This window comes from Glycine soja, chromosome 5 (genome assembly GCF_004193775.1).
Source record: "Glycine soja cultivar W05 chromosome 5, ASM419377v2, whole genome shotgun sequence".
Taxonomy (NCBI): domain Eukaryota; kingdom Viridiplantae; phylum Streptophyta; class Magnoliopsida; order Fabales; family Fabaceae; genus Glycine; species Glycine soja.
In genome coordinates this window covers 36,968,127-37,112,305 of record NC_041006.1, presented here as the reverse complement: position 1 = coordinate 37,112,305, position 144,179 = coordinate 36,968,127, and the positions used below count along the sequence as shown (strand labels likewise).

At 31.5% G+C, this 144,179-nt stretch overlaps 13 protein-coding genes, 1 non-coding gene and 4 pseudogenes across 21 annotated transcripts in view; 9 read left to right on the top strand and 9 right to left on the bottom strand.

The window, feature by feature from the left end:
* The window catches only part of LOC114412951 (large ribosomal RNA subunit accumulation protein YCED homolog 1, chloroplastic), a 4,208-nt gene extending 2,018 nt beyond the window's left edge, over window positions 1-2,190 (bottom strand). The window contains exons 1-2 of one of the 2 annotated variants that reach the window (XM_028377070.1): window positions 2,060-2,190; window positions 1,078-1,834 (exon numbers count right to left, since the gene is read on the bottom strand). In XM_028377070.1, the coding sequence (XP_028232871.1) occupies window positions 1,078-1,628 (551 nt within the window). In that variant the 5' untranslated portion in view covers window positions 1,629-1,834; window positions 2,060-2,190. The remainder of the gene's footprint in view (window positions 1-1,077; window positions 1,835-2,059) is intronic. The other variant, XM_028377071.1, reaches the window with a different exon arrangement.
* Window positions 2,191-14,454: 12,264 nt separating this feature from the next.
* Window positions 14,455-17,138, top strand: LOC114411545 (WAT1-related protein At3g30340-like). The gene is made up of 6 exons (XM_028375193.1): window positions 14,455-14,724; window positions 15,182-15,244; window positions 15,368-15,484; window positions 15,614-16,034; window positions 16,659-16,810; window positions 16,898-17,138. Exons 1-6 carry the CDS (start codon window positions 14,543-14,545, stop codon window positions 17,034-17,036), a joined length of 1,074 nt encoding a protein of 357 aa, XP_028230994.1. The 5' UTR covers window positions 14,455-14,542; the 3' UTR covers window positions 17,037-17,138.
* A 1,877-nt stretch (window positions 17,139-19,015) lies between these two features.
* LOC114412949 (WD repeat-containing protein 53-like) lies at window positions 19,016-24,600 on the top strand. Its single transcript, XM_028377069.1, has 11 exons — window positions 19,016-19,515; window positions 19,634-19,733; window positions 19,943-20,004; window positions 20,137-20,196; window positions 21,124-21,183; window positions 21,528-21,584; window positions 21,769-21,811; window positions 22,498-22,575; window positions 23,276-23,600; window positions 23,683-23,839; window positions 23,949-24,600. The coding sequence occupies exons 1-11, from the start codon at window positions 19,393-19,395 to the stop codon at window positions 24,036-24,038; spliced, it is 1,155 nt and encodes a 384-aa protein (XP_028232870.1). The 5' UTR covers window positions 19,016-19,392; the 3' UTR covers window positions 24,039-24,600.
* Window positions 24,601-26,121: 1,521 nt separating this feature from the next.
* LOC114412950 lies at window positions 26,122-32,843 on the top strand (annotated as a pseudogene).
* A 3,231-nt stretch (window positions 32,844-36,074) lies between these two features.
* LOC114412948 (receptor-like protein 51) lies at window positions 36,075-37,843 on the top strand. Its single transcript, XM_028377068.1, has one exon. The coding sequence runs from the start codon at window positions 36,206-36,208 to the stop codon at window positions 37,451-37,453; it is 1,248 nt and encodes a 415-aa protein (XP_028232869.1). The 5' UTR covers window positions 36,075-36,205; the 3' UTR covers window positions 37,454-37,843.
* Window positions 37,844-41,622: 3,779 nt separating this feature from the next.
* On the bottom strand, window positions 41,623-45,083 carry LOC114412947 (annotated as a pseudogene). The gene is made up of 2 exons (XR_003666849.1): window positions 44,447-45,083; window positions 41,623-44,320 (listed from the first exon to the last, which is right to left on the bottom strand). The product of XR_003666849.1 is annotated as a pentatricopeptide repeat-containing protein DOT4, chloroplastic-like (transcript).
* Window positions 45,084-45,129: 46 nt separating this feature from the next.
* Window positions 45,130-45,202, bottom strand: TRNAE-CUC. The gene has a single exon. It is a non-coding gene; the product is annotated as a tRNA-Glu (tRNA).
* A 695-nt stretch (window positions 45,203-45,897) lies between these two features.
* LOC114412946 lies at window positions 45,898-49,135 on the bottom strand. Of its 2 annotated transcripts, none has more exons than XM_028377066.1 (3): window positions 48,899-49,135; window positions 47,892-48,643; window positions 45,898-46,527 (listed from the first exon to the last, which is right to left on the bottom strand). In XM_028377066.1, the coding sequence occupies exons 2-3, from the start codon at window positions 48,602-48,604 to the stop codon at window positions 46,308-46,310; spliced, it is 933 nt and encodes a 310-aa protein (XP_028232867.1). In that variant the 5' UTR covers window positions 48,605-48,643; window positions 48,899-49,135; the 3' UTR covers window positions 45,898-46,307. The 2 variants fall into 2 exon arrangements, with proteins under 2 accessions (XP_028232867.1, XP_028232868.1); XM_028377067.1 differs by having other exon boundaries at window positions 48,947-49,135.
* A 7,841-nt stretch (window positions 49,136-56,976) lies between these two features.
* LOC114412945 (shaggy-related protein kinase eta-like) lies at window positions 56,977-61,288 on the bottom strand. The gene is made up of 12 exons (XM_028377065.1): window positions 61,093-61,288; window positions 59,989-60,078; window positions 59,750-59,809; window positions 59,402-59,674; window positions 59,244-59,318; window positions 59,085-59,141; window positions 58,594-58,734; window positions 58,434-58,484; window positions 58,276-58,347; window positions 58,061-58,144; window positions 57,800-57,901; window positions 56,977-57,619 (listed from the first exon to the last, which is right to left on the bottom strand). Exons 1-12 carry the CDS (start codon window positions 61,111-61,113, stop codon window positions 57,494-57,496), a joined length of 1,152 nt encoding a protein of 383 aa, XP_028232866.1. The 5' UTR covers window positions 61,114-61,288; the 3' UTR covers window positions 56,977-57,493.
* Window positions 61,289-65,807: 4,519 nt separating this feature from the next.
* Window positions 65,808-69,055, bottom strand: LOC114412944 (calmodulin-binding receptor kinase CaMRLK-like). Its single transcript, XM_028377064.1, has 2 exons — window positions 67,603-69,055; window positions 65,808-66,524 (listed from the first exon to the last, which is right to left on the bottom strand). Exons 1-2 carry the CDS (start codon window positions 68,954-68,956, stop codon window positions 65,881-65,883), a joined length of 1,998 nt encoding a protein of 665 aa, XP_028232865.1. The 5' UTR covers window positions 68,957-69,055; the 3' UTR covers window positions 65,808-65,880.
* Window positions 69,056-72,800: 3,745 nt separating this feature from the next.
* Window positions 72,801-73,947, bottom strand: LOC114411544 (ervatamin-B-like). Its single transcript, XM_028375192.1, has 2 exons — window positions 73,744-73,947; window positions 72,801-73,610 (listed from the first exon to the last, which is right to left on the bottom strand). The coding sequence occupies exons 1-2, from the start codon at window positions 73,918-73,920 to the stop codon at window positions 73,455-73,457; spliced, it is 333 nt and encodes a 110-aa protein (XP_028230993.1). The 5' UTR covers window positions 73,921-73,947; the 3' UTR covers window positions 72,801-73,454.
* A 3,163-nt stretch (window positions 73,948-77,110) lies between these two features.
* LOC114412943 lies at window positions 77,111-81,142 on the top strand. 5 transcript variants are annotated; one of them, XR_003666848.1, is made up of 5 exons: window positions 77,111-77,450; window positions 78,073-79,166; window positions 79,481-80,437; window positions 80,541-80,695; window positions 80,815-81,142. XR_003666848.1 is itself a non-coding variant. In XM_028377062.1 (5 exons), exons 2-4 carry the CDS (start codon window positions 78,153-78,155, stop codon window positions 80,658-80,660), a joined length of 1,986 nt encoding a protein of 661 aa, XP_028232863.1. In that variant the 5' UTR covers window positions 77,111-77,450; window positions 78,016-78,152; the 3' UTR covers window positions 80,661-80,695; window positions 80,815-81,142. The 5 variants fall into 5 exon arrangements, 2 of the variants coding, with proteins under 2 accessions (XP_028232863.1, XP_028232864.1); XR_003666846.1 differs by having other exon boundaries at window positions 78,016-79,166; XR_003666847.1 differs by having other exon boundaries at window positions 78,016-79,166; window positions 80,805-81,142.
* Window positions 81,143-82,751: 1,609 nt separating this feature from the next.
* LOC114412942 (two-component response regulator ORR24-like) lies at window positions 82,752-89,006 on the bottom strand. The gene is made up of 7 exons (XM_028377061.1): window positions 88,343-89,006; window positions 86,650-87,050; window positions 86,140-86,216; window positions 85,998-86,034; window positions 84,110-84,311; window positions 83,574-84,003; window positions 82,752-83,099 (listed from the first exon to the last, which is right to left on the bottom strand). The coding sequence occupies exons 2-7, from the start codon at window positions 86,963-86,965 to the stop codon at window positions 82,956-82,958; spliced, it is 1,206 nt and encodes a 401-aa protein (XP_028232862.1). The 5' UTR covers window positions 86,966-87,050; window positions 88,343-89,006; the 3' UTR covers window positions 82,752-82,955.
* A 16,596-nt stretch (window positions 89,007-105,602) lies between these two features.
* LOC114412941 (protein MALE DISCOVERER 2-like) lies at window positions 105,603-112,495 on the top strand. The gene is made up of 15 exons (XM_028377060.1): window positions 105,603-105,749; window positions 105,823-105,964; window positions 106,169-106,595; window positions 106,709-106,841; window positions 107,006-107,077; window positions 107,919-108,062; window positions 108,149-108,271; window positions 109,377-109,520; window positions 109,622-109,683; window positions 109,774-110,229; window positions 110,797-110,987; window positions 111,071-111,203; window positions 111,329-111,486; window positions 111,562-111,747; window positions 111,874-112,495. The coding sequence occupies exons 3-15, from the start codon at window positions 106,496-106,498 to the stop codon at window positions 112,132-112,134; spliced, it is 2,163 nt and encodes a 720-aa protein (XP_028232861.1). The 5' UTR covers window positions 105,603-105,749; window positions 105,823-105,964; window positions 106,169-106,495; the 3' UTR covers window positions 112,135-112,495.
* Window positions 112,496-117,919: 5,424 nt separating this feature from the next.
* LOC114412938 (CBL-interacting serine/threonine-protein kinase 12-like) lies at window positions 117,920-119,917 on the bottom strand. The gene has a single exon (XM_028377058.1). It carries the CDS (start codon window positions 119,788-119,790, stop codon window positions 118,237-118,239), a length of 1,554 nt encoding a protein of 517 aa, XP_028232859.1. The 5' UTR covers window positions 119,791-119,917; the 3' UTR covers window positions 117,920-118,236.
* Window positions 119,918-123,358: 3,441 nt separating this feature from the next.
* On the top strand, window positions 123,359-123,947 carry LOC114412940 (annotated as a pseudogene).
* Window positions 123,948-126,057: 2,110 nt separating this feature from the next.
* LOC114412939 lies at window positions 126,058-127,813 on the top strand (annotated as a pseudogene).
* A 4,122-nt stretch (window positions 127,814-131,935) lies between these two features.
* On the top strand, window positions 131,936-133,505 carry LOC114412937. The gene is made up of 2 exons (XM_028377057.1): window positions 131,936-132,285; window positions 132,573-133,505. The coding sequence occupies exon 2, from the start codon at window positions 132,631-132,633 to the stop codon at window positions 133,156-133,158; it is 528 nt and encodes a 175-aa protein (XP_028232858.1). The 5' UTR covers window positions 131,936-132,285; window positions 132,573-132,630; the 3' UTR covers window positions 133,159-133,505.
* The last annotated feature ends 10,674 nt before the right edge of the window (window positions 133,506-144,179 follow it).

Genomic DNA, 144,179 nt, shown 5'->3' with positions numbered 1-144,179 from the left:
ACCATCCCTCATTTCCTATGTAGTTATATTAGATCAAGGGAGGTCAAAGTAATGTCAAAAGAAAAGGAGAGTTATTAGGTATAATTTCATTATTTTGGTGAATTGCAAATTGTATCATGTTTTATGCGGTGAGACCCTGGTGGAATAGAACTTACAGGTCATTTACTTAGCTATGTTCGCGTAATTAGTTAGTAGGGTTAGTTAGTCAAAGAAATACAAAGGGGTTATGTTAGAAAGAAGGGGAATGGGCCTGCAACTGATTAGGCCCATTGAGGATGGGTTTATGTTAGCAAACTAGTAGCTCCTATAAATAGGAAAAGGTGTTGCAAAGAAGGGTTTGTCATTTGGTGAAATACAATTGAGCCTAGAAAGAGACCTGTCTCTTAAATATCAAGGGAATTCTTTGTAGAGATACACTGAATAAACAAAGGAATTCTGTTTTTCTTCCATTTCTGATCTAGTTGCTATCAGAATGTTGGCACTGCAATCGAAATTGGAAGAAAAAAATATGTTCATATCATATAAACCCTCACGCCTTCAACAGTTCAGCATTTATGGAAATTGGATAGTACATAATAAATACCATGGTACACAAGCAACCAGAGAGAGAATAATAACCAAATTACAAGTTGATAATCTTGAGAGAAAACACAATATAACCATTCCTGTTAAGCAAAGTTCCTATGTAGTTTTGGGCTTAAAAAATCTAAAGAGAAGGGAAGGGAGAGGAGAGGAAGCCAACACCATCCTATCCTACGACTAGTATCAGGCATCAAGGGGTTATCTACTCCTACCTTATTATCATTAATATGGTATATTAGATGGAGTCACATGCAAAACAAATTTGAAAATAATGCATAAATGAGCATCTAGGCCATAATTACTGTAATGAAAAATATATTCCACCATAGAGATTTTAGTTTTTAACTTTTGAGGCCTGAAGTATTAATCCATATCAAAATAAATAAAAAGCAAAGTAAAATCAAGAAAGAAAAATATAAAACTAAGAGATGATAAAGAAATTTAGAAAAAGCACTTGAAAGTAGACAATGTATATTCATGAATTGAAGGCAATACCTATTGCAAAGAAGAGTGATGACAGTTTTTATGATCCCATCAAGCCTCAATTTTTTCTTCTTCCTGGTCACATCTATAGATATCTGAACAGGAGTGCCATTTGGAAAGTCCTTCACGGCTTTCGTAACACGTAATCCCATTGCAGCAGCCCTAGTTTTTGAGACATCACTTGAAAGCTTTGCTAGACCTAACCTCTCCAAGGTAGTGCAGTACTCCAGATGTAAAATTGTTGCATTTCTTTTGTATATAACTGCACCTTCCCAAGGCGACCCCATATCTTCGACTTCTTCATCATCATCCCAACCCAAGGACTCATCATTAATTGACTCAAAATCATGCCCCTTAGACCTAACTGCATACTTATGAAGAACATTTAGTTCATTTCTCAAGTGAGTCCTTATATGCCTCGTTTTACAACTCAAAGCCACTTTATGTTGAAAAGGGGTGATGGAATAATAAGAGGCAAATTTTTGGTGGGAACTCAAACTCCTAATCTCCCGTTGAGAAAAATGCAAGGGCGCTGCACAGGATGAGGGGATTACAAGTGACATTTTTAAGGTTCCAATGATGATGGGTAGACCTAAAGCATCAAAATTTAATTTGGAATTCTAGTTATGGTACAAAAAGCAATATTTTTTTTTCTTTCTATGGCAATTATGTATTGAAAAATGTTACTAAATCAGCAGCTATGACTATAAAACTATGCAGTATGGTCAGACAGTGTGAAGCAATTGACATTGACAACAGGCACTGGATTCTGAAAGGAAGGCGAAAACAATTCAGCATGAAAAATGCTAACGAATAAAGGAAACAGCATATTCTCAGTGAAAGCCAATATTTAATTAGAATAATGCAACTCGTGATTAAACAGAGATAGAGATGGAACAAATATGAAAATGAAGTTGGGTAGCCAAGTTTGTATAAAAAAAAAATAACGATAGCAAAAAAAAATTAAAAAAAAAAAGAGCGAGAGGGGACTTACAGTCTTACAGAGAGTGACGGAGATGAGAAGAGGATGGAGGGAAGTGTGGCAAGGAGAGAAAAGAGATAAGTCGGCACACAAGCAGATTCATTTGTATAGCTCAGGTCCCAGTTTCAGAGGAGGCGAATAAAATAAATCATTAATTTAGTGATTTATTTTTTATTATTAAAAATGAACCTTTAAAAATATTTAAACTAATGATCAGTTTTTTTAATATTTTAAATTTATGTGACATGATTTGCTATACTTTTACTATTAATTAAATATTTTATTTTAAAAAACCACTTTAAAATGAGGACAATTCACGTATCTATTTTATTTTCTTAAAATTAATTTTGACCTCCTATTTTGCTTATTATGTTATTTTTGTCCTTTTATTTTAAAATAAAAATATTTGATTTTCTTATTTTTTTAATTCTTAATTTTAATTTCACTATTTCAAAATCGAGATTTTTATTTCATATTTTACAAAATTTGTTCTTATATTTTTTAAAAATTGTAATTTTTGTATAATCTTCAATTTTATCATCCTTTTATTTTTTAAATTATACTTAATTAAATCATTTCTTGATAGTACCTTAGATGTATATGTTATGTCAAAATTTTAATTAGAATAAAATAAAAGAAATAAAATGTAGCATAAATCAAGAATTTGATTAAAATTGTGAATTTTTTAAAATAGAATAATCAAATATTTCTATTTTAAAATAAGAGATATAAATCGTAAAATTTTCAAAAATATAAGGATAAAATGTTTTTATTTTTAAATAAAAAGATCAAATTGAGTAAAATAAGATAACTAAACTTACATTTAAATGTTTATTTTTTCTAGTAGATCGAATATCAAATTTGGAGAGGGATGGCTCAAAATAATGCGCTAGTCAGAAAAAAATTTCTTTCTTAATTTTCTTACTTTCAAAATAGTTTCAAAAACTTCAAAATAACTTTGTTTGTTTTAATATTTATACCAACAAATGGATTAATTTATTCATTCCTTCCCTTCAAATAATGTAGATATTTTTTAGTTACCATAATATTGGTATTAAGTATTCACAAATTTTACTGATAATTAATCTATACTAAAAAATTTAATTAATCACCTCTTTTTAACTATATTTCTTTTTATCAATAAGGTTCAAAATTGAAACATTAGTTAAGGGGAGATTAATTTTAATATCACTCGTGCTAATAATTTATTAATCAATTAATATAAATTTGTAATTAAATGATAATGTTAAACTATTTTAGATTGGACTAAAAACTCGGTCTATGTATTAAGTAAAAATAATACTTATGGTTGGAAATTCATCTTATCTCAAACTCTTACCAATATAACAAACATCATTGTAATGAAAAACATTTATTAGATATTTTCACTCTATGAAATCACTATTATGTTAAATGTTGGATTGCCTTTTTGTAAGTATTCATCCCCCAATGGTGTTTTATAACCTTGACAAAGGGTTATATTATCATTTAGTGACCTCAATCCATTTGAAGTGCACTATCAACACTTTTCCTAAGTTCAATCAAAGTTAGCAATCTTATCTCAAAATACATCATTGGCAATATTTGGCATTGTATGTGGGAGTCTAGTAAATCCAATTCCCACCTTAATATAGTAAACACCAAACATCAAATGACACATGCAGATACTATCATAAATACTCATTTGAGGGAGGTCAATTCACCTCACAATCTCCATTCAATTAATCCTTTTCCATCTCAACCACTTCCATGTTACGCTAGCTTATGAAGCCATACTTACAATTGGGAAGAGTTCATACATCAATTAGGAGCAAATTAATTGTTGTATATTTGTTTTTCTACTATCTCAAACTATCTTTATTCTTTATTCTGTCTTTATTTATATATTTTATCCTCTTAATATTGCTTATTACTTTCAACCTACCATCTTTTATTTTTATTTCTAAATTAAATTGCAATATTTTAAAAAAATAATCAATAAATAAAATAACTTCATATCACTAACTAAATTATTTATTGTAAATCTTAAAAAAAATATTTATCGTGAATTTTAATTATATAAAAAAGTATTTATTCTTTGTATATCGTTAAAATACTAGTTTAAGACAAACTAAAATACTCAAACAATAATTCAAAAAAAAAAAAACTCAAACAAACTATAATATGATACGAAGGGAATAATCACTGCGAACAATGACTCAATAACAGATTCACTCTCCCGAAGCTGAAAGCCAATTGACTAAAACCTTGGTATCATAATAAGTAGAATAAAATATATAGTAATACAAACATAATGCTAAAATTGAGTTACATCTATATCAACACTAATGTATCCAATGCGTGACTAGGAAGTTGTGTTGCACCTCTTTTAAAGAATTTATCAAAAAAATGGAAGATTTAGATCTTGAAACACAGCATAAGCACACAGGCATCATATTTAATTGGGCTAGCTCATTTTCGATGATTATCTGTTTTGATATGGAAAGTGAAGATGCTGTTATATACAATGGTTCATTGAACATGTTAAGGTAACGCCCCGGTGCACATTGTGTTACCGCTGGTTTCCTAATGAGCCTAAACTGTCCCCGTGAATTCTTCCCAAATACAGCTCAGACTCGAGGGCATTTTGGTACTCCGAAGAAACACGCAGCGAGAATTTTGTTTTGCCCTTCTCATGCTTTTGGCATTTTCGAATAGCGTACGTCCAAATTGAAACTCTGCAAAAGAATATAAAGTTCCCGCATTTACTACTATGCTTCCTCGTTTGTTGTATAAACTAGTTCACATGTTACATGGTCTTGGTCCTGTTCACTGTTCACATTTCTGGTCATAGAATCATTCATGGATGGGTCACGGGTTGCACAAAGCCTAGACTCTCTCTGGTTCTACACCAACATCTTGACCTGCAGAGATGAGCCTGAAGCCTCTTTGGTTGAATCTGCACCTTTAATCCAAGCCAAAGAGTGTCCCAAGAGGGATTTGCAGAAACCCATTACCCCATTGCAACATGAGTCTCAGAATGTGGAGAATTTGAGTCCAAGGTGTCACAAATTTGAAGAAGTGATGAAGACCATGGTACCAAGTAGGGAAACAAAGAAGAGAGAGACGAGAAAAAGAAGGAAGTGGCACAAATTGGGGCTATATGAAACCAATGTGGTTCATGGAGGGCTTGATTTGAGGTTTGATTTTGATGTGTTTGATGTGGAGTCATGGGAATATCAGATTCAGATGCTTAACATTCAGCGGCAAACTAAGATGCCTCCGTTTGATAATGATGTGGCAATGAAACAACATCTCAAGTCATGGGCTTATGCAGTTGCCTGCACTGTCAGATAAAAAACTTTGTAAGGTGAAAGCTTTAGCTGGCTATCTAGTTTAACTTGTTCACCATTTGCATTGTCAAATTCTCACTTGGCCTTGGTGATAACGGTTGGTTCCTGGGTCAGTGGTTTGAGAGTCTATGAGGGATAACCGATAACGGTTACATAATTAATGTATTTCTCTTTGTTCCGTATCTGTGGTGGTTCCTTATCTGTCGTAGTAACTGTTTTCTTCTGTGATATTCATGAATTTCAGTTGGGTCATTAATACTATTAGTGCTGTTCCTGTTTCTGTAATATAAGTACTCATGTTTTTAGATTGTACAGTGTTTTTTCTTTCTTTTTTTTTTTCTTAACGGCTCTTTTTTTTTTTTTAACCAAATCTTGTTGGACTCGAGCCAGAGTGATTCACGACTGTGTTTTTAAAACTAAAAAGCTGGAGCTTCACACATTGGATGATAAGAAACCGGCTCTTTTGCTCTCACTAATCCTTGGCAATTAAATATGTTATTAATCGTTTAATCCTACATGAGAGACTAACAAAAATGGTTTAGACTTAACGAAGGTACTAATATACAGCAAATGTATCTAGTAAGACAATTTTTTTTTTTCGGGAGAGTGAAAAAATAAATATTGATTATTATATCTCATTATAAATTATTAAAATTAAAATATACGTCATAACTTTAAGAAGTTAAATTATTTTATTTAATTTTACATTAATGTCATGATAACTCAAAAATATGATTTGATTAATTGATAATACATCTTTCATACCTAGAAATAACATTTAAATGTTTTTTTATCGATCAATATTAATTGTTAATTTTTTATTTCTAAAAATTTTAACCTACGATCTCTTCTTCTCATTTCTTTCTTTTTTACTAAGTTAAATTTATAATTCCGAATATATATTATGATTTCTCAAAATTTATGTAAGTGTTATATTAGCTCAAAACATGATACTTTCATAACGGTCGGAGATTATCTCCAAATAGTTGAAGCTTTTATAGATAGATAATATATATGCCAATTCAAGAGGTAAATGAATTGAAGTATGATTTTTGTGGAAGACATCATGTTAATGGTGAATGTGAACCTGTGCAAAATAATCAAGACAGTGTGAAGTATGTTTAGAACACACATAATGGAAAACACACACACTAAATTACATAACAGAACACATATAGAGGTCTAACACAACAATCACAAAGAGCATTAGAACAGATTATGATCACAATGAAAGTACTATGTAACAGAGTATGAAAGAACAAACTAGCAACAAAATGTGAAATAGAGAATAAAATAACATAGAACAGTAACACGAGAATAAACTAACCACACTGTGTACAATGAAAGTCTATATTAATTTCTCCTTTAATCGATATAGAAAGTAATTTCTAAATTGATTCTTTATCAACTTATCAAAAATATTCATCTTAATAATACAAAAATATCATTTTCTCACATATTTTATCGATTTCTAGAAAACTAATGTAGAATATAAACATGAAAAGCACTTTTTTTTTTTTTACTAATAACCAATGTGATGAGATAATTATGCCAAGACCTGATCCACTTATCAACACAATGCTTAAGTGAGGCTCACATGACATTTGAGACTTTATTCTATGAGTGAACCTAAATTAATTACTAATACTTATATGCTCAAATGCATTAAAAGAAAGATATGCAGACAGGTAGTAGTGATACGCGTTAATCTTGAAAATTTGAATCACACTTACTACATTTAATCTTTAAACAATATACTATTAAATGCACTAATGATTGAGAAAGAGAAACTATACAGGTGGATAACAATTTTATGAAGTGCATTGCAATGGAGTTGATATCACTTGGAACCACATTCTTTGAGAAGCCAACCAAGTGCTGACAAAGGAGGCTTAGGGGGCCTCCCCTATGACTCTTTGTGTATATAAAAAAAATTAAAATTAAAAAATTAATATATATATATATATATATATATATATGAAAAATATGTTTTTGAGTTGATATTTGTTTAAAATTTTTTTAGTAATAGATAATATTTTATTCATAAAATTAATAATAAATATTTTTTAAAAATAATAATTTGTTAAACAACTATTTATCAAAACTCAAATATTTAAATAATTATATGAAAAAATTCGACCACCTTCCATACACTCTTAGATTCGTCAGTGTTGCTCAGTACCTTGTTTACGAATTTGCTCCAAATCGTATTCTGAGTTCGCTTAGAGCTGATCTAGCCAGCGTATCTTTCCCCTGAGGCTATTAGTCCTCTTTCTCTTGTAATTCACAAAATAAAAATAAAAAATTACTAAGCAATATTTGTGTCAATGTAACGAGTAAATTTTTCCAAATAGAAAGAATGTGAAAATTAATATAATTTTCAACCTTACTAGATATTCTATTTAATTTTGTCATTTTTCTACTACAACATCTAATATAATTTTTATAATAAAATAATAATACACATTTGATATAAATGACTACATAAAATTTTATAAAATTCCCACGCTAAAGCTTTTATAATAACAAAGAATTTAAATTTCGTGAAGCAAATATTAGTTGTAAAATATGTTATTTAACAGTGAGAATATGTGAAGTCTTGATAATTCGTAAAAAGGAATTATATCACTTTATTCACAACTTTAATATATATTTAAATCTTATACATTGAATTATTTAATATACATTAATGAAAATTAATTGATTTAATAATATATTGAATTAATTAATATTGTTTTAGCAAATGTGCTTTGAGGCAATACAATCCATTACTAATTTTATTTTAGCAACCTCATAGTTTGTTGGCAAAAATACGTCATTTTCATCTTCAACACTTTTTACTACATTAGTTTTGGCGTTGGCGTCATCTTTGTTCATATTTCTTAATTTCTTAAAGTCCTCCTTCATTTGTTTGCACCTCGTTTTACTACATTGCATGTTACTCATATCTCATTGCAGATGTGATTGTAATTTTAATCTTCCTCTTGACCCATCATGTCTCCTTGAGTTATTCCTCGCTCACTCGGACTCCACCATAGCTAGTGCATGGTGTTCACCATCAACATTTTCAGTTCTCATCATTCTCTCATTTTATCTAAGAGTGATGGTCACCTCATCCAACTTCAAAGTTGATCTTCTTACAAATAACATTTAAACCAAAGCTTTGAAGGACCTTGGTAGTGAGGTCAACAACAACAACGTATACTCCTTATCAGAGAGTCCATCACCTACATTCAACAATTGATTTACTAGCTAATTAAACTTGTTGATGTCGTCATGAACATCTCCTCCCATCTCCATTTTGAGTTGATACAACTCCATCTTCAAATAAATGTGATTGGTTAGCGAATTTGACGCATAGATATTTTTTAGCTTCTCCCACAAGACCTTCGGTATTGTCTACTTCAACATGTTGTGTTTTATCTCGGGAGAAGGACTAATTGAATCGTGCTCATAGTCTTCCTTTGAATCTTAGTCCACTCAGTTTCATTTATAGATATCGACATTTCATCTTCTAACACCTGATCAAGATCTTACTACACTAAAAGGTCTTGAATAGTACTCTGTTAAATCATAAAATTTATTTTTCTATCAAACAACAATATCTTGAACCTTTGTGTGCTCTCGACCATAGCTCTGATACCGTTATTGAATAATCATCGCTTCCTCAAACAAAATTACCCACACCCACAAAGGATTGTGAGAATGCAACAAAGATTACAAGATTGTAACCCATCCTAAATTGTGTATCACTCTACAAATCCGAGTACCTCACTCAATGGTTATAAGAAGTGATAACACTCACACAAATATACTTTTCTCTTAATAAAATGACTTTGTTTCACAATCTCTCTTGTCATACACTCTCTCTTCATGTATGTCTTTTCCCTTAATTCTCTTTTTTATTTATAGTTAAGATTGTCACCAATTATAATAAATAAGTTCTCTTAGAAGTTGAAGCAAAAATAACTTTCAATGCATCTATTCAAATAGGCTTCATATAGTAAAATACAATCTTTCATCTTACATTTAAATCACGTAAACCTTAGTGGTATAAATTCAATTTTCACTATATATTAAATGTACCTTATCTTTTGTCTTGAAACTCTATATAATTTGATGGATGTAAAAAAGTCAATGAAATAGATCTTAATTAATTTTTTTATTAACAAATGTTAATTTATTAGAATATTAGTCTTTATTAGCAAAGAGGATCAAACCCATGATCTATTCCTTCTTTTCTTTTGTTTTAAGCATTCAACCAACCTTATATCTCCAAATCTTTAATTAGTCTAATTCTTAATACTATTAGTCCACCAATTGTTCTTTTAAATTGATTTTATAGTAGACAGTCCTGGTGTACTTAATTATTTCATCAATTTTCTTTAACGAGGGAAGTAAAATGTTGAGTTTAATTTATTCCCTTCCTATGATATATATGTAACTATATTTTTATCATTTTGATCTCTGCAATGCATTTGTTAATTCATATGCAATATAATTTTCCAATTTTCCAATTTATTCACTTAAATTTAAGATTTTTTTAAGGAATTTGAACCTAGTTTTCACCAAGTACATGTTGATGTAATTGTGCGATTTTCATCCCATGTGAGTCTTCTGTGAAATACTACTTCAAATAGATTTTCTGCTCTAATTTTAGTTTTTTTTGCCGAATTTTATTGGTTTCAAAATGAGATGATATTTTTTTTTTAGAATTAACAGATTGATTGATGTCCAATCAAATCAGCCAGTTTCATCCAAATTTCAAAACATATATATCGAAGGCGAAATTTCAGTAATGATACGCCTTTCTTGAATTATAATTTAATAATAAAAAAGTTGTTATATCTATAACTTAAAACTATAATATATATATATATATATATATATATATATAAATTAAAGATAAATACTATAATTAGTCTTTAAAAAAATATTTATAGACAAATATATATGACCCTGTTTAATATCTATAGCACAAAGTAAAAGGTTTTGTTAAACAAAAAAATGTGGAAAAAAAATCAATGGGGAACAAAGTAAATAGTAAAATGCAAACATTCTCAAATAGTAAGATAGATATAGATGATTCGTCCTGGTCCTGCATTTGATATGGTCTAAATTGAAAAACGGAAAAGCTTTTTTTTTTGGATTATAAATTAATAATAATAAAAAGCTTATATCTATAACTTATAGCTATAATGTCTTTTAAGCCTATCGTATCTAAAGTAAATCTATATCTATAGTCTAAAGTAATGCTTTTTAGTAATAAAATATGTGTGACAAAAATAGTAAGAAACAAAGGGGCAATAAAAAGTAAACTTTCGAACAAAAAATAATTCTAAAATTATTTGCACAGGTTTATTAACATATATCGTATAATTAATACAAATGAAACGTATATTAAAACTCTAATTTTTAGCCTATAATTAATAATAAAATAATATATCTAATTACAATCACAATCTAGTTTCGGCCTACATATATAACTGCAATTAAAGATAAATCGACATCCTCATCAATCCATATGGTTCCATCCTTATACATGAAAACATTCTCAAACAGTAAGATAATATATATATATATATATATATATATATATTATTCTTCAAAAAAAAAAAAGAAATAGATGATATGTCCAGCATTTGATATGGTCTAAATAATTGTAGGAGGTTCAGTACTGAGAAACTTTTTTAGATTATAATTTATCATTAATAATAAAGGTTATATCTATAAGTTATAGCTATAATCTTTTTTGAGCGCATCACATCTAAAGTAAATCTATATCTAGAGTCTAAAGACTAAAGTAATGCTTTTAATTAATAAAAAAAATGTTCCATAAAAAAATTAATAAAAAATGTGACGATAATGAATAAGAAACAAAGGGCAATAAAAAACAATCATTTGAAGTTCGAACAAAAGAATATAAAACATAATTTGCACATGTTAATTAAAATTTAATTATCTATACAAATAAAAATATACTTTTAAAACCTATTGTTATACGGTCTATTTTCAGCCTATATTTAGATATAATTAAAAATAAGTTGGGAGGAGAAATCTTACAATAAGTGATGAATCAGATTTTTCTTAGTTATTAATAAAGTTAGTAAATATTCTGTATATCTGTAGACAAATAAAATATGACCCTATTTAATAATCTATAGCACAAAACGATAGTTTTTATTAACCAAAAAAACGTGGAAAAAATCAATGGAGAACAGAATAAATATAGTAAAATGCAGACATTCTCAAATAGTAAGATAGATGTAGATAATATGTCCTGCATTTGATATGGTCTAAATAGAAGGAATTTCAGTACTGAGATGCCTAGATGTCTGCTTTAATAGATGTTCCAAAGCAGAAATTCCTAGTTTTACTCAAATTTCATGTCCGACAAGTCATTTAGCTCATGAGAACCTCCTAGCTTGAAAATCACATGCAATTTAAATCCTCAAAATTATTTAACGTATCAAGCTTCATTCATTCACTGGCATTGATGAGATACGATAAGATCTGGTAGGAAATCGGAAATAGTTGAAGGGTGGGCATTTTGTAGGACAGTGGCCACATAATCTTTCGCTAATGGACAACATATTTTGCATGTTGGATTCTACATATATGATGAGAATCTAAGTTGCATCCCATCATTTACCTTCAAAGGAAAGCATGTGCTATGGTTAGACTAGGGACGTATGTACGTGAGTAACTGCGGGCCCTGCCCCCCTAACTATTTTTAGATTTAATTTATATAATGTATATAATATTTTAAATTATCCTAATTATTTTATTTTGGGCTTTTATTGTAGAAATAAAGATATTCCAGTGTTATTTTTTGATAAAATATTTGATTATTTTTTTTATAGTTTCATTGCGAAGATAATTCTATTAGTTGTTTTTCAGATAAATGTTTTATTCTTTTTATAGTCCCGTGAGTCACTATAAAAAAGGACAAACTATTTGAACATCATATATTTTTCTTTTTAATAGTCTTTTTTATAATCTATTATTACTATTTGGAAGGCTATAACTTATTGCATTTGTAATTAAAAAACTTTATTATATCCTAGTCTTTTATTTATATAAACACTTAATCACAAATGAAGTTAATTTATGCATGATAAGTTTATTGACTTTAAATATAACTTTAAAAGCTTTTTACACTAATAATAACTATTAAACCCTCAGTTGTAGAAAGGTTGTCATTATTGTTAGGTGGTAATTAACATGTTTTGATCAACCGCATCCGAGGGATGCCATCAGATCAACTCCTAGTGGAGAAATCTTGCAAGAGTGATCATGGCTGTAGACAATGATGAAGGTATTGCTGCGATTGTAGTGGACGGAGGTGACGATCATGGAGTGGGCATTGAATACGTGGTCTTGTTGAAGGGGCCAGAGGTAATGTATGTAGTTAGATTGGATGTTGAAGTTTAGACAAAAGACAAATTGGTTGTGGCCGTACGTAAAGGATCTTGATGTAGTTGCCTATTGTGGCGTCCCATATTCGAAGGGTACAATCATTAGAGGCAAAGCAAATATATAGTGGGAGGAGGAGGGAAACTCCTTCATATCTTTTCAACTTACATCTTTTTTTTGTTAAAATATATTATTGATTTTTAATAAATATTTAAATTTTATGCTTGTTTCATAATAAATTTTTCTTTACATAAAATTTCCAATAAAATAATAATTATTTTTGGTTCTTGAAATTTTTTTTAGTCTATAATAAATTATTAAATTTTATATTTTATTCTTGATAATTTTTTTTATTAATTTGTTATTAATCTTTTTCAAGGAGACTAATAATAAATAATTTTTTTTATTAGAAAACAAAGATAAAATTCATTAATTTATTATAAATTAAAAAAGTGTCAAAAATTAAAAATAAATTTTTGTTTTTTCATAGATTAAAAACAAAAAATAAACATAAAATTTGAGTAGTTATTAAAGGTTATACACATATTTTAACTTTTTTTTTCTTGGATACATGATTTGTTCTTTAGGTGAGGATAATTTTTCTTCTCTTCACAAAATCCTTCATTTAATAGTGGTAGATGTAACTTCTTGCAACATTAATAAGAGCAAATTGATTATCTCACACTTCTAACACCATTAATAAATAAGTGCAAATTGATTATCTCACACTTCTAACACCATTTCAATATCTGTTTCCTCCCTCTTCTAAAAATGAATGCGGGGGACTTCCAATTAGTCAAAGATTCGATCAGTTCCCACAATTTGCAATGCACTAGAGATTTGAATTGATTTTCCATTTAACTCTAATACAAAAAGTTTTGAAGTATCAAAATTGAATCCTAATTATTTTTTGTAAAGAAGACTTTGAAGTTGTAATTGGAGTTAAAGTTATCTGTTAATGGCTTTTCATATTAAAATCAAGTACTGAAAGCCACCCATGATTCACACCACCAACATGACATTTGAATCCGAATGTATGCGAACTCCAAGTTTCAGGGCATATGCTGATCTACCTCTTTTGCAAATTAAAGTTTCCCGTGGTTTGCGTCACTGTGATCTCTTCTTTGCGTGCTTCTTTTTCTCCAAGATTTTGAAGTGACTAAATAGCTACGAGATGTGACATTTTCTTCAAGTTTTCAATGTTTTTGATGTGGAAGATAGATAAAAAGCATTAGATGCCATGTTTCTGCCACAGTTCCCCTTAAAAGATGCCTGATCACTCATTGAAAAAAAGCTCAAATGCTGGAAAGGGTACTAGAACGTGAACAAAACATGAAGAACATTACCTGTTTCGGGTCTAAATGAATTGTTAATATGAAACCAGTGGCCTAAATTAACCAATAATGTTTACATCAGGGCCATGATTCATGAACCAACCTAAAATCTTTTTAAACGATTCCCAAATAGTGATCTTCTGTAGAACAGGATCAGATATCAGTCCAAAGATCACATGTGGAAGAGCATATTCCACACAAACGTTAAACTACCATCAAAAGGGATAGTTGCTTATAAAGTGTTTGATTTGGAACAGTAATGTTGCTTTCTTACCACTTATTCTGGAATAATATATATATATAAAGCCACAGGTAGCCTTCTGTTGTATTGCAAGCATTTGAACATTTTCTGAAAAATAGAAAAGATAGAGGGAGGCCCCACTCAGCCCCAGAAACAAAATAGCATTGCTGAAATGAAGAATTGTGATGAATGGAAACCTTTCCTAGTAATGATAGCAATAGATTTTTCTTTAACCATGGTGAACATTCTGCTTAAGAAAGTCCTTCAAGAAGGAATGAACCATTTGGTTTTTATCACATATCGTCTGTCAGTTGCTACTATATTTTTGGCCCCCATCGGCTACTTTAAGGAGAGGTATATAGGCACCCTCAATTCCTTTCTTTATATTTTGTGTGAATCAAGAGTATTTCCAACCAATTATGAGAGACTATAATCTCTTTTAGACATTGTTGAAAAAAATTCTACACTATCTATCTCGATCAATTATTTTGGTGATCTTTATATATTACTTAATTGATGGTTTTAAGATGAAATTTAATGTGATATTAAAAACTATAGCCTATTCTTTCCTTCATGTATGGCATTTTACCCTTTGGATTTTTTTTTTTATATTGTTGCATGCAGATAACCAAGTTGCAATAATGAATGACTATGAAGTCACCCACTTGAACCTAAACTTTTCTTCTCTTTAGAATCAAGGATATATGTTAAGCTAATAATCAAATATTGCTATCCAGGATGAGTGCTCAAATGGGCTCATTTATGCCAGAAGGAAACTTTGAAAGATCTTAATAACTGTATTTTCTTGCAGAAATGGAAGACCACGGCTCACATTGCAAATTTTATGCTACCTTTTCTTCAGTGCCATTATTGGGTTAGTCATGAAATAACGATCTTTCTTTATGTGATTCCAATTCCTGATATAGTTCTTTATGCATGGTTAACATGCATGATAGTATAAAAAACACGTAATATTGAATAATTAATTTCTTTGTAGGGCATCCGTCACACAATACTTCTTCCTTCTGGGGATCCAATACACCTCAGCTACCTTTGCTTGTGCCTTTGTTAATATGGTCCCGGTGATCACATTCATTATGGCATTACCATTTGGGTATGAAAAGAATATATATGTACACAAAACTTATTTTATTCTTATTCTTTTAGTGACTATCATCATTCAAATGAAGAATATATATAAATGCACCATATCCTTTCCCTTTTTCTTTTGATTCCACTACAGATTAGAAACTGTGAACATTAAATGCAAAGGTGGGAAAGCGAAGATTCTTGGTACATTTGTGTGCATAGGAGGGGCATTGTTGTTGACACTTTACAAAGGAAAGGCCTTGTTTGATGGCTCTCACCATCAATCTGCAGTAGCCATGAGATCTGCAATGGACCAAGCTTCTTCTACTACTAGAACAACACAGAAATGGACCATTGGTGTAATAGCTTTGATTATGGGAACCCTTTTTTGGTCTTTTTGGTTTATTTTACAGTCAAAGATAGGGAAGAGATATCCTTGCCAGTATTCTAGCACAGCCATCATGACCTTCTTTGGAGCCATGCAAGCAGCTATTCTTGGTTTCTCCACTGGCAGCAGCAACTTGTCCTCGTGGGTTCTCAAGGATAAGATACAAATAATCACCGTTCTTTATTCAGTAAGTACATTCTTTCAAATTATTTTGGCTTAAAAAAAATAATTAAGTTGATTTTTTTTTACAAAAAAAGCAAAACCATGTTGTACGTATTCAGATTTTTTTCACTAATATGTTGTAAATTGATTATTGGTTGATTTTTACTAGTCTTTTTTCTCCGGTTTTCACCGTTTTAATTTCTTTATTTTTTTTTCATTAGGTAATTTAGTTAGACCATATACTGAACCGTTCAACACATGTACATGTGGTCGGTTTTGAAAATTATGATATTTGAATAATTCTAAATCCTCTAATATTCTCTTATTTATTTTATACTAATATATGATATATTAAATACATTTTATATTTTCAATGTAATAATTTTTTTATTATATACTTATTTTTTAACTAGGAGAAAAAAATTGTATTTCTCAACAACAACAAAAATTGTAAATGAATTTATAAAAGAAAATATAATACTTTTGTTCATAATTTGTAAATAGAATATAATTAAGAATATATATTAAAAGAATCTAACTTAATTAGTTGAATAGAATTTGTAAATTTTCTAATATTGATTTTGACTTCTACCAATAATATAAGAAAAAAGTATGTTAACAAAGTGAAATACTATTATATATGTTTTAGGGGATAGTTGGGTCAAGTGTGTGCTATGTGGGCATGTCATGGTGCGTAAAGAAGAGGGGTCCGGTCTTTACCGCTGCATTCAGCCCTCTTGTTCAGATAATGTCCGGCATGATTGATATCCCCTTCTTGCACGAGCAGCTTCATCTTGGAAGGTGAATTAATTCTTGTACCTAGGACTATCTATAGCAAGTTCTTGTAAAAAACCAAAGTTTAATATATGCTTCTTGTTAATTTTATAGTGTGGTGGGATCCATGTTGGTGATGATCGGGTTGTACATTCTTCTCTGGGGCAAAAGCAAAGATATGATGCAGAATAATGGCGCTACTAAGTTCGCTCAAGAAGTTGAAGAAACCAAAGAACAAGAGCCACAAGTATAACGTAGTGTTGCTGTCTCTTTGTACGCTGTCACTCAAATCCTGTGGCACTAACTTATGTTTATCAGTTTTCATGATAATTTCACGCACGTTTCGATCTCTTGCATCTCTTTTTCTATATATATCTTTCTCTTAAGTATATATATTATGAAAAGAAAATTTTGCTGAGTAATGATAAAGAAAAAAGTAATTAAACGAATAATAAAACTAACAAAGAGAATAAAAGAAAAAAAGTATAATTAGTTAAGTTAATGTTTATATGTTTCTCTTTCCAAACCACAAACCCTGTATCATGAAAATTTATGTTTCGTGAATTAATACTTTGAAATCTATTTATAAATAAATTAGTACAATTTATAGAGAGAAAACGAAAAGGAAATTTGATTTAATATAATTCAAGTTATCCATTCAAAATTGTTGATATATATGAGTTTTGAATAATTTCAATTCTTTTATTTTATTTGGAGAGAGCACCGTCAATAAAACCTGTGATATCTAACTTGTCCTAATTCTAATTATATAATTTTCTTATTTATTAAATAAAAATATTGAAAAATTTATAAACTTCGCTTCCTCATAAAATAATTTTATTTGGAGAGCACCGTCAACATAAAACCTGTGATATTATATATTTTTAATTTGTCCTAATTCTAAATCTTCATATATGATTTTTTTAATGATTTTCTATATATTTATTAAATAAAAATATTAAATCATTTACAAACTTACCTTTCCCACAAAATAAGTCTTTTCCTCCTTTAAAAATATGGAAAAGATAAGGAAGTCTTATTTTATTAATATACCAAACAATCTATATAGATTTTTTTTTCATGTTTTAACTACCAAATGAACTTTATACATATTTATTTTTATTTAATATTTTAAAAAAAAATATAAGATGATACAATACTACTAATCTTCCTCAAGAAGGAAACTAGTGAAGGCAGGACGGAGCTAGAACAATTTTTGTAAGGGAGCTAGCCAAATATAAAACATAAAATAAATATTATTTAAAAATTAATGTAAATTTAAATTTAATCAATACTAAAATATTTTATAATAATTGATCACATCACACAAAAATAAGTTATATAAAAAGATACAATATCGAGTGGTTTGTATACACTCGCTTTAAAAAACCATTTTTTTAAGAAGCAGATATAATTTATTTCTTAAAATAAGTAAAAAAAATGTTTTTTAAGCATATAATAAATTTAAATAAATATACTAAAAAAATAAAAAGATATTTATTTTAATAAATAAGTTTAATCAAACTACCTCAATAATATTGTAATAGGAGATTTTGATCTCAAAACATTATATAGTAGAGGATCTAAGTCTCTTTTGTCCCCTTTAATTTCAAGTGAATTCTTGTTTGGTTATGCCAAAAGTCTCATTCAAATATAATTTATAAACAAGATCAAGGTCTCATATTGCTTATGAGACACTTATTACCAAGGAAAAAAAAAACTAAAACCAGTTATCAAGCATCAAAATGAACAATATTTTTCACGAAGTAACCTTAATAATATATGAGAATTTGAGTTTGAAACAGGAAAAAAATTAATTTTAAAATTCAAATAAATAATTCTAATGATAAAAAAAGTACATTTATCATATCTTACATTATGCATGTCTAAAGTTTTCAAAGCATAATTGATCTTTAAATTTTGTTAAAACAATTTAATATTTAATATGGAAATTTATGAATAATACATTTCCTATTTGAGGCTTGTGTTATAATCTTTTAAGTAATTGGATGGAACCATTTGTTATATTCTTTTAAATAAGTCTTTGCTAACAACCTTAACATTGTCATTAACGTCTTCTTGGATGATATTAAGAATTTTTTTCTATTTTATTACTTTTTATATTGTATAAAAAAAGAAGAATAAGAAGAAAGGAAGTGAAGGAAATAAAATCTAACAGAACATCAAAGTATCTAATTCCAACTTCCAAGCATGTTTAAAGAGACTCATCGAATCTAATGATCTAACACTCGGGCGTGAGAAAAATATTTTTGAAAAATAATGGCCATAGTGTGTCACGAAAGTCGGGTTCAGTGGAGACATTTGACAAACACATAAATAGCATATCAAAGAGAATTAATTCCTGGCGCCTGGTGTGAGTGAGGCTTTGCCGCGCGGTTTCATTTCATTTCACCGCAGCAAGTTCGTTTCGGTGACTCCATAATTCCCAATCATCACCGCAGCAACCAAATAGGGTCTGCGTTTCGTGCAATCAATCAATCAATCAATCCATTACATTACACTGCATGTTATATAATCACACACACACACACACACACACACACACACACACCTGAACCAATTTAGGTTTAGAGGAAACGGCATCGTCGATGGCTGAGAAGGATGCGACGAAGCTTAAGCTGAAGCCTCGAAGACTCAAGGGTCACGACGACAGCACAACCTGCTGCATTGCCTCACGTGAACGCTCTCATCTCATCGTCACTTCCGGCGATGTCAGCTCCTTCTCCAATTTCCATACTCTTCTTATCTCTCTCCAATCACTAGGGTTCAGGATTCAACTCCTATAGTTCATAGTTTTAACTGTTTGGTTCTGATTCTGAAACAAAACAGGATGGTCGTGTTTGCTGGTTTGACTTGCGATGCCCTGATGAGCCGAGACTGGTTATGGATGTTAGCGTGGAGCCAGTTTCCTCCCTTTGTTTCAAGTCAGGTCTGTTTTATTTATTATTATATTGGTTTTCAACTTGTTATTATGATGTAAATGGTGGAAGGGTTCGTTATAGCCTTTTTATTTTATCAAACATGGGACAAGTGTTTTTGAAAAATCAAACACATCCCAAGTACAATGAAATTTTCTATCGCTACATCCAGTAGATGAGTTTACTTACATCTTTTATAAACAATTGTCATTTGAATCAGGGATGGAAGATATGATTTATGTCTCCTCAGGAAAGGAAATCAAGTGTTTTGATGTGCGATTGGTAAGCATTTATTGCACTATTTATTTTCTTCTTGAGTATATCTGGATATACGTTGTTCTTGATTTATTCTCTTGCTCCACCTTAATTTATTGCATTATACTGATCCTCTTTGTATTATGTTGTGTGCTGAAGGCTGCCGCCCAATGGAAGCCATTGGAGAATTATAATTATAACAAAGAAGAGATAAACAAGGTAGATACTAGATAGTAGGACTTGTATTCAAATAAATGTTATGCACTGACCAGATCTTGTTGAATGTCCTAACTGTTTCTTGTTATATAAAATGAATTGAAGCAAATTTGTTGGCTGTACTTAACATTATCCATGCAGATGTAGATGAGAAATGTCATGTATGATTTTTGTTGTCATCTTAACTGTTTTTGTACAAGACTTTTATATGGAAACTGTTTTGTGTTTAGCGATATTAAACAGAATTGTAAGTGTGATTGTTCTTGGAATTTTGGCTTAGGGCCTGACTCAACCCCACAAGCCTTATAAAATCTATTTAAGCCATATCTCTAGTCAATGTGGGACTAAACACCTCCCCCCCTCCCCCCTTCAATGTTGCCCAAAAAAGCTGCAACTATGGTTGGCAAGGAATGACCACAATTAAGGTGGCTTTCCAACTCCTCCTGCCCATGGCTACCGGCTTGGAGCATGGCAAATGCAGGTTGCCCAACACTGAATCTAGGAATAGGATAGATTTTGTTATCATAGAATTTTGGGCTTAGGGTCTAACTCAACCCCATTAAACTGACTTGCAAGATGAGGATTCTCCAAGCTTTATAAGCTCTATTTAAGCTATATCTCTAGTCAATGTAGGACTAAACACATACCCTTCAACTTTGCAATTAAGGCAACCCAAAGAAGCCACAACTAAGATGGGCCAGGGGTGATGACAATTAAGGCGACTTTCCAACAATTGCGTTGTATGGCTTTCTTGACCTGCACTTGATATTGAAATTATTAAACTAGATTACGGAACTATACCTGAACTTATAGCTGCTTATGCATTCCTTCATTCTGTTGGAATATCAAGTTATCAGCTGATGCTATCCTAGGTGAGCTTCTTTTGTTTAAAAATGCTGTTATAATACAATTATCTGTCTGGTTTTGCAGGTTGTATGCAACTCAAAGTCCTCATTTCTTGCTGCAGCAGATGATAATGGCGAGGTGAAGGTATGCCTTGTATTTATACAACAATGCTTATTCTGATTTCCCTTAGTATTATCTCATTTATCAGCTCTAATGAATATATCCTTTCCACTTGTAATGCATTAGAGATATAAAAGTCATTATCTCCTATTCTAAAAGATTTGATACATGCCATAAAACATGGAAATATACTGTGTTGTAATTGATAATTTAAAAACTGACATCGTTTCTTGTGTAATGTAATTTACTATTTGTTGTTTAGTGTACTCTTTTAAATCTACCATTTCTTTAATTTAAGAAAAGCCAAGTTAATGGTTAATTATTGTACATTTTCATTTTCTTCATTATAATTAAAATTTCTTTTACAGATAATTGACATTCATCAGCAATGCCTGTATAAAACACTACGAGCTGGTCATACAAGTGTATCCTTGCTTTTTAGCTCTTCTTCACTACATGGATGCTAATTATGTAATCAGAAGTTTTATCTCAGCCCAATAATATTTTATATTTCCACCCCCGCCCTCTATTTTTTCTTGTATTATTTTTTTTTCTGTGATTAATAAGTAATTTTATTTTTTGATAATTTTCCTTAACCTAGTGTTGTAGATATGTAGCACTGTGGAATTCCTTCCTTGGAGATCCTGGGAAGGTATTTACATATAGTCTTGCTTATTTTTCACATATGAATCCCTCTTTCTCTCCTCCTCCTCAAATGTGCTCATGCACAGACACATATTGGGTGATATGTTTACTTTTCTAAGACATATAAATGTTACTAAAAAAGCTAAATCAAGAAAGAAACTGGCATAGATGGTTACTGCAACATTTTCTTCTTGAGTTCAGATTGTTTCAACTCTGATTTATGGAATAGAAATCTTATGAGGGTTTCTGTATCTGTGTTATAACCATTGACTTCAGCAAATCAACTTTTTGTTTGATTTGGATTCCTTTCTAAATGTTATTAATTTTCTGATTTCTTATTTCTGATAAACTTTGTGCCGTTGTTTCACCCCCAAACAACTTAATTTGTGCACCCAATAATAGTAACAGTATAACAAACATGCATACACAATAGATGTAAACTACTGGTGGTTTAAAAGTATGAAAAAATATATTTAGGAAAGTTATAACAAAAATATGAGTTGGATATAACAATCAAAAGAATTTGTACAAGCACAAGATTCTATTTGAAATGAAATTTTGGAACCTTGTGGTATAAGGTTTTACAATAACAGCCCCATTTGTTTGTGTAAGTTTCATGCTAGTATTCAAGAAACTTGCACCCATATCTATAGAAAGTTGACTCCATTTTTCTTTCTTTTTTTTTTTTACCAGTCATTAGTGGAGGTCTTGATTCAATGCTCATGTTGTGGGACTTCTCCAAAGGGCGCCCCTACAAAGTAGTGGATTTTGGTATAATTTTTCATAAATTTCTTACTTTGCCTTTACTAAGTTTTGCATGAGATGACTTGAATTATCTAAATTAGAGCCTTTGATTTTTTTATTTATTTGACATTTGCAATGATATTAAGTCCTCACTTCTCTACTGCTTTTTCTTAATGCATTCAGCAAAAGAGAACTTCAAGGATAATGATTGTTTTTAATTATGTTTGAAAGCTTTTGCAACTATAGTCATCCTTGGCCATGATTCCACAGTAGATAAAAACAAAAGGTTTGGCCACTTAAAAATATTTTACAAATAAAACATGAAAATGATGGTTGGTGACTATTGACAATGGAGAATGCAAGTCACAAGCGGTTATTATCCCAAACATGAAAATGTTGCCACTGAAGCCTGGAAGTTTTTGATATATGTATGCATGTCACGAGGCATACATGCCTCTGCTTAGATAATAAGTGAACTAGCAGCTGGTACTTAGTGCAATGTAAATTAATGATCCTTGTGCTAATTTTGTTTTTATAGTTTCACAGTTGAAACTTGCAACTATATTTTACATGGTGGCATTTTCGTTTATTTACTTATGCAAACATACATACTCTTAAAAATGATAAAAGTAATATACAATTGAGATGAAACGGGGGAAACCATAATTTAATAAACATGTGAAAGTAAAACTACTAAACTTTTGATCCTTGCCTTTCTTCGCTGCAGCTACATTTGATGTGAGTAGTGGCATTGCTGGCCGGTGTGTCAATCCTGCTTTTGTTCATGCCATAGCTATTCCAGAAGTCGACATGCTAGATAAATTAGACAAAATATGTGCTGTTGCAAGGGGAGATGGAGCTATTGATGTGATTAATATAGAAACAGAAATGGCTGCTACAAAATCAAAAAGCTCTTCAAATTCACGAAAAGGATCACACTCAAGATCAAAAGATGGTAGTTCATCTAGCAATACAGATGCAGATCAAAATGGAAAAAAGAGGTTGCATTTGGATTACACTTTGGGTGGTCACACTGCAGCTGTTTCCAGCCTGTAAGTCAATTCATTATCTGTGACTGCAATATAGCAACTGTAACACTAAACTCACTTGTCCCCTAACTCGTGGGTGACACAGGGCATTTTCATTGTTTGGGGAAAGAGGGAAATTCTTGATATCTGGAGGAAATGATAAGTTGGTGAAGGTATGGAATTTGTCCTGTTATCCAGATGCTGGGTTAAGTGACGACAACAACAACAATATCCTACATTTGAACATTGAAGTACCTCGAAAAGTGAGTTTTGTAATAAAATTTAATTTAATTGGAACTTTTGGATGTTGGTTAATTGTTCTGCTTCTGCCAAATATGTCTGATGCATTCACTTGTACTCTTTATTTGGCAGGTCAATTGGCTGTGTACCACCTCAGCTGATACAGACAACCTTGTTGTGTGTGACACATCTAAAGTAGTAAAGGTCTACTCTATAACATAGTTTAAAGCTAGATGACAGTGATTCTTGGAATGAGTATTCCTGGAGAGCAAACAAAACCTAAAATGACTGTTTGAAAATGTAATGTTGCACTTATTCTGAAGATCGCTCTCCTGACAGGAAATGTGCTAATGGCCCAAGGCTTAGCCTAGATATACCTGCCTAGGTGCCTGCTATGCGATTCTCTCCCGGATTCATTGCCTACAGGAGCTGTTCAATGATGACCTATAATTATTCATTTACATGGTGATGGTGTGATTCATGCCATGTGTTTACTTGCACTTTTCCATTCGCCTATGTTATCTCGCCTCGCTCTTCCAGAATATCTCTTGCTTTCTTCTAATTTTTGGCTGTCAAAGCTATTATTTGTAAATGTTTAATGTCTGCCAGAAATTAGAAGTGAAGCTTCTCTTGCTAAGAGTTCTCGTGCAAATTTATTTCTTTTTACATTTAAGTTGATTGTATTCGAGTAATTGTTAGTGAACACTGAACAAAGTAACTCACTATTATGAGTGTGTTTGGATTGATAAAATTGATTTTAATTAAAATTGATTTTAAAGTGATATAATTTATGTTTGGATGTTTTATTATAAAATTAAGAGTAAAATTTAGTTCAAAATTTTTCATTCAACATATAAGTTACTTAAAGTTTTTCAATTCAAAATCGATTCTAAATTCTTCTCTAACATGAAATTAAACATGTAAAAATATATTCAAAATCAATTTTGGATTAAGAATTAATACCTTGTTATCAAATTAAACAAAAAAATGGTTGAAGTAAGCAAATTCTTACGTCTATAGTTTTTATGCACTAATTATATTTAATTTACTTCTATTTTATAATGATCTTAGTGTTAAAATGATAACAGAGTATAGGGATGCCATCAAATCGTGTTATTGAGAATGATAGGATTTAACTTTTTTTAGTTTAGGAATGACACTGCACGTTAAAAATATATTAATTAGTATATTTAATATTTCGGAGGATAATGTGTCGTATCATTTCTATTTTCATGATTTGCAGGAGAAATGGCATAGTCGATGTATATATATAGCCTGACCTAACGTTCTAGCAACATTATTGCTGGCAACAAACAAACTAAATGATGTAAAGTTATTCGTTTAAAATTGGAAAATCAGAGATAATAAATCGAGCAGCACAGGTTGAAAATAAACTAGTTTTTATTATTTTATAGGTTAAATTATAATTTTGATATTTCTAATTTTCTAAATCTATGATTTTGATGTTTCTGATTTTTTATTATAACATTTGATCACCTAATTTTATAAATTGACGATTTTGATCTCTTTAATGGATTATTAACTAATAATTATGATTAGTAGAGTTATTGAATTAATTATAAATTAAATAAAAATAATTAATTATAAAAAATCTTTAATAAAACATTATTAACCTAATGCAATACTACAGCGATGGAGGTGAAAGAGATATTTGTGGAGTAGAGGAGGAGCACAATATTGTGGACGATTAGAATTAGTAATTTTTTTTATTAAAGTTTTAATCATTAATAATTTTCAACTAATTTATAATTAATTTAATAACTCTATTAATCAAAATTATTTGTTAATAATCTATTAGGAAGATCAAAATCGTCAATTTATAAAATTAGGGGATTAAATGTTACAATTAAAAATTATGGGACTAAAATCATAGATTTAAAAAATTAAAGGAACAAAAATTACAATTTAACCTTTTTGTATCAAATATATTTCCAACGTAAGAGAATAATTCTTTTTGAGACATTCTCTTATGCATTCTTTTTTATTGATTAAAATTTATTAAAAAATATAAAATTAAGAGAAATATTCAATTAATTGATGAAAAAATTATTTAAAAGAAAATATCGAAAAGTATGTCAGTAATATTTTCCTTTTAAACATTGAGTCAGTTAGTAATAGTGTACTTACTTCCTTGTACCTCCAAAATTGACATATTGTTCACTTCATCAGCTGATGTACCCCAACACAACTGTCATCTGAAACCTCCCTTACACTTCCCACATTAAATTGATATATTGCACACTTCAACGAAAAAAAAAATAGACTTTGCTTCTCATCTCTCAGATAGTCTTATGTTGTGTGCCACTTAAACTATGACACCAACTTTCCAACCTCAGAAAAAGAACCCACCTCCACCACCTCTACCATGCACATCCATTGCATTGCTACACAATTGCTTTCTCCACCCCCCATATGGGTTTATGCTTTTTCATATAAAACCCATATGAGCACTGATTGAGAAGCAAAGGGTCACTGAGAGATATACTGACATTTTGGCCCTTTGATAGAAGGTGGTGTGAAACTAAAAGATGGTGCAATCTAGTGTTCCCCTCTGCAACACTTGTGGGGAACAAGTGGGACTTAATGCAAATGGGGAAGTGTTTGTGGCTTGTCATGAATGCAATTTCCCAATTTGCAAGGATTGCTTTGAGCATGAGATCAATGAGGACCATAGGGTCTGCATGAGGTGTGGCACTCCCCATGAAGGTAACCCTTTAATGTCTACTACATTTTATTTCTAAATTCCAACTAAGAATTTATAATTTGCTTCTGTTTGTTACGTGGATTGTGGCTCACGTTATTGTTATGCTCCCAATTTCAGTCTCCATGCAATGGTTATTTGAGAGTGGTGATCTTGGGAGGCTAATTAAAACTATTGCATTTAATGAATCATTCGACAAAGTAATAGACTATTAGTTTTAATTTGTGAGAAAGAGGAAAACAAAAGTATGTAACATTGTTTAATTTATCTATAAATCTTTTAAAGAAAAGTATGTAACATTGTGTATGTAAAATTATTTCAAAAAGTGGTTTATTTTCTCGTTCAATGAATTTTGAAACATCCTAAGTTTGTTTTTTTTTTTTTTTCCATATTTGTACATTTTATAGAGAGAACAAAGGAGGAGGAGGAGGATTTCCATGAGATAAAGGTTCACGAAAATGAGGATGATGATTTCCATGAGATAAAGGTTCATGAAAATCAATCCACAACACCTTTCCAAATCAATAACTCTCAGGTGATGGTTTACGAGGAATTATTAGTTGCACAAGTACTAAATAGCTTTAATTTTGAGGAAAAACAGAAATTTTTGTAATATTTTTACGTTGTTAATTTGCATTTGCACTTACAATCACACCTTGAATTTTGTAGGATGTTGGACTCCATGCTAGACATGTCAGTACAGTGTCCACAGTCGATAGTGGTAAGTGAATGATACTTCAGACAATATTTTCTAGTACAATATCCTTAGAAGTAAGCATTGATCATTACAAAATGGTTTTTCCTGTAGAAGTAAATGAAGAATCTGGAAAAATAGAGTGGAAAGCTGGAAGGAAAAGGATAAAAAGAACAAGAAAAAAAAGGCTGCACCCAAGGAAGAAAAGGACGCCTCAATTCCTCCAGAGCAGCAGATGGAAGAAACACGGTAAGCTCAATGAGAAATGACAACAATTTGCTGAGATGGAAAATAAACTGTAATATTTAACATAAAGCAATTTTTAAAATTTAAATAATTTGATTCCTTAATTAGGTTAACAATAAGAGAAGCTATAGAATGGATATACCACTTGTGGATGGCTCTAATGCTAAGTTTAGGTGAGGATAGGGTAGAGATGTTTGGTTTGATGAATGGAATCAGACAAAAACAAAAAATTATTAATTTACAAATCCTGTGAGAAAACACATTTTCCAAGGTAATGTTGTCCGATAGTTATAAGCTGAAATCTAAATATAAACATTTCAATATTTCATCCTTCAAATGTGAGATGAAGAATCAATGAAAGGCATTCTTTTTACTATTTCAACTGTCAGAAGCTGATGACATGAGATCACTTTAACCTTTGTCTTTACACTTCAGGGTACTGAAATTGTAATTTTACCAGATATTTTATCAAATCTTCCTCTGTATAGAAAACTATAACAAACACAAGCCCCTGACATATTAAAAAATCTATTTTTTACCTGAGCATAATATTAATTGCTTGAGGATCATTCATCAAATTGTTATTAACCATCTGATTGCACCTGCTAGACTATTGATTTAATTTGAATACATTTCATGTCTTTATGACTTTTGTTACATTTCTCATTATTTTAAATCTGTCATAAAAATTAATATATTTATTCTATAATTCACATGGTGATATGTTTTGCAGGCCCACAGAGGCTGCTGCTGCTGCACCACTTTCAGTAGTTATTCCAATGTCAAAATCCAAAATTGCACCGTACAGAACTGTGATAATCATGCGACTGATAATATTGGGACTTTTCTTCCATTATCGAGTCACAAACCCTGTTGAAAGTGCTTTTCCTCTTTGGTTGACTTCTATCATCTGTGAGATCTGGTTTGCATTTTCCTGGGTGCTAGATCAGTTCCCTAAATGGAGTCCTATCAATAGGCAAACTTTTATTGACAATCTGTCTGCAAGGTAAATGCACAACGTTGTGAAATACTTGGATGTCTTGTGCCTTGTGCTTTAAGGATGATTTGCACTAAAACATCATACTGTAGAATGGAAATGCTTGTTTCTATTTCTTTCCCTAATAGGAATTGTGAAAGGCAACCTATAAAAATGAACTAATGAAAATAATTTTTCCAAGTTAACTTTAATTACTCCCCATGTAAAAAGTTCTACATGATGAATATGATCATGTGTTGTCACATCATTGAATGATTTTGGCTATAATGAGTTGATAACTGTTACCTAATGAGTCAAATACTTTAAAGGATATGGTAACATATTATTCGGGGAGAGTTGAAGTTTTACTCTTAATCAAAATTAAATCCATACAATAAAGTAATATTTAGAAGAGTTGATACTGAGCCTGTACTTTGGATGCTGATGCGCACTTCTATAATACCATGCCAGGTTTGAAAGAGAGGGTGAACCCAATGAACTTGCTGCTGTTGATTTCTTTGTCAGTACAGTGGATCCTTTGAAAGAGCCACCATTGATCACAGCTAATACAGTGCTTTCTATCCTTGCGGTTGACTATCCAGTGGATAAAGTATCCTGTTATGTGTCAGATGATGGTGCTGCAATGCTCACATTTGAATCTCTTGTGGAGACTGCTGACTTTGCAAGGAAGTGGGTGCCATTTTGCAAGAAGTTTTCAATTGAACCAAGAGCACCTGAGTTTTACTTCTCTCAGAAGATTGATTACCTGAAGGACAAGGTGCAACCTTCTTTCGTGAAGGAGCCTAGAGCAATGAGGTAAGTGTGTAAAGCTTCCTACTTATGACTTCAGTGATAGAACAGTTTTGATAGTTAGATAGATGTATCTGATTTGCTAGTATTCACCACCTTGTTTTCCCAAATTGAGTATCTTAGAGCAACCTCTTCGTGATTGATTTACCTTTCAATTCTGTCACAAGAGAGACTATGAAGAGTATAAAGTACGAGTTAATGCCATGGTAGCTAAGGCTCAGAAAACACCAGAAGAAGGATGGACTATGCAAGATGGTACACCTTGGCCAGGAAATAACTCACGTGATCACCCTGGCATGATTCAGGTATATCCATTATTTCTGTATGTAATCAACTATATTATTGACAATGATAGGCATAAAGAAAAGAACACTGTATAAAGTACTGAGTCATTCTGTGTGAAAAAAAATTGTTTCCTTTTTCTTATAATGGAAAACTTTTATGTTCTTAAGATTGACTAGTTTGGTTCTAGCAATCAATAATTGGTACGAGTGCTTGTATTTAAGCAAAATTTATGTTTCCCATTTCCAGGTTTTTCTTGGACACACTGGAGCCCGTGACATAGAAGGAAATGAACTTCCCAGGCTGGTTTATGTTTCCAGAGAGAAAAGACCAGGTTACCAACATCACAAGAAAGCTGGTGCTGAAAATGCACTGGTGTGTATAGATAGTTCACTAATATTTCGTATAAGTTCATTAAGATTTTATGATGCTTGATGTTTGTATGAATTTATGCAGGTGAGAGTGTCTGCAGTTCTCACAAATGCTCCCTTCATTCTCAATCTTGATTGTGATCATTATGTTAACAACAGCAAGGCCGTTCGGGAAGCAATGTGTTTTCTCATGGATCCAGAAGTTGGTAGAGATGTGTGTTATGTTCAGTTCCCCCAGAGATTTGATGGTATTGATCGCAGTGATCGATATGCCAATCGCAACACAGTTTTCTTTGATGTAAGTTAACATCGATTCAATGATTTTATCTAGAGTCAACAGAAAAACGGCATCTCCTTATGTGCAATGATTTCACCAAATACACACTGCATTTGCATGCATGCAATGCAGTAACTGTTAACAACCCTGAAGTAGAAATTGTGGACACAACTCTGTAATTTCCAACCCTCATCCCTGTTTGATGGACTGTAATTTGATGGACTTCAATTGTTCATTTCAGGTTAACATGAAAGGACTTGATGGCATTCAAGGACCAGTATATGTGGGGACTGGATGTGTTTTCAATAGACAAGCACTTTATGGCTATAGCCCTCCTTCTATGCCCAGCTTACCAAGATCTTCATGCTGTTGCTTCCCCTCAAAGAAGTCCACCAATGATGTCTCAGACTTTCAAAGGAATGCAAAGAGGGAAGAACTTGAGGCCGCCATTTTTAATCTCAAGGAACTTGACAGTAAGCTCAGTTACTTTTTTCAATCAGTTCTAGAGAAGCATATAGCAGAATCTTCTATGCAATATTCTTCTGGTTTCTTTTCTTCTTGCAGATTACGATGAGCATGAGAGGTCAATGCTTATTTCACAAATGAGCTTTGAAAAAACTTTTGGCTTGTCTACTGTTTTCATTGAATCTACACTAATGGAGAATGGAGGAGTGCCTGAAGCTGCAGATCCCTCGATGCTGATCAAGGAGGCCATTCATGTAATTAGCTGTGGATATGAAGAAAAGACTTTATGGGGAAAAGAGGTTTGCCTTTAATGCTAATGTTTTTGTACAAAGTCCTTCAGGTTCTTAGTTTCCTATTCTCTCTTCCAATGATATTTTTCTTAATGTACTTATACCAATTAAAATCTCATTCTAGACGCACAGTCTTTACTTTTTGAACTCAATTTCTTTGTTGATTAAATAAAACATCATCTTGTCTTTCCAGATTGGTTGGATTTATGGTTCCGTCACTGAGGATATCTTATCGGGGTTCAAGATGCAATGTCGAGGATGGAAGTCAATTTACTGCATGCCCTTGAGGCCTGCATTCAAAGGGTCTGCACCTATCAACTTGTCTGATAGATTGCACCAAGTCCTTCGATGGGCCCTTGGATCAATTGAAATTTTCTTAAGTAGGCACTGCCCCCTCTGGTATGGATTTTCTGGAGGCCGTCTCAAATGGCTACAAAGAATGGCTTATATAAACACCATTGTCTACCCTTTCACATCCCTTCCTCTCGTTGCTTACTGTTCTCTGCCTGCAATTTGCCTCCTCACAGGAAAATTTATCATACCAACGGTAATTTCCTCATCTTTTTGTTCCAGGATATATAGTTAAAGAGAGAGTTGTTATCAATTCAGCTTAATCAGAATGGATTCCAATTGTCCTACGAAACATAAATGATTTGTAGCATAACAAAAGAAAATTATTTAGGTTTAACTATTTACTTGATCCCTGTAGTTGACTCCATTTTAAGTTTTAGTCCTTTTATAAGGAAACAGTAAGTTTGGTCTCTGCACAATTTTTTTCGTGAAAGTTATAACCGCCAGAAATTTTTGTAACAATTTTACACTGTCAAAAAATGCTCTCTGGGGTGAGTAATAGTGACCAAAACTTAACTTTATATGTGCATCGGTAATGATTAAAACTTACAATTTATTCATATAAGGAGTAGAACTTGAAAGAGACAATTAGATGGACCAAATAAATAGTTTGACCAATTATTTATCACAATAGTTATAGTCTTATTATAGACCAGTCTATAACAGTTTTACTAATCACCAATGCCTTTCATCATGTTGTTCTATACAATTTGACACAGCTTTCCAACGTTGCAAGTGTTCTCTTTCTTGGACTTTTCCTCTCAATTATAATAACCAGTGTGCTCGAGCTGCGATGGAGTGGGGTTAGTATAGAAGATTTGTGGCGTAATGAGCAGTTCTGGGTTATTGGAGGTGTTTCAGCCCATCTGTTTGCCGTGTTCCAAGGACTTCTTAAGATGTTGGCTGGTGTTGACACCAACTTCACCGTCACTGCTAAGGCTGCAGAGGACAGTGAGTTTGGGGAACTTAGTAAAGTGGACTACTCTCTTGATTCCTCCAACAACTCTTATCATTGTTAACATGGTTGGTGTTGTTGCTGGATTCTCTGATGCACTTAATGGAGGGTATGAGTCTTGGGGACCCCTCTTTGGGAAAGTGTTCTTTGCTTTCTGGGTGATTTTTCATCTCTATCCATTCCTCAAAGGTCTCATGGGTCGCCAAAACCGCACGCCGACCATTGTTGTTCTCTGGTCAGTGTTGTTGGCCTCTGTCTTCTCTCTTGTTTGGGTCAAGATAAATCCATTCGTGAACACAGTTGACAGTGAAACCATCGCCGAGACCTGCATTGCCATAGATTGTTAAGTCACTACAAGAATGCTTACCAAAAGGGTGCATGGGATAATGATTTCATCCACAGCTTGTGCACGTTATACAAGCAAGGATTATTATTTGTTAGTTCTTTGTTGAACTGTGTAGCCATGTTGAGCTGAATGGAAAATCTGTAACCATTGGCCTGAGTATATTATTTACTAACGTGAAAAATAGAGATTATTCTGTCCATTGAAAAATTGAAATTCAGTTAGTAGTCAAATTTTTATCACCATGACAACATTACCATTATATTCTCTAACACTCATGAGTCGTGACTAAAATCAAATAATACTTTACTGAACAATTTAATATTTATATTTTAAATAACTAAAAACAAAATAAAACATATATGATCTTTTAAGATCAATTCTTAAAAGAGATATTTACAAAAAAAAATAAAAAAAAAACTTAATAGGATGCTCTGTCCGTGTAAAAGTTAAATTTGAAAAAATTAACATGACCGTGTTTTTTGATAATATTAGTTTTTTCATATTTTTGACCGTGTTAAAGGAAACTAATTATATCATATTTTTGATAATATTTTTATTAGATTTATTTTGATTCTTTCTAATAAAAATATGATATAATTAGTTTCCTTTAATAAGAATCTAATTTAAAAAAGATGGGGTAAAATATGTATACAAAGAAATTCTTGATTGGACACGAATCCAATATTAAATGTTAATTAAATACATACACTAATACTACTTAATACGCTAAATACATATGAATGTGTCTCTAATATTAACTACTCCATCAGTTTCAAAATAATAATAGTTTTATTTATTTATAAATTTTGTTGTTGATAGTTAAATACATACATGTGTGTAATATTAACTGTATAAACAATGAAAACTAGTTTTCATAATATGTCCAAAAAATGATTACATTATGAAAATTAATGTCTAAAAGGGATATTTTTGTAAAACAAATACATAAAAAAATTGATTGGTGTGCAATTAAAGAGAAAAGGATGGGGTGCAAATATATCCTTGGGCCTATTAGGTGCCATGGAGCATGGAAGGGTTAGGCCTAATTAAGTTTTGGCTGATATTAGGTGTACCCAACATTTTTTAAAAATGTCAAAATTATCCTTGTGTTTTCTTCGCATTTGTGTTGGGTGTGCATGAGAGTGGTCCGTAAATAGTACGGATCAAATTGATCTGTAAGATTGATACAGATCAAGTTGATCCGTATGTTGATATTAAGCATACGGATCAAGTTGATCCGTAAAAGGCTTGTGGATCAGGTTAATCCGTAAGCCTTTTACGGATCAACTTAAAAGACTTACGGATCAAAAGTATTTCAATTTTTTTCTTTTAAGTGTTGGGTGCACCAACAATAATGTTAGATGCACCTAGCATCAAGTTGATTCGTACGCCTTTTACGGATTTCAATCTTTTTCCCTTAAGTGTTGGGTGCACCTAACATCAGCCTTAAGTTTTACAAACTTCATTCTAGCCTTTTTATTTTTTCTGTTCTACATAACAAACTTTTTTAAACATGACGTTGATATGTTAAGATTTCTCACGTGCATTAACAAAAATAACTATAGTATAATACTCCTCATAAAACACAAATGATCCTCTTTAATTTAGTTTTAAAAGTTGAGTTAGACTTAGTCCATTATTAATAATATTTTAGCTTGTTGTTTGAAAACTTGCAACTTTTCAACTGAGACTGAGCTAATAGAAATTTGGCTATCGCAAAGTTGATTTTGATATAATCGACCAGACTGATTAAATAGAATGCACATGTATATAGATGAGCATGAAATCTTAATTGAATAATTACTACGCCTATCTGTGTGCACATCTTAGTGGCGCCGTAGCATGCTAAAGCATTATAAAGTGAAATCCTTATAATTGAAATATGCTAGTAATATTTCTTTGTAACTTAGATGTTTTGTAAGCGGCACATTAAATATCTTTTGATTAATTCTGTCACATTATGTAAGTGGGCTATGAAAGAAAGATTGATCTGAAGAGAATGTCTCGGATATGGAAGCACAAACATTCAAGAGATTACACTGTATAAAAAGTTGTTAAATTTTTCATTGAGTTGTTATTACTTATCTTGGTTTTTCTTTGCTCCATTGGATAGCTTTTCACCAAATCAATCGTTGGTTCAGTCCAATATTCATGAGCTCGAGTTTTATTGTTTTGGGCTGACACAAGTACACACATACGAATGTTAGAGAATGTTAGCAGTCACATTGCTACTTGTTGCTCTCAACATGCATGCATGTTTTCTAAACATGATTTTAGCCCTCGTATTGATATACTTTATTTTCTAAAGTGCAGGTGCTCGTATCCTTTACCACATACTCTAGCTCTATTAATCATGGACCTATGGAAAAAGTTTTTCACTGCCATTCATGGCTGATGCACTCGTTAGACGCTCGAAGACAAAAGATACAGAAAAACTTCAAATAAAAGGATGTCATACAGTATTGACGTAGTTTCAAAGGGTTTCTTAAAATAATACATTGTAATTATTATGCTTTTCCTTTTGATAGAAGAAATAAAGAACTTAAGTATAATATAAAACGTAAGAACAAGGGAACTAAAATGCTAAAATAATCTTGAAAAGAAGAGAGATAAAGAGAATAAATATAATAATGATCACGCCCCCATTGCTTCCTTTTACCCCGTTTTTGTTCTTCTTTTTGTTGTCTAAACCAAACCATTGTTGACGTAATAATGAAGACTAGTTATCATTTATCAATTCTGGAAAATAATAAAAGGTCCAGCTATTGGTTAAAGAGAGAGCCATCAAAGGTCGAGTTAAATGAAATAAAATTAATGTTAAGGGTAGTGGAACTGAGGAACCCCAAGGAAGAGCTGGATCCCACTCGCACTGTTCTAATTCAGTTGAAAAGTTCTGACCCCAAGAAAACATTCCCAGGTAAGAAAGGTACCATTAATATTTTAAACGGATAACTTTTCACATTTTTTAAGTAAACATTAGTATTGATTATTCCTTCCACTGTACCAAAGAATGAAATGGAAGAAATAAAGGCGTCAGCTCATTTTAGATTCATAGGGTTAATTAAGCTTTTGAGTCTCATTTTTTATATGAATTTTTACTTTTAGTTTCTTGAATATATTTGATCAATTTTAATCTCTTATAAATTCATTTATTTTGCTTTTATTGTTAACTCAAACTGTTAAGCAATAACATGAGTTTTGCAGATGAGACTTAATGAGTTTTATTTTTGAAAATATTATTATTTTTCTCCTTTAAATATGAAAAATTTTAATTTAAAAAAACTAAATTAAAAAAAGCTTAATCAAATTATCATACCAATAAACTTATAAATCAAAAAGAATGTAGACAAGGAAATCATTAGACCAATCTCATTTGAGAAAGTAAAATGACATTATAAATTTGGGAAACTAATTAAATAGAATTACTTGAACAAAGCCATAAATTGATTTAAATAGGATGTCCACATAAGAAGTCCCTCTCCTTCACTTGTCACTATGATCTGATCTCCCACTCTATTTTACACTTCCCACATGACTCTTGTTCCTACTCACTAGTACCCATTCCATTGGTTTTTCCCTATTGTGACCGTTGTCGAGTTGAGCCATGATACCATCACCCCTCCCTCAGTCACTCATCACCATTCTCCTCTTCCTCCTCCCCACCACAACCCTCTCAGTAGTACTATCCCTCCCTCTCGACCCAAAGCAAGTAAAAGCCCTCCAATCCCTCAACATCCCCAGCCCAAAAGACCCATGCTCCCAACCCACCTCCTTCCTCTGCGACACCTCCACACCCTTCCGACACCTCACCTCCCTCCAACTCACGAACTGTTCCACTTCCATCCACCACTCCCTCTCCTCCACAGCCCTCAAATCCCTCTCCACCCTCCTCACCCTCCACCTCCTCAACTGCCCCATCACACCCTCCTCCCCCACCCACTTCCCTCCCCAACTCCTCTCCCTCACCTCCATCAACAGCCTCCCCCACCTCTCCGCCGCCTCCCTCTCCCGCCTAAAAAACCTCACCCACCTCACCCTCTCCTACCTCACCATCAAACCCTACCTCATCCTCTCCCACTTCACCGCCCTCCAAACCCTAATCATCTCCCACGCCAACCTCACCTGCTCTCTCCCCAAACACCTCCATTCCCCCAACCTCACCTACCTCGACCTCTCTTTCAACAACCTTAAAGGCAACATACCCCCCTCCATCACCATGTTGGAAAATCTCCAAGTTTTAAATCTCTCTTCCAATGGCCTCAAGGGTGAGATACCCTCTTCCATTGGAGACTTGATTTCCCTCAAAAACCTCTCCTTGGCTTTCAATTCGTTCTCGGGCGATGTCCCTGATTCGTTATCTGCCATACCCGGTTTGCTTCACTTGGATCTCAGCTCCAACCAGCTCAACGGGACTATTCCCACGTTCATTTCCGAAATGAGGAACCTCAAACACTTGAACCTCGCCAACAACCTCCTTCATGGGGTTGTGCCTTTCAACTCAAGTTTTATCGACAAGTTGGAGGTGTTGAAGGTGGGTGGGAATGGGAACTTGTGTTATAACCGTTCCGTTTTGTCTTCCAAGTTTATCATGAAGCTTGAGATTGCTCCTTGTGATAAGTTTGGGAGGCCGGTGTCTCCTCCACCTTCGAAGCGTTCTAATTCTGCGGATGATGGCAGTGATGGAGATTATGATTATGATGATGGTGATGGTGGTGGTGGTGGTGGCAGTGTCCGTCACATGAAGGAGCATCATCATGGGCCCAACAAGGTGGTTCTTGGTGTGGCCATAGCGCTTTCTTCCATTGTCTTTCTCGTTGTTTTCCTAATACTGTGCTCCAAGTGCTGTCGCTGAGGAAAATTTTGATTTACGCTTTTCTGAATTTAGAATATAGAAATTTTGGTAATTTATTCGAAATGGTTCTTTGTTTAATTCATTTATTTATTATACGAATTCGAAGGTGCAGAGGAAGAGTGTTGAAAAAGAAATGAGAGATTGCCAAAATGTGGCACCCGATAGAAACAGGAGGGGAAAATTGATGTGCAATTTTTGTTTCACTTGCTATTTTTAATCATTTTCTTGTGCGGTGCAATCATTTATATACAATGTATCATGATGGTCTTTGCCACTTTTGTAATTAGCTGTGTATTAATGTTTATGAGTAGAAGAGGTGATGGGGATGGATGGTGCATGTGGTATCCAGAAAGATGTGATTAACTTGTGCTATAAGCACTTATTTCTCTCACATTTCTCATTGTATACGCCGTTTTGCTGACCCAGCGAGTCTCAATTACACTTTTGATTATTGCACCACACTTTCATTACTCTTTTTCTCTCAAATAAACTTTGAGGAGCACACTATCGTTGCTCTTTGTCTCAAATTAACCTTTAGTAGCACACTTTCATTATTATTTTTTATCAAATAGACTTTGAGAGGGTTAGGAATACAATTTCTAGTAAACCTTGAGCAGCACACTTTCATTATTTTCTTTTATCAAATAGACTTTGAGAGGGTTAGGAATTAATACATTTTCTAACATTAGTACACTTTTGTAATATACATTATTTTGTTGATAAATATCTTTTTTGGAAATTATAAAATTAGTATGGTTGTGTTTGGTTTAAAAGAGAGAAATAAGGTAGATGAAAATAGGTTAAATTACTCATTTGGTTCCTATAGTTTCATGATTCTTACTTTTTTAATTTTTATAGTTTGAAAGTGATTTTTTTAGTTTTTATAGTTTATATTTTAATTCTCTTTTAGTCCATATAATTTTAAAAGTGATTTTTTTAGTTTCTATAATTTCATGATTCTTATTTTTTTTAGTCCCTATAGTTTTCAAATTATAGAGACTAAAAAGAACATTTTTAAATCAGAGAATTAAAATATAAATTATAGGGACTAAAAAAACTATTTTTAAATTATAGGGACTAAAAAGTAAGAATCATAAAACTATAGGGACCAAATGAATAATTTAACCATAAAAATAAAAGAGAGATAATTTGAAAAGCAAAAATAAAATAAAAATGAAGTGATATGTTTTGTTGTTTGGTTTTAAAAAATATGTAAAAAATAGAATAAAAATAATATTGTGAAGTTATTTGATATAGATGAGATAGGGAGGAGAGAATCAAATAGAAGCACAAAAATATTATTGTGTCCTTATATGAGTAGGCCTGGTAACCAAAGAAAATTGATTTTTATCCCCTAAAAAATTGATTTTTTGAGGTTCAATTTTTTTTTTACCAAAAAATTTAATCTCCCGCTGAGGGCATGCCACCAGCCAATCAAAAGACGGAAATTTTAAACTCTAGGCCCCACAATTTGTATGTTAATTCTCTTCGTAATCGGTCCAATATCAAAAACTCGTCAGCACCATTTCTGTTTTCGGTCAATAATTTTTGTCGTGCAAACTGAATACGAACCTATAAGTAAGACTTATTTAATATTAGAAACGGAGATTAAAAAATTATAATTTTTAACAAAATTCAAAAAATAATGTGTTTTAAAAAAATGTGATAAATGTATTATCCTCATATTTTTTTATAAACTTTCACTATTAGATATGCGATATTTAGTAATATTTTTTCTAATATTTAATAAAAATATTATTAAATTTTTTTAATAATATTTTAAAAAATATAAATAAATATTATTAATATGTTTTTATTATATTTTTCAAAGTATTTGTACTCATTTGAGACGGATACACCTTGTATTCATTTAGTTGGTTTCATAATAATTTCGTTTTGGTGTGAAAAAAATATAAAAGAATTGTTTGCAAACTAATACTAATACCTATCATTTATTAAAGTTGTAATAGTATTAAAAAAAACTCATAAAAGTGAATGTTGTTTATTACTGTCGCTTATAAAAGTAATGCTGGTTAATTAAAAAATGAGTTTCACTGTATTTTTTAACCTTCAGTTCTTCTAGACTCTAGAGACTGACGACAGTAGAGAGAAAAACAACTATTTCAATAGAATTACCGTATTAGATTTTATGCAGTGAGAGAGAGAATGTACCAAGAATCTTTATCCTCAAACAAATTTAAATTCGTCTTGAAAAATGTTATACTGTAAAAAATTACTTCTTAAAAAATAAAAATAAAATTTTAATTTTTGAATATGAAAAAATATGACAAATTAGTATTATTATTAAATTTGTAAGATTATTTTATTATTAAGTTGTAATGTTCGGTGATCAATTTGATAATAAATTATATTTTTTAGAATTAAATTATAAAATTTAGGAATTAATTTGTCATTAAATTATCTACAAGATTAATTTATTATATTGTTTACACATTTAAGAATTAAACTTGAAAATTTTATCAATCAAGAATCAATTTATAAACGTCTCACTCTTTCTTTGGACAAATTTAGTTATTTATCCCTTAAATTTATTTTTCAAACATTAAAAAGTCAACAAAATATAAACTAAGAAAAGGACTCTGATATAGATGCTCCATGTTTTCTATCCTTTCATTTTCTTTATAAGATACATGTTGAAGAAAAAAAAAAAGAGTATCTAGGATGCTTGAGTCATTGATGATCTGTTTGGTAAAAGAGGAAGTGAGAAGAAAGAAAACATAACTTACAAAGTATTTTCTTCTGTTTGATTTGAAAAAAAAATGAAAAGAAAAGTTGACTTCTAAAAATAAAAATAATTTTTTTTTATTTTCTTTTCAATTCAATTTTTTTTCCTTTTTATTTCTTTCCATCCCACCGAACGAAACATGAGTCACAGGCATAAAGTTAGGGTTCGCAAATTGTCTTGTAAGGTAATAAAAGAAAAGTGCTAGAAAAACAGAAAAGTGCCTACTATGCCATTTGTTTCTTCTAATTTAAATTTCTTCTAAATTGAACCTGTGAAAGAATTTTTCAATTTAATAGTTTATATTGTTTAAATGAAACTTTTTTTAGAGTCTTTTCTATTTGCATCTCTTGTACTACGTAATTTCCCTAAAAAATAATATGTTTGACCATTGTTTCATTTGAAAAAAATAGGCGAAGGTATATTTCATTTATTTCTGGTTCTAATCTATATATATGGGTAATATAGTGATTCCATTATTTATTGGCACAACTTGATCTATAGGAGGCGAACAACGCCGAGCTGGTCATGGTTGATCACATGATTTGATAAGTAGGGAATAATAATGCATTGTCGTGGACGTCTGACTATGATACAATTATAATGTCCATGCTTTGATATGAGCTGTCCATCATACCCTGATTATGTAGCTAAATATATTACAGCTTGGTTTAGTTTGGAATGCTCAAATTAATTAGCACCATACGAAGCCTAAATTGGCAAGTTTTGAGGGAAAACGAAAAGATAAATGGCTATGTAGAGAACCTCAGGCTCAAACTAACAATCTACCATTGTTCTATGGCTAAGCTTGGGTGAAATCAATATTTGAATAATGATATACCTTGATGGCATGGTATCATGTAAAGTTGTAACTCTTGATGTAAATTTTATAGGTCATATAACTTTGTACATGTATGTATATTATATCACGGTTTCAACTACAGAATTTTTATCTGTGACTATAAATCTTCACTTTTCCTTTTAAAATTAGTAGACTGTAAAGACTTATGCATGATATAATCCATTATTATTTTAACCCATGAATATGACTTTGAAGGGCTACATTTGTGACTTTTGAGAAGTAAAGTTATTTGATTCATATTCCTTTAACGGGAGACAAACAAACTGAATGTGATTACGTGAATTAGTAATGTTTCAGCTGAATCAGATATCTAACGGAGAGCAATTTGAATCTAAAATACCTCAAAAACACGTCACATGTTTAGTATGTGGCGTGGCATCCACTTGCAACTATACTCGTAATTCAAAAAATGGGTACACACACAACACACTGCGCTGAATTTCTCATTTTCTAAGCATTTTTATGGTTATTCTCATTTTTATTCCCTTCTCAAGAGTCAAAGATTGGTCAACATTATCAGAAATCAAAAAGATAAGTTGGAATCTAAAAGCAAACTGAGATCACTCAGAGTCACAAATCATAAATAACATTATGCCACTAATCTATTTCAGAGAAAAAAATGTTACATCTGAACCCCATTTACAGATCTCTGCTGCAATGTTTTTCCAATCCAAATATAGATGTTTAGATAAGTCATCCATGAATAACATCACTTCACAGACGAAGTTAGGACATAAAGTTGCCTCTGACGTAACTACAAAAACGGTAGCCTCAATCACTGATTCTACAGACACTATGGCTATCACTTCTACATACACTTTTTTGGCCATGACTTTGTATCCTAATCTATAATGCGTCCTACATCAATAAGAGAACTGTGATTATGAAATACGCAATTATCAATTCTTACGAAGAGAAGAATGATACACTGACATGGGAGAACTTCCCCTCTATTGAATTTTTCCGATGATTTACCAGAAACCTCTGCAAGAACATAAACCATCCTTGAAATGGTGAAACCGGTTTGAATCTCGCAACAAAATTTCCCTCCCGGTTGTCTTGGACATGAACTTCCCCATCTCATGACAATCCCCACATACTCTTAGATTCTTGGTTACTCTAACAGTCCTCCCCTGGAGGCAAATTTAATATTCCAAAGGCCATGGGTAACTTCTCACTGTGTCCACATAGAAGCACTTCTGCCTATCATCTGCACTAATCAATGAATACCTCATCTTATTAGAGTAACCTTCCCTATTCATTTTCATTCTCAATTTTCTCAGCAATGAGTCTATCCTTTTGGCCTGGGGGTGTGAAGTATCCCCAGCAACAAAGTTATTAAACTTTCCTTGGACCTCTATCCAACTACAGCCTTGATCCTTTTTCAATCCACACTTACTTATCCTTCTTTGTAACTTTTTCACTTCTTCCCACTTTTTGGCCTTTGCATAGACATTCGCTAGAAGAACATAATACCTTGTCTTCTCTGGCTCAAGCTCAAAAATATGCTCTGGCACTTTTTCTGCTAGCTCCACATCATGATGTATCCTGCACCCAGAAAGCAAGGCACCCCAAATTGCAGCATCTGGTTTAATTGGCATTGTTTCAATGAACTTGTACGTCCTGGATAGATTTCCAGAGCGGATAAGGAGATCCACCATATACGCATAGTGTTCTAACTTGGGCTCGATGTTGCATTCGCTTCTCGTGGAATCAAAGAATTTCCATCCCTCTCTCAGAAATTCAGAATGAGTGCAAGCATAAAGGATGGAAGTGAAGGAGGACTCTTCAGGCTCAATACCTGCAATCCTAATCTTATCAAATGTGGAAATTGCTTCCTTTCCAAACCCATGCATGCCATATCCAGCTATCATAACAGTCCACAATCATATCCTTATTAGGAATCATATCAAACAGTTGCTGTGCAAGAAACCCACATTTCACGTACATATCAACAAGTGCACAGGCTACATGTAAATCTGAAAAGTACCCTTTTCTCAATATGTGCCCATGTATCTCTCTGCCTTTCTCCAGAGCTGCTAAGCCTGCACAAGCTGGAAGGACACAAGCCATTGTAATGTCATCAGGCTTCGATTGTTTCTGCATGTCCAGAAACAGCTCTAGAGTTTCATTGGGAAGTGAGTTTTGTGAATAACCTCCAATCATCGTATTCCATGAGACAATGCTCTTGAGTTGAAGTTGAGAGAAAATTAAATTAGCTTCTTCCATGCTTCCACATTTTGCATACATATTCATGAGAGATTAGAGACAGGCAAACTTGATCCCATGTTGTTCTTTTTAATGTAATTGTGTACCTCCCTTCCTTTATCCAAGGAGTTGCTACAAGCACAAGCATGAACAACGCTTGTGACAGCATAAATATCTGGGCTAAGACCTTTGCTTTGCATTTTGTCAAATAATCTAAGAGCCTCATCATGTAGACCTTCTCGAACATGAGCAGCTATGATTGAAGTCCAAGAAACTATAGTTGTTTCACCCATCTTCACAAAAACTTCATTTGCACCATTTAATTTACCACATTTAGAATACATGTCTAGTAAGGTGTTGTTAAACATGGCATCCCCACTAAAACCAACTTTCACTCCATAAGCATGAAGAATTCTACCCAATGTAAGGTTGCCAACATTTGCACAAGTCACAAGAACGTTAACCACGGTGACCGAATCCACATCGACCCCCAAATTTAGCATCTGGATGAAAACTCAAGTCCATTTCTGGAAAACCCATTCATAACACACCCACTAATCATGGAATTCCAGGAAACAACATCTCTGTCACTCAATTCATCAAACAAAATGCGTGCACTCTCAGCTTCACCACATTTAAAATAAGCTGCAATTAGAGAGTTAACAACAGCATTATAAGAACCAAAACCCAGTTTTAAAACATACCCATGAACCCTTTTACACTCCATCACCTTTGCCAATGCAGCAAAACACTTCAAGATACAAGTAAATGTATAAGAATCCCCTCTAACTCCCAACTTCTGCAATTTCTCAAAAAGACCCACAGTTTCCCTGTAATTACCAATCTTTGCATATTCAGACATCAAAAGATTCCAGAGGAAAACCTTATCATTGAGGATCCCATCAAATATTCGTCTCCCTTTAATCAAATCACCACAATTCACATACATAAAGACTAGTTTTGCCCCCAAAACCTCATCAATTGCCATGCCATCGGAAGTGATAATGGAATGAACCCTCTTTCCATCTTCCAAAGACTTACGCTGAGTACAGAGCTGCAACACAAAACAGTAAGTATTCAACTCAAGTTCAGACTTTTGTGACCTTGTGATAGCAATAGCTGCACCACAGGAGACATAGCAACTACCAGACCAATAAGAAACCGCACTAAGCCCACTTACCTGAATGACTATGCATAAGAGGGGACAGCATTTGTGCTCACCATTCTGTTAGGGGACAGCCATAGTGCTCCCTCAATTCTGTTACAACAGAATTGTTATAGTTTGTTAAGTACCAATAGCAATGTAAGCCTATAAACATCAAGCAATGAATGAGAAGAAGGCAGAGAAGAATTATCAAATATATGTTAGTGTAGTTAGCATAGTGTAGCTTAGCCTTTGTCCCTAACACCATGAGAGCAATTCCATGGCGTTTCTTAGATCACCCATTTCGCAGAACTTGCAAATCTTTGTATTTTTGTCCGCGATTACGTTATTGTGGGTGGTCTCGGACAAAGTCGCAGAGACACCAACACTGCTACCGCAAGAAAGGTCCAAATTCGAAGGTGACAGACATGTTGTCCTAGATTGTCTGAAGAAGATGAAACAATTCGGATTTTGCATAGTTTGATTTGTTCCTATGACAATGATATGTTGGATAAGTGCTCAACGTTGCTATGCTTTTCGACACGGTTAGCGTTGCCCTCTCTGTCTTCGTCTTCAAACAACATTGATGCCACTATACATACCTACACCAAAAAAAAATAAAAAATTAGGCCTCGTTTTCGTTCTAATCTTCTAAGTTCCCACGTGTCCTTATGTTAAGGATGTTTGACATTATTGTTTGCATAAAATGCAAAAAATACTTCCGTTGCCGGGACTTGAACCCGGGTCTCTCGGGTGAGAGCCGAGTATCCTAACCAACTAGACTACAACGGATTGTTGATACAATAAAATTTATATTACTTAATTATATTCATCAATAACTCACTACGCACATATGGTGAGCTCCTGTGAATTTTTTAAAGAATTACAGTTGAACTTGAAGTATTCGTCTCCATGCTCTCAATTTTTAAAAAAATTCCCGTGCCCAAACCTATATTATATGCATGGGTAATATTAACTTCGATACCCCTGTGCCTTTTCAGATTAGATAACTAAATGCCCGTATCCGTATTTTATAAAACATGACTAAAATTCAAATTATATTCAAAGATATTTCACCAAACATAATCTTTTAGTAAAATGAGGAATATGATCAAATCAGTGACAAACCTAAAACCTTCCGAATATAATTTGCCCCACAAGGATTTTATTTCATTAATATTATATGTATGTATTATGTGTATGTCATACCCCCAACAAGTTTACATGTGTATTTAATCCATAGGTTAAATTTTTTTATCACGAATAAATTTTGCCCCACATATATGTAACTTCAAAATTAAGGCAAGCGTTCGGGAGCATATAGCTTTTGACAAGCCCAATTTTACTTAGGTTAGAAGCTAGAACATTTGCAAACAAAAAGAAGGCAATAGAAACACATCGATAACAAATGACATTGGATTCTTTGAACTTTAGACTAGCAGACAAGTCAACAGAGATTAGAAAAAAGTGAAAAAACGAAAAAGGGAGAAGGAAAATCAAGGAGAGGCTCTTTTTGTTTGATTGTTTTACAGCGAATAATGTGCTGTTTCTAAGTTCTAATATAACATTTATGCTTTTGGGAAACAGTAAATTATCTTCTTTGCTTTACTCCTTTATAAAATGGATCCCGCTGTTATATATATCTCAGTACACCACACGCACTCCAATTAAAAGAATGCAACTAGGAAACAATTTGATCGCAACTTGCCAAGTTGGTAAGTTTCTTTACAACCAAATTTCAAGGCTTCAGGGAACTACATACCCAGAGAAATGTGAAGTTGGTCATGGTTAAGCATTACCACCCCTTCAGAAAAAGAATATGCAAGGAGCCAATGATGCACTCATCATTTAGGCAGGGATAAAGATTTGAAGGGAAGAATAGTATTTGACTCCTCCACTAGAACATATTTACCCTGAAGAACCATGGTAGAACAAAAGCTATTACCAGGCATGCCATTAAGAAGTTACAAAATGGTTGTCCGCGCCAGCATCCACCAAACCTTCTGGATGAGGTATTATCACTGTCCATGAATCTAGTATCATTCCACTCTTCAATAAATCCATTATCCGTAACATCCGAAACATTTTTTGCAGTCTCACCACATATTTCACACAACCTGTGATCATGAAAGGTAACATAGAGCAAAAGGAACCTCAGGATTACTGAACTAAAAAACTAGTTTGAATGTGAAACAAGATTGACCATGCTTGGTGATAACATTCTTATAACCATGTAAATGTTTAAAAAAAACACATGTAAAGTCTTCTCTCTCAGCTTAATAAACAAGAAAGGTTTTCAAATTACAAAAAGTACTCATAGAGCTTCCCCCACAAGTACATAGGATGTGAATGGAAAAAAAATTACTGGTAGAGCTTCCCCCACCCCCATCCAACAGCTTTCAAATTCTTAAGGGTCCTAAGATGAAAAAAGTACAAACATGAGAGTAATTTCAAACACAAATTAGAATTCAAATGACCAAAAAACAATGGTATTCCCAGACCATTCTTCACCAGGAACAGTATAATTGTGAACCACAAAAATTTGAATTTAGCATACATATGAACCATCATATCATAATTTGAATTTTGATGTAAACAATATCAAAACAGCGACTGAGACTCTGACAAGGCTCTAAATTGAAGCAAGTTGAGAGAGAGCTTCTCATATTATTTCATATATTCATATATTATACACTAAACTAATGCTTGATGTCATTATTTGGAATTTTGGATGTCAATTAACCTCAGTTCACAACCACTAGAAACCAGGCCATTTGCTAATACCTCAGAAGGAAAACCAACAAGGTGTCTGGATGCATTTGCCCAACTCACCCCTCATTGAAGTCTATTACCAATAGAAACTCCATGTGTCAGGGCGCATAACAATGATATCAATTCTCCAGTTAGAGATGTACCAGTAAAAATTGAAACAGCTATGAGCTGCATACATTAACCAACTGACTAATGATAAACAATGAAGACAATTTCAAAAGTTCATCCTCAAATTTACAAATATTTTGGAGTTATGAGTTTAATATTGATGAGATAATAATAGCAATAGAATTGCAATTTAGAATTTCCTATTGATGATAACGAAATTTAATAATGACAATAGTAACGCTAATGCTATATGCATAACAGCATAAGTATGCAGCAGAACTTCAAAGATTTCACAAGACAAGAAATAAAAGAAAAAATCTACCTATTAAGCAAAAGAAAAAAAACAACCAACTATTATCAGGAAAGAAATAAATGTTACAAATTATTAAAATAATGCACAGCCCAAGATGATTTCTTTTTCAGAAATTCTGAAATTGTGCCAAATGGGATTACTAAATACTAATACTAATTAATCAGAAACATAGAAATCCTCAGGGCATGTTCAATGTTGCAGGCATTAACAAAAAAGTTCAAGAAAAACTAAACAAAATGTTGATCTACATACTAGAAATAAACAAGTATTAGCAAAAGCAACAGTTACCTGTTTCCTTTAAGCTTGAACCATGCCTCTGCACAATGACTATGCACAATCCCTAGCTCATCTTTACATGCACAACCGAGCTGAATCAAATCTGTATTAGTAGTAGCACTACTTGCAGTGCCAACATCTGCTGCTTCCAATGGTTGCCCAGAGGCCAGATGGCAAATCCTACAAATCATTTCACCTTCCAAATTCTCACTAAACCCATCACAGCTGTGACAGTTTATATCAATCACACATGAATTTTTATCTGTCTCAGACACCCCATTTGTGACTTTCATGGACACCTTGTTCAACCCTGATTCATTAGGTTTTGCTTCCAATTTCCTATTATCTCCATTGACACACTCAATCTGAGTAGAAGGATCTACTACAACACAAGTCTCGGGTACTTCCCAACTAACCAAATTTCTTGAACTATAACTAGTTCCTTGATCAACCCCATGCAATGTATCATTAATTTCTTGTGGGTCACCCATGTTCTGATCATTAACTTCTTGAGACCCCTCCTTTAGCTCCCTATTCAATCGAAGATCATTGCACATCTCTTCTGAAGTCCCATCTTCCCCACTTACATTAACTCCTTCACCCAAGCTATGTCCACCTCCTGCATCAATTGCATTTCCTTCAACCAATTGGTTAAAATCCTCATCCACCCTTTCATCGACATGATCCAAAATCTCACCACTGCCTTTGCTTTTTGCCTGATCCATAACCCCAATATCAAATTCTTCCACTCAGTATTTCAAAACCTGAAGAAATTTGGAAAAGAAATTCCTGACAATACATAACGCATTCCTCCCACAGTGATAAACCCAACAAAAAAAAAGCAAAAAAAAAAAAAAACTTATGTTCTTTACAGAGGATGAACAATGTGACCAAATAAAAGGCGGAAAATACATATCTTTCAACAATCCCTTTTCATGTTTTGAGACATAACCTTCAGATATTGTTACAAAAACATAAACACACGCAAACAAAAAGGTAAAAAATGAAACTTGGATTACCACCAATAGGATGTTTCACCCGAATCAGACACGAAGAGGAGGATTTACCTCCAACGTTAGATTTTAGAATAAAAAATGAAACTGGGCATGTTTGAATCCAAGCACAGCGCCTTAAAAGCTCTGGACTTTGCCTTTGGTTGTGGGTGTAGTTGGAAGAATGGACAAAATTGTGATTATTTATATGTATGAAAAGGAGTAGCAGCGTTAGGTAAGGAAAGTAACTGGGAAAATGGTAAGAAAATTGAAAAAAGAGATTGAGTGCATTTGAATCATTTGATGGAATGGATTAATGTGTAAAGCAAAGGATAAGAAATTGAGGTTTTTGTCTTTATTCCATGATTTTTCCTTAAACCCTTTTACTTTTACTACATGTTTTAATGGACTTTGATAAAATTATTTTTACCATGATATTATTTTTTCACTGAAAACCAAACATACACACAATCACTCATAAGTTTAGAAAATATTGAAAATAATACTTATTGTTATTATTATTATTTAACAACAAAAGGCAAAAAAATATTAAAAAACACTTAAGCACAAGATGTGACAAGTGCAATTGTAAAGTGGCATGCTTTCTATATAATTACATTACCAAATCCATGCCAATACATTATTATTATTATTATTATTATTATTATTATTATTATTTAAACATTAAGTCTTTGCAATTTTTCAGTAAAAAAAATTCTTAGTAATTGTTAAGATTGATTTTAATAATTAAAATAGAAAAAATAATAGAAATGTTATACTGTTACATTTTCAATGTAATAAATATTTTTATGATAAAATTAACTATGAAAACTAACGTTAACAAAATTAAAAAAAAGGATAACTACTAATAAATCAAAAGAATTTATTTATCAATTTATAATATTAATTATAATTTAATGCCAGTTATCTGAAAAAAAGGCCAGTTTAAATGAAGGAATACAAGGAGTGCTTAAAATATCTTGTATTAAAGATTCATCATTTTGCGTTTTCACAGTCAAATTCTATAAAAATGTGACCGTGTGTGAAACAATTAAAATATAATGTTGGTATAACTAATTAATTAATTAAAAATCAATAAATTTACTATACACCACAATTTATGATTTGATATAAATATAAAATACATTTTTCATTCTTAATGAATAAATTATTTACTCATAAAATATTATTTTTTTAAAATTAAGATGTCTATTTTTTAATAAAATATATGTTTACATGTCTTATATCTTATATCAAGTAGATTCATAAAATATTAAAACTTTTATACAAATATATTAATAGTATAAAAGAATTTTACACTCTCATCTAATTTATAATATGAGATCTAACTTATGTTGATCTAAATTTTCTCCTTTCTCTATTATAAGTATAAAAAAAATGATTTCACGCTTATTAAGAATTGATTAATTTCATTAAATTATATTAATTCTAAAACAAAAGTATTTTTTCCCTAAATTACCTTTCCTTTAAAACTTAATATCAAGCATAACAAATATCTCTAATTGTATTAAATTAAATAAAGGATATTTTGAAGATAATCTTATTAAATAATATAAAGTTATTAGTTAATTTTTGCTTATATTTGAGGAAAAAAATAAGTTTATTGCTTATAATAAAAACAATAAGTAGGTTTAAAAAGATTTTGATCCTTGGAAATCCACTCAAATTCAGAAGATGCTATTCATATGGTTAAAGGCCTAAAGGATCTTCATGTTAGTGATAAGTGTATTGTGGATGCGATTAAGGCAAGCATTGTGCCTCTTATGAGTGTCCAATTTGTTCATGTGTTTAGAGATTGTATTAAGGTGGCTGACCATTTTGCTAAGTATGGTCTGTCCTTAAATCATGGTTTAGTTTTCTTAGTGGAGGTACCCTTGTTTGTGGTATCTACTATCCAAGCTGAGTTTCAAAGCTGGGTGTAACTGTTCTGTTTGTTATTGTTATTCGGGCGTTTGACCCTTTAATCAGCACAAAAAAAAAAGGTTAAAAAAAATTAAGTCTATCTAGCTGGCTCAATTGGCCTATTGGGATAGGCTTAGCTCCTAAAATTTAGACCAGAAAAGTTTAGTTTAATTGACCCAATCATTCAATTAACCATTTTAATTTTATTTTTAAAAAATCTATATATATTTTAGGATTTTATAAAATTATTTAATCTTATTTTTTGTTTATTTGTAATTAACCCGATAGCCTAACATAAGACTAAGTTTGGACAACAAAATTTGCAGTAAGAAAAAAATTTAGCCAAATTCAACAATTTAACATTCTCTCCTGACGAGTCTGGAAAGACTGATTTACCAAATATATTAATTAATTTAGATATATTTCAATCGCATTCAGTAACTTAAATTCAACTATATAAAAAATAGTTATACTTATATCAAACTCTAAATTGAACAAATATTAAATCTAACAAACAAAATGGAATTCTATGAAGAGATAAGTAAAGCCTACTACTAATTTGATTTGCTCAGTTCTCGAGAACATTTTATCATATGAATTGGAACAATCAAAAGATAAGATGTAGGAGTACTCTTTTATTAACAAACCGGAAGTGTGCCTCGTATTAAAAAAAACAGCTCTAGAGCACCGAAACCATGTGATATCTGACAACATCATTTAGTCAATTAATAAGAAATAGAAGAATGATTAAAGTTGTGTTCATGGTACAATTAGTTGATGAAATACTGTTTTTTTTTTAAGATGGAACTCTTGTAACCATAATTTTTCTTCTATCACGTGAAAAATTGTCAGTTGTACGTGATTAACTATGATTTGAGTGTTAGTAAAAAGGAACACAAACCATGTATGAAGGGTAGAAAATAACAAATTAAAGAACATATTCCCCTTAGGCTTTAGCCTGCTATTTCTTGCTCACATGGTTTTGATAAACTGGTATTTGCATTAACAAATGCATATTAGTAGAAGCCAAGAATCAAGTTAGTTTCAAGAAATCCGTTCCTGAGCAAACGGACAAAATTAAGTATCTCTATTTTAACAAAAATACCTTAACCACTTTGCCAAAGTAGAGAATCTTGAGCAAAAAATTGACAGTATTTTTACTTTATATATATATATATATATATAAGAGGACTTACTTACACTTGCGAATAATTAAATATTTTTCAAATTAGGAGTTTTTGTAATTTACTACATTCCACTTAGACAAAAAGGCACAGGGAAAAAATCTAGTGGCATGGTCATAATCCTTTTCTCCTTAATTAGTTAATTTAGTTTGTCTTAAATCATGGTGCTCCCATAAACGGGATAAATAGTATACGTATTTCTGTTAATTATTTATTACAAAGAAAGATCGGGTGATTAGTTATGATCATCCATTTTCATTCCTGTTGTATACGGAGGCAAAAAGAGGAAAGAGATAAAAAGAGCTGAGTTCTGGAATAGGGGAGCTGAAGATTCTTAAAATACTTCACTGCAGTTATAAAAAAAATATTGACTTATAGAAAATAATGAATGATTAAGATTTAAAAAAAACGATTTAACATATTTTTATATTAAAAAATGATGTGACATTTTACGAAGAAAGGGGGCGTCGAAAATCATGGGAAAAAACAAAAAAGTTTTTATAAACCAGCTCCCCAGGTGCATGTTGATTGACGAATGTTTCCTTAGCAGATTCAAATCGTGAACCAGAGATAACTAACAAGTAAAGTCGTCAATAGAGTGATTTTAGGACGAAAATATATTAATTATAATTAATTAAAAAACATTAAAATGAGGGTTAATTAAGTTTTTAATTCCTAAATTTTTTAAATTTTGATTTTTAATTCACAAACTTGTATTTGATTCATCAAGGTCCTTAAACTTAAAAAAATTAATTTTTAATCCCTAAATAAAAATTTTGAATTCATTATTTTTATTTATTTAATGAAATTTTAAGGATTAAAATCTGATTTTTTTCAAAAGTTTTAGGGATTTAAAAACTTAATGAACAAAGTTAAGAGACATTGGCCTGTCTTTAAAGACTAAAAACTTTAATAAAAAAGAGTTAAGAGACATTAACCAATTAAACAAAAATTTATGAATTAAAAACATAATTTTAAAAAATTTAGAAATTAAAAACTTAGTTAATCTTTAAAATAATAATTAAAAAATGATAAAGTGTTTGTTAAAAGTTTTGAATTTTTAATTGATTGTAGTACTTTAGTGAATACAATATATATATATATATATATATATATATATATATATATATATATATATATATATATATTATACATAGATGTATGAAACTCGTACTTACTTTGCGACAAATAGAACCTATGTATGTGTTTGATTTGAGGAGAAATTGATTCTAAATTTATACTAAATTTTATTTTTCAACTTATTTTATAATAAAATATTGAGACATAAACCACATTACTTTAAAATTAATTCCATTCAAAATGAATTTTACCGGCATACATCTAACCTAAACACACGGCAATAAGAGTGGATATGTCTTTTTCGTTTGCAGCTGTTGGCTTGATTGAGATTTCAAAGTTGAAACCAAGTGCTGGCAGGGGCCTTTGCTAGTTGATATGAATGCTCACAAGTCACGACCACTAATCTCATTCCCACTATGCATTAGTCTTAATTTGACAACCATCTTCAGATAACGGAATTTCATTTAATTTTCTGTGGAATGAAATCATTCGTTGAATTAAGGCAGAAGTTTACAGTAGAGAATACATGACATGCTGCTCATTCTTCAAATACAGAAGAAAACACCCTGTATTTACATATTCGGGGTCATTAGGTCATGTAAGCAATATAGTACATTTTTAACTCCTCATTCCTAATTAATCCCTCGGCCTTGGGTTGGTAAAAACGAAACTACGTTTACGTAAATAGTCTAATTGAATATTTACTTAATAATTTTATTTTATACTACAACTAATGCCATAAGTTTCATCAAGGTAAATTATTTTTTTTTTAAAAAGTGTTCACATTCTAACATGTTTTAGAGATTTTCCTTTTGTTACTCGCTGATTTGTCGGTTATTATCTTTCCATAATAATAAAAAATGACCATGACCCATGGCCATCACTTAACCAACTTTTTCTTCATCTATCATTATATAAGACATCTTATGTTAGATATACATCTGAATTTCATTATTCACCTATTACAAGATTTGACTTTGACATTGAAGTGTTTGCACAGGTGAACGCAAGTCTCATTATTCACTAGGAACCGCCATTGCCACCGCCAGAGCCGTATGCTCCGTCCATCGTGTTTGTATCTTTCCAAACAATTGGCGATAGAACTTGAACCTCTAAGTCTAACATACTAAGTAGTCCTTAGAAAACCTTAATAAATCATTTTTGCATGACCTAAGGTGATCAAAGGAAGACACTCTATTTATTTAAATATGATTGGTCCCTAGGTCAAGGATCCAATCGTCCTAGACGATTCCTTCCTTCAAGCATTGAGCCTACAATAAAAAAATATATTAAAACAAACTAAATAAATTGCAAGAATTATAATTTTTTTCACAACCAGCTAAATTTCTTCTTACTCAACAAAGAAAATGCTACTAAATAATTTGCTGATAAAAGAAACCTTGCAGCTGGCTTGGGACAAAAGTAGGGGCTTTTGCAACTCAATTTAGTTATCTTATTCATCAAAAAATCACCCGAAGCAAACTAATAAAATGTGATTTAGTTTGGTTCGATTTTCATTTAAAATAAAATTTAAATCAAACTAAATTAATATTTTACCGTTTGGTTCAATTTGATTTTTGTGATTTTTACTAAAATATTATTTCATTAAAGTCTATATACTTTATTTTCATCTTTTAAATTAAATTACATTAAAAAATTACTAATAATAATTTATGAAACTTATTAATGTTAATCCTTCTACAATAAATTTTTTCTAAACTTTCATCTATTATAGACCAAACATATCTTTCAAGAATCGTTGAAAAAGAAAAATGATAAACATTATATAAGTTTCATATATATATATATATATATATATATATATATATATATATAACACTACAAAATATTATAAAACTCAAATAATATACACATAAAATATATAACATTAAAGAAATATAAGTATTATAGTTTGGTTCGATTTCAAAAACACAAATCGAACCAAATTGATCAGTTTTTGAAAAATATCATCCACACAAATCCAAAACAAATCAATTTATTTGGATTTTCAGTTTTATTTTAAATCAATTTAAATCCGAACGTCTCTATACATAATGACAAAAATAAATATGGGACCACACAATATTTGTTCTCAGCAAAGCGAGAAAAAAAGCGTAGAAGGAGAGAAAAGGGGACGTTTTTTCAATGTCCGGTCAAACCGTCACCCTATCAAGTGGAGACTGACCACAAAAACAAAATAGGACGCAGGAAAAAAAATGAAGCGGTATTATTAGAAAATAATACCTCATTGACCCATGAAAATGCTTGCGAAGGGGTAATACCGTAAAATTCTAATTCCTTTCTACCATTATATGGCTTAGCTAGATTTTCTTACTTTGTACCATCATGTCATGTGCAAAACGTACCGTGCAAACATCAACACGTGAGAGACAAAATTCCTGACGCCCAAAGTGGAATTAACTTGCTAGGTTATTTTTCTAAAAGAAAAAATTAGTAAATAATAATCGATTCATAATCTAACAAATCTTCTCTGAAAAAGAAAATCTAACAAATCTTCATAACTGACAATATTCAGAGTTGTAATATTTCATACAACAAGATCAATCAATTTTTGGAGGCTATGTGTACGTAAGATGATAGTATTTATCATCGACAACAAACTAATTAATCATGTCCACAGGCTCAAATTGGTTCAGAAGCAATAGTGCACTGACACGCTCAAAAGGACAAATCTACGCATAGATCCCCCATGTAACATGAAAATTGAAAAAGTCCGAGCAATATAATAGACTCAATGGAGACAAGTGTTTGAACAAATTTAACTTGAAATAGGACTACATGGTCAACTAGACAACTCGTAATAGGATCATGTTGTTCAACAATCAACATCGTAAAACTTAAACGTAACTATGAATATCACACTAACGATGTTAAGCTTATTATTTTTTTGGTTCATAGAGCAACCTCTAAACATGGTTTCATCAAGACAAAGAGTAACACCTTCAAGAACATCGAATCCTTCTTACATTTTTGCTTCCATCTTCATTCCTGAGAGGAGACGAAGATTTGAACGTATAAAAATCACACTCTTATCCTGTGTTTGAATGGATACTTTTAACTGAATAATTCATTTTAGATGAGACATTGAATATCTATCATTTTAAATTTAGTATTTGGATAACAATTTAAAAAAAAATTAAATATCTATGATTTTAACAGAGAATTTTAATTAACAGAAAATGAATAATTTGAAATTCTCTTAAAAATTAAAGAATTTCAATTCCTCCACACACTCACTCCTCGCTCTCGATCTTTCCTCTCAAGAGACATTGTTCACTCCACTCGAGCCACACATTCTCAACCCACCCACTCTCGTTTTGCCTTAGCTCACCAAAACGAAAATCGTCGCCGACGACAATGGCTTTACTCTTCTCGCACGCAACAGCAACATCATGAATGTGAGTGTTGAGCTGGTTGGGGCCATCGGTGTGGCTGGTTTCAGAGGAAACGGAAGTGGAACCGACGGTGGCGGTGGCAGTGGCTCTACACTTGCGCTTCTTTTTCTGGTGAGGAAATGAAGGTTTGGGTTGCGGTGGTTCCTCTGGCGCGCCCCTGTGTCTCATCTTATATTGAGAAATGCAAAAGATCTCTGCAATTAAATGCCTTGAGAGAGATCTGTCTCTCTTTCTCTACCTGGTCATGTCTGTGTATGTTTAATTTGTACAAAAAGGGAAAACTCTCTTCGTCTGCATATTTATATATCATTTACTGGTAATAATTAAACTAATCAAGGCTAAATCCATGATTTACATCTTGAAAACTAAAAACTTTTTTAACACACTGTCACATGTTACTTGTGGCTTTTTCTAACAATCTAATCAAGGCTAAATTGAATTACTTTAACTAAACAAGGAAATTAAAATACAAGAAATTGAATTGCTTCATCCAAACAAAATGTTTACAAAATGAAAGGAATTTAAATCAAGGCAATTAAAATGTTGTATATTTGAATTTCTTAGAAATTTTTAAACCCTCCATCCAAACATAGGGTTAGGGTTGAACCTATTTCCTTTTCATGGAATGGTTAGAAGATGTTTGGGAATTGTAGCACCATACATGATCCACCATAAATACTGGACGTACATACCCAAAGAGTACCTAGGTGTACCCATATTGAGTACTTAATTTAATTTTTGAAAAATAAGTATGGTATGCACCCATGGATACCCAACATGTACTGGGTACAGTATGTCCTGTACCCAGTTACTAGTACATACCCGGTACGTGTATGGCTCTAATTTTGGAGTACCCGTGCTATATAGATGCTGGCTGGAGTGATGGATCAACTGCAGCAATCCAGAACCCAAGTCTTGGTCCTAGTCAGGCACAGTGTAAGCAACAGAATTACACTGCAACGTATAATTACTTGTTTAGACAATAGGATGGTAACCCTCTTTTACTCATCTCCATTAGATTACACTTTGCTGAGCTTAACATCATGTTCCAGAAATCCAGTCAAATGGGCATGTTGTATCCCTATCTGCCGCTTCACATGGTCAGGTATCAACTTGTCAATGAGCTCTGGAGATGCTCCAGATAACTGTAAACATAGAACATAAACATGTAATAGACCCTAAACAAGGTACTTACTGAATATCAGATCATGGATATATTCATAATGAAGCTGTATCAAGAATCTTGATCATAAAATCGTATTGTAGGGCATTTAGATTTTTGTAACCTTCATTCATAGCTAAGAAGATGATGCAGCCACACTCACCTCTTGTTTAAAGTTGAATAGAGGGGGAAATGGACGACCATCTGGCAAGTGAGCATTGGGTTCACGGAGTTCATCAAAGAATGGGTGTGCACATGCTTCTAGCTGCATAACAAAGAAAATCCTCCTCAAACTGCTATGCTAGTTAATATATATAACAGTCACTAACTGATAACATTCAGAACAAATATACTGGCACGTTGAAGAAAGATTAAATGATTTGCACACAGACAAATAAATCAAAATTGCAGTAATCACACTCACTGCGGTACATCGAAGACTAGGGGAATACTGCAGAAGGCGGGAAGCAAGATCTATTGCTTCTGGAGGCATTTTTTCATGGAATATCTACACTCAAAATTTTTAAGGTTTAGAATGTCCGAGGTTCTTTAATACACTCAACTTTGATAATCTGAAAAACAAAAGTGGCAGAAGAGAGCAAAAAAAATGCAACCCTTGTGCCATGGATGTGCTCTAACCTGTGGAAACTTGAAATCATTGTAGGTTGGATTCGTACAAGAAACTTCCTCCTGAGCAGGTGTGCCAAGAACCTGAAATACAGATTTTATTGAGCTGATTTCTTATGACAAGAGTGATATGCTCTTAGAAACCTAACATGTGGTAACACCAATTGCACCTTGATAATCTCAACAAGCTGGTCCAGTGCATTTTCGCCAGGAAATAAGGGCTTTAAAAAAATTCCATTTGTGTGTCAGATGGCACTAGGCAGTAAATTGTTATTTAATATGAGACTATTTACACCATTTTAATAACAAAAGAAAAGCAATAACATAAACCTGGCCCAAAAGCAGCTCAGCAAGGACACAGCCAGCTGACCAAATATCAATTGAAGTAGTATACTCAGTGGCACCAAACATAAGTTCTGGTGCCCGGTAGAAAAGTGAACATATATGTGATATATTAGCTTCACCTTTGACCTGATCACACAAAAATCCCAAGTAAACAAGAAATGTCAATAGGAAAAACACGGAAAAATATGATCCTCGATATTGTAATAGGAGTCACAATGCAAAAGCTCATAAACACATAATTTTAATGTATATAAATCATACAGAAACCTCCAAAACACACAACAATGGATGGATTACCCAAAAGGCCCTAAACAAAGCAATATCAAAAACCAAAACTGCCTGGTCTACCAAAACACCAAAACAGAATCATATAAAAAAATTACAATGTAACAAGATAAAATGTTGAAACACACACACGCACACATATGATGATGCACACAAAAAAAGTGTGTGTACTGAGAATGAAATCAACATACCAGCACTTTTGCACTTCCAAAATCACATATCTTAACCTGGTGTGTAAGAGGGTCAACCTAGAGAATACACAAAATGACATCAGAGCAGGAAATAGTTCCTACTATTCGGAAAGAAAGTCCTAATAATAATTTCCATTCAGCAAGAGCATATAAGCAAACCAGTATATTTTGAGGCTTCAAATCTCTGTGGCAAACTCCAGGAACAGTGTGGATATAAGCCAGCCCCCTGAAAATCTATATGTGCACCACAGACCTGTATCAGGATGTGAAAAGATAAAAACAGAACCTTCTCAATCACCCGAAACTTTGAGGCATACCTGGTGCATGTAAAGTTTTACATAAATAAGTGGCATGCTCTGATTAGTATTACTATAGAACTTTGAGACTCGATACATAGACTCTGGAACATATTCCATCACCAAATTAAGAAAAAGTTCATCTGCACTTGTAGTGGAAAAGAAACGATGCTTCAGAGAGATCACATTTGGATGATCCATCAAGCGCATTAACTGTAGCTCACGATTCTTATATCTTTTGTCCAGTAAAACCTTCTTAATGGCCACTGGCTCGCCAGTTTCCAAGCATTTAGCCTAAGATGAAAAATTATCAGCATGTGTCAAAATATAGGGAGATGGTAACAGCTATGAATATAAATATTGTCTTACCAGGAAGACAATTCCAAATGACCCAGTCCCCACAATGCATTCTGCCATGTAACTTTTAGTCTAAAAGAATCATCAACATAAACATCAAATTTTCAAAGATTTAGCATGGATCAGAAGTGAAATCATCTAAATCCCATAGCATTTAAAAATCGAAGTTACATTTTTAACAAACTCGGTATCTGAAAAAAAAAATCTTAATAGCTCTTTACTGGAAAAATGGGTTTAACAAAAAAAGGTACCTGTTTGGGCTTCCCATTTTTTCCTCCAACTGTAGTGGATATGATGTGACCATTCAGAGAATCATTCCCATTGACAGCGGAATTGGATATCTGTCAAATTGCCACAATTATTAACAAGATATAAGGAAAACTACAATTTCAAATGTTTTTGCATATCATTTCAAAATCATTTGATGTCTCAAAGAAGGTAAAGTTGGAAAAATATAGCTATCAAAAACACAATAACACACTCACTAGTCAGTAAACAGACTGACCAGCAGGTTACAGAGTGCTAACCAGATCATATTGCAATTCAGTTATTCAAAATCTAATCTCCATAGAAGATGTTGCATAAAGAAAGAAAAAGGTAGGTCCACAGCATAAGGATTATATTAGATTACAGATATTACGGAAACATTCGGATAAAACAGGTTGAAGACAAGAAACACAACAGCACTAAGCTTCTAGGACAAACTTCCTGCAACTGTTGAAAGTAAGAGGGAAACACAACCTATTATGCTACTTAAACAACTTAAAACAACATAACACTAACAGCCAGCACCGAAGTAGAGCAACATTGAATATTGAAAAATTTAACCAGAAACTAAAGTAAAAGGGCAATATGGAAATCAAGCTGAATCTAGAAAATAACAAACAAAAGATCATAACAAAAATCAAGACCAAATCATGAAAAATCTTTATCATTACACACCCAGTTCAGAACTTCCCTCCAGGCCACAAATAAATAACTAAATTCAATCTTTTATAAAATAAAAAAACGGATCAAGATGAAACTGAGCTAAAGGGGTCTTCTCATTTAAGCTGAAGGACGAAAATCTTCAGCCAAGGGACCAAATTTCCTACATAAAAGAACCCTAATAGTGCCTTAGCCTGGCCACGTGAGGAAGGGGATAAGGATAAAAGAAGAAAAAGAACAACTATGGATAAACAAAAAGTTCAAGCTAATATAGCTCTTAGTAGCTTTATCATATCTCAAATAACCAAAATTAGAAGCTCTTTTCTTCAGGTGTGACTCAAGTTTCTGTCTTTCTGAGCACCGAAACAATAAACCAATTCAATGAGATTCCAAACATAAATGGGAAACGAACACACGCAAGCACGCACCTTGTGGTTGTGATCTGACATGAGGTGAAGAGGATGTTAATGTTATGGGATTGAATAAAAAAAGTGAACAAAAAGATGAGATTTTGAGGACTTGGCCTTTATAGCTACTGGTGGTAATGTACCTGTCCACCACCCTGCTGCACAAAGTATCTAACTGTTTTCCACCTTTTACAAAAATATCTGCAACAGAGATTCTTCTAGGTTCTTAAAACACAATTTAAGAAGCTCTTTCTTGTGTTTTATTCTTGTTTTCACAAAATGATTTCATGACAAAAAAAAAAGTTTTTTGAATAGATTCTCAAGTTGGATGGCTTTCAAAAAAAGTTATTTAAATTTTTTAAAAGTCCATGTCAAATAAATAAGTGAGATTCAGACTTTAAATGTAGAAAAAAATAGATTTACTTAAGAGAAAGTCTCTCACCAAAAAAGTAAAATAAAAATTAAGACAGTCTAGTTTGACCTACTCCTTTTCTGCTCTTACATAGAAAAAAAAAAAAACCCTATATCCCTGCATTCTTTATTCTCGTCTTTCTTATTTGGTAAACCTTATTTCTTAAAATTGTAAGTATAGGTTATTTTAATATTTTACTTTTAGTAATGATATGAGAATATTCCATCACTTCAAATATTTTATCAAAGCTATTATTTAACCTTTACTAGCTACTATTGTCCTTGAAAGTAATAGTGAAGGAATTCAAACTATTTCTTTATTAAAAATATAACATTAAGTGTTTACTATTTTATTATTATTATTATTGTGAATTCGGACCAATTTAATTGACCAACATAAAATAAGGAATCAAACTATAAATAAATAAAAATAAGATAAGACAAGATAAGGAATAAAGATATATCATTTCCTTTTAAGTAGGAGTCTTATTGTTTATTAAGAATATGGACCAATTTAAGAGATCAAAGTAAAAAGACTAAAAAAAGATAAGGGATAATTTTATCTGTTGCCTTTTTAAGAAATTATGAATCTGATTGCAAGACTGTCAAATTAAAATAACAGATCTGTTACCCAAAAAAAATAACGGCTAAAAAATAATTAAAAATTTTAGATAATCAATATTACATGTTAAATAACTTACCGTAAAAAAAAGAAAAAAAAAACTCATCAGTTATCACTGACAATGGGGCTTTTGCTTCTTTTGCCAAAAGAAAAAGGTTATCACTAAAAATATTTTCTTCATTTTTTAGTAAACCAGATTTTCTTTTTGTAACATTTAAATCCCAGCAATGAAACCGCTCAACTTGTAAGTATAATTTTCAAAGTGAAAAAGAATCGTTAAAATTATTAGATCAATGTTTTGGTTTGATTAACAAAATTTAACCAGTTGAAGAGCATTGCAAAATAAAATCGTGTTTTCGACTAAACCTTAAGCAAATTTTCTCTTTTGACTTTGCCCCTGCAATTTTAATGGGCTTCTCCTCAGTACAGATTTTGTAATTTCTAACTTAGATTTAGGCTTAATCCCCCCTTATCTTTTTGGTCATTTTGATATCATTAATAAATTGGACAAGAATTAACTATATAACAAAGAACCAAGTTAAAGGACTCTTGCTACAGGAAGCCCAACATTGTTGGATATATGGGCCTACAAATTAAAACCATCGTAATAGGTCCATTCAAGAATACAGGAAGGAAGCCCCAATTCAAAACAACACACTATCATAATGGATCACCTGGAGAAGGATCCAGGTATATGGCACTGACGAATTGAGGTCTGAGGGACAAAATACATTAATTTGAAATAATCATTAGAGTCTCGTCCACTTTTTTTTTTTTTTTTTTGCACTGCAAAAAATATTGTTATTATATTATAGGAAATAAAGTTTGTCACAAGGAGTGCCAAACTGATACAACTATTGAGTGAGTGCACACGGCTAGCAATAAATTACAAAGGGACCTTTGTCACTGCACATGCACAAACAAGTTAACAAACCTTCTCATCCCCATACAGATAAATAAAGTTTTTAAATATAAATTTGAATTAAAATTTACTATAATGTGATTTATGTTTGTGTATTTTTTTTATTCAAAAGTATGTTGATAATATACTCTAAATCTTTTTTTTTATTATTATTAACATACTATAAATCTTTTACTTATAAAACTTGTTCATGTAATTATCATTGATTGTTGACTTAATTTCAATCCCCTCCCCTTTTAATCTATAGTAGTTTATCTTAATTTTTATGAGACCAACGTTATGTACAAGTAACACTTCCCATTAAACATATTACATGTATTATTTATATTCAATTTTTCATAAATCATTATCAATTTATCACATGCAGGCTAATTATATATCCATGGACAATCGTGTTCCTATTTTTACAAATATTGGAATCTTAAAACAAATGTACTCAAATTGCTTACACCTATTTTAACTTGTCTTGTATCCTGATCAAAACATCCTTGATTTCAATCCCCTCCCCTTTTTTCTCAGAGCTAGAGTCATCGGATTCAACAATGTAGCAGTGGCCACTTCCAACTTAAAGATAGAGGTCATTGAACTCGCACTTAAAATGATGACGTGACCAAACAGATCTTATCTTTGTGCATCTACTTTATTCGGGACCAGGGGGTTAGCATTTTGATAAGCTTATATAGAAGCTACTCTGTCATATGATACATGAAGGTAGTGAAATTTTTTCAGAATGAGTCAGATTGTGTAGCAATTGGGAAACATATATGTATAAAGCAAAAGGCAAAAGAAATCTAAAACTGAAGTTCACTTTAATCTGTCAGCCAATGGTGTGTCTCTCGTTAAAAAAAAAAAAAAACTCAGACATTAGTATATCTTTTCAAAAGCTGGAATCTTAATTGCTATTGTGATAAAAAATTTAAATGTGATTATATATCTAAAACAATTGTAGAAACTCATCAGTTAGATATGTTCATGAAAAGAAATATTATACTCTGGAAATTCTCTTTTCAGGAATACTATTTTTTTTAAAGAGTTTCATGTATTGTAGGATTGTATTCTTTCAAAAAGGCTTAGCTCTAAGAAGAGTTCTACTCACATCTAGTCTTCAACATATTTAGAAGAAAATTTTTCTTCACGGAAGATACGAAGAAAAAAAAGAAGACTAAATAATACTAATAGCAGGAGAGGGAAATTGTTTCTCTTCTGTACTTTGAAAATCATTGAATAACACTCTCACTCGCCAAAGGGAAAGAAAAATAAAAAAGAAAACAAAGCTAAAAAGAAGAAAAGTAAAGAACACAAGAGTACGAAACGAGGTCACGTCTCAGTAGTACACTGTAACAAGTTTGTTTTCATATATGAAGCACGTCGTACCTTTTCAAACATGCATGTCAAATTGTCAATTCCTTTATGTTTTGTTTGATATTTCTAGATAAATAAATGGGAGAAAATGGAAGGGGAAAAAAAGAAGAAGAGATAATTAAGAGAGGATGTAGAGAAATGGAAGAAACATGAATTAGCCTTTTGTTTGGGTTTGGTTAAAAAAATAGAAAAAAAATACAATTATTTTAAATTAGTTTTATATCCTTTAAATATAATAATAAATAGGTAGATGGATAAAATTGTTTTTAAGCAAAATTTGTTCTCTTCACTTTTAGAGGAATAATTTTTTGGGTCTATGTGAGTTTTCTTTCTCTCTCCTGTGTGTGTGTGTGTGTGTCTCTGTGTGTGTGTGTGTGTAATGTTGACTGCGTATCTGTGTCCAATATTTGCCTGTCCTTAATTAATGTTGACTGCGTATCTCCTATCACAGGCTCCGGTGCTTTCCTTAGCCACACATCTCGCTGTTGGTTTAGCAATTGATTACCACATCCAATATGTTTTAAAAAATGCGTTACAGAATAAATGTATTACTGGAATTTCTCAATGTCAGGTAGTTTCACTTAAATCCCAAAATCCTTCTACAACGTGTTGATTGATATATATTGCCATTAAAAAAAAAAAAGGTGTTGATTGATTACTACATACAAAAATATTACCACCTTGATTATCACTTTAATTGGATTTGTCAATCTGCATTCAAAGATTGAGGCCCCATTTGAAAATAGACAAGCTTGCAATGGGTTTGAGCAGGACGCAAGCGGAGGTGGTGCATGCAGGAAGCGAGTGTATGTGTAGTTGCAGCGCCGCGTGAGGTTTTGGTGAACACCCATGCGATGGTATCCAGAATTGTGCGACGTGTGAGACATTCAAAAATGAAAAGTCAGCCTCTCAATTATGCTAAACAACTAGGCCCCTATCGTTGTAACTCCTTCGACCAATAACCAGCACCACATTCTTTCCATTCCCCACCTCATTGGCAAATCAAGAATGAACCAACCTCATAAAATTTCTACAAATCTTCACTTACATGGTCCCGTCAAGAGCTCAAGACAACAAAGAAAACACGTAACCTGCGAATGGACATGCATTATCAAATAAACCAACCTTGGTTTCTTTAATTTATTCCGTGTACTAAAGGGGACATTCATTCTTAATCCAATCCTAGCTAAAGATAAATAAATCAATTGGTGGGTAAAAACAAAATCAAAAAGTGAAAAATATATGTATTTTTTAAAGTGAAGGGAGCAGATTAAAAAAAAAAGAATAAAATTATGGAAACTCCTGAGTGGGATTCTCTGCTCCTTTGCCTCTCCCCCCCAAAAAAGAGTAAACTACTCTCTCCCTTTGCCCTTCATGATGCTCATCTTTTTGTCCTTTTCCACTTTCCCCCCCCCCCCCCCCCCCAAAAAATGAGTCTATACAGCATAATAATGACAACAACATTAAAATAAAACGTCTTTGACGAGTCAACTCAGGACGAGTTGATTTGGTGGTGGTGATGAGGTCCAATGTCTTTGAGCATACCCAAAACCTGTTGCATTGTGGGCCTCTTCGAAGGGCTCTCCGCCGTACACAAAAACGCGACTCGGAGAGTCTCCACCATCTGACTCAGTACCACCGAGTCACCCCCGAGTCGGAGCCTCTCGTCCAAAACCCTAACGCCGTGCCCCTCCCTCACCGCCTTCCGCGCCGCCGCCACCGCCTCCGCCGTGCTCTCCCTCCCCGTCAGGAGCTCCACCAGCACCGCCCCGAAACAGTACACGTCGTCCTCAGTGCCAGAACTCGGGTTCGGGTCGGATCGCAACCCGAAATCGGCGATCCGAGGCTCGAAGTCGTCGGCGAGGAGAATGTTAGAGGTGACGAGGTGGCCGTGCACCACGGGCTTGGAACGCGCGTGGTGAAGATACGCGAGGCCACGCGCTATGCCCACTGCGATACGGTGTCGTGTGAGCCACCCCATCTTTTCTGGGGATCCATCGTCGACGACGCCGTTTTGAATCTCCCACGTGTCGCCTGTCCAGTCCTCCACGTTGGTGTCTCCAGTTGGAAGCTCGTGTAGCCACCTTCCTAGGTCTCCGTTTCCCATGTATTCGTACAGCACCAGTTTCTCCTTACCTGAAAATTTCACCAAAATATTTCCTAACATTTTCCTAAATAATAATCTTACTTGCAATTTTTTTATTTATTAATACTAAAGTTACTAATATTAATACTTTTATTCTTTAAAAATTACTGCAATGAGAAGAATCTACGTATATTCTCATAATTTATTTTATTTAAGCACCGTTAATCTAAAAGAAATTTGAGAAATCTCTCTCTGTCTCTCTCTCTATATATATATATATGCAATTTTAATAAATTAAAAATTCAAAAAAATATTATAATATCATACTAAAAAATAAAATTAATTGATATGGTTGAATTTTAACTTAATAGTTGAATTAAATATTATTTCACTTTTTTATTTATCATTTCTTAATGTTAGTCAATAAAATATTATAATAATATGGATTTTAAATAGTTATTATGTAAATTGTGTGCATTGTATGTGATAATTTGTAATAGTATTTTTTTAACATTATAATTCCATACATAAAATATGAAAAGTTTAAATAAAAATATGAAGATAATTAAAACTATTTTCTTAAATTAAAAAAAAGTCAATATTTAACAACTAATGTTTGCTAGTAGTACTACACTGGGGGAACATGATTACATGACAACTCCCTTTCCCTTATAAATGATGTAATGTAATGTAATGTTGATTCCTGTGGATAAAAACTAAACTAAAATTGCGCCAGTAATTGAGACGTGGATTCGAACTTAAAATTCAAGTTCAAAGTTGCATTGCATCAGTCAACCGAGACAATGCAGGCTAATTTAAAAAAATACACTGAAGAATATATTTTTCAATAAAAAAACAAGAAAGTTTATGTAAGTACATTACGTTTTTGCCAATTGTGGCCACTAAGAAAATTAAAGCTGGGGGAAGTACACTATGCACGAATTACCACGCACAATCATAACCACTAGCAGCAGCGACGATAGATTTTACTATGCGAGAAAGAAAGGAAGGGTGACACGGCACAAGAACAGACAAAAACATTAGAAAAGGAAAAAATAAATAAAAAACCCGTGAAAGCATTAATGAGAGCAGTGCCACGAAAACCAAAACAGTGTACGGCACGCTTACCTGCAATGCAGTAACCGGAGAGGGGCAGCAAGTTGGGGTGCTTGAGCCTTGCGAGGTCAACATAGGTGGCCACGGAGTCATCATGATCAACGTCTCTGGCGTGTTCCAGGACCTTGATTGCCACGTGGAGCTCCCCGGGCAGCACGGCTCTGTACACGGGCCCACACCTTCCCTCCGCCAGCAGCGAGTCCTTCCCGAAGTGTGACGTGGCAACAATGAGATCCTTGAAGCTCAGATTAATCAACGGCTTCTCGAACATCACTACCGGCGCCGAAGACGGTTCCTTCAGGTCAGCCACCCACGTTGACCCTGATTCGGTCTCGAACGCGAACGGCCCTGATTTCATTATCATCGTCATCGTCATCCCTTGTGGGACCGGCATCGAGATCGCCCACTTGTTCCTCTTGGCGCTCTGCTTCCTCTTCTGAATCACAATGCGGAGTGCCCATATGGACAAGAGAATTAGGACAATTGCTGATGACGCTGCAGCAATCAGCGTTTTGAACTTTCGCTTGTGAGTGATGGCTTCTTCTTGTGTTGAGTTTTTCGTACTGTCGTAGGTGAAGTTGCTGCCAGCGTGGACGAAAGCCGATTTACCGAATCTAGTGAGCCTGTTTACGCTAATTGATGAGGTGAAGTTGTTGAACGAGATGTTGAGGAATTTGAGGGTGGTGAGTGGAGGGAAATCAGAAGGGAAATTACCGGTGAAGTTGTTGTTTGATAAGTCCAAGTGGTTAAGGGAGTCAAGAGAGGAAATGGCTTTTATGTTGGTTTGAAGATTGCAGCTCGAGAGGTCAAGGTGTTGTAGTTTGGTGAGGTTTTGAAACCCGGAAGGAAGTGTGACCAGGTTGTTGTGGGAAAGGTCGAGGATCTTAAGGTTTCGGAAAACAGAAAGTTGGATTGAATTAGTAAACCTGTTGTGGGAGAGGTTGAGTGTTTTAATGGATGAAAACGAAAACGAGGTGTTTTCTGCTGTGGGTTTAAGGATGCTCCCTCCGAACCTGTTTCTAGAGAGGTTTATTTCCAATAAGGATGAACTCGACCAAAACCAGCATGGCACGTGACCTTGTAAGGCATTGCCAGAGAGATCGATAACCTGCAACTTGGACATGTTCCTCAGGTAACCCCATGAGATTGTTCCACTGAGGTTTTGGGATGGAAGCACTATTCTGGTGATGATGTGAGTTTGGAAACAGTTGTTGGTTTGGAACGAGGAGGAGGAAGCGTTGAAGCCAGAGACTGATTTGAAAGCCTTTGACAACAAGTCGTGCTCTTCACTGATGTTGTTGCATGAAGATTCCACCAGAGAAAATAGCGACACAAGAATCAAGAATAAGCAAAAAAGGGGCTTCATTTTGCTCTACGGTTTTGGTTTTTCTGTCCTAGATAAGGAAGAAAGAAAGAAAGAAAGAGAGGAAAATAAACAGATCGTGGGCTGTTCTGGTCTATTGTTGTTAAGGTTTGCGGTTTAATGGTTATAGACAAAGTGGGAAGGATGTAACGGCGTCATGTTCTGACGGAGAGTTTAACGGCACTTGAACATGTGGATTGTGGAGGGTGAAAGATAATTTAATTTAACGGAGGTCGTAAATAGAGAGAGGGATGGGTAGATTTTTTTAAAAAAATAAAAACTTTAATATTACCGCTCGGTGATGCGGTGATTGCGATTTTCTAGATTTTAATTTTCATTTTTGACTTATGAATTCTGTTATTTGAATGTTTGCTGTCATGTAATTGCCACCGTGAAACTCTGGGATTTACAGGGGGACAAAGCTGCTACGGAAATATGGGATGTTTGTTGGTTGGGTATGTTTTGATTGAGGGAATGAAAATGTGAGAGAATATGAAAATGGAATTGTGGGCTTCAATCTCAGAGTGATTTGAAGATGACTTCAGCTCAGTGTGCTTGAAACTAATGGGGTCCCCAGTTCCTTTATTATGAGGCATTAAAGATCCAAATAACATATATATGATGCAATAGGATGCTAGAGTTGTTCAGCCCAGCCATAATAGACATAGTGCCTCACAAACAACTTGTCCAAACCAAGAGTTGACAACACTTGCACCGTGAATATATACATATAAGGAGGAACTGAACACATCATGTTAACCAGCCTTATGTTACGTACAAATCAAATTATTTTATGTATTAACATGTACATGTCATTTAATAATGCCTCAATATATCATTGAGAGTGTTAGATTTTCCATGTCGGTTTGCCTTTTAGGGCTGGGTTCCAATCTGCTGCAATTTTGAAAAATATAATTAGTTAGAAATGATTCTAGCAATTATGTAATAGTTTGTTTTAAGAGGAAATTATGCATGTTTTTTTTAGGTTTAAGAAAATTATATATGTTTTTTTTTTAATTTATACATGTCTTTTTTATGTTTTTAAAATTAATATAAATCTTCTAAACGTGATCTAAACATTTGACAGTAACAAGTTATGTATATCAATGTTTTTGATTAAAAAAATTTAAAATATATTTTTTATTTTCATAAATATAAAAATATTCAGAATTTGTTAATCTAAGAAAATGATCTATTTTTCATACTTACAAAATTTAAATCTATTACTTTTTATTCAAAGTTAGGTTATTGGAGAAAGAGTCACATTTTTCAATTTTTTACATTATTTTTTTAATTTTTTTTAATCAAAATTATCAACACTTGTAAAATACTTAGATGACATTTACATAATTTGTGTATAGGTTTTAAAAATAAAAGAAAGATGTGTATAATTGCTTAAAACCTTCGAAAAAATATATGTAATTTTTTTAAACCTTATAAGAGATATGTATATGTGTTTCTCAAAAGAAGGAAAGACACACGTAATTTTCTTGAATTAAACTTGAGAGTTAGTGTTTGAAAGTTGAATGAATTTGATTTTGGTGAATGGAAATAATGTATCTAAAATGTGGGTAGCCTATTTTCTCTATAAAAAAAATTCTTAGGCTATATTTGGTTTGATAGATTATGATCGAGAGAAGGATAATTCTTAGATTAGTCCTGAATGGAGAAAATATATAAGAGTAATCACCAGAGAATAATTGTAGTTTGATTGGAGCTATTCCATTCCTGGGTGTTTCATCTTGTTGACAAAGCCGGTGAGCCTTATTGGTTTAAACTATGACTACTTGATCGGTCGTTTAGCCAGTATAAAAATAATGAAAAATGTATTGATTTCTATGGCCGAGTAAACAATACAGAATAAGATCGTCAAATATGCAGAAGGGTCAAACACCATTTGAGACATTCTTCTCCATCGTATATCTAGTTGGTTGTTGAAAAACTAATCACATGCAAATTACTAAATTACAAAAGACCTTGACTCAATAATGTTCGGTCTTCCACTTAATAAATAAGTCATCATCAGACACTAAAGGCTTTTTGGCCCCCCTTAATAATCCTTTACAATTGGCAAACCTCACTCATGGACGTAATTTATTCATACACGTTAATTAGAATATGCAATAAGATTGTTAGTATGAGTAAATTTTGGGTAAATTATTAAATATATAAATACATAATATAATAATAATAATAATAATAATAATAATAATAAAGTTTTTCGTAATAAAAATTAACAAAAACTGAAATTGTTATTAGGAGCAACAACTACATGATCTTATTCAACAAGTTTAATTTCCTTCACATTCTAAACCCAAACCTTGACTTCTAACCCCCAAATTCCGCAAATATTTAGTATACCTCCCTCCATCATAATTTTTTTTTTAATTTTAGAAATTGTGGGTTGAAAAAAAAAGATAGAATAAGGTGTTCTGAAGAAACACGAAATAGAAATTTTCCTGGAAATTCCTCTTACACAAAATGACAAATTGCATACGAATGGTATGGTAATCAAATTAAGGCTGAAAGAAAACACATACACAATGACAGTTTAAAACTACGTCCTGAAGTTGGCAAGTATTTGCTCCACAAATTCGAGGTGCTAAATGCCATCTCACCTGCTCTGGCACGTGATCTTGGTTTCTTTCTTTTGCCATTATATACTACTGATTCTATACATGTTAATAAACTATGTTTGGAATCGTTTTGGAGGGTAAGTTAAGCGGATGAAGTTATCACCCTACCGTACCCTCTCCCCGAAACCAAAATTCCCCAATGACAACTAGGACTTTGAATACATTATTAAGGTTAGAGACTTAATTATATAAGATTTATATTCCAAAATACCTATTATGAAAGATAAAATTATTTTTTATTATTGTGGAATACCTATTCTGAAAGTTATTTTTTACTGTTACGAAACACCTATTTCAAAATGGTATTATATGAAAAGGATAATTTGGAATTTTAAAAAATTTGAAAGGTGCATGATTCAAATTCCAACAATCTTATTTATAGGAAAATGATGTGAGAAATCCACATCATTGAAGAAAAGAATTTAATTATATAAAATATAAGTAATACAAAGAATTATTTTAAATATAAAATATAAAAAATAATGAAATTATAATAGAGAATTTTCTAAATAATTTTATTTTGTTCAAAATTATGTACTTTAACAAATTGAATTTACCAGTATTTTGAATGAGTTATACAATTTTTTATCTATTCAATTATATTAGAATACAAGTTATTAGACAAACATTTTTTTGGTCAGAGATTAATCTCATTTGTGATATGTGATTATCATCGATCTAATAAAATTTTATACATCGTGGGATTCAAATATGAATTTTCTCACTAAATAGATCATTTTCATTCATATAAATAAAGTGGAATCATATACTATTATGTCAATCCAATGATTGATGTAATAGAATATTTTTATCCTAAGCTATTTATTATGAACAATTTATATTAACTAAATCATTAAATATTTTTCAGTCAATAGCAATGCTTATCCTAAGGTATTTGCCATTAATAGCAATGCATATTCCAGTTACATTAAACAAATTTTCACCTTACTTGAATTACATGAACCACTTTGTATTCGTTTTTTTTTTTTTTTTACTATTGTTGCTCCACCTACTTATATTGTCAATGATAACTTGGAGGACTTATTTGGTGATCAAAATAGAATAGAACAGAACAGGAAATAACAGAATTTGAGAAGGCATATGTTTTTGGTTGGGTTTTTTTCCTTTAACAAAGACATATATGCCTATTTTGTTTCAATTTTCTTAGCGTGTTACAATATACAAATTATATTGACGTTTTTGAGTTGCACATACCTCTGCTTAACATTTTTACTAACGAAATTTTCGCTTACAAGTCATAAACCAGTTATGAATATGCTCCAAGAAATAAATTAACCCAAGCCAACTGGTAGAACTACCACCATTCATTATTATATTAAAGCATGCACCTTAACCCGAATTACAAAACGCACTTGTAGTTCATAAACGTTATCATTTTTGGAGAAAGGGCAAGTACATAAGTAGTAATATATATGGCCGGATCCAAGACAAGACTACAAAATGTTGGTGTGGTTAGAGAAACCTATAGGTTTCAAAAGGATGGATAGTACTCCATGCTCTAATTCACTATAAAGCCAAAGATGATGCAACCTCTTTGATTGGAAAACCAGGCGCAGCATTGATGGGACATACACCATAAGGCCACTCATCGCTATCATTCCTTTTTATTAAGAGGTAACCTTTCTTTCCATAGTCTTTTTCTCGTAAGTTTTTTTTTTTCACTTTTACTTTTACTTAGATGTGTGATTTCAATTCACACTTATACTTGTATTACTCACCTCCATTATGTGATTATGAGAACACAAGAATTTACACAATTAGCATACACATTAAACATACCCAAAGTTTTTAATTTTGAATAACCTTTAATCTATAAACATTATTAATATTCAATTAACCCCTTGTCAATAAATAAAGATACTTACACCCGCATAAAATTGAAGGCCAGTTGCATCTATGGTCACATTAACAGGCTGTTTGTTAACACGGCACAAAAGAGCTTCTTCTCGTCCAACCACAACTTCAAGGTTATCTATACTAACAACCTTGTTTGCATTTGCCTTCAAGAAAAAGAAAAAGAAAACCTCAAATTAAGAAAACAAAAGCAATGTCTAAATTTATTGTTCCAATTTTATTTTTTAAAATTTTGAAAACGCAAAAACTAAGCTTGGAGAAAAAAGTGTTAACCCAGACCTTGCAAGTACTATTTTGGGCTATGTAAGGATAATGAGCTTCTGTGTCAACGCCACCATTATCTATAACGTAACCAAATGCATTGAAGTAAAAGCCTCCAGCACAATCATTGCTAGCAGGGTCACAATCCACGAGTTGTTGTACAGATAGGGTGACACTGAAAGCCCAAACCATCATCTATAACTATTTTGTTTATTCCTTCGAAAGCCCAATACTTTCTAACAAAATAACATGTTAAATCAGTCCGAAAAATTCATATATATATATATATATATGTGGTTAATGTTGTAAAATGAAACTATTTTACTACTCGTATCTTTTTGAAGAAGTATAAAGAAACAAAAATCTGTAAATCAACGACTTTGCTTTTAGTTGTTTCACAAAATATTTATTGTGTTTGAATTAATTCATTTTGAGAATAAAAAATTATGTTTTTTGAAAAATGATTTTTAATTCTAAGTTAGAAAATCATATCATATGTAGCCGGCTACAGTGAACAACACAACTCATTTTGTCACTTACTTGAAAATAAAGAGATTATTACTTTTAACATAAATTTGAGACATCAAAAAGTTGTTTCTTTAATTTTATAGCGTACTGTTAAGATGCACCGTATATATATATATATATAAGTCATCATATACAATATCTCATACAGTTTAATTTTAAAGTGGGGTTCACAATCACAATTTTTTTTAACCATGATATTAAATTTTTTCAAGTTTTCGCAAAACTTACTACGTACAATGTTATGTTTAATGTTTAAAAGATAAATAAATACATAATATTAATAAATTATAACAAATTTAGGAATAATAATAATAATTCATTTAAATAGGCCAGTCTGTTAAATTTAAAAAGCTTTTTAAATAATCTAAATTAAGCTAGATCTTTTTAATTAAATAAATTTTAATAAAAAAACTTGACTTAATTTATATTCTAAAAATGTTTTGATCTGATTTAGCCTTAGACTAAATTTTATACCTTGTGAGTGGTGTGTGCTCTACTTTAGTCTTAAACTATAATATATATGCTATATGGAGTGAAATGAAGATTCTCAAGAAGGGAGGTAATATAATAATAATGAAAACAATTTTTGAACGATGCCATATTAGAATAAAATCTTACGGCATTTTACTTGGTCTCTAACTTCAGTGACAGCTTTCCCTTGTTCCTCCAATCTACAGAATCAGGAAGATCATCATCATCATCACCCTTCTGCAGCTTCTTCGTCCTACTCTCCAATTAAGTTGGAGCAGCTAGGGCATCTCTATTTCTTTCAAGTAGGTTTCCGCAAACTCCTCAGGAATCATATCAGCAAACTTGTTCAGACCCAAGCGATGCTGCGTCGGTGACTTCCTTTGGAATATGCCTGCTCCTTCAGCCACACTTGAAACACTTCTTCATCCTCCCAAGAAAACTTCTCCAACTGGGTACTGGACATAGCAAGGGAGAGATTACATGTGAAGGAAACAAGGACCAAGAAAAGAATAAATAACTTGGTCATTTGGAAAGTCATCATTCACAGAAATCAGTAACCTTGTTAATGGTTATGTCGTTCCTGTGGAGCTGCGTGACATATATGTTGAGTCCGTGATGAAGTTCTTCACCTGCCACCTCGCTGCTAGGTGAACTATTATTGATCGAATACTCACGTTTAATTCGTTTCCTATTTTTTATGCCTTTTTTTAGTTTCTCTTGAGAAAATGTTAAAAATATACTCCCACACACATTCTTTTAGACATATTTTATTAAAAATTATAAAAAGTTTGTAAATAAATCACATGTTATTTAACCATTCTCTGATTTTTTTCATAGTTTCAATAAATTTTCATTAATTCAAGAAAGTGTGTCCCAACACTAGTGTTAAAGAATGTGTTCATAGTATATCTCATTTTTCTTTCGTTAAATTATAATTTTGATTTTTTTTTATAATTTATAATTTTAATTTTTCTGTGTTTTCTTTGTGATTTTATTTTTTTCTATTTTAAAAAATTTACGATTTTGATTTAATCTTTAATTATGCATATATTTATTTTTTTATTTTTATATTTTAATTAATTAAATTATTTTTATATGGTATTTTAAGTGAATATTTTAGGTTTAGGGTTCAATTGGACTAAAATAAAAGAAGAAAAACATATGTAAAATTGAAGATTGAATGACCAAATTACATATTAAAAATTATAAAAACCCAAAATTATAATTTAAATTTTTGTTTTTAGGTCGTCCAATATCCAAACTTGTGAGTGGAGTAAGTACGCGTTATTCATTCTTGGCATATATCACCAGGATTTATTTATATGTAATTTTGTTCGCACGAGTCTCATGCCATCTTCCCATTCCAGAGGTCCCCCAACGCTGTTTTTTTTTTTTTTTTTTTTTACCAAAATGATAGAAAAACGATATTTTTGTAATGTTGATAACTGTCCAATATAAATTTACAGTACTTATGAACATTTAAGTGTAAAATTGAATTTTGCAGAGTTAATTTTTTTTATATATCTAGTTATTGTATTGAAGTTTTACTATCAAGTGAATTCAAGTTTGAATCCTCTATTTTAAATAAGAAGTAAATTTCGAAAGAATGTGTTAATGTAAAATTATTTATAAACTTTTAGCTAAAAACTTAAGCGTTAAAGGTAATTCATAACAATTTATACTGAAATTAAATAGTCATTGACATTGTCTCCATGGGTGTTCTTTTGCAAATTATTGTCTAATAAGCATATTTAAGAAAGTCAATGTAACAATTTTTTTTAAAGGACTCAATATATTATATGTCAATTGTATTGGAATTTGTTATTATAAGTTCATTTTTCTGAAGTGAGATAGTTTATACATAATTAAAATGCATAATAAACTTAACTTTTACAATTCAAATTGCTAAATAAAGATGAAGAAATATTTAAAATTCTAATAAATTAAAATTAAGATATATTTAAAATTTAAAATTATCAGTATACAAATAAAATGATTAATATATTAAAGTTAAAGTTGAATTGTTTGAATAATATTTAACTTTAATTCTTGATAAAAATGATTTTTGACTAAATTTTATTTATTTATTTATTGAACTCCGAATTAATGATGTTTCTTTTCTGTCATTGAGGCGGAAAAAAAAAACCAATTTACTTGAATGGCCGGGATTCTTCTCCTTAACGTTTATTTCTCTCTTGTATCTTTTTTCAGTCTCTAATACAAAATCAAAATTAAATAGTAAATGAGTAGAAAAAGCAAGCGCGTGGTTGCAACAGCACCTCATCACAGTGAAAAAAAGTGTAGCGACTAATAGCATTGGAGTGGAATATTTAGTGGATTATGTTGTCTTCGTCAGACACATTGTAAAATCCGAAAGTACGCAGAAAGCAAAAGAAGACGAAATACCGAACCTTTCTGTCTCTATCTCTGCTTTCCTTTGTTCTTACTCATTCATTCCGTTTTGCAACTTACCAACCACTTCCTTGTGACGTGTTTCATTCATCTCTCATGGGACTGAACTCTCTCACCAAGTGATGTTCACTCACTACTTATTTGATGATTCTATTCTATCCCATTTTTTGAGTTTTATATGGCCAATTCGCATTCTTAGTGCTACATGACCATGAAAAAAAAAACACACCTACTCTAGACACTTTATTCAATTTGGCTTGAACTGCAAATGCCTGGGATGACCATGTCCCGTGTTTCATGCTGTTATTAAATAGGTTTGTTTGATCTTTTCTTCATTACCATTTATTTATTTTCCTCTTGCACTTGAATTAGTACTCTAGTGGGAACTTAAGTTAAGCTTGTTAGTTGTTATGATATGATGATTCATCAAAGTTCTCTTGCTTTATCTGTTTAATTTATTAATTGTACGTTGTTGCCTCTGTTGTTTTTTGGTAGCAAGACTTGCAATGGTTAAATATTTGTATAATTGGCTTATTGAGAAGAGGAAAATAGGTTTTTATAGGAATCCTATCATCCCAGGCTTGAATATTTGGTTTCCTAAGCAACAAATATCAATTTTCCCGTTCCTCACTCTCAATAGACCATTACAGAATTTCTCTTTTTTTTTTGGTTAATGGTGGAGAAAATGGAAAGTTATTTCAGTCATCAATATCCTGTTATCATGAGTTCATTTTGGTTTAAAATTTTGCTCACTGGTTGCATCATTGTGCTTCTCTGATCTTGGTTCAAGTCCGGTTGAATTGAAATTTGAAACAGAGAATCTGCTGTTTAAGTTGTAATTTAAAATGTAATGATCTTGTTCCTCCACCCTCTTTTCAGATTTTCTTGATTGAATAGAACGATTCTTATACCACATCCTTTTTGTGCTGAAATTAGTAGCAGATGATATTCCCTTGATTCTTGAACTTATTATTGAGAGTGCAACATAGAAGAGTTCAGTTGAGTTGGTGTGGAACATGATGAATGAAAGGAAATTGAACATTGATGCTCCTCTTATGTCGGTGAGGCGCTCTTTTGGTACATCACCTTCCTTAACTGAAGCAAATAGAAAGATATTAGAGAAGCCACAAACACTTCCACACTACAAATCAGACACCACTTTGGATCAGGTAACAGAACCTGTTGCAGTGCCTTTCAATTGGGAGCATATCCCTGGAAGGTCAAAGGATTATGATGGATCAGAACCTCAACTTCCTACAAAGGCTTCAATTACCCCAACTCTCCCCCCTGGAAAATCCACAAATGTAGCCAAACAATCATTGGAAAAGGAACCTAATGTTGCAAATAACTTTAGGCCCCCAAGCATATCAAATTCTTTAAGTGAGAAAATAGATTGCAACAAAGAACATAAAGATGAGAAAATGAAAAAGGTGGAAGAGAATGATGACTATGATGATGATGGTGATGTTTATTCTGATGCACTTGAAACACTGTCACCTACAGAGCCTTTGTCTATGAACTGTAGTGTGAGTGATGTGAGTGGCTTAGATAATGTGGTTGCGGATATGTGTGGAGCCTCTTCTACTGATAAACAAGCTCATGATTTCATGATGAGCAGGTTTTTAACTGCAGCAAAGGCTATGACTATACAGCCTCCTCAATATGCTTCTTCTAGAAAGCAAACTGTTCTGACTGAACAACCTAGGGAATTTATCAAATTGGTTCCTGAACAAAAGAAGTCATTTGTTAGTAGACATATCACTGACATTGTACCATATACTGGTCAATGTCAAGAAGAGGAAGAAGAAGAGGAGGAAAGTGACAATGAAACTAATGATTATGCAAATAATTCAGCTAAAGGTTGCGGATTATTTCCCCGCTTATGTGTTAGAAATTCATTGTGCTTATTAAATCCAGTGCCTGGGACGAAAATGGGGAATCAGTTTCCCTTGTATTCTGCCTATGAGGTTGGAAAACCTGATAAAAGTTCTCATATTCGCTCGCATAGACCAGCTCCATCTATAAAGAAGGTAACAACTACATAACTCTTACTTTCTATTCTTGCATTTCACCCTTCAATAGTCAATTGTACCCTTCATGACATTTCTATGTGAAAATTTTGTACCAATTTCTCTCTTCATTAATATTCACAAAATTTGTATCTATTTCTCTATCTAATACCCCCCATGAAGAGAGATTGACACAATGTCACATTATAAGTACATTAAAATTCAACATTGGAAGATCCATTCCCATTTCCCACCCTTACCCTCCTTCTGAATATAAACATTTTCACCAATCATGACTTCAACTCGTTTACCACAGTCATGAATTTTTGCTGCAGGCTTGGGATGCTATTAATAAGAGCAAATCAAGCTCTAGAGCTGCATCACCAGACAAGCAGGATGTAAGAAAAAAATGGACTAGTGAATCAAGCAGGTATACCTACTCAGGTGAATTGAAGAAGCTAGGTAGGCTCTCTCCCTTTCGTCGTTCAAGAGCTGCTTCTGCTGGCGTATCTCCTTTTCAAAGTAAACCTCAACCTCCCTTTCCTGGAGCAAAGTTGCTTGGTGATTCCAAACAAGATGATAATAATCATTCTGGCAAATTGAAATTCCCGAGTAGAGGGCATTCAAGTATTCAAGAGGTGCTATCACAAGGAGCAAAAAGAAGCTATAGCTTTGGGAGCCTTACTGTTGAAAAGACATTGTACATAGATACTGCAAGTACAATAAAATCATCATGCTCTAGTTCGCATTCTTTAGGTAACACAATAGTGGTAGGAAAAGACAGAACTTTCCTACTAGATTCTTTTCGAGATATGAAGCACCTAGAAGCTTTGGAGGAGAATTTGGATTCCCAAGTGTTGAATCCTGTGGATGCCAATTCTCCAACTTTGTCTAGCATGTTACATCTCATGGCCAAAGAAGATAAAGCTGAAAGATTGGCAGCTGATCAAGAAATTAATCAAGAGTCCATGTCCTTGCAACTTGTGCCAAGTTCATTTGACAAAGATGCAGAGATAAGCAAGCAGCAAATTGTAGTGGTTGATGATTCAGGAAAAGTTGGCAATGAATATGTTCTACATCCTCTGGCCCCACCATTGCCAAAGTCACCTTCTGAATCCTGGCTTTGTCGTGCCCTGCCTCTAGTTTCTTCTAAGAATTCATTCCCACTTTCAAATCAAGGTACACATTCCCAGGCTAAAAGGCAGGGTTTTAGTAGAGCATCAAGCTATACTAAGTGGGAAACAATAGTGAAATCTTCGAATTTGAATCATGATCATGTAACCTGTTCTAAGGTAACCTTATTAATCCCTTTAGCCGTTCGTTTTTTATTTTTAGACTTCCCCAATGGTTAAGTCACAAAACCGATGAAAACTCACATTTAACTTTTCTCTACAGGAACTAGTCGTGTATAAATCTCAGCATATGAAATCATAGAGATGGAATTCGGGAATGTATATCATGTTATGGTCCAAGCTTTTTATGTCCTTTATTTTTTTTCAGGCTTATGGGATTTAGTTCTCCTTCTATTGGTTTTTGGCATGACAGCATAGGTTAGATTTTTGTTTTTTATACACTCTCATATCTTATTAGTTATTATTTTCTATTGGATTTTGTTTCCATTTGTTGGCTTCTTAATCTTGATTCTTGACATCATGTCAGTATTTTACAGAGAGGAATCGATATAATTTTTGGTGATCAATAAAAACAATGAAGCTTCTTTGAACTAGTGGTACTTTCGGTGGACTGAAAATTACAGAAGCTACCCCCAGAGAAGTGCATATGCACTACTATTGTTTGCCTTTTCACCTTGTTGGTACTTCCTGACAGCTTGCTAATTAAGGGAAACGAATCTTCTGTTTCATCATATGCAGCTAATCTTTAAGTATCGACATTTTATACATATGAATGTATATATAAACGACATTACTAATTACTGTTATTCATGCATAATTTTTTCTTCTTTTATATACATTATTACAAACAGAAATTCTTCTTGAGATTTTTGTCTGTCTTTTTCTTTCACTTACATAAATTTATGTTCAACAGTCCAAGTATGAAAATCAAACTAATTTCCGATTTAGGGTGCAATAGCACTTATTCAATGGGAATTTATTCATAAGCTTGATTATTATAATAAGTTACAAAAAGAAAAAACTATAGAAATGTCATAAACCACTTTTCTAAGGTAAAAAAATTAAGCTTCATATGAGCTCTTCATGATCCTACTAGTAAACCTAGCACATCATATACACGAGTAGAGATCCTCTTCAATTACTGGAAATCTCTAGTAGAAGAGAAGACTAACCCCATACGCACCACTCCCCTTTGCAAAAGGCAAGATGACATGTAGCATAGATAGGCAATATACCCACTATACATGCATGCCAAGTTATGTGTAATAAAATTGACTTTTTTTTCTTTTTTTTTTATCAAAATAAGTTATCTTGCAAAACTAATTATCAAAATAAATTACTTACCTGTCATGTTTTATCACGAAGAATGTAAGAGGTGTCACCCAAGGTGACATCTTGTGTTTTTTTTTTTTTGTCTTATAACAAAAGACGTCATCTTAATAAGTATTAGTCTTATGAAGTATTTAGTGTCGATTTAAGCAACACAAATTGAATGAAAATGTGACTAGGGATTTAGTCATTAAACTGGTAATTTAACAACTCTAAATACCTAACAAGGATGATACATTTTAGGATAACACTTCTTGTATTTTACATAACAAAAATCACCTATGACAAATAAATAGTTTAATAAAAACACCTATTTTAATAATTAATTTTGTGAAATAACCTATCTTCGTAAAAGAGTTGATAAAATTCGTTGAGGTTTCTTGAAACTTTATCTGAATTAAAGATTCAATTGGTTTCTCTATAGCATGAACAGTTACTGTGCTATAGAATTTATAATTAAGAAAAAATATTTTTTATCTACCAAAATGTAGAGTATTATTTTAAAAACGAAATAAATATACAAACAAATTCTAAAACAATTTGGGGGGAGAGGAGCACCGCGCATCCTGATCAGCAGATACAGTTCTTAAACAAAATTCAACTGAATTCTTGGATGATCGACTTTGGAATAGAAAGTGAGAAAGGGATTCACATTCACTGGTTCTTCTATACTTTGTTAAAGAGAGAGTGTGAGAGAGAGAAGAAACAATTCAAGTACTCTTTTATATAGCTGCTTCAAAACTTAACTTTAACTACACAACTAGTGATATTCAACAAACCAAAAACACAATCGCTAGTAAGGAAAAAATCCACGCTCATCATAAAACTCGTGTGTGCAACTCAATTTCTTTTCTAACACATAGCTACTAAATCCATGCATTTTCCAACATAAATCTTCTTCTCTGTAGGTGCAGAAGTACTACTGGAGCTCTTGCAGTAAGGCCTGATCGCCATACTCTCAGTGTTGTTGAACTACGTATCCATTGCATGTACATACACAAAAGGTTAACGCCTGAACATGATGAAATATGTGTTATTTTCCTTCACTCTCTTTTATTTTACTTTGTGCCTTATCAAATCAAATACTAGCACACAAAAAATCTATCTGTTGAAAACTCACTCGTAATCACGACCACCACATTCATTTTACACTCAAATCCGATTTAATTATTATTATTATTTTGGGTGTGAGGAGAAACCCTATGTACTGGCAAGCCCATAATTTAGCGTTTTAGCGACATATAATTGTGTAACTTAATTCGTTTTAGTATCGATATATCTTCACTCAGACTATATGAATGGCTGGGTTGTGTGGTATTTGCATAATACATTGACATGGTTATAAGTTCTATGAAAGTGAAAGTTTCGTGTTGATTTCTTGGGTTTCTCTGCAATGATCAGTCTTGCCATCATTGTTGCCATCTCTCTGACTTAAACTCAGTCGCAAATCAGGCGCCCATTGGTTCTCTTTCTGCAATTTTTCTTGATTCGACTGCATTTGGTGAAAAAATAAATAAAAATTCTATCAATGGTGAAAAAGGTAAAAAAAGAAAAAGAAGTTCAATACATTAACAGTACTTATGCGAATATGATGAAGATTTTTTTTAATATATCTCACTACTAAAAATCAATGAATTAGTGATCGAATTTAGTAATGAAAAATTTCTTTTTTATTATATGTTAGTGATGGATTTTTTTTTAAATTACACATAAATTGTTCTATCAGTAATTTTAATTTTTCTAAGTGTCTAGTTTTTATTTATTTTTTATTTTAAAAAGTATAAAAAAATATGCTTTTAATTCTTGAAAAGGATTGAAAATGTAATAGTTTAATTTTATTAAATATAAAGACTAAAAATAAATTAAATTTAAATGAAAAAATGGCATATTTTCAAGCACCAAAATATATTTAAGCCAAAAAAAAAGAACATACAAATCTTAGTTTCTTAAGTCTTAATATTGTTACCTTAATCCGAAATGGAGGCTCAAATTCTAGCTTGAAACTGTTGGAATAGTTGCGATGCTCGTCGGAGTTTGATAGATGCTCCTTGATTCTTGTGTTGTTTCCAAAGTTCAACTCACTTGGTCTAAGCAGAGATGCTGCAGTGGTGCCAAATTGATGTACAACAGGTTGTGACACAGCATTAGAAGTAATATTGGCAGGCAACCTTTTCTTCCAGTGATGGTTGTTCATAATATCTAAGGGAGGCCACTTTTTCTCTTCAAGAAACTGGCTTGGTCTCATGGGTGCAATGCTGGTGGCATCCATTAGGTTAATTTGGTTTGAAGATAATGATCTTCCTTGCGTTTGTAAGGCAGTTGAGGAGACAACTTCGTTGCTAAAGTAACTTGGTCTTCTAAAAGGTTGATGATTATTGAAGTACCATTGTTGGCGCCTAGTGATAGATAGGTATATATATTGCAAATATAGATTAATTAGATTGCAAAACCATGGAAAATATTGGGAATAAAATCAATTAAAACGTGCATGCATAGCTATACCTTGAATCGATGGCTTTTGTATGTGAATGTGATAGGGAGCAGGGATGCATGAGACCATGGAAATAACTGTGGTCGTTGTAATCACTTGCTAGAATAATTCCTCCATTTCCCATCTTAAAATGTTGACGAGGATTCATGGACTGATGGGCTACATGAGAAATACGACCAAGTTCATGGGTTGATTTGTATGTTTGACCTAATACTGCAAAGAGAATATGGATGAATATATAGTAAAAAAAAAAAGGTAAAATAAAGTAATCCCAACCTTAATTATGTCCTCTTAGAAGAAAAGTTTTTAGTTTTTCGGAAATCATATATTAAATAATTTAATTTCTCATATGTATTTTTTAAAAAATAACATTCTTAAAAAAAATGTTTCTTAAAAATATTTTTTAATCAATTATTCATGAAAAAATTTCATGTAAAAGGTGAGAGTTTTATTTTTTCTTAAGTTTAATTTTTTTCTTTTATTACAATAAAAAATATATTATTCTTTATTAAATTATATAATATAATAAGTAATTAAAATAATCAATAAAAATATATAATTCTTTGATTCTTACAAAATTTATCTAATAATTTCTAATTTCTAATTTCTAATGACTAATCAAATAAATTATAATTTTTTTATCAGCAAACATAATTTTCATTCATAAAAATTGTGATTTGAAGCATACCAAATGCCCCGCATGAGTTTTACCGTTTAATTAAGTATTTTTCTTACATATTTTTTTATAATAAGATTTGACTGAGAACGAGCTGAGTACAAAAGATACTGAACCCATAGTGATAAGACCTATAACTACAACGTGACTAAGTTTAACAATACAAAACATTCTATAGGATCTATATACAAATAACTGAAATAAGAAAAAAGATAGCCATGACCCCCTCTTGGCAGAGACTCAAGATCAAGACTAGGTCCGAATTTTAATCCGGTCTGTTATAGAAACAAATTAAATCAAAATGACCATGAATAATCTTAATTAAATAATGTTATAGAGTAACAATCATTATGGTTAAACCACAAAATACTAAACCAGCAACCGTCCAGCTTAATTTTTCTTTCCTCTCTCAACAGGCTACATTACAATGATCAATGGTTTTAGATGAAAGCACAAGACTAAGACACCATTGATGGATTATCTTGAGTTTAAAGTTACTTTAAAGTTGAAATTTTAATTTCAAGTAAAAAATGTTTAATAATTATATGAATTTTCAAGCATGAAAGTTACTTATTATTTATGATTTCTTCTATATGATGCTTTTGAATCTTAAAATCTGAAATAATAATAATTATAAAAAAGAAACAGACGACATCAAAATGTCTTAAAACTAGTTTTTCTCAAAATTTTATATTTTTCTTCATTAAAATGCTATATTTTTTTCTTAAAATTTTGTTTGATTCAACCTCTCTTTTTAAGAAAAAAGAGAGACCCAAAAATAAGTTGGCCAAATTACTTAAAATCACTCCATTTGATTGGTTTCCTTTGAATAGTTTTCTTAAACTTCTTAAAAGCGGTAAAAAAAAAAGCATTTTTAAAAAACATTGTTTCTTATAGTTAAATTATCATATTATGAAAAAAAAACTAGATATTAATGAAAAGAAGTTAATTATTTGCCTCTCTAAGTATAACACTTGTCATTCTCATAGTTATTCTAAGCTAATCAATTGTTCCATTCTCTATATCTTGGGTGTTATTATAACATTTTCAGTGTGAGTTGTGAACTTTGCATCCGGCATTATAGGAGAGGAAACTATATCTTACAAAATATGTAAGAGATATATCAAAGGATCATACTAATTAAGCTGTATTCCTATCTTATTGTACACAAAAAAGGATTCATCTGCTTTAGAACGCTTTGCAAGATTTAAAATAGTTCTCACCTTGCCCAGCCTCGTCTAGTTTCTTGCTTCGATACATCTGAAAGGAAAATTGCATAACAATGAATTTATTTATGTCAATAAAACATCAATTAATTTTCAAGGGGAAAAAAATATAATATCAAACCCGCAATTTTGTTGGTACCTGCAAGTGACTCTTGACATGAGCAATGCTGAGGCCTCTCACATTCATTAGCTGAAGCACCAATTTGGGTGTTGCTCCTACACCAATTGAGGCAAAGATTTCAGCCAAACATTTTAGGGCAAATAATAGGCTTTTTTTACTAACTAAAATTTCTTAAGAGAGAATACAAGGGTACTGTAACTGGAACACAAAACTCTAGTAATATCATATTAAAAGGCTAAATAAAGACAAACTTTATGATCAATACATTAATAAAATAAAATAAAAACAATGAACTCTACATGTCTTTAACCTTGAGTCCACTAACAATATTATATGAGTTTAATAAACATTTATAAAATAATTTTATTCTATCATTTTATAAAATTATTGTTAATATCTTAATTATTATAAAAGTTAATAAACATGATACTTATGACAAAATGATAATATCAATATTTATATTATAAGTGCTTAGCATATTTTTTCATTGTATATAGTAAGTATTTCTTTAATCCATGTCTCACTTACTTTCTTGACCTCCAAGCCTTTCAACAGCATGCACAAAGGATAGATGAAGTTCAGGTGTCCACCGAAGCCGAGGCATTTTTGATCTAACATATTGTCTCACGCCACCTCTCCGTTCATTACTTCCTTCCTTTGTCATGCTGCTACTTTTATTAGTTGAAGTACCTTCTTCCCTTGCTTCCTCGAATCCCTTATCATCGTTGTCATTGTTATCTTTGCTACTAGCTTCTTCATTCAAATCAAAGGATGAGCATTTCTGGGATGATCCCATTGAAGAGTCATCATCAGCATGTTCACTCCTCTCATATTCATCTGACATATTTATTTGTTGTTTTGCTCGATCAGGATCACCTCCAACTTCAATTCTTTATTAATGTGTACAAATTATGAATGGCATTTCATGTCTGAAACAAACACGACATTAATATATATTTAAATGTGCAGATCAAAGTTGGCAAAATAAACAATATAAGGGAATAGTGATTTAAGGAAGAGTTTGTGAGAACAGGCTGTAATTTCTCTGCAACAATTACGAAGCTTTAAAACTCAATGGTAAAGTAATAGTAACTATCTAGATTACAAGAAGTTGTACCAAAGAAAATTACTAAGCAATGAACAGTGAGAAGTTATGACACAAAGAGCAGTAGTAGGTCAAATTGAAGAATTATAGTATAAAAGTGCAACCAACTTCTCTACCGAGAAAATGTGAATAAAATTTATGAGGGATGTGTTAAGTACTCAGATCTACTTATTCAAGTGGAAAGGAATTAACTGAAGTGGTAGACGAGGAAATTCATTACTACTAAAAAGATGGAAATTATATGAACAAACGCTTTACTTTAGTTAGGTCATGCCATTTCCTACTCCGGAAATATAACAAGAAATATATTGTTTTAATTTAATCACTGAAATAATAAATTTCAAAAGGCTCGTAAAGGGTTCGAGAGATTTACAAATTAAACACACTCACATGATCATGTTCATGAACTCACACGCATATTCATGTGTAAATCGTAGGTAGTGAATAAGGAAACTAGGATATATCGTAAGGGAGAGAGAGAGAGAGAGAGAGAAATTGTCCATTCAGCGTTAACTAACATTTTATAATCAATTTTCTTGTCTTTTTATCTGTACAAATGCTTTATGATATCTTGTGTAAAATGGGATTTCAGGACAAGAACAAGGTGCGCTGACACTTGTATCTTCAATTTTAATTATGGTTCTTTCTCTAAATATTAGAAAAACATGTATGATGAAGAAAAAGGGTTAATTACTTTGCCGCAAACCTATGAAAGATATATTAAAAAACAAAGTCAGTTCATCACCATGAACAAAACACATCTCGGGTAGGGAGATGCAGTTCAGAAGAAAGTATCCGGTGCTTAAAATTTTTCTTTGAATGAAAAAACTTAGGAATTGATTAAGAAATTAATCCTCAATAGGTTGTGTATGAATAAATTTCAAGTGTTTTCGGGAAGTAAAATATTGGAGAGAAAGCATTTTATATGTAATCATAAGAAAAACAAAGAGAAAATAATAGTATTCATGATTCAAAGTACACACCACAAAAAGGAGACGGGGACAAAACCCATGAAAACGGTGAATTGTTTAAACTGGTATCGTTGATGGTTTGTCCAAGAAATTAACAAAAGAAAAAAAAAATAAAGACAAAATACTTTGATCTTGAGTGTTTCACCTTTTTCCCTAAAGTACCAACCATTCACGATGATGATGTGCCTCTATCCTTTCTCTTCCAATGAGCCTATTCACGATGATGATGTGCCTCTTTTCTTTCTCTTCCAATGACCCTATTCACGATGATGTGCCTCTTTTCTTTCTTTTCCAAGCCTATTGATCATAGATGCAACACTGCATATATATATATATATACAACCATATCTTTCTTCACTTAGTCACCTATGGAGAACCTTCGTGGCCTTATTGTTATAAAACTTTAAAGAACATAACTCATGGACAGATTGCGCTGGATTTAGTCTTGGATGATGCTGTGTTCTTTGACATGCTTGGAAGGGGAAAAAGAGAAAGAGAAAGAGAGAGAGAGAGAGGATATACGGTCTTAGATTTGGGATGTCTTTGGCATATCATTCAGCAGAAGAATTAGAGTCATAAGTTTAAGATATTAGATAGGCTTTTATGGTACGAAAGGAAAAGAAAGAAAGAAAGAAAAGAAAAGAAAAAAAAGGAAATTGAGAATCAACAATATTCGGACAGACTACTTGTTCTCCTTAAATTGTAATAAACCTACATAATAGATACAGATGTTGCTGGTCCCTTTTGCACTTAATTCCTACCCTTTTCTCCTCTAACCTTTTTTTTTCTCCGTCCCCTCTTGACAGTTGTAAAAATCAATCTACCTCTCTGTCTGTCTCTACTCTCTAACTAGCTAGCTCGTGATTATCTTAATTGTTTGACCTGTGCTAGGGACTCACTTTGATGTTAATTATGATATTTGCTCTCTATTTTTTGTGATTTTATTTTATACCTCACTTTTATGAGTGAAAAAAATAGAAAGCAGGGCAATGTTTTTTTCTCTCTTTTTTCACGTACAAAATTGTAAAATATGAGTTTCGAAAATGTGATATATGAATAATATTACTACTGTTCGTTTTAATTGACCATGCTAGCTCCATATTCTTAATATAGCTGCCTGTATGCTGTGGACCCCATTTTTAATCCACCTTTCATTTTCTTCCCACCTAATCTAAGACTTTGTTCCCATTTCAATACTACTGTTTTTCTGTCCCAATAATGCGTGCATTTCTCAGTCGCTTCTCTCGTATACTATATTTTTAAAATATCTCTTCTTTTAATAATATACCATATGTTTCCACAGACTTCTTTGCTCTGTATGTTTAACTGTGACGTCTTATTTTTGGTATGCTTTGTAGAATATTAGCGATTGGACAACCTTAATTAATATAAGGCAGTAATGTAATAGGGGTGTGTGCTTTTAAAAATATAGTCAATTTTGGTGGGAAATGTGCAAAAATATAAATAACGACATGTATAATTTAGTTTTTGAGGCATTTTCAACGGTAACTGGTGGCTAAATGTGCATTTCATGATTGAATAATTGACAATTGTAATTTACTTTTCTAATTAAGTGCATGCATGAGCTATATGATTGGAATCTTGACTCTGACTTTGAAGACTTCCATTCGTGGAAATGGAGAGGAAAAGACAATAGGTATTTCTCAATTTACTCAATATTGAATTGAAATAAGGAAGTCCAAAGTCCAAGCATTATATTATAATCAAAATAAATTAATACTGTAACTGAACATAGCAATAGCCGAGGTATTTTAACCATTAAGATCTCACTTTTTAACCAATATAGTAATTTACTTCTGTTGAGAGAATCTGTAGGAAAAAGATGATTTGTTAGCAAAATGTTTGACAATTGAGCTTTCTTCTAAAGGAAATCTAGAAGCTGGGAGGGGAAGTTGAAATTTATATCAACTTTATTGACTTCTGATGCACCCAACTCTTTTAATTTGTTGAATACCGCAACCATATATGTGGTTTAACTTAGTGATGTCTTTGTCAACTCCAGATATTATTACTATTAACACCAATTTTCCTACTGCAGGTTTTTTGTTAAATGATGAAAATTGCTCTAACTTTCAGGTGATCAAAACCCGTCATCAGGTACAACTCAAAAAGTGAGATTGCAAATTCTGGTTTATCTATCCTCTGACAAGTAATTAATAGTTAATAATATATATACATATATACACACACATGACACATACTCACAGAAATAAAGAGAGTATGCTATATTAACCTTTTTTTATAACATTATATTTTTTCTTTTCTTTTTTTATCATATTAATTATCTTATGATACACTTATTCTTTTATATTATATATTTTCTTTGTTCTTAATTATAAGATTTTTAAAAAATATTTATTTATTTTTATAACATCTTTTTTCTAATTTTTAGGTATATTAATTATTATTTTCTTATATATTTTTACTTAATTATTTTTTCTCCAAATATTTATAAGAAATAATTAAATAGATAGACATATAAGAAAAATATAATTTTGAAATGATAATACAAATAATTAATAAATTTAATGTGACTGACTAAATTAATTACTAAATTAATTATTTTTCTTAAAAAACATGAATTAATTAAAAATCTTATAATTAAAGACAAAGAGAATATTATTTGTATATTTTTTTTTTCAAAAAAAAGTGCAAATACTATTTGTCAGTATATTTGGACCCGGTCGATCAAGTAATTGTTTCAATTTTGTATTGATTGCTCCTATTATATATATCACGTGCTCCATTTTTATACATACATACATACATTATGTTTTTTGAGACACTCTTTATTATTAACCGAGATTTATTACTAAAAGTATAGAAATCACAAGTAAAATTCATGAGAAAGTAAAATTCACATAATCCTCATATATATTTGTTAATAAATTTCAAATAATAGAAAAATCATTTAAAAAAATATGTTGTTACATTTTGTAATGCAACAATGTTTAACATATAGTTGATAAAAAAAGCCTCAAACATATTATTGATTTAATTCTTGGTAACATATATCGAAAATGTTATATATTTTGTATTGAGAGTCACAATTAAAGTCATTTCAATAACCTCTACATTTCAAAAAAATTAATCTTCGGTAATGAGGTAAGATAAAAAAAACTAAGAAAAACACATTATACTATTAATTATTCACCAAATTCAATGCACAAGTAATCGAGGGAGGCAGGTCTGAAGTTTGGTACATGAAAAAAATGAGGGATGGCAGGGTCTGAAATCCGAAACCAAACATGTCTCTCCCATAAGATGTGCTGATCATAAGGGCACAAATTTTGGTCATTTTCCCACTTTGGGTTGTTTTTGTCCCAAAACGACAAAGAGGACCTGTAGATTGGGGCAACGTTGGAATCAGCCGAGAAATTAGGTTTTGCTAGATGGCGCCAAACTCCAAAGCTCGTTTTGCGTGGCATGTGCATATATATATATATATATATATATATATATATATATATATATATATATATATACACATTTCAAGCCCAGTGCTCGATCACAGAATTAAAGAAAAGGGTTTGGCAGAGACAAGATTACGTGGAGAGGAAGGGAAAATAGGAGAGCCTATATCAATAGAGATTAAGAAATTTAAGAGAATAGAATTGGTTTTGTCCTCACGTTTGCATGAGAGTTGACATTTCACGATATATTAATTAAACTGCATAAGAATCTTTCAAAGAATTAGGCGTATTTTTATATTATTTCATGGATGACGACGTCCAACCTAGCAATACATTATTATATATACTGACATACCTCAGCGATCTACAACTATAAAATACTACAAGATATTAAGCATTTCTTGATTGACCCATAAAGGAGAATCATGTCTTATAACAAGCACCGGAAAAGAGTTTTATATCAACAATTAATAATGTGCCAAGGTATATTATCCCTCTTGTGCCCTTGTCCTTTCGTGATTTTTGGTAAACGTTACTTATCTATATTTTTGTTGGTCTTGACAAAAAATTTAAAGAAAAAATTTCAAACGTACTGGTTGCGTAATAATTATTATGAATATAATGAGTGAGAAATCATTATCACCACGGATTAGTTTGATTTTTGACTCTTGGGACTCACGTAGGATGTTGCATGTTGCTGTTAGTATTGAATTGAAATTGAGAATCCATCATTGAACGAGGAATGAATGTACGGCCAAAGTAATATCATTATTATAATGCTAAATTTATAGTTTACAAATGATTAACTGCTGATCCATTTGGAAACCATAAGATTGGTTAAAGCACATTACACACAGTAACTATACGTATTTTGAATAAAAGTTTTTTTTAACAAGTGTAGTTAATTATATGGCACTAGTTAAAAAGCTAATTAAAAAATATTCACTCCTTCAATAATTTTTATTTTTTTTTAATTTTTAATTTTTTGCCCGTATCCATAAAAAAACTTGATACAAGAAAAACTTGTTAAAATCAAATCATTAGATTAGTCTTTCTAATTAATAATATTTGTAATTAATAAATAAATGAAGAAAGTACTAGATATTTGTATATTTTTTAGATATTAAATGTATTTTTTTATCTTTTATTAAACATTAGGCGAAATTTTAAGAATATATTTCAGAAAAATATAAAAAAGAACTCCATTAATGTTACATTAATTTACATTGGCCAGTTTTTTCTCTCCTTAAAAGCATGTGTTTCAATAGATCCAACTATAGAGTTGCTATAACTTGTAAGTATGGGCTGCATGGCAAGTAACTGCAATTATGGCGTCCCTCGGAATTTCAAGCACATGCCAAAGGAAAAAAATACGAAGAAATATCCAGGAATTTTTATCAACGTTATCTATTATATATTTACGTTAAGTATTAGTCTCATCTCTTTTTTTTTTTATCTAAATATATAATCATTATTTAAAGGAAGCCATCAATAAAAGTGAGGTATGCTTTAACTTTCAACTTGTGATTTTCTAAGTTACTACTACTAGGGCATTTATTTTGTAGGCAAATTCTAAGGTAGACTAAGTGATCCGCCAGTGGATCATGAGTTTTTATCAGTTAAAAGTCAATTTTATCCTTAAGAAAAACCTAATTACCACATTCATGTTCCTGGAATCTTTGTCGCTCCTCAACAATAGCCTACCTTCCTCCCTTCCTTATCCATCATCTGTCCTCGCCGGCGTTCGTGGCTGTCGGTGTTTTTCACATCGTCTCTCCTTGTGTTGTCTTCTTCCCACAAACTTCCCATCTTCACTTTTCACTAGATCTGACGATAGTTTCAAGTTTATTACCATTCTACAGAAGAAGCTTTGCGATCACGGCCCCTCCATGTTAGTGCAAACGTTCATTAACCAAGGGAGGAAGGGATTCTGATTGAGGAACAAGTTAGGGCTTTTCAGAAACTCTTGGTTGCGGGTTTGATTATGATGAGAGCACAAAGGAGAATGCTAAGAGTTGTTGAAATTGTTACAAAACAGAATGGGATGCACTGACTCATCATTGTTGAAATTGTTTTCTGTATTGATCATTTTATTGAAATAGAATTTTATCCTTGAAAGCTTTTCAATGGCTGTATCAAGAAAAGAAGATTGATGGAGAGGGTGAAGAGAGCTGGGCGTGAATAAAATTAACGATCTACAGGACACACATGGTATCATATGCAAAAAAATTTATCTCATAACACTTGCCAATTAATTTTCGGTGGAGTTTCTCCGATGTTGGGGTTGGGAAGACGTAAAGAAGATAAGAATAAAATTATCATTTTCTTTTTTCTTTTTATTTATTAAAAGAATATCTATTTTTAATCTAAACCATTGGAATATTTTAATGATAAATCTAAGGGCTAATATTAGTGGTTCACCCGTGGACCACTTGATATACTTCTCCACCCTAAAATTCGCCAATTTTATAAAGAAAACGTGCGTATTATTTTTTACTAAAAAAATAGTTGGATTTAAGATGCACAAGGTCCATATAAAGAATATGCCTTTAAGATTATTAATAATTTACTGTCTTGGAATTTAATTTCTTCTTTTTTTTTTAAATCATATATCACAAAAACATCTTATAAAATAAAATGGTGAAGAGTTTACTGGTGTTCAAGCATGTGCATCTCATTTTTTTAATCTTTGGAATTCATTCGCTTAATTAGCCTCTCTATTTTGCATGAATAAATTGTTAATTATATATTGTTATTTCTGAAAATGCATGAATTATACAGACATTTATAAATAGAGATGCTTAATTACTTCTCTATTTTGCATTTATAAGTGATATACATATTAACATGATCTAAAAGGTTTTTTACACAATTATTTAATAATAAATTATTATATATAATAAAATTTTTGTTAACTTTTATAATAATTATCTTAAAATTCATATGAAAAATAATTTATGATTGGTTGAAATTGTATCTAGGATAATTGTCCAAATTATGAGTGAACTAGGATAAAATATTTAGGATAAATGATCAATTTGATCGTTGAAAGTGTAAAGCAATAATAATTTATTGGTTGAAAGAATAAAAAATTTGATTTAATCCATGAATATATAAAAAATATGATAATTATGTCTTTTCATTAAGTTTTATGGAACCATTTAATTATTAAATTATAATATTTAATGACTAACTTCACATTAAGTTATAATTATTAAAATTTATTTGGACATTAGATTAATTTAACTTTAAAATATATGATAAAATATAATTATTAGAATTTTTATATATTCAAGGAATAAATCTTTTATAGACCAATTTGTTATCACTTTATATTTTTAGATCAAAAAAGTAACTATTTACCCAAATATCTATTTCCATCTTTCTGATTTGCATTAACAAACAAGTTTTTGAAAATCTAGAACATTAATTTTTAGAAAAGGGAAATTGATAAACAACAATCACTAGTCCTCAGAATAAACCAGTTCTTTTCAAAATACCAATTAGGAATAAAGTTGAGTTTTTCATAAACATGCATCTAAACTTTAATTTTCAAATATATACATCAAGACATATTCAAAAATAAAAAGTTTCTAATTTATTCATAAAGCTAAGACATTGGAGCTTTCTGAGCACCATAGTGGAATCAGAAAGGTTTGTAGATAGAAATAAAATTTTAAAAAGCACAATTCAAACCTGTTATGTTATTTTTCTCACTTAATTTCAACTCCTAATTTTGTATAGTTTGTATTTGTAACACCTATATAGAGGCAAAACATTTTTGGACCCATCCTATTTTCTTACCTATATAGAAAATTCTTAGGATCGTAATCAGAGATGCTAATTATGGTGATTACTAAAAAAATTACTTTAAAACAATGTTTTTTTTTATATATATAACTTGTGAGTTTTATATCCGTCAACCAAGTGTCCTAGGTTTCATAAAGACAAATGAAATCCACCAATTATCAAAAAGTACAAAAATCACAATTGTTATTTTTAAAGTATTGGAAGTAGGAACACATTTTACCTTATAAATTATGTAAAACAGATTTTTTCCGCAAATAACATTTAAATAAAATTTTAAAATGGAATTATTTTAAAAAAATTTATGATACAAGGCACATGTTAGTGGTCAAGTATGAGAAATTGTATATGATGTACAATTTTTTTTTTAACCCTTAAATTAATCTTACTAAAAAATTATTATGATGCATTTTCCACACCATATACCATTTCATACCTTGATCCTCTTCCATATTCTTCTCTCCCCTCCTCCGTTGTCCCCCTCGCCCTTGTCCCTCTCCTAGTTTCTTCCCTATTTCCTCAAGAACTAAACTAGATGACCTGCATGATTGATAGAGATGTACACTTCGACTAAATTACTTCACACTATCAATGAAGCATTTTAGATGCTCTTCCAAGTTCTAAGGATTAACCACATTTCCCAATGTTTAAACCCTAACGTAACATATAAATGGATGATCAAACTAAGTACATGGAAATAAACACAGGAAGGACCAATGAAACTAGCAATAATATTAAATAAATAGTAAAAGTTTTTACATCAAGAGAGTTTGGTGGAAAATTCCCCAACAATGGATTGTTTAGCCCTTCATGGTCATGAAGGGTTCAAACGTACAAAAAGATGTAAAAGGTGAAGGAATAGAGAATGAAGGTGAAGCGAGAAAAGAGAATGAGTTCCCAATGATTATCTTCTTCCTCTAGCTCAAGCTTTAGAGCTTTTTCCTGTCTCTTCACGAACTCCCCCTACATCTTCCCTTTTCTTCCCTTAAAAACCTTTCTTAAGTTTAAAATCTTGCGACTACGCGCTAAGCGCGTAAGCTAGCTAAGCGACCCATGTGCGCTAAGCGCCTTTTCGCTTGATTGCAGGTGCTCTGTGCTGCTTCTTCGCCCTGAGCAGACACCCTCCCACTAAGCAACAATAGCTCGCTAAGCAAGTCTGGCGCACTAAACACAAACCATCAGGCTTCAACTTCTTTCTTTATCCCTTGCTTATATATCTACAAAATAAAATCATCAAAACAGTATGAATTAATGATTTAAGGTACTTACTGCACAAAAACTTCAGAGGATATCAAAATTTTAATGATTCACACAAAAAGAAGTAATAAAAATAAAAGAATATTACTAATTCTTATATGTTTTAATTACATAATTTATTTATGCATATCAATTATCAAATATCATACATGAATTTAAACTTTTTTAATGACGTGTCTTCGACCAACTCCTTGACTAAATTTTTCAAAGAATTATTAATTAATAAGATAACATTGCCCAATGTAGCTTTTTATCTTTCTTGATAGAGGCAGAAACTAGTGTATAATTAAACGAGTTTTGATTGCTCCATAACATATTAAAGACCAAACAATTTGACTTAAATAAGAAATTTATGCGTGGCGTGAACTGTTACGAAACAGTGGTTAATGAAGAAATTAATTGGAATTGTGTTCAAAACACGAAACGAAAGATATTACTAGTAGACGATTTAAATTTCCCGTCATTTACTGCAATAGTATAAAAAATAATTTATAGTATTAATCCAAGTACTCATAAAATGTTACTTATGCTCTTAAATATAAGAAGTAATTTTTTTCATTCAAATATAACATTATTTCAACTAAACATTTCAACTAACATTATCTTATTTAATGTAATTATTTTTAAAATATTTTTCATTTAATTGAGGTTTTAATTTTAATGACTCTTTTTTATTTTTGATATAAAATTCCAATAAATAATAAGTTAAAAAAATATTTTTCATTAAAATTAATATAATTAAATATGATAAACTAATTTTTTTAGTTAATGTAATGTGTTTTTTTCTATTATATTTAATATCGGATATAGTAATAAGTAAGAAGAAGTTGAAGAAGAGATAGCTAGAAGATAAAGGAAAATAAAATAAAATTACATTTTGTTGATCCAGTATTCTCTAAAAAAAAAAAACAATATCGAACGGTTTTACCGGTGAAATCAACTTAAGAAAAAAATGTTTGAAATGTAAATATTAAACTGGCAATTCCCACGAAGATCCTCAAATTCAGGGACAAATTGCTATCCTACTTGAGACTTTGGGTGTTTTTGCTATACCTAGTTTTGTCGATGAGCTATTTGAAATAGGTAGCTAAAAATTGAAATATGGAAATTAAAAGTAAATAAACTAATTGATTAAATTAACATGTTATAATTTGGCCAAATTAGTTGAACTAGCTGGTCAGGATAAAAAAATAAAAAAAATATATTTAATTAATTTTCATTTGATAACTATATATATATATGTTTTAAAATAATGATCACTTTTAACATTTTAATTTACTTTAAATAACTTCTCGATCATATTAGAAATTAGGATAATAGTTTCTTTTTACTTTTTTTTATCAATTTAAAATATGCTTATTAAATGAAATGAAATAAAATATATTTTTTAAAAGCAAAATGAAATAATATAAATGAATTATTATGCTATTTTTTAGATGTTACAATTTTTTTCTTATTTTCAGTTTTTTTACTGGTTTTGTTGATTCTTAATTCTTTATATTTAATTTATATTTTTACACCTTTTATCAATTTATATTTTTAACATTAAATATTTATAAAAATCATTTTAAATGATTTGTAACCGTAAAAAATAAGCTAAATAATATTTTCATATAATTTTACTTGAAATATAAAAACATTCATGAATTTATTACTTTTAATACTTATCTTATTTTTTTGTTATTTAAATCAATATTAAATGTTCCAGAAACATTAATTTTTGTACCTATCAATTAACATTTTAATAATTTGAATAATGTATTATTTTATAATAGAACATAGAATAATTTAGTTTAATTTCCTTATAGGAACTTACAAGTTATTTAAATAAAGTTTAAAAATAATAAGTAAAATAATGATCAATAATGAAACTTGCAAGTAATATCTTTCTTATGGAAACTTTCATGTAATTTAAATTTTAAGTAAAGTGATAACTAATATGTAAAGTTTCATCATTTAGTAAAATTGATTATTAATTTTAAAAATTCTATATATTATTTTTGGTACAGAAAAATTCTATTGAATTAAAAGGTCAAATTTTAAATTACTAAACAGTTAATTAGGCTTGACCTCTTTGAGTAGGTGTATGTCGTTAATTACCGCTATTTAAGTAGTACCAATATTATTATGTTAGTTCAAGTAAAATTAAGTTTGAATTACTTAAATTAAGTAAGTCTTGTGATAGAAAAATATAATTAGGATAGAGGATGCTACTAAAAATTATTATTCATATTTTAAGTAGAGATTAATTATTAACAAAATTAATAAATATTTTACACTTATTATATATATAAAGTTTTTCTAAAGGTTTAGCTCCCTTAGTTTTTCCAGTAAAAAAAAAGTCCCTTAAAAGAGTCCGTTATTCGACAACAATTCTGAACTTTTTTTTTTGTCAGCTGGTGTCTATTAATCTAATTAGAACAAGGTTGTAGTTTATATTTAAATATATCTTATCACAAAATAACTAAAAGGTATGAAAAACTTTAAAATAAATTACACCACCGTAATAATAAATAAAATAAAATAAAAAGAAGATGCATTACACATGTCGTATAAATAACCTAGCTATCGAATTACACCTCTTATGCATTGTAATTTTATATGAATAATAAATTTACACGTCTCACTCGTTCCCACTCTTAATAATCTGATCAGTGGTCCAATGTTGACAAAATTATTGTAATGGGGGTGTTTAGTATACTGAAAAAGGCAGAGTAACAATAATAACGAAAATGTGAAATAAATAAACAGTAGCGGTCCCATGTTAACAAAACATATTGGTAATGGGGTGCTTGCTTACTGCTTAGTAGGAAAAAAGAGAGTAAGAATTGAGATCGTTGTGAAAAAGACAAATATATACCAGCTCAGTGGTCCCATTTTCCTACTGATCAAAAAGCATAAGAACCACTAGTATGTATTAACAATTAGAAACCGCTTAATTTTAGAAGATTTCATTCAACCAACCTTATATCTTCAGCTTCATTCACTTCTATATCAACTAATTATAATTACCGTTTGACAGATAACCATGATTCAAGAAAGCCGATAGAGTTGTCCCACAAGAGTTTCCAAAGTCCAAACCCAACGTACATGCAGTGGCAATGCATACGTGTCAAAGAGGCTAACTGGCAAAGGCCAAAGGGTATTAATTTACTATTTATCAATATATATATATATGCAACATTAATTTCTATATATACAAAGCAGTATATTTATGTCCATAATTTCTTTAGATGGTACCACCTAATAGTCTAATACTATTTATTATTCTCATATATGTAGGTTCTTGTCAGGCCAGCTTAATATATAAATATAAATACATTCAATTTACTTATATATCCACTCCATCTCATGCATATTATAGTAGGGTCTCTGTTCTGCTCCCTCCTAAATCCTAATTAACTACCAAGTTTTTTAGGAAATTGAATAACGTCCTACTCTGTTAAGATACAAGAAAAGTGATCATAATAGGGAAGAGAGTGAAAGATTATTGGAGACAGAATTAATTGAAAAAGAAAAGAAAATTAATATTGCATATATATATATATATATATATATATATATATATATATATATGTGTGTGTGTGTGTATGTATGTTCACCATTACTTCACCTTTATATAGTTGAAAACACGCATCTGTATCTGGCTCTGGCCTTTAAATAACTAACAGCAAACTGACAGAAGAAGGAGAGTTATTGAAGAGCTCTGGGTGATACTAAAAATTAAATGTCAGTTATATGCTCTTTCCAGTCAGCTTAATTGCAGAATGTGAGTGTGTTTGATTTCCTACAATGCATGATAAGAATTTAAAGACTTTAGCTGTGTTTATGGAACACGTTTCCCTCCACGCTTAACCAAATACTCACTTTGTTTTTATGATTTGAAAAACATTGTACGACAATTCAAATTTATTTTGTTTAACAAAAGAAGTTATATATAAACGCTACTGGTATTTCAACATTTACCAAAAGAAAATTTATAATAATTCACTGATCAATTTCTCTTGTACCTTATTTTTAACTCATTTTTGTTGTGTCTCATTTTTTTCATCCTATTATTTATTACATCTATTATTTTCTCTCTTTTTTTCTTTTCATTTCTCTTTTCTTTTAATCCTAATTCATCCCAATTTAGCATGTATGATAATAAGGACTTTTACCTAAATTAAGAAGTATCAATTTCTTCTTAGTTTGTAATATCTTAACATGTCCATTTTGGTTTTACGCAAAAGAGGCAATCTTACGTATGAGAATTGATTTCAAAAGGAAACAAGAAATGTATTAAGAAATTTTTTCCTCCTTTTTTATTTATAACATTTAGTATCAAAGTCTAACTATCTTCTCAAAGTAAGAGGGTAATATGGGACTTATGGTCAGGGAATGTAATACGTGGAGACTCTGATAATACATAATCTAAGGTAATGATATTAAAAAAATACATAGTCTATATAAGGTTGTAATAATTGTTTGGCCTGAGAAGAAGTTAAATTGGTTAAGTTTCGGCTACTAACTAATTAGTAATTACGATCTCACATTTTCAGCTAGCTCAATAGAAATGCATAACGGTGACAATTACGAAGACATGTAGTGGAGTATTCATAAAAAATATTATTTAACATGTTGGTACTTTTGTTTTTTTGATAAAAGTTTTCTCATGATTTATTAAATAATAAAAATAAGTTTTTATTCTTATTTATCTATATTTAAGTTGTGTTACCTATTTTTTTTTTATAAATCAAACAGAGAATAATTATAGTTACATTGCCTAGTATACAATCTATTTTAGCAAATCAAACGTATCTTTAACAATTATCTCTATCAAACAAAATGCAGCAAAATCAAATATCAACATACTTGACTAGAAAATGAAATTTAAGGATTTTTTTCAGTTCAAATATTATTTGTTTTTGCACCAACTCCACATTTGTATGATGCATTCAAGTCACTTTATGCGATGTCCACTAATAAATACCGCAATTAAAGAAAAATAAAATACAGAGACCATGAATGGCTATGATGGTGCTAATCTTGCCATTTTGGTAGCCATTGATGAGAAGTGATGGTGACTTACTGACTAGGGTTAGATAATACCAAGCCAGCTAAAGGCAATTTGAATTTGAGGGGTGGGTGTTAATTGTAGTGTACCCCCAATAATTTATTTGGTCACTGATAGACAGGGTTAGTACTTGAATTCGAGGGCGGTATACAACCTTTAGGAGAATTCTTCAAAACAAAATTTAAGGAATTATTTTTGTTTTTATATTCAGTTGATATATTTTTATTTTATTTCTGCACCACCCCACGTTTGTATAGTGTACTCAAATCACTTTATTCGACATCTACTAATAAATACCATATTTAAAAGAAAACTACAGAGGTCATCAATGGCGCAATGATGCTGCTAATCTCGCCATTGGTACCACCATTGATGAGAAGTGATGGTAACTAACAGACTATAGTTAGATAATACTAAGCCAGCTAAAGGCAAATTGAATTTGAGTTGGGTATTGCACTGTCCCCGATAATTTATTTGGGTTGTGTTTAGTAAAATCAGTTAATATATACTAATTGAAATTTATAAGTTAGTTGAATGTTTATAAATTAATACTAGGAGTTGGAAGGAAAAGTTACAAATTAACTTGTTTGATTATATATATATATATATATATATATATATATATATATATATATGTGTGTGTGTGTGTGTGTGTGTGAGGAAAATAATTTCAAAATTTTATATTATAAAAAAATGAATATTTGATTATTTTATATTGATGAGTTAAGCATAGATACTGTTTAAGATGCATGTTGTCGCTTTGTGAGTGTGAGAATAAAAGATGTGAAAATCAAATGTGTGACATAATTGAGAGTGACAAGGTAGGAAAGACTTTCTAAATTTTAAAAAATAAAAATAAAAATAAAATTTAAGTAAATTAGTGAGGATAAAAAAAAGTTACTAGTTTCAACTAAAAGTTTGTTTAAGTAACTTGTAATTAAAAATATCACTTTATCTTAAAATGAATCAACTTGTGAAAAAATACTTAGATATCAAATAGAAGTTTCAAATAACTTTTGATTACCAACAAAAAAAAACATAAAAATAAGCTAGCAACGTACTACTAAAATAAAGCTTACTAAATAAGCTTTTGGTTCTAGTCAAATACAAGTTTATAAGTTATTTGAGTGATTTTTAAATCGCGCACTTCTTAGCCAGTTTAGAGAAGCTAATATGGTGGCGGATTGGCTAGCTGGAGAGACTCATAACAGGGAGTTGGAAGTTGGAGCGTTCAACCTCCGTATCCTTGCATTTCTCTCCTTTGGAATGATTTTTTTGGGTCACCTTAATCAATTCTTGAACTCAACAAGGGGAAAATCTTTTGGAAAAGGATAATTATAATTGTATATGCATTTTTTCTTAACAATTAATGTTCATTTTAACCACTAAGGTTGATATAGTGGTAGAGGATTTGAAAGTTAGCATGAAATTTTAAGTTTGAATTTCATTGTTGTTATTGTGAAAAAAGATCAATATATTATTTTAAAATATTCTTTATTGTTAATTAAAACTTTTTAAAAATAATAGAATTATGAGTTAAATACATTTAACAATAAATAGAATCTCTAACGTTTTAATAAATTTTAATCAATAATAAAAATACATAAAAATGTGTATTAACATTTTTTATTTCATTATATCCCTTTATCATATTTTTGTATTTATTATGTTTCTCTTTCCTACGTAACCACCCCACCCCAATGCAATATAGGATGCACGTTTAAGGTTATTCCTTTTGAAAACTGAATAGTATGACTTGTCCTTTGGCATTATGCATAGTACATAACTACATAAAAGGATTACAACCAATCATTTGACAGCACCAAAAGAAACAGAATAGAGAAAAACTGTAGAAGCTTCTTCCTCGTTTCACGGCAACAAACTAACATCACCAACAGTGAATAAAATCCCCTATGTGATTCCATGGAGGCAGTGACTTCAGATCGGACTCTTCACTTTAATCTTACATAGTTCTTTCAATGCTATTAAAGGAATTTTCATCTTTTTTGGGAATGACAAAATTTCAGGGCAAAGTATATTCGTCATTCCTATAGATCTTCATAAAGACAGCTTTTGGTAGTTTTTCTTCTCTAAAATGTTGAAGGAAAAAAGGACCTAAACCGTGCTCAATTGCAATGACAGGATCCTTATTCCTTACCGTGTTTCTCTAATTCACGCTATAGATTCTGTTTTCCTGTTTCGTTCACTATATCATCTCAAGAGCATGGCGTGGTAACTGAAGAAGTATCTTGTTTTAGTTTTCAGTTGAGCCTGACCTTAAACCAACTTTATTACAATTTTGTCTTAAAATTCAATTTTAAATAAAAGTAAAAGGAGAGTTGTTTTTATTAAAAACAAGTTAATAAAATAGTTTTATATCTCTTTTAAACTCTACTTTATTGAAGGAAAAGAGTTGTGTTTTTTTTTATAATAAAAACAAGTTAAGAAAATAGTTTTATCTCTCTTTTAAACTCTACTTTATTGAAGTAAAAGAGTTGTGTTTTTTTTTTATAATAAAAACAAGTTAAGAAAATAGTTTTACATCTATTTTAAACTTCACTTTCCTTTTTGAGAAAACACTATATATATTAAAATTATTATAGAATTTAAATTTTATGAATAAATCTATGATTGATAAAAAACATATTTGGGTGAAAATGTTAGTTACACATTTAACTAAATTTTCTTTTTCGTATCAGATTATTATTTATTAAAAGTCAATTTGAATAATTTTCATAATATACGTTTGATTTTTTATATGAATTCTAAAAGTATGAATAATTTGGAAATGAATGAGTTGAAATGATATTTTATTAATCTTGAAAAGATTTTAAATTATAGTGAGTATCATCATATACTAAGATCTTGATTTATTTAAAAAAAAGAGATATTATATGAAATTTAAATAAAAGAAAATTAAAGGTATTTCACATCCCATTAAAACTATAAAAGTATACCAAAAAAATATATTCTTCAAATACATGAATTATTTCTAAAATATTATTGATAATCCTTGCAACCATTGTTATTGTTGAAATTAATGATTTAAAATTAAAATTTTACAAATCTTATTTGAGATATTAAAAATACTTAATAATAAGATTGTAATAAATAATTTTACATCAGATAAGAAAATAAAATAATAATTTAATTTTAAATATAAATTTTGTTTAAAGTTTAGAGACAAGCCTCAACAGGAATAGCATGACCAAAATGCAACCAATAGCAACGACATTTATGATTTGAAATATGGAGGAGGAATTGATGATTAAGTTGAACAATACAAGTAAAGTTGAAATATGTATCTTCCTGGTTAGGTGGTCAATTTTACATAGTCAGACACTAATCTACGAGTGCATTTAATTGTCATGCCGTATATAAGTATATTTTTGTTGATTTGTCTTTACTTTAGATCGTGACAAGCAATTCCTTAGCCATTTTAATTTCAAATAGTCTTTGGATCAGAAAGGGTACTGATTTGCTCCACAGTAGAATCTATTATCTAATAATAGGCTACATTAGTCATATTATTACTATTAAATGGGGGCATTAACAAGAGATTCCATTCCAAGTTTTTTTTTGTTTTGAAAGAATTCCATTCCAAGTTAATTATGATGATATTGTAAAAATATTAGTAACATTTTACATGCACCTTAATTAAATAAATGAAAATGTAAGAACTTTATTAATTACCACTATCCAAATCCATATTTGTACACAAATGAATTAATAATAGTGAGGGAGCAGTAAAAAAGAAAAAAAGAAAAAAAAAAGAGCGCGCGAGGAATTCGGAAGTGGTGGCCAATGGGGCCTACAACGAATTTTAGGAAGAAAAAAAATATGAGAAGGGGGAATTGTGTGTGTGGGTGGTGGGGGGTGATGAGAGAGAAACTGAGGCAAGAGACAAAAGAGACAAAAGAACCCAACATTGTAAGATGATGAAGGTGGTCGGAGAGAGGTTTCTCTGAGATCCTCCTCTTCACAGGCAGCAATTTAACGTAACAACATTATATTCATTTCAATCTTTTAATTTGCTGCCTTTTTTTTCTTATTCTTCCTTCCTTGTCTCAGTTTAATCTCCCCACCGCCCCCCCAACCTGTCACCACCAACTGCATTGCATTGCATTGCATCATCAAACCAAACATTGTTGATCCTTCAGTTTCAACGCACAAAGGGACTTCTTTTCCTGCACCCTTTTCTCCCATTTGCATGGTAATTCAATTCCCTTTTTACCCCTTTTTGTTTTTTGTTTTAACATTGATGTGACCAAGAAAATTTGCTTGCTGATGGGGTTATTCCTTGTTTCTTCTTTGTTATGGTTTTGATTTGCTGTCAACTTTATCATTTTTCATTTTTTTTTTATTGTTGGAATAAAAACATTTTTTTTTTCTCTGGATGTAATGTAATTTCTTACAGCCCCAGCCCACATTGTTTGGAATCATTGAGAGGACGAATTGAGCTGGGTATGCTTTTGTTGAGCAAAAGGTTGTAAGGAAGAGATTGATACACAAAATGAGGGACCCTGAAACCAAGAGCTTCAATTGTTTTTGCTTTCCATTGTAATGTATAAGTTTTTCATAGTTAGTGAATTTTCTGCTGCTTCATCCAAATAGGTGGAAGGGTTTCTATGTACAGAAAAAACCTTCCAATTTTGTAAATTTGATATGACATATCATATAGCTTCCTGACTTTAAAGAGATATAGATATTGTCGCTACCAAAGTGGCATTGCCTTCTCATAGCAATGGAAAGCATATGGGGGCCATTTGGATTATGGCTCCGAATTTATGTTGGATTGATTTCTCTGTGGGGAACTCGACAGTGTTGGTCTCTGAACGATGAAGGTGATTTGCAGGGATTGTCCTTTTAGTCTCCCTAATTTACAGTGAATCATGTAATGCATTTCTTGTATCTTGATGTTTGATTTTTGCTGTTGCATTTGGAATGGACATTGCAGGATTAACCTTGTTGGAATTTCGGGGAAGAATAACTTCTGATCCTTTTGCTGCTCTGGCAAATTGGAATCCAAACGATTGCAACCCTTGCAAATGGCTGGGTGTACGTTGTGTTGATAGTCAAGTGCAAACGCTGTAAGTTCCCTTTGATTTCCTCTTTTTAATTTTTTTATCGAGATAGTATTTTTTTTTTTTACCAAACAGTAATACATATAGTTGACCTTGAAAGCTTCCATCTTGGTTGATGTGATTGCAGTTCTGAATTTTATGTGCTTATAGAATTTTGTGCCTTCTTGTAGGGTCCTACCTGATCTATCTTTGGAAGGGACATTGGCTCCTGAGCTTGGGAAACTTCGTCATCTAAAATCCCTGTAAGGGTTCTTGACCACGTTCATGTGTCCCCCCATCCCCCCCCCCCCCCCCCCAATTTTTTTTTACCATTATGTCAAAAGTAAAACACATGCTATGCTGGTGAAAGCTCTGATTAAACTTGATCTTATAATAATGTAACTTAAATCTAAGAGCTCAGCACTTGTCACATAGATATCATTCTTAAATTTAGTTAATAATCATGATATGCTTGAAAAATGAACTGCTCATACTAACATGTATCTTGTTACAGTTGTATCATTTTCATATTCCTTAATCACACTATGCCCACATTCCCTTCTGTCTGGAATGTAGCCATTAACTCAGGAGACCAATAGCAATAAATAATGTCTGTGTAACCAAACAAAAAAGTTGATGCCTTTGTTTGTGTTATGATTTTTATATTTCTTTCTTTACCTTTTCAACATTCCTTTTCTTTTCTTCTCCCATCCATGCAATGTTAATTTGTAAGCCTGCCTGCCTGCAATATAGCAGTTCTCTCCCCAGCAAAAACTCTGAAGTAGCTATATTCTCAAGTATTCAACTCCGAAGAATTACAGTTAGTTTGCTCTCAGCTGGATTATTATACTGTGTTAGTGTCCATGAGGGTTCCTTGTCTCTGTTGGACAGATTATCATGAGCCCTTCTGTTTGGTTATTTTAGTTCTTGTTGTACTATAACTCAATGTTATACGGTTTGTTAATGTATGTCTTTAATGAAAGACTAAATATGGGCTACTTCTTCAGAAGTTTTAAAATCCAATAGTTCAGTTGACTTGATATAGTTATTTATATTCAAATACATCTCTAATTCAGATTTTCTCCCTTTGTTACTTTGAAATAGTGTACTATACAAGAACAGTTTTTCTGGTACCATTCCCAAAGAACTTGGAGGTCTAGACAAGCTGGAGTTATTGGATTTAAGGGGGAATGACTTGACTGGATGTATCCCAGCAGAAATTGTCAGGGTGTTGTTGTCAAAACATTTGTCAGTTAACTCTTTTTCTTTTCTTTTTCTTCATATATTTAGTTATATTTTTGGGGTACCTACAATGAAATTTAATTTTTTCCTAGGTTGGTTTGTGACAATAAATTTGAAGGCAGTGATTCTCAAGAGCTCAGATTGCCCTCTCATAACAATCATTTAACTCCTTTGGCAACTTTATCTCATGGCAAGAATAGAAAGTTTGCACACCGGTAAGTGTATCTTCATTTTTCTCCCTGACCTAGTGACCTTATGCTTTCCTTCCTTTAGCTTCACTTAAATGTAATGGCAAGTTAATGAGTCATAAGAACTACTGTTGTCACAAATTTTATTCTTTTGCAAACAATGAAGTCTTTTGGACAATCACTGGAAAATTATTTTCACAAGGTCAGGCATCAAGCCAAATATATTCCACGCAGTCAACTGCACTCTTCATGTGCCTATACTTATTCTAGACATCCTTGAGAAATATATAAATGATGGAGCATAGTGAAGATTTCTTAATGATGTCGATATTTAATTGGTTTAAGATGTTCTATTAATCAATCTGAGATCTCATATTGTCATAAATGAAATACTTAATTTTCTGTTTACATGGAGTTTCTGTATATTGTCTTCAATAGATACAAATCTTCATTCTGAACTTCTGATGGCACTTCTCATTGATCTGTTTAACCTTTTCTGCATCAACACCATGACAATGTTTATTCTTTCTTTACTGGAGGTCTATGTAGGTAAAGATAAATTGAAATTTGTTTCTGTTTTCAGTTTTTAATTTATTGTTTTAACTCCTTAAAACCCAGTTTGTTTTTGGACACACATTTATAGCAGTAGAAGTCACACTCTGTTTATCTATGATTGGCTCTTGTCAAATTGCATATGTGCTGCAAAGATTAAAACTTATCTAAATAGCATTTATTAAAAACAATCTGCTCATCATTTGTCAATTGATAGCCCAATGATTGGTGAAAACCCAAACTGTTGATCATTTCATTATGTTCATTGAAAGTTTGTGGTGTACTTCAACCATATAAACTCAAAAGAGACTCGCAGAATTACATTTGTTCAGTGTTTTTTTTCCATTTGATTTTCTTTTATCTGATCACCATTGTTATTTTTTTGTTGCTATGTGAGGAACTGAAATTTTTGTGTTGTCTTATAGCTGTGTTAATGTGGTAAGATTAGATTTAGCAGTAGCAAACTTTTAGTAGTACCATCCTGAGATTGTACACTTATCTTTATATGCTGCATCCTTTATGGTTAACAAGAATGGTTGAGTTTCTGATTTTTTGACCTTTTGATGCATGGTGTGAAAAGTATACAACAACAAGAACAACATGGTGAAAAAAGTATGTGCCATAAAAATTTCAAGCAATGGAACATGGAAGATTCATTTGTTATTCCACTTAAGGGAGCACTCAAAAATTACCTCAAAGCTGTCATTGCTGTGGCACTGCCACTGTGTGTAGATAACTTTCTTCCCCATATCAGTCTTAATATGTACATATATTTTCTTCTTTCATCATGTTTAGCTTACTAAAATAGTCTGCTCTTATTTGAAGGTTCAAGCTAGGAAAGGCTACTCCTCATGCCTATGAAGAGAAATACTGTAAAAATCTGACTAGTAAGTGGAGAACCTTGATTGGTTTATGGCCTAGAGAAATTGATACCTATGCTCTTAACTGACTTTCAAAGCATACCTTCCATCATGTAGGCTCTGATGAATCAGATTTTGGCCATGATGAGTCAGAGTTTGGCCAGAATGTACCAAATATAATCAATTCAGTACGACGTAAGTTGTTTGATCAGTCCAGTAACCTTGCAGCTGCACCTTTCAGTGGTGGGCCTACTATAGAGATCAGTTCTGTTCCAATTACCCAGAGCAGTGGAGCTTTCCCAGCTGTGCCAGACACCAATAAGAAACAAAATCAGTCACCTGCACCATTGCCTTCATCTTCTAATTCTCCACCTGTGAATCAAGCAAGTCAACAAAATTCACCTAATGGTGCATCTGGAAAATTATGGAAGTATATTATTATAATCGCAGGTGTTGCTGTCTTGGTCATTGTTTTTGTGATCATGCTTTGCATTTGGCGTAAACGAGCAGCAAAAGTAATAAAGCCTTGGAAGACAGGAATAAGTGGACAGTTGCAGAAAGCATTTATAACAGGTATTATTTCAGTAAATGAATAAATTATTGATATTGAAAATGACTCTTTAACATAACTAATTTTTTCTTACCAAATTTTAAATGCCTCATACTGACTTCCCTCATATATGTTCTTTAGTGTATAATAATGTGATTGATTATTTTCATTTGTTTATATAAGTTACAATAAGTCCATTACCTTTTTTTAAGGTTTGGAGAGTCTCCTGTTCAACTTGTTCAAGCATCATCTTCCTAATTTGAATAACGACAATTTTGTGAACGTATTTCATTATTTTATGGTCAGCCAATTGCAAAAAAATGGATATTCTTCTTGTTATGCAATATATATACTATCTAAAGTGTCAACCTATGAAACAATTTTGTCTGAGCTCTCTTCCTTAAGTTATTAGCTCAATCCAAAATTCCTGCTAAGTGCTATGATTTATTGTCCTGGCTAGGGACTCTGGAAGAGGTTACAGGTTCATGTTATGGTAAAGAACTCCCAATGTCCCCCATAAAATGAGAAGAAAAGAAATTAATGTTAACATATTATGGTGTCACAGTGTTTTGTCCTTGTATGTAATGTAGGGGTCCCCAAATTGAATCAGGGAGAGCTGGAAACAGCCTGTGAAGATTTCAGCAATATTATTAATAGTTTTGATGAGTGCACTATATACAAAGGAACACTATCCAGTGGAGTCGAGATTGCTGTTGATTCAACTATTGTTACTTCTGCCCATGATTGGTCAAAGAACATGGAGACAGCCTATCGCAAAAAGGTTTTCTCCTTCTCAAATCAATTGAGAGAGGGACTTTCAATTCTTAATTACCTGTTGCTAATTTTGTTCCTTGTATGCTTCAGATTGCTGCTTTGTCCCGTGTTAACCATAAGAACTTTACCAACCTTATTGGGTACTGTGACGAAGAAGAACCATTCACAAGGATGATGGTGTTTGAGTATGCTCCAAATGGAAACTTATTTGAGCATCTGCATGGTAACAACTTCCATCTCTCTCTAAAGGCTCAAGTTATTACCTTGCGCGTAGCAAATCCCACTAAAGGGTTAAGTTCTCTTTGCAAAAAACAAAATGCTGAATTTGTGTATATTTGCTCTCTTCAGTTGAGGAAGTTGAACCTCTTGACTGGAGCGCAAGGATGAGGGTTATTATGGGCACGGCTTATTGTCTTCAGTATATGCACCATGATCTAAATCCACCAGTAGCTCATTCCAACCTCAATTCAATTGCTATATTATTAACAGATGACTTTGCTGCTAAGGTATACACCTTTCTATTTTTTGTTTTTAATGTGTGTTAGGTACCAAGTAACATATCTCCATTCTATTGCTCTCAGATATCAGAGATCTCTTTTGGCAAGCATGCAAAAACCAACACAACTGGAGATGAATCACAGAAATCTTCTGAGTTGCCACCACAGGCTGATCCTGAAACTGATGTCTATAACTTTGGAGTATTGTTGCTTGAAATCATTTCTGGGAAACTACCTTACTCTGAAGAACAAGGCCACCTTGCCAACTGGGTAAGTTTGAAATTTGTGCCCGTTACTTTGTTTTTCTTTCCTTTGGAAGTACCCTTCCTTGTACTTTCAAGTGCAACTCCATTGTTCTATGTCACTTAAACAAACAAATCCTGATCAACTTCCTAGGCTGCTGAGCACTTGAATGATAAGCGAAGCATCGGCTATCTGATCGATCCCACGCTGCAGTCCTTCAAAGAGGAAGAACTTGAGGTCATCTGTGAGGTGATCAAAGATTGTCTTCAATCTGATCCAAGGTTAAGACCTACAATGAAGGACATAACTCCCAGATTGAGGGAAGTTCTTCATATATCACCCGAGCAAGCTGTCCCAAGACTCTCTCCACTCTGGTGGGCTGAACTGGAGATCTTATCAATGGAGGCCACTTAAAAAGTTCTATCTAACTCTCTTCTGTGTATTCTAAGTCAAGTCTCTCTCTAACCTTTACCGTGCTGGAAGAGTACAGCTTTCTGATAATGCTATATGGTATTTGCCACTCAAATTCTTTAATTCTATCTGTTCTTTCGTAAGTCCATATAATCGAAATACCATAGTTATTCTTGTCCCAGTGGAAGCGTGTTGTGTAATTTTGCAAGTGGGGTGTTGTAAATTGTACTTTTGTTGATGAATATTGGGATGTAAAAAAGTCTTGACAAATAAATTGGTGTTTCTGTCCCAATGAACATGCAACTTCTATAAGGGTCTATTCAATTATTATTAATGAAGCTTTTAAGTTGTGACTGTTCCCCGATTAAGATAGTCTACCAATTCCAAAACAGACATGTACGAATTTTTCAAAAGGAAGGCAAAATAGTTGAAAAAACACAGCATAAACAACGACAACTGAGCTTTATTTGATTCCACAATTGAGTAATATGCATCAAACTACGTGATTAGATTATTCGGCTGCACCGGTTATATGCAGGTAATTGACTAAATTATTTAATAGTTAACAAAAACATACTTATTGAACTATCAGTTTCGCCATTTACAGTGCAATTTGGCTTATGTTCAAATATATAGTTCGGTTAATAGAGATATTTTGCACACCCCTGGCTGTATATAGACCATTCATTTCACTTTATTACTTTAAAGATATATTTTTTAATGGTACAGGTAGGAAAAACAAAAAAAAGCAACATTTGTAAGTTACTTTAAATATCTTTAAAGATATTTAGTATTGTCACTTGTCAGACCGTCATTTCACCCCTTATCTTATTCGCAATTTATGCGATCGATATCTTTGATGTTGAAATTTTATTTCTTAACGTGACACATTTCTTTTTTAACTTTTGGCTACATACGTTCACTTTTTTCATATTTGTGCCACATATGCAAAATCCGTACAGTTTCGCTGCTGATTTCCCATTCAAGAACCACAGTTAGTTCACTCTAGGGAAAATGTATACGAGTACAAGATTGGTTCGCCGCCAAGTGCTTCTGATTAGTGTGCAAGATGTTTTTATTTTTTTTATTCGTAAAAATTAAAAATGATATCAAAAAATTTACATATTTTAATTAATCAATTAAGTGAAACACCATTAACAAAACATTTTCATTTATGACTTCGGATTAAGATATGCACAAAACTAGTGATGATGCTTCAGAGATTAATTGTAAGTCCTCATATGATCTCTCCAATTTTATTAGTTCATTTTGGTAATCTCTCCAATGGTTGTTTTCCCCGCATTTTACTCAACGATCACCTAAATTAGATGCTGCCCTCACGTAATCATGTGGCCTCAAAAAGTCTTCCAACTCAAGGCACATTATGGGAAAAAATTTGAACTATTAAAACGCAAACTCGTTCATTATGAAATAACCAGAAATCAAAATAAAGAAAATAGTAAAAAATAAATAAAAATAAAACGAAAATCCACAAATTTATCAAATGGTCATAAACCTAAAAAAATTTCCTAAACACCTCTTTTAACTAATAAATAAAAAAAATGGTTTGTCTAATAAATAAGTAAATAAGCCCAAAAATTATTGAACATCTGTATTCACTATTACGAAAGCTTTTAGAAAAACATCCATGCAAATTTATTTAAACTTAAACAGAATGTTTAACGTTTTTTAGTTTATTTTTATAATTCTTTGGTAAAACATATCGAAATAAGTTTTTTAATCTTATTTCAAAAAAAATTATAATCAAATTTATAACATAAACTCACAATGAAAGTTTTTGTTTCCTGAATGCACATGTAATGAAAGTTTAGTAAATAAGTATTTAATTAAGGTTACATTCGAAATTGGAAAATTAGTTGATAGTTAAAAACTAAAAGCTGAAGAGTTAATTTAATAAATTATAAGTCTTCAATAAAATTAGTTGTTGAAGTAATTAAAAATGCAAAATGACATAAAAAAATAATGACTAAAAAATTAGATAAATATATTGAGAATAAAAATAAAAGAAAATATAAAAGTTAGAATTAGAAGTTAGAAGCTAATGTAAAAAAAAAACAGTAGAAATTATTTTTAAAAAAATATTTACTAACCAATCAAACAAGTTTTAGTATAAAAAAAGTTAGAAATTAATTAAAATATGTTATGGAACATAACCTTTTGTGTTTTTTGAAATGTTAGTATTCCGTAAAATGTTAGTTTATAATATTTTTTTTAATTTTTATTCTTAATATATTTATCTGATTTCCTACTTATCCTTATTAAATAAATTATTATTTTATTATAATTTTACATTATTCATTTATTTTAATAGTTAGTTTTATCAAATACTTATAATTTAATAAACTAATTTTACAATTTCCAGCTTTCAGCTAATTTTTTAAATTTTAACTAACTTTTTAAATTTTTTAATTAAGTTTTTAACTAGTTTTATTAAATATATCTTAAATTATTTATACAAACGTCTCATAATTCCATCTTCGATGAAAAGAAATGACAGCAGTAGAAACCTATTGTAAATATGTTCCTTTCAAAACATTTTCCATTATGAAGTAAAAGAGTTTAATTATCATTTAGTGTTGGTATAATGATTCTTATACTATGGTTTTTAAATTAATTGTTATAATAATTAACTAATTTTTTTATACATAACAGCATGTAGCAGATGATAATGTAATTTTTTATACTATTAATACATTCTAATTAAATTTTAAATAAAACTTATGGATTACCTACAAGTCACATAATTTATTTGACGAGTGTATTTTTTATTTAGTACAATTTATAAAAATTTCATAAAAGTATATTAAAAAAATGTATGATATATTTTTATTATTATTTCTAAATATCTTCTAGAAAAGTACTTATTAAAAAATTATTTATAAATCATGTCCATCGATAAGATATATTCATGACATAAATCATATATCAAATTGGAATATTATAATAAAACATGTGATATAAATACAACAATTTTTACAATAATTTATAAATTATTATTTTGTAATTTATAACTTTTTATCATATTGATTATTTTATTCAAACACGTCTAATTTTTCTCTCTCTTAGTTATAAAATTTGGTATACAAGTAAATATCATTTCTGACAGTGTGCCGGTCAAAGAGTCTTGTGTATAATTAAAGTAGTGTTTAATAATAATAATAATAATAATAATAATAATAATAATAATAATAATAGTGTTTGATAGGTGCGCTCAAAGGAGACGAAACAGAGAATTTTTCATCCTAATAATATAAAAAAATTATTCGAATAATATAACCATAAAATTATTTACATAAATGATAAAAATTACTATTTAAGGTGAGGAATCAATTTATCTCAAACTGATTTTTCACCTTCATTTTTATTTTTATTTTTATGCTGCGAAATCCATTTTCCAAGAATCAATTTCACATGTTAATTTTTTTTGTATCGTACATGATAAAGGATGTTTGATATAAATACTATATTATGCATGTTTTCTACAAGACAATTTGATTAAACACTAATTTTTAATTTGTAATGGTATAATTTATCTCAAATAATATTTAAGAAAAATACATATATTTAAATACTTAATATAAATATAAATAGTAAAAATGATACAAATCATTGTGCAGAACCGATCTTTCACCTTCGTCTAATTTAATTTTTTCATTTTGACGTGTTTATTTTATTTTTTCTAAAACGACCTTGTTACATAGGTTTCTCGAAACACATGTTGTATGGCCTTTTAGAACATAATTACTTTGCTATTATTTTTTATTCACAAAAATGTTACTAGGTTTTATTTCAATTCAATCTTCTCCTTGCCACGTGGGATGTTCAATAGTTGAGATTTTCTCTTCTTAAAACCATCCCCTCCATAATAGTGTCCACTTGCATTTAGTGACAAAACTAGAAAGAACTTATTGTAGTAGGCTGGTTTAAACTTGTCTAATCAAGATAATATCTCTTAATATAAAAAATTAACATGATGAAAACAAAATTAAAAATAACAAGGCTTAAATTAGAGGAGTAAAATAAGAATGATTAGTAGGCTGGTTCAAACTCGTCTAATAAAATATAAGACTTGAGTTTTGAATATGAATTGTATAAAGATTCTTGTAGCTTAACCTAATGATGACGGGATGTAAGCTTAGTTTAACAAAAAAAAAAACTTGAGAAAATCAAATTTGTGCTTCACTTTAAAAACTAAAAAAAATAATTTTTTATCCAACCATTATAATATGCGACCTACATCGACTCAAGTAACATATTTTGTCAATTCTAATTTAAATGACAACTTAAAATATAGAATTGAAAATCTTAAAATGAGTCCGAACATGTTGTTTATGTTCAACTTGCATCTATTTGTAGGATTGGACATTTGAAAGTAATTATAGATGTCTTATTATTCCATTTCCTCTTCACAGCAAACACTAGCTATGTGTGTTATGAAGTACTTTGTTATAGACATTAAAAAAGTGAAAATCAAATATTTTTTTAATTCTGAATTCTTCTATCAAAAGTTAAGAATTAATCCTTAAGTAAGTGATCTTTCTTGATATATATGTTTATAAACATATTATATTATATTATATTAGTAATCAATATTCTTTATTCAAATATAACTTTTATTTAAAAAGAAAATACTATCTGCCATTCAAGTCCGCACTAATAAGGAAAAAATGTGTTTGATATTATTCCCTAGGGAAATCAATTTAAAAATACAAAACACCCCTATCATGCATCTTTTTCAGCCTTCCACTTCCCAGGTTGGTTTTGAATATATAAAATCAGCTACAGAAGAAAGGTGGGCATGAAAAAGTTTTTGAACAGCGAAATAGGTCCCAACAGTCGGTTCCATTAGCCACAAGGGCCCCTACAATTTGAATTATTTGAAACCACTGGCTCTCCTATGTTTTGGACCACAGAAAGAAACAAGCATTGGCATTGGTGAAAGATGAGTCAGAAGACACAAGCGCTCAATCTAGTTCAACACCAGGCTTCATTGCATCAGCACAAAGTACCAAATGATCCAGAAACCCTAGATTAGTTATGGCATATACATAATGTCAAAACCTGTGTGTATTTTCTAACAAGTCTATTTGCACTTAAAAAGTCTCTTCATGAAATAATAACAAAGTTTCTTAGAGTTTATAATTTATAATTTGTAGGCATAACACCTATGCATTGCTATGTTTAGTAAATACGACGGTTCCTTAGGCACCACTTGTAAGTGTGTAGGGCCACGCTACAACCAACTTATGGTGTCTGTTTTGCTGAAGCATTTTGGATCAAATAATAGGCACCACTTGTATGTGTAGGCCCGGTGTGAAAGCAACATCCCTCCTCCATACCTTCGCATAGCGAAGAGCCTCTGGGCAATGGGGTACGAAGAAGAGGATTTTATCAATGCTCTACAATGCTTTCAGATTTGATTGAATCTCATCTATGAAACAGTGCAAGCAATCTTCTTTTTTTAATAGTATAAGGCTTTCATTTTCCTTTACACCTGTTAATGGTGGGAGAAAAGGATCTGAAATCTTGACCTGATTTGGTTACATATACTAGGACGGGTTGTTGTTGTGACATTCTGATTCCTGTTACTCCCTTAGAGTGAATTCCCCCAATCTCATTCCAAATTAAGGTGATGAATATATGGAGTTAATATGAAGCACTAGACACCCAAATCAAGTGCAAGACCTCGTGGAATCACAAGAAAGTTGCATTATTATTTTCTCATTACTTGCAATAAAGAATGGAAATAAATACAGTTACAGAGCAATTTACCAAGACATGTGAACTGTTGACATGTACACTTCATTCACTATATTTAAATTAAATTAGCCTTACAGAAACACAACATTTGGACATACAAATACAGTAGAATCTAATGCTCCAGTCAAGGAGCAAACCTAAAAATGCCGGAAAATTCTCGAGGGAAAAAGAAAGTAAAATTTAACTTACACACAGCCTAAAACAACAAGAGAGAAATAGTATGCTATCATCTTCTGTCATTCTCCTGCTACCTTAATTAATGCAAGCATTCATTATCTTTTTTGTTTTCATTCTTTGGAAACAATCATAGTGCTCAAGACATGGTCAGATAGTAAACATCGCCATATTTTCCTGTTGAAATTCGAACTTTGATTCACCATGTTGTGAGATACTAGTCTCATCTGCTAGACCTAACTCTCGTTCGAACAAACATTCATTATCTGAATGTCTGTTAAGGGCAGAGTCAGAAAGTGTTCGATGTTGTTGGAATTCAGATTGAGTGTGTGTAGATTGATGACAAGAAGAAGAAGAAGAAGCAGATTCCTCCATCCCTAAATTCTCCAACGCGGGTCTCAACTCAGAGTTACAAAACTTCTCATACTCGGCCTTATCCCCTCCCTTTTTCTTGACCTCCACCACCACCAAGGAAGGTGTCAACTCAAAAACCTCAGCAGCAATAGTCAAAGGCCCCTTCACACCTTCTCTACACCCCTCCAAGCTCACCCTGCAATCTTTCTTCCTCACACTGAAACTAACCAACTGAGCAACCTCCTCCAATTTTGATATAATCTTCGACACCGGAGCAGATGACACAAACCTCGCCTCATCACCCTTTTCCTCAAACAACCCTGATAGATCAAAGCCCTGAGAAAACGATATGATGTCAAACGCATTCAAACTCGCAGGCCTCGGCAACGAACCATTACTATTCTTCCTCCTAATCTCAACCTCAGAATCCGATGTTGCCAAATCATCATCATGATGAAGTAACAGTTTCTCGTCAAAACTACAAACTCTATCATCCTCCACATAAAACTTAATCTGCTTGAAACCCTTCTTGAACCAGCGATTCTCCATGACTTCAGGAATAGAAATCCTTGTCTGAGGGTTAGTATCAAGAAGCCTAGAGAGAAGTCTTGTAAGTTCAGAAGAAAACCACCTGGGACACCGAAACTCACCCTTGTAAATCTTCTTATACATAGCCATAACGTTACGGTCATTGAAGGGCAAATAGCCGGCCATCAGAACAAACAAAACAACCCCACAAGACCAAATATCAACCTTTGCACCATCGTAGCCTTTCCGCGACAAGACCTCAGGAGCAACATACGCAGGTGTCCCACAAAACGTGTGGAACAGCCCGTCCTGCCTTATCTGATCCGACACGGCACTGAGACCAAAGTCGGAGACTTTAAGGTTCCCATCCTCGTCCAGCAACAGGTTCTCGGGCTTCAGGTCCCTGTGGAACACGCCGCGCGCGTGGCAAAACTCCACCGCGGAAACTAACTGCTGAAAGTAATTTCTCGCAACTTCTTCTTTTAATCTTCCCTTTGCGACCTTGTTGAAGAGTTCGCCGCCACGCACGTACTCCATGACGAAGTAGATCTTGGTCTTGGTGGCCATCACTTCGAAGAGTTGCACGATGTTGGGGTGGCGCACGCGCCGGAGAATGGAGATCTCGCGCTTTATGTGGGAGACCAAACCCCCCTTTAGGATTTTCTCCTTGTTGATGATCTTGATGGCGACTCCTTCTCCGGTTTTGATGTTGCGCGCGTGGTGGACCTTCGCGAAGGTTCCGTGCCCGAGGAGCTTCCCGAGCTCGAACCGCCCCAGGAGAAGGTTCGGGTTTTCCTTCTTCGGCGGCGCCACCTCTGCCATGGTGATGCTGGTGATATCGATCGATCCTGTGAGATAAAAACAATGGAAGTGTTCGCTAGTGGTGATGGAGCTTCATTGAAGTTGTGAAGCCATGGAATTTGTGGGTGTGGTTTCTATTATTAAATTGATAGTGTTGTATTGTGTGTAGGAAAATTAAAGTAAATTAAATAATTCATTCGTATTCATGGATTTACTATTGAAAGTGTGCATTCTTTTTTTACAGAAATGATTAATTATTTTAAATTTTGAAATGATTAATTATTTTAAATTAAATATTATACTTAGTATTTTGTTAAAATTTAAATATTAACAGGATACTATCTTGATGTTTATAATGAAAAAATAAAAGAGATAATCAAATTAAAACTTTAGGAAATATGTAAAATTAAAATAAAACTCTTAAAATTTAATATATCTAAATGAATCGTTTAGTTTATATTATTCTTTTAAACTTTTTTAAGTAACACATTAGATGATAAAATTTATAAAAATAAAAAACATAAGTGATAAAATTTGGAAGAAAACTTACGTAATAAAATTCATGAATCCATGAATGTTTGGTGATAGAATATGTAATTAAGTTTTTTTTTTTATCTTTTTTCTCTTTTATTAAGTTTAAATTAAGATTATAGGTTTTTTATGACACAATTAGCAATTTAGGTATTGAATAATTATTTTCTTATTCAAAATGATTTTTTTATGCACAAGATTTTTGCTATCTGTAGAAAAAATAATTGATGGATTTGATTTAAATGATTTTCCATCTATTTTAGTATTTGTTATTTATGGTAGGTGTGCTGATTGTTTGTTTGTGACGTGGATACTTAATCATTGACTCTGGCAACGGACACAGTGCAGGTGCAGCTGATGTTTCTCACTACTTTTCTTTTCACTTGTGTTTAATTATAACAATGTATTGTCTGCTTCTAAGTACATATATGGTACTACAAAATATTACTTAACTACTTTAAATTGCTTATGAATAATTCTATATTGCTGATATAGTAAATGTTTTATTGAATAAAGAGTTTTAATTTTAAATTTAGGTCTACGATAATAGAATGTAATGATAATGTATTGTTGAGTTAGGAAAACAACCGGCGGAATTTAATTATTTAAATTTTGTGGCATTGAATTTATAAGATTCGCTAATGATTAGTGGTTCAAGAAAATGTCCCCACTATAGTATTTTATTAATAGAATTTAATCATGCTAATAATAATAGATTTCAATTTATTTAAAATAATAATAATAATAATAATATTTTTCAATTTAATTTTAATATAATATCTGTGTGAAACGTTTTTACATTAATTTTTTATTTTATATTAAACATTAATACTTTAATCAATAAATTTAACTGTAAAAGAATTTTGATATTGTCAATTAGTCAAAAAAATTATCATTAGAGTAAGTTTACTAACTTCTATAAACTTACTAGAAAATAAGTGTAACTATAAAAGTTACTTTTTTTATAAAAGTTTTGAAAAAACATATTTATTATGATTTTTTACTAGTTAATAGTTTAAAAATTCATTACATTATTACCAATATATAGAAATGAAACTGAAATTTTGTGGGTATAAAAAGATAAAATTATTAATAAAGTATGGATTCTTTCTCGGCTGCTTTAAAACTTAAAAAAAGTATATACATGTGTTGATATTTTGTATAAAAAAACTATATACTTGATATATCTAATTAAGTATCTTGTAATTTTTTAAACAAAATCGACATTCAAATATATGAATAATAGCAAAAAAAGAAGAAGTATGTGGCTGTAATTTTCAAACGAGAAGATTTTTTATACTACAAACGCTAGTTGTTCCATTGCCATAGACATTATGATTGCATCTTACTTTTTGTACAAGAATTTTTTCGTATGATTGTTTTTTTGTTAAAATACATTTTCTTTGCCCTTGCAATGTTCCATCCATAATTTTGATCTTTCGTTTCTAAATCGAGACGAACATTAAACACTAAATCGGTAGGAAACTTGCTTTCTTTGTTTCATATTGTAAACATTATTAATCTTTTTTCGAATTATACAAATTTATAAATTAGATAAATTTTTTTAATATATAAATTGCTTTAATTTATTTTATTTATTTTTACATATTTACAAAGTAAACTATTTACCCAATAAACTAATAAGTAACAATCATTTATCTATTATTTATTAAACAAGGGCTTAGATTATTTTGCTAATGAACAACAAGGGCTTAGATTGTACGAGTACGAGAAAAAGATTATTTATGGTTTTCAGGATTATTTTGGGGTCCCTTAATTTTAAAGTGGAATCATCATCATTCTTCATGGCCATGTGCCTCCTTTTCCTCTCCAAAATGCCTCCGAAAACTACTTGAACTCTTTCACCGTCATTGGTGCTCCAAATCTCACTATCTCATATAACGACTTCGACCCAATGAGAGTCACAACTCACAACATAAAAAGAGACAAACCAAAATAGATGTTTTTGGGTGTGGTAGCAACGAATGAATTTGGACTACGGTACGGGGTGTAGGAAGCAATGCCCTAAAAATTATGATATAGTTTTGTTGGGCCAAAAGGCCCATTAAAAGGACAATATCAATGAAATGGAGGGGGACAGGAGAGGTGCCCCATGGGCCATGATACATAAACAAAAAACAAACTCTTCTTCAGAAGAATTAGAAGATACGCAGTGCAGTGCAAAGAAGATGAAGGGGATTATTAGTGTCTTTAAGTAGATGTTGATAAAGTAAGCATGTTCTGTTTCAGTTATTCTGGTTATTAAGAGTTTTATTGTGATATGTTTTATTTAATTTGGCGTTTCATTTTTTTTTCTTTTTCTAGCCAAATAACCTTCGTGGCGCATTTTATTTCATTAAAAAAATCATTTTGTTAGTGTTGATTTGGTGATTTGTTGATCTTTAATAGTTTGATAAGATTTTGTTGATGTAGTCATGTTCCCATTATTTTATACTCAGAAATTTCTAAATTTGATGTCATAGTTTTTGTTCTCTCAATTGTACCCTTCTATACCTATATAATATATTGTTATATATCTTATTTGCCTGATAAAAAAAAATGCAGTACGTACTTGTATGTAAACAAAAGGTGTTTTATATATAGAGAGAGTCATTGTCTATTCTACTTTATTTTATCTTAAAATGATTCAAGCGCTAATTAAATGTTACAAACAGGTAGAATATTACACGTTTAACATCAATTGAATGTTTTTAAAATGGCTACGTACAAGTTGATTATATTCTATAGACAACCCACTTTGTATTAGCACAAAAATTACAGAAAGAGATAAATCTTAAAAGAAAGAAATCTATCTTCAATTTGATAACCCACAACAACAAAAATAAAACAAAAAAAATTTAATTTAAAAATTAGTTCTTGTTATTTTAATGTGTGACACTCCCTTATAGCTATAGCTAGCTTGTAGGCCGAATCACAATTAAATACCGCAAATGCAAACCAAAAACATATCCACCACATATGTTAATTAGGATAATAATCATTATTGTATCCTAACAACGTACGTAGGATCTTCATCAGTCCTTACCCACTAATCATCATGACTTTCCTTTTGTTGCTTCTTTTCTCCCTCTTATATATGCATGTCTCTCTTCTTCTTCTTCTTCTTCTAGTTCCAACATCCCAAGTGTCCGTTACATATTGGACCTTGACCTAGCCAAGTTTACCGCACAGGAACATGTGTCAATACTATTCCAACTATGGAAGAAGGAGCATGGACGGGTCTACCAGAACCAAGAAGAAGAGGCAAAGAGACTTGACATTTTCCAAAACAATTTGAACTATATCAGGGACGTGAATGCAAACAGAAAATGACCCCACTCCCATCGTTTGGGGTTGAACTAGTTTGCTGAAATCACACCTGAAGAGTTCAGCAAAATATACTTGCAAGAACCCAAGGATGTGTCACTGCCCATCAACATGGCCAACAAGGACATAAAGAAGAAGGAGCAATATTCTTGCGACCATACACCTGCATCCTGGGATTGGAGCAAAATGGGTGTCATCACCGAAGCAAAGTACAAAGGACAATGTGGTACGTGTTTTTATTAAGAATCCTTCTGTTGAAAAATATTAATTTGGTTTCTTAATTCTCATTTTTAGCAGGAAAATACTTATTATTCATCTACTTTTTCTTCCATCCCTTTTTTACCATTTTTTTTTGTCTATCTCTATTTATTTTTTATATATCGCAACCATTACTTTCTCTATCTACATTTTTCTTTCTTTCCATCTCTAATTATTTCCACCAAATCCATCGCATTTTGTAGTGTACGAATATCATCATTCTTTTCAATAAGCTTCTTATTCTTATACAAGATTTAAAAATATTCAATAATTTTCATTCTAATGATAGAATTCAACTTGAATTTTTAACTTATTTTTATTGAGTCTCATTTTATCTTTTCCCACACACAACAATTCAAATTTTGACTTGGGAAAATTATTTTTCCAATGATTAAGCAACCTTGCTTGTAGTCATTTATACAAGCAACTTATGTAAGCATTTTAAAGAATTCATTAATTTGTTCTAATAGTATTCTCAGGTCAGTTAACTACAAACAATTATGATTTCTTCAGGACACACATATTCTCCTTGATTCTCTTGAAATTGAACTCGTTATGTACCTTAATTTTACTGAATGGGGTGTGATTCTGTGTATGTTTAGGAGAAAAGAAAGGATAAAATGTCTTCGTCTGTGGACATGATTTTGATTATATTGTCATTTTAGATTCAGGGGAAGAAGGAGGCCAAGGTTTTCTTTTTTCTTTTTTTAAGGTTATCATGATTACGGTGGGGACTATTCAACAATATTACTTAATTATGATTATTATCTGTCTATAAACTTAACTGAGTATTTTAAGTAAGATTTTTTTCTGTTAATCATTGTTTTTCATCTAAAAAGACTTAAATATTCTTCCTTCACTATAAAAGCCAGAATTGTATCACATCATCTTGAATGCAGTGTCCATTATATGGACCACATTTGAGTACAAGGCCTGCAATATTGAATGATTTTTCGATTTTGCACGTGTGAGTGAGACAAAAAGTGCATGCAAGTAAATTAAGGATACTAATATTCCTTTCAATTTATATATGTCCTATTTTTTTTTAAAAAAAAATATACATCACTATAGACATGCGTTATTATTGCTTTATGCTATATTTCTCTTTTCCCTGCTAATTAAATAACCTAATTGAGTGTAACAATTGCATATGAACCAAATGAAGGAAAGACTCATATGATCTAAACCGGAGACAAATAACAATCAAATGCGTCCAATTACCTAAACTTCAGACACACATTGCCGTCGGACTTATAAATAAATATATAGATTATTTTGAGAAAAAAATTAAAAACTCTAAAACTTATTTAACTTTGAAATAATTAATCTAGCTGATAAAAACACGCTTGCAATTGAAATCCAACCGGGTGCGGTAAGCTGCAATTTCACTTAATTACATTTTACCAAACCGAAACAAGTATGGTTATAGTGAAGCTAAAATTTGAAAAATGTCCTATTTCACATTCACATCAAATTAATTATAACTAAACATATAAAAACATCGTGATTCAAGCCCTAAAAGTCGAAATCAGATAGAATAGACGTTTAACGTTAATTGAATTTTTTTAAATGGGTATATACAAGTTTACTATTTTATATATAATGAAAAATCATTGTGTTAGCACAAAACTTAGAGATAAATTTTAAATATAGAAAGAGAATTATATCCAATTTCATAATCCAAAATAATCAAAAGAATATCTGGCTAGACTGGCTTTGGCACTGCCTGCTGCATAATGAAAATTCATATGAAAAGAATACGAAAGTTCTAGTTTAAAAATAAAAAAAGTTGGGAACTGTCACTCCACTCCTGCATGTTTGTAAGCCAAATCATAAGAGTGGTGCTATTTAGAGACCCCTCTATTTTAAACACCCCATTTACATCTCATTTCTTTTTATCTATATTTTTCTCACATTATATATCACCTATTCTACTTATATTTTTTTTCTCTCTTAATTTTCTCTTTTCTCTCACTAAGCATTTGGGTGTCCAAATTAAATATATTTTTCCAAATCACAATTCAATTACGTATCAGAAATTAATTTACACCAAATACATAACTACGGGGGAACTTCTTCAGTCATTACTAGCTAGCTCACTAATCACTATATATACGAGATGGTACAAGTGAAGTGACCATATCTTAATTTCAAGCCATAAAAACTTTCCATCAAGTTATGGGTTTCCTTGTGTTGCTTCTTTTCTCCCTCTTAGGTCTCTCTTCTAGTTCCAGCATATCTCATCGTTCCATATTGGACCTTGACCTAGCCAAGTTCACCACACAGAAACAGGTGTCTTCACTGTTCCAACCATGGAAGAGTAAGCACGGACGGGTCTACCATAACCAAGAAGAATAGGCAAAGAGACTTGAGATTTTCAAGAATAACTTGAACTGTATCAGGGACATGAATGCAAACAGAAAATCACCCCACTCTCATCGTTTGGGATTGAACAAGTTTGCTGACATCACTCCTCAAGAGTTCAGCAAAAAGTATTTGCAAGCTCCCAAGGATGTGCCACGACACATCAACATGGCCGACAAGGAATTGAAGGAGGAACAGCATTCTTGTGACCATCCACCTGCATCCTGGGATTGGAGGGAAAAGGGTGTCATCACGGATGTAAAGCACCAAGGCTTGTGTGGTACGTGCATGAAACCATTGTTTTTAGTACGTAATTACTAATTATTAACACTAGTATTTTTTTTTCTCTCTTTGAAAATGACTTGTGGAGTGTGAAACCATTTTGATAGGGAGTGGGTGGGCATTTTCTGCCACGGGAGCCATTGAAGCGGTACATGCAATAGCAACAGGAGACCTTGTAGCCTTTCTGAACAAGAACTCGTAGATTGTGTGGAAAGCGAAGGTTGTTCCAGTGGATGGCCCGATGATTCGTTCGTATGGGTTTTAGAACATGGTGGGATTGCCACTGATGCTGATTATCCTTACAGAGCTAAAGAGTGTAGATACAAAGCCAATAAGGTCTGTGAATATATAGCTGAATATGCATGCATGCAATTCCTTTTGATTAATTTAACCCTTCATCTCTTTGTTTTGTGCACTTTTTTTTCTTTCTGGGAGTAGATACAAGACAAGGTTACAATTGACGGATATGACATTATAAGAATGCCATATGAGAGTACAGAATCAGAGAGAGAGAAAGCGTTCTTATGCGCCATCCTTGAGCAACCAATTAGTGTCTCCAAGTGTTATCTTACATTTTATACAGACAAAAAAATTAATAAACTAATAAAAAAGAATAATAATTTTATATAACTAACTTTAATTATTAAATAGATGAAAAAAATATTAATATTATATTAAAAAATTAAAGTGATATTTATTAAAGATATTAATGAAAAAATAATTAAAATTACATTAAAAAGTTAAATATAATGCTTAATGGGACTAATTTTTTTCTCAAATATCACACTCCTTCTATAATAGAGCTAGTAATTGCTAACAGTAATATATACAGTATCTTACTATTTGGGAAATATTATATCATTATTATACTATTATTGTTATTGATTTGTGCAGGGAATTTATGGTGGAGGAAACTGTTCAAAGTATTGGGTTAATCACTTTGTTTTACTTGTGGGATATGGTTCAGCTGATGGTGTAGATTACTGGATAGCGAAAAATTCATGGGGGGAAGATTGGGGAAAAGATGGTTACATTTGGATCCAAAGAAACACGGGTAATTTCTCAGGAGTGTGTGGGATGAATTATTTTCCTGTTTATCCAACTAAGAAGAAATCAGAAACACTGGTGTCTGCTGGCATTAAAGCTCATAGAAGAGTGGATCACTCTCCCCTTTGAGCCGTGAAGGTTCAATCAACGAGTGTTTGTTTTCTTAGAGACAAGCATCGGACGTATGTATGATATGATTCTGTGTGACCATAGTCTTCCGCGTTGTACTAATGTCAAAGGCAAAAATAAAACACAGAACAAGTTTTTCTTCAAATAATGTGAAGGTAGAAAATGGAACCATGCCTCTGTTGCATGTGATTCAAAATATTCGCAGATGTTTTTTTCTTTGCTTCAAGCCTTTTTCTTCAACATGCATGCTTCATCATTGTATTTTTCTTTATAGTAGTATATATATACTATATACTATATAGCGCATTGAATTAATTAAAAAGAAAACATAGTTCAAGGAGTATTCTAATTTGTATATAACTAAGTCAAATAAAAAATAAAAATAAAAACAAGTTACAGGATCTAAAAAGCAATCAGAAAAATAATATATATTGATCACTGGAATAAATTTTTGTTTCACGCAATTTAAATAGACTTACGGTTTACCAAAAAAGTGAACTAAAATAGATGTATATATAGGAGATGTTAATTAATTATTAGGTAAAATACCTGTATAATCAATACAAACATATATACATTTCATGCCAAATTTGATTTGACATTGGCCAAGATAAAGCGATCGATGACTATCTTCCTCGCTCCCACAAATAGCATAACATACAAAATATATTCTGCACCTAAAAGGCTAAAACAATACTTCTTTCTTACATTAACAACCTATCTAAACAAAGATCAATTTAATGCTAAGAAAATGTAGAAACATATCACATTCTTTAAATTAAAGAACGATGCTGTTAGAAAGATTATACTTTTTCATAGAATTTTTTATTCATGTATTTATTTGTGCGATGCTTATGTCAACAGTAAACTTGACAACATAAAATTCTCTGTTTACATTGGCGTAAACAAATAAAAAAATGCACTATCCTTTTGTTGGTTGACATTAAAGTGAATGGAAATAAAATAAATGCAAAGAAGGAAAATGACAATATCCATCACTAGATTCGGTACAAAATTTGGATTCAACGTTGATAAAATAAATTTTAAATAGAATTGATTTTGTAAAATTGATTTTAAAATAATATAATTTGTTTAAATATTTTATTATAAAATTAAATTAAGAATAAAATTCAGTATAAAATTTTGAATCCATCAAAATTGTTTTACCCCTGAATCAATTTTGGGTCAAAAATTAATTTTTAATCATTTTCTAACGTGGAATGAAACATGAAAAAATTATCCAAAATCAATTTTAAATTCAATTAATTTTCCAATACCAAACCAAACAGCACTTGCTAATACCATACCGGAAAGGAAACAATGGGAACGGGAAAAAATGAAACTTAAAAAAAGTACTTTGAGAAAATGAAGGAGAAAGAAGTTTTCATTAAAACAAAAAAATCATCATCATATTACAAATGATATAAATGTTATTTAATGTAATTAGATTTTCTTCTTACTTTCGTTTATGATCAAACAATAGAAAAATATTTTTTTTCTTAAAAAAAATTCTCTTTAATATAACAATAATGCAAAATAGAAAATTCGTCCTTTTTATTCTCATTTGCACTTTTATTTTATTTTTTTATTTTGTTATTTTTATTTTTATCATTTTTCAATTTGTTTGTTTCATTTGGTAACTACTGTAATTTTAACATTTGATTCTCCTGTACGATCTTGTGTTAATCCCACAAGCTTTCATCCTTTACTCGGTTATGAGACTAATCTTTAATTAATTGAAGACTTAGTCACAAAATTCATTACTTCTCTCCAAAGATATATTTTGTAGGAATTGAATTAAATTCAGGTCTTTTTCCATAAATTGAATGTGTCTTATCAAACAAGTTACGTCAATTGCATTTTTTTTTCTTCATTACTTTGGATTTTATATTGTTACACGTTTAAAATGAATTTAAAAAACAAATTATCTGCTGAATAAAATTCATTTAAAAGAAACACGTGGCCCATTATTAAAAAAACTCCAAACTGAAATAACTCTCTTAAGCCCAAACCCGATCAATAGGATAAATTAAAATCTAGTCCATAAAAAACAAACACAAAAGTTGGACCCAAAAAGAGAATCATAGGAATGAGATAACGGAAAAGTCCAAAAAAATCATAGTTAATAAAAAAAGGAATAATTTATTCACGTCTTCCTTTTTTCTTTATCTCTTCAGCTTATTGTAAAATCATTGCAAACAGAGAGCAACACTGCAATTTTTTTGGACAAAAAGATGCTTTATGTAAATGTGTACTGCTTTTAGTTATCCTGGCACACTGACATAATGGAGGAGACTCTTTGTGACATAGGTTAGCACTTTATAATACCTCTGGATTCTTTGTTTGCTTGTTTTAACAAATTTCTGCAATTCATTCATCAGTGTATGTAAACTAGTATGAACCAAATTATAGCAGCGTTATTAGACTGAATATTAGTTGTGAATTTCAAGGAATATTTTTTTAATTTCGTATGAGAGTAGATGTCAAATTCAAAGGTTAATATGACAATAAGTTTAGTAATTAAAGGACTTACAAAGTTTTCATATTTAACCTTAAACTCTTCAAAATAGTCTTTGTATACATATATAGACTTTAAACTCTTCAAAGTTATCGTAGAAGACTTAATGAACAGATTAACTTAATTGAATGACAGACTACACTTTGAGAAACTATTTTGTTTTTCATTTCATTAATGGAGGAATTAACATATCTATGTGATATACAAGTCTCCTAAGATATAATATGTTCACCCCAACATGATTAAGACTTCGCCATGTGCTAAGAATATTTATAATACCTATACCGAGACTTCAATGCAACACTCAAGTCAGGTTGGTCCTTATTATGTTATGTTAGAATAGAACTCTCACACACAAGTTGATAACCTTCCTCATCTTTCCTTGCAACCGTCACTCAGGATCTCCCCTAAGGACGTGGTGGGTCCTTACATTGTCGACCTGTCTCTGAGCTCCTAAACCGTACAGTATAAGACTATAAGTATAACATTTTTTTTATCGCATAATAAAACGAAGTTAACTTGGCATCCAAATTTGGATGACACGGAGCAAATAGAATATCAAAGCCCAGCTTTGGACCCTCCCTCAGTGCTTCACATGATGCCCACTAACATCTACATCTGCACTTATTTAAAGAGCGGGCCACATTATGGATGTGACTTAACTCAAATTAATAGGTAATTAAATACTTTTAACTGCATCTCTTCTTTTGGCCAATTCTCGCAAGGCTTGGCTAATGGCTATTAATTAAAAAGTTCCATAATGCAACAAGACATATACTAAATCATATCATCAATCACCCCTAAATTACTTCCTAGCTTTCCCTAATAGATTAGGACAATCACTTTCTTTGATGTCATTATCTTAATTTTGAATTCAAGTTTGTTTTTTTTTTTTATACTTAAAGCCTCTTTGAAGTTTGAGCTACCACTCTTTACATAACAAGGAATAAAACATACACCATCCAATGCCAATTTGGCGACATTCATGATAAAAATAACATGTTTGTGAGTGTGTCTGTGTCATTCAGTTTCAGTTAGTTGACTCTCTTTAAAAGAGAACTATGATATTCGAAGTTGAAATCTTAACGCTTATAATTTATAAACTTTGAACAATTAGGAAAGGAGAGCAACATCTCTTGTCGTATAGTAGTTTACTAGTATAGATATTAGGTATCTTTCTGAGGTACATAGGTGGTACTGCCATAATTTTGATTTGAGCTGTGTCGTTAACTTTTGCATGGATCCCATATGAGTTATTATAGAGTGACAATCTGTGTACACAATACCTAATAATCATTATCTCATTACCTATCTAAGAAAGTGATTACTAGTGAAGCTGCGGCCCCAAAGAGAGTTTTGCACTACTGTACAGATAATGTTTATGCCTTACCATCATTACCTCATCAATATCAAATATGGTAATGGTACTAATGGACAGAATAGAAAAGTAGGTGTACTTGACTTTAATTCAATGTATAGTGTATGATAGATGGCAAAAATGGTGAAATTCCATGTATGAAAAGAAAGAAAACGAAACGGATAAAAGCAGTTTGGAAGGGTTGCACTTGGAGATGTGGCTAGTAGACAAACACATTGGCCATAGTCAAAGCACTTCACAAACCTAAAAGCCATTACACTTCACTTTCCAATGAAAACCACAATCCACATGCTCTTGCTTGGGGATATTGAACGATCACGAACTCTCCTACCTCCTCTACGCTGTACCCCATTTCCCAGCTAGCGCTCATACTCCCATTTCACTCCAAACCAAAACACATTCTCTTTCTCTCATTGACTGACCCTACTTCACCACCCTTCTCAACCAAACTTTAGCGTTAAATAATTAATAATTAATATTGTTCATTCAGGGGTCTACAAGTGCCAACTTTTTATTGAGACAAGTATGTGTTTTCATGACACATTCAAAAGGGGTTCTAAGTTTTTGATTGCTGAGAAGTCCCATCGTTTAATATACCATTGGTATCCCAATCTTTCAGTCCTCCCGACCTAATATTATTGAACTCAGTAAAGGGAAGAGAGTGTTAGCTCGAGGGATGAGGGTAGGGTCCCTAAATTATGTATCAAAAGCCAAACTACAGGGTGTTAAGCAATTATTCACGCCATGAATTTTCTCCCAACCTAGCAACGAAAATATTCCTCCCACCTATTCAAAAGCAGCAAACCAAAAATTAACAAATTTCAAAAATAGGGCGAAATCTTTTATATATATAATTCTTATCGATTAGATTAGAATATTTTTATTTCTGAGTTTATTAACCATATTCTTAGCACATTTATTATTTACTATTAATTTTTATTTAAATTATCTTTGTTTCCTCCCCCACAGTATATTATTTACTCCTCCTGGAGACACCAATGCTAAAAAAGGGAGGGAAGAAAAAGCCATGAGAAACTGCATAAGGTGCTGCATCTCTTGCATCCTCCCATGTGGGGCTCTCGACGTGATCCGCATAGTGCACTCCAATGGCAGAGTAGAAGAAATCGGTGGCACCATCAAGGCCAGTGATGTTATGAAGGCACACCCCAAACACGTCCTCAAGAAGCCGTGCTCCTCCGCCGCGGATGCCGCCGAAGGCGGCGTCGGCGGTGGGGTCCCAAAGATCGTGGTGGTGCCACCCGACGCAGAGCTCCAACGTGGGAAGATTTACTTCCTCATGCCACTCCCTCCTTCTCCTCCACAAGAGAAGAACCAGCAGAGGAGGAAGAAGAAGAAGAAGGAACACAGAGAGAGAACAAGGAACAACACCAACGTGTCCACGACTATGTCTATGACTAGCTTGCTTGTCTCTGATCGCTACTTGAATGATATACTCTCAGAGAAGGTGTCAACGCAAAGAGACAGAAGAAGAGGGCGTGTTGCTGTGTGGAGGCCTCACTTGGAGAGCATTTCTGAGTCACCTCCTCATATGTAACAATTCTTCTTCTTCTTCTTCTTCTTTCTTCACAAGTCACAACCTTTGCCTAAGGGTCATGTCATGTCCATATAGTTTATATGATAATCCTCATATAGGCTTCCAACCCCATTTTTTCAAAATATGTAGAGAGAAAATAAATAATTTCCTCTTTTTTTAATACTTTACTCTGCTTCTGCAAAGGTTGCTGTGTACATAAGGTTGTCCATATAATATGAGGTTTGTAATTAACCAGTTGGAGAGTTTAAGTTATATTTAGACCATAATTGAGTATGTTTTCGTCAAGGTTTTATAAAACGGTCTGCGACACAACACGTCAAGGTTTTAAGGTTTCTGTGGTAGTAAAATATTCTGTATCGGCTACATTTATCTGAAATTTTCTGTAATATTAAAGATCGCAACAAAACTCTAACCGTAATTTAAAACCTTGGTTTTAGATAGCAATTTTTTTTTTGAGATTTTATGGTCGTGCTACAATTAGTGGGGAATGAAATTGATCAGACGGTATTATAATTTTGTAATTTTCTGGAAGAGGTGAAACAAGCGAAGAAGTTTGTAATGGGTTTCAATTTTTTTTGCCTTTAATTGTTGAAGCTCGGAATTTAGAATAGTACACGCACAAAGATAAGCTATGATTGAGATGCAGATAGAACGATCCTACTCCTACTGTGTCACTGTAATATGTGTAATTCTGTATTGGATCATAATGGAAGGTGATTACGACATGATAGATATTATGCTTTTGCCAGGCACTTGAGTTTTTTTATTTATCATTATTTCTATTGATTCACTTGGGAAAATGATATAGTAGTTCGTCAGTGTCAGCCATCCTTTAAGGAGAGAGAGTGTGACATAATGCTACAATCACTTTCTATGAAGTACTGAGATGTGATTATAATAGAATTCCTTCAAGTTGATAACTTTTCCTCCTTTTTTCTGAACTGGGAAAAAATAAGAAATTCTTTTGGACCCCCAAATGGGGGAGGACAGATTCATTCATCAGTGTCTAATCTATGCAGTGCAAAGTCATGTTGTACTTCACCCCACTACAAACAAGTGAGGGGAAAAACAAGTGAGGTTAGATGAAGAAAAGGCCAAAGAGATAAATTTGTGATAAAAAGAATTGAAAGTCCCCACATTGCTTTCCCATTATATTCTAATAATGCATTAATGTTATGCTAAGTTTGCATAAATTAGCAGGATATGGCTTTAGTTTAAGCATCTTATTCTTTTGGGTATGTTTATGATTGGGAAATGGTTTGGTTAGTGGCACTGGCATCATGCAAAGGTTATTAACACAGTAGCCTTTGACCTCTGGGATTGGCTGGATGGCGAGAGCCTTGAGCAAAGCTCTATTATAGTTTATTTCTGGTTCTGATTCTCCTTTTCTTATCCAAGAGCATTTATGTTTTTTATTTACTTGAATGTTCCACCATCAGTGGCGAATAAAATGTAGACAAAGTAGTTAGTGTGTAGATTACAAAAGTTATGCAGAGTAGTAAGTTAATGTGTAGATTAATAATGTAAACTTTCTACGTTATTGTTATTATATACTACTGGAAAACGGCGTGCGACAATTAAATCTTTGATCGACTAAAAGAATTTTTCCTGTTTATCTCATGATATGTCAGTGTTATCATTGTGGTTCGGGTGAAAATAAGCATTTTCTTGTTCTCCAAACCATAGAATTTATTACTAGAATTTTATATAGTATTTATCTGTCGTGCCTTTTCTTATATAGAAATAAATTGACATGGAAACAACTAAATAACGACAATACTTTTATCCTGTGTTTGGATGAGAAAATTTTAAATTTTGAAAAATTTTAAATTTTTAAGAATTTTAAATATTTTAATTGAAATTCTTTTATTTTCAAAATTTTATATTTGGATAAAAAAAAATTAAAATTGCGAGGAGGAAAGAAAATAAATGCAAAGAGAAGAGAATATATGGTTGGTGTGCTTCCAAAGAAAAGAATATTGATGCGGTATGGAAAGTCACATGAGAGGTGAAACACGACGACACCATCATACTTGACCGCGACGGCATTCAGTCAACGGTGCAAGGCATGGTCCAGACCCTCCGCGTCGATGATCACCTCCACCGCGTGATAGGTAGTGACGGCTGCTCCCCTGACTAGCGGGTACAATTCTATATGTCCCCTATGCCTGCACCCGATCAACGTTCCGTGAGCTCAGATGGTGTTTCTTAGAGAGAAGATGATCATTGGTGTGAGGGAAGAGTCGCGAGTTTGAGAACGAGATTTAGAAAAATTTTAGGTGGAAGAGAAGATGATGGTTATAAAGAAAATGCACAAACATTTTTTGAAGTATCAAGAAGAAAATTTTAATTTCTCATCTTTTAAGAAGAAAATTAAATTTTCACATTTTTAGTTGTTTAAAATTTTGTTTTAAAATTTAAAAAATTTAAATTCTTCATAAAAGAATATCCAAACAATTTTAGATTAAAGAAATTTAAATTCTCTAGTAAATTATTTTCCTCAGTTAAAATTTTATATCCAAACATATTCTTAGGGTTAATTAAGTTTCTAGTTTTTTTAATTTTTTAGATTTTAATTTTTAGTTATTAAAAAAATTATGTAATTTTTAGTCTTAATTTTTTGTCCGCATTTTTTGTTCTTCTAAATATTTTTGGTTATTTTTAGTCTCTTGTTCATTTTTATGGTTTGAAATTAATATTTATTTTATCAATTTTTAATTCCTAATTTATTTTATATTTAAAATTATTTTTGAACAATAAAAATAATGAAAAATTAAAAATGGACGAACAGTTTTAAAAGACTAAAAACAAATACAAAAAATTAGTAAAAGATTAAAAATTGTCAAAAATATTTTGAAAACTAAAAATTATAATATAAAAATTTAAAAGATTAAAAACTTAATTAATCCGATTAATTACATAAAATTTGAGAAGAAGTGGAAGAGAAAAAAGTATCTAAAAAAAGATAACAATATACTGTACTTTTTAATATATATTCTTCTAATCACATCCTCTATAAAGTACATTATAAAAATAACTTATATTTTTACCTTCTGAAAAAGCTAACAATATAGTTGGAATTTAGAATAAAAATATAATTTTTTTTTTAGTTTCATCACTTATTATTTATTGAGTTATTTTTTCTCTGATGTAGTTTTGAATAAATTCTAACCATTAGAAATAATGTGTTATTACGATCTTCAAAGTATTTTTATGTTGTTTTATTAGAAAGAGAAATAGAGAAAATAAAAAACAAAGCCTAAAGAAAAAAAAAATCTCCTTTCACAAGAAGATAAAAAAATGTGAGACCCACTCAAAATTACAATTTTAACCTTGTTGATTAGCCTGCCGCTACCTCACAAAATTTAGACGTATTAATAATAAAATGTATTTTTACAAGAAAACTTTATTTTCTTTCGCTTCACTTTTTTATCCAACAAAACATGTAAGACAAAACTAATGTTTTATTTCTATTTTACTTCTTACTGATTTTATCCTTTCTAAAACTCTACTCAAGTAAATTATAAAAATTAATCTATAAATTAATATATTAAACTTAATCATTAAAAAATATAATGTTTTGCTTTTAAATTTAATCAATAAAAAAATATAATGTTTTTCTTTTAAATAAACTGTAAATTAAAATTAAGAAAAGTTGAAAAACTTCTCACAGTGAAGGAGTTTGATTAAGACCTTAAATTCAGAGTTTATATATGTTTCTATAGCCAAAGGCAAAGCCACTTCATCGATACATAATCAATTGCCCCTTCAAGAAATAATATATCATACTTTAAAGCTATAAGGTGAGAAAGACAAGCGTATAGTGTGTGCTTCTTTTTTTTTTTTTTGATAAAGAGGGTATAGTGTGTGCTTTAAAAACTCAGACTATAGGTCTTCTTATATCATAATCAAGATAAAGACTAATTTCTAATCTTGTCACATATCTTGTGATTAATGAATGAAATAAAACATGTTCATTGAACAATTTCCGGTATCATGCCACTAATAATCTATAAATCATTTTTTTAATAAATACTTCCACCAACTAAGGAGATCGATAACACCATGGAGTTTTGTTTCTTCGTAACTCAAACTAATTAAGTTATACTTAATTTTGCTTTACACTATGAATCCATGGTCAGATTTAACAGTTGTACTAAATTTAATGGTGGTATGAACTAAACACAAACTAAAATCAAAATGTATTGTCTCTTACGCACACAAAAAAGATACATATACGAAAAATGAAGAAATATGAAAATTTAGCAGCCATGGTCCCATTAAGATCAAGATAACTAACTACATTCCTAATTTCATTACGTAGTAAGTCAAGTACAAATTTTATATCTATTTTCTCTACATTAATTTTTATATCAAGTCCTACTCATTAAATGTCCTGTAGAAAGAAAATAAACATAAACCTATCACGTAAAATTTAAATATGAAAACATCCATTTTTCAAATAAATTTCACATCACTTCATTGTGTCTCTTTCTTATTCCCTCTTTTCTCCAATAGCTGGGAAGAATGCAGGATACGGGATAACAAAAGAAGAGCTCTTAAGGATTTGGCAACTTTTTCAAAGAGGGCGACCACTAAGATTGGGTGGATTCTTATAATTAAAAAATCAAAAATGAAAAGGTGAAAAAGTATTTTTTTTTTCCTCCTCTTGTGCTTTTTGTGGTGCAGAATGTAAGGAATCGAAAAAATACAGAAAAATGCAATCATAGATGCAAGCGGCGCCTCACTTTTACATCGATAATTATTAAGATTGAACCTAAATGGATAGTCAAATATTAATTTCTTTCAAGGGTAGAAATTACTTAAATGAATTTTATCTTTCTCAACAAAATATATATTTTTTTTTTACAAAACTGGAATCATGAAATTTCATTCATAATAAATTGGAAGATAGAATATGTTGATAAACTTTGAATCTAGCATAAATTGTGGCCACTTTTACGAGTAAGTGGGATTTAATTCACCAAACATTTCCATTGCGTATTGATTAAAATATTCTCATGTGCTTAAAATCAAACTAAACAATTTTTAATTATTATAAAACGAACCAAAATAATCAAATCGGAAATTAGAAAAATTATATATTTTTATTACGATTTGATTCGATATTTAGTTTTTATTGTAAAAAAACAAATCAAACTAAACTGTACATTGTTTATATTAATTTTTCTCTTATACCCCCATTTAATTAAAGTCTCATAATCCTATACTGGGAGGGCATTTTGACAACACATAACTAATTGTGTGTGAATAATTTGTAATGTACTTTTTTTTCATATGAGATTCATAATATAGTTATTAACAATTAGTTATTAAAATTTACATCATTTCAAATTTTTTGTTAATTGTATAAAAATAAATTATTGTAAAAAAAAATTAAAAAATTAATTCAAACCAAACTATAAAATAACTGATTTAATTTGGTTTAGATTTGACAATGTATTTAAACTAAATCGAAACACATTATTTTCCTTTTTCATTAAAATTTCTTCCTTATTCTCATTTCAAGTTTCAACCAAACAAAATATCTAATTTAAATCTATCCCCTCTCTTCCTCTCAACCTTTGAATCAAACAGTCCCCCAAAGTACTGTATTAGATATATGAGATTCTGATGAGAAGTTTCAAAGTTTATAAAATCTAGAGCTCTCAAAGAACAAATTTTCTTGATAGAGTTGTCCCGAGTTCTTGTTAGTAATGATGAGGCTTATGGAATTGGCTTGAGGTGTCGGTGCTGGAACAAAACATAATCAACATAGAGGAAGAGAGCAATTTGATAGTATGAAAAACAAATTGGAAGACACAAAAGTTCCAGGTTTTGCATGAGGATAGACGTGATTTAAAGGTGGGACGACGTCCAATTCAGGTGATAACCTGCCTAGAAAATTTAATTTATATGTCAAAAGATCTAATTGGAGGGATAGGATAGGGAATAGGGAGTGATGACAGATGATTTTTATGCAGACATTTGAAGTATCTACAATTTATCTTGAGTCCTTTACATTTTTTACAAAATTAATAAATTAATATTTTTCGGAAAAAAAATCTTTTTCTCAAAAAAGTTATGTTTGTGTTGTTATGGTAGAGCTTTATATAATGGAAGATTTTTCTTGGGATATTATATATGAATTCTTGAATCTATTGAAATGCGGTTAGTACTCTAATATGAACTCTGACAAATAATTGAACCCCCAAAGATGTGATGGATTTTGCATTCTCACGTGTCTTCTATACTAATCAAGTTAATGTAGTAATTTGTAGAGTAGATCCTTCTTTTAATCCCTTGATACAAGTCAAGTTCTATCAGGTCTCGTGTTATTAACTCCCCCTCCCCAAAAGTTATATAAATAGATGTAAATCCTCTACAGTTGTTATTAACTCCCCTCCCCCAAAAGTTGAGTTATCATATTCGTATGAAACATCCATTAATTTTATTAATAATTAATTTCGTTCAAAAAAAAAAACTGACGGATAGAGATACGGAGTGAATATTGAGTTTGGGCTAATATTACTCTGAATTGGTTCCAAAACAGGGTGTAAAGAAGGTTGGAAATTGTCCTGGCATGATAATTGGCTAATATTACTCTGAAACATTCCTTGTCTGGATTATTTCAAATTTCAAAAGATAAAAATGTGTAGCATACGTGGGAGTGGTGAAAAAATGATATGACGTTTGGGCTTGTAAATTGAGGTGGAGGAGTTTTTTGGTCTAGGAAAAACCTACACTAATTATTAAAGGTGTTAATGTAATTATGTCCCTGTTAAATTCAATCTCCCTATATATTTAAGGAAAGGGCAGATGCATGGGTTTGGAAATTAGGTTGGATCTGTGTACAGGTTCCTTCGGAATTAGTAATCTCTAATTACCGATTTTGTTATTTTCTAAAGTTTCTGGAAATGTCTTGTTCCTCAAAAGGTTCTTACCTTCTCATGCCAACTTCTCTTAGATATATTGCCAACAAAAAGGGGGTTATTTAGAAGAAATATTGTCATTAGTAGTCATGGAACTAAATGATATGCATTATGTAACCATCTTTTTTTGCTTGAGTACAGCTCGTTTAGTGGTGTCATTTGCGAGTGGTACATAATGAAAATTTATTTAATGATTTGGTTATTTTGATTTGCTTAGTGTTCAGGATATCATTGAGGTTGCAACTTGGTCATGATTTATTAGCAAAATTATGTGAGAATAATGTATTCTTCTCTTTTTGGTGTACAAATATGGTTGAATGTACTAAAATTGAGTCTTGTAGGCTTCAAAGTTTCCTTCAAGTATTTAATAGTTGGTATACTCTCTCCGTTTTCATAATATGATGTTTAAGGTTTTTCATAAATATCAAAGGAATGTAATTAATTTGTTGGATTTTAAAGGGTTCATCGCAATGTGGATTGCAGCACATTCCAGATAGAATTTTTATCTGTGCGCTGGATGCTCAATCAAAATATATCTATCCTGATTTTAATTTTCTTTTGTTATCCTTTGAGTTTTCTCAAATAAAAAGGACCTGGTAAAATGTTTTCTAGTGAGGATTGTTCGGTGATTCAATCTGAAGTTATGGCTGACTTGCTGATTTTTTCGTTATTTGTTGGTGTCTAACATGACATTTTTTTGTCATTTTTATCCTCTTCTTTATGACTACCAATATTAAAATGTATGATGGTTTAAATTAGTTATGTATTTTAAATTTATGATTTTATAATGTCACATAAATTTAAGAATTTTATATAAAAATTTATTTCAATATTAAGGTTTCTGAAGTGTTTAATAATTTCCCTTGATTCTTGATTTGAAAAGTATGTTTTTAATTGACAAAAATAGTAAGCAATGATACTTATATAAAAAATGATGTATCAAATACGTGTTCCAACAACAAGTTTTGTTAAATGCAATTTATTTTTAAGCAACTTGTACAAATAACCCCATTGTAGATTCTTTAAGTAGAGTAAGAAAAATCAATTATATTCATTCAAATAAAGTTTTCTTAAAATTAAAAACATAGGTTCAATTTGTAAGAAATTAACATAGGTTTCATTTTCACACAATATATTCTTGAGAGAACGTAAAGAACTAAAATCTTCAACAAAAAATTAGTCTCATATTCGGCAAAGATAATTCTAGAAGGATATATTCAAATCCTATCAGAGAATTAAACTACTTTTGTATGCATCGATATTACTTTGGGGGTGATAAACCATCTTAAGTCTCTGTTATTAGGATCCAAAATTATAATGATTGGTGTTTTCTAGGTAGAGTTAAGAAAGAAATTGGAAGACAACTAAGGAAGAACGCCCTCATAATAGTGAATAAGGCGTCAAATAAAAGGGCACTCTCATGACATCAGTCAATGTAAAAACTTAGAAGATGTGTTCTTGTGAATTGTGATAACAGCATGACAAATGCAGCCCATATATGAGAGTGTCAGAGAGCTAATTAATAGCTATCTACTATATTGTAAATAACCACACACATGTATATAAAATGATTACTAATGTATTCATTTTTTTTATGAGTACATTAGCAATCAATACCAAAATTTTATGACAAAAAATCAATATTTGACTTAACTTTAGGAAATTATATATGTAACCGAACAAATGCCAACAATTAAATAATTATAATCCTACAACTGACTTTAAGAAATTAAAATAAAAAATAAATAACATTATAAATTATATCTTAATATTCTACAACCACTCTGTAAAATTTCTAAGACACTTGACTTTCTTCTTTTTTATTTGTCTCTCTAAAATCATCTTATCAGAGAACCAAGACACCCTGAGTATATATGCATGTATCTTAAAAAAACGACTATAAGATTACAAGAGCAACGAAGCATATTTTAAGCAGAAATTTACTTCTAAGTTGAGGCTAAATGTTTATTATATATATATATATATGTGTGTGTGTGTGTGTGGGAAATGCTGAAATGCTGAAAGAGCAAAGAGTGTGTGTGGGAATTCTCAGCAAAGCCCAAAATGATAACTGGTTGTTCGAGCTACAATGTGCACAATAGCTGGTTTAGCTTGAATTTAACGAAACATTCGCTTAATTTTAAAAAATTATCCTAAAATTGATAAAAAAAATTAAAAATGAGTTAAGAGGTAATAATTTCCGCATAATCTAACTATAGCTCTGTTAGCCCATATTTTTGATGAGCTAAAAATATGCTCTAAATACGAATTTTGCCAGATTCTGTTCGAATCGAAGGGAAAGGAGAGTCTATTGAAAGGGATTCACAGATTCAAGGAAATGTTTACGAAGTATAAGGCTAAGACAAGAAAGAGGGCTTCGAATCATTGGGCGAATCGAGCTGGCGTATGGTCGAGTCGAAGTCGAGGCAGCAAGATTTCTGGACTTAGCGCAATTTCTGACAAAACTTCACAAAATCAGTTCGACTTCGAGCAATGTGGATAACCGTTCTAAGGAGCAGTTATGTGCATGCAAGGTGTACGTAGCAGGACACTTGGCATTAGGATAGTGTTCGACCGTTAGGGCAGTTTATTTTCGAATGTCTATATATAGCAGTTTTTTAGTCAGATTTCAGGGTCGCAAATCATTTCTACAAAATCCTTATATACTCAAAGTACCCAGCGCAGAGAGAAACGAGTACGCAAGGAAAATGTATGATTGTGAACCATTTTTAAGTTTTTTTTGTAAACTTTACATTTCGAATGCAATGCAATTTACGTTTCACTTTATAATTCCTGTCTTTTAAATGGTTCATTCGATCGAATGAACTCGTTGAGCCTTTTAATTCTGCAATTTATCTTCCCTTGTCAAGTTACTTTCAGCATTTCGATTCTGTCAAAGAATTTTCCTTTCTGCAAATTTTGAACCAGTGAATGTTTGTTGCAATGATGAACATTAAAGGCTTTACGTTTAAAACAAACACACAAATGGCATGCTCCTGAGATTCACTAGTTGATCTCGCAAGCAATTAACTTAGACTAGCGATTGTTTACCAAATTCCAGCGTAAACAAGCTCATGATTGGGTATTTGGGCTAGTCTAATGGTAACAATCCATACTATAAGCCCATAAGCTATAAGCCACATAAAAGGCTAATCATATCAATAATCAATAATATTCCCCAACGGGCAGAGCAACAAATTTTCAAGACTGATTCAATAATGCTAACAAGCTAAACACCAAATGTTGGGTGTTCCCACAGCTTGTCAGATCATGTTTGAATCCATTGTGGCTAAGCAATAAAGCAAAGATGGCTCATGCAAAGCAACGGTTGAAAAGAAAGATGATGGGAAATTTGATACAGTTCCATATTGTAAAGCTCTAAAGAAGACAACCTACCCGGCTACTACTTCAGCCTATGTGGGTCGACTTAAGGATCTCAAATTTGAGCACAATTATGTAGGTACTGACCGATCCATAAGCTAACATAATTCGGGGTGTTTGCCAACTTCTCAAGAGAATCAGGTCCAGACAAAATTCCAAAGCATATTTCTGACAATGTGGGCCTTATATTCGATTATGAAAGTGAATTCACTAGAACCAGTAATCTATGTGTGATAGAGGTTGAGGCAAGATAAGCGAGTGTGCTTTTTAATTATATTTTATGTTATATGGTATGGTGTTTTGGGGTGTTGGTGGCTATGTTGCCCAATCAACTGCACTTAAGGAGCAAAACATTTTCCTGATGGAAGATCAAACACAATGATTTGTGTTTTAGGGAAGATTCCAACCCTTGTCCTGATAACTACCACTTGAGCTACTTTACAGGGACAAATTGCTTTCTCAAAAAGTTTGAATGTGACCTCTCGATCTAAGACTATCCCATTAATCAACATGGTAATAACACGAAAACAACTTTATTAGTTCGCTATATATTTTTATTTTATCCGAAGCATGGAATGGTTAGGTGCTATGGTACATAGATATCCCTTCCATAATGGGATGAATCCTAAATTCGGTACCTTATAGAATAAAAAAACACTTTCTTTTTGAGTTTTGAGCCTATTGCCTATTGCCTGGCTGGTGTAGAAG

Excerpts from the sequence above, each read along its gene's own strand:
- LOC114412938 (XM_028377058.1), bottom strand. The coding sequence starts at position 119,790 with ATGGCAGAGGTGGCGCCGCCGAAGAAGGAAAACCCGAACCTTCTCCTG.
- LOC114412941 (XM_028377060.1), top strand. The coding sequence starts at position 106,496 with ATGGAAAGCATATGGGGGCCATTTGGATTATGGCTCCGAATTTATGTT. Across the intron at positions 109,684-109,773 it reads ATACTGTAAAAATCTGACTA|GCTCTGATGAATCAGATTTT; the intron begins GTAAGTGGAGAA and ends TCCATCATGTAG. Across the intron at positions 111,204-111,328 it reads CTTATTTGAGCATCTGCATG|TTGAGGAAGTTGAACCTCTT; the intron begins GTAACAACTTCC and ends TGCTCTCTTCAG.
- LOC114412943 (XM_028377062.1), top strand. The coding sequence starts at position 78,153 with ATGATGAATGAAAGGAAATTGAACATTGATGCTCCTCTTATGTCGGTG. Across the intron at positions 79,167-79,480 it reads CAGCTCCATCTATAAAGAAG|GCTTGGGATGCTATTAATAA; the intron begins GTAACAACTACA and ends TTTTTGCTGCAG.
- LOC114412937 (XM_028377057.1), top strand. The coding sequence starts at position 132,631 with ATGAGAAACTGCATAAGGTGCTGCATCTCTTGCATCCTCCCATGTGGG.
- LOC114412949 (XM_028377069.1), top strand. The coding sequence starts at position 19,393 with ATGGCTGAGAAGGATGCGACGAAGCTTAAGCTGAAGCCTCGAAGACTC. Across the intron at positions 19,516-19,633 it reads TCATCGTCACTTCCGGCGAT|GATGGTCGTGTTTGCTGGTT; the intron begins GTCAGCTCCTTC and ends GAAACAAAACAG. Across the intron at positions 23,601-23,682 it reads ACTGCAGCTGTTTCCAGCCT|GGCATTTTCATTGTTTGGGG; the intron begins GTAAGTCAATTC and ends TGGGTGACACAG.
- LOC114412944 (XM_028377064.1), bottom strand. The coding sequence starts at position 68,956 with ATGAAGCCCCTTTTTTGCTTATTCTTGATTCTTGTGTCGCTATTTTCT. Across the intron at positions 66,525-67,602 it reads CTCCGGTTACTGCATTGCAG|GTAAGGAGAAACTGGTGCTG; the intron begins GTAAGCGTGCCG and ends TGAAATTTTCAG.
- LOC114411544 (XM_028375192.1), bottom strand. The coding sequence starts at position 73,920 with ATGATGGTTTGGGCTTTCAGTGTCACCCTATCTGTACAACAACTCGTG. Across the intron at positions 73,611-73,743 it reads CCCAAAATAGTACTTGCAAG|GCAAATGCAAACAAGGTTGT; the intron begins GTCTGGGTTAAC and ends TTTTTCTTGAAG.
- LOC114412948 (XM_028377068.1), top strand. The coding sequence starts at position 36,206 with ATGATACCATCACCCCTCCCTCAGTCACTCATCACCATTCTCCTCTTC.
- LOC114412942 (XM_028377061.1), bottom strand. The coding sequence starts at position 86,965 with ATGTCAGATGAATATGAGAGGAGTGAACATGCTGATGATGACTCTTCA. Across the intron at positions 84,312-85,997 it reads ACTAGACGAGGCTGGGCAAG|TATTAGGTCAAACATACAAA; the intron begins GTGAGAACTATT and ends TTCTCTTTGCAG. Across the intron at positions 84,004-84,109 it reads ACAAAAGCCATCGATTCAAG|GCGCCAACAATGGTACTTCA; the intron begins GTATAGCTATGC and ends ATCTATCACTAG.
- LOC114412945 (XM_028377065.1), bottom strand. The coding sequence starts at position 61,113 with ATGTCAGATCACAACCACAAG. Across the intron at positions 60,079-61,092 it reads TGTCAGATCACAACCACAAG|ATATCCAATTCCGCTGTCAA; the intron begins GTGCGTGCTTGC and ends GCAATTTGACAG. Across the intron at positions 57,902-58,060 it reads CTAGTCTTCGATGTACCGCA|CTAGAAGCATGTGCACACCC; the intron begins GTGAGTGTGATT and ends TTTGTTATGCAG.
- LOC114411545 (XM_028375193.1), top strand. The coding sequence starts at position 14,543 with ATGAAGAATTGTGATGAATGGAAACCTTTCCTAGTAATGATAGCAATA. Across the intron at positions 14,725-15,181 it reads ATCGGCTACTTTAAGGAGAG|AAATGGAAGACCACGGCTCA; the intron begins GTATATAGGCAC and ends ATTTTCTTGCAG. Across the intron at positions 16,811-16,897 it reads GAGCAGCTTCATCTTGGAAG|TGTGGTGGGATCCATGTTGG; the intron begins GTGAATTAATTC and ends TTAATTTTATAG.
- LOC114412946 (XM_028377066.1), bottom strand. The coding sequence starts at position 48,604 with ATGGATCAGGCAAAAAGCAAAGGCAGTGGTGAGATTTTGGATCATGTC. Across the intron at positions 46,528-47,891 it reads TTCAAGCTTAAAGGAAACAG|GTTGTGTGAAATATGTGGTG; the intron begins GTAACTGTTGCT and ends TCATGATCACAG.